Source organism: Cannabis sativa, chromosome 6, assembly GCF_029168945.1.
Source record: "Cannabis sativa cultivar Pink pepper isolate KNU-18-1 chromosome 6, ASM2916894v1, whole genome shotgun sequence".
Lineage (NCBI taxonomy): Eukaryota > Viridiplantae > Streptophyta > Magnoliopsida > Rosales > Cannabaceae > Cannabis > Cannabis sativa.
This window is the reverse complement of record NC_083606.1, coordinates 58,970,937-59,115,115: the sequence shown is the minus strand read 5'-3', so window position 1 is coordinate 59,115,115 and position 144,179 is coordinate 58,970,937. Positions and strand designations below refer to the sequence as shown.

At 32.0% G+C, this 144,179-nt stretch overlaps 5 protein-coding genes and 2 long non-coding RNA genes across 12 annotated transcripts; 3 read left to right on the top strand and 4 right to left on the bottom strand.

Moving 5' to 3' along the window:
- Positions 1-177: 177 nt before the first annotated feature.
- On the bottom strand, positions 178-881 carry LOC115725060 (ferredoxin-like). Its single transcript, XM_030654476.2, has one exon. The coding sequence runs from the start codon at positions 786-788 to the stop codon at positions 327-329; it is 462 nt and encodes a 153-aa protein (XP_030510336.1). The 5' UTR covers positions 789-881; the 3' UTR covers positions 178-326.
- A 2,428-nt stretch (positions 882-3,309) lies between these two features.
- On the bottom strand, positions 3,310-4,278 carry LOC115725061 (ferredoxin). Its single transcript, XM_030654477.2, has one exon. The coding sequence runs from the start codon at positions 3,998-4,000 to the stop codon at positions 3,557-3,559; it is 444 nt and encodes a 147-aa protein (XP_030510337.1). The 5' UTR covers positions 4,001-4,278; the 3' UTR covers positions 3,310-3,556.
- Positions 4,279-4,617: 339 nt separating this feature from the next.
- LOC115725059 (transmembrane 9 superfamily member 1) lies at positions 4,618-11,892 on the bottom strand. The gene is made up of 12 exons (XM_030654475.2): positions 11,429-11,892; positions 9,698-9,893; positions 9,515-9,619; positions 8,636-8,653; positions 8,426-8,523; positions 8,176-8,328; positions 7,897-8,031; positions 7,621-7,787; positions 7,009-7,103; positions 6,460-6,833; positions 5,624-5,897; positions 4,618-5,230 (listed from the first exon to the last, which is right to left on the bottom strand). The coding sequence occupies exons 1-12, from the start codon at positions 11,519-11,521 to the stop codon at positions 5,163-5,165; spliced, it is 1,776 nt and encodes a 591-aa protein (XP_030510335.1). The 5' UTR covers positions 11,522-11,892; the 3' UTR covers positions 4,618-5,162.
- Positions 11,893-18,236: 6,344 nt separating this feature from the next.
- LOC115695632 (uncharacterized) lies at positions 18,237-18,811 on the bottom strand. The gene is made up of 2 exons (XR_009688640.1): positions 18,618-18,811; positions 18,237-18,510 (listed from the first exon to the last, which is right to left on the bottom strand). It is a non-coding gene; the product is annotated as an uncharacterized LOC115695632 (long non-coding RNA).
- Positions 18,812-44,269: 25,458 nt separating this feature from the next.
- LOC133038872 (uncharacterized) lies at positions 44,270-73,259 on the top strand. The gene is made up of 3 exons (XR_009688438.1): positions 44,270-46,079; positions 72,912-72,976; positions 73,100-73,259. It is a non-coding gene; the product is annotated as an uncharacterized LOC133038872 (long non-coding RNA).
- Positions 73,260-88,164: 14,905 nt separating this feature from the next.
- LOC115725186 (pre-rRNA-processing protein las1) lies at positions 88,165-94,534 on the top strand. Of its 6 annotated transcripts, none has more exons than XM_030654620.2 (10): positions 88,165-88,326; positions 88,508-88,744; positions 89,265-89,356; positions 89,498-89,605; positions 89,904-90,010; positions 90,279-90,334; positions 91,299-91,473; positions 92,195-92,275; positions 92,474-92,764; positions 93,396-94,534. In XM_030654620.2, exons 1-10 carry the CDS (start codon positions 88,276-88,278, stop codon positions 94,292-94,294), a joined length of 2,097 nt encoding a protein of 698 aa, XP_030510480.1. In that variant the 5' UTR covers positions 88,165-88,275; the 3' UTR covers positions 94,295-94,534. The 6 variants fall into 6 exon arrangements, with proteins under 6 accessions (XP_030510480.1, XP_030510479.1, XP_060973302.1 ...); XM_030654619.2 differs by having other exon boundaries at positions 88,169-88,326; positions 92,177-92,275; XM_061117319.1 differs by having other exon boundaries at positions 88,169-88,326; positions 89,489-89,605.
- Positions 94,535-119,044: 24,510 nt separating this feature from the next.
- Positions 119,045-123,924, top strand: LOC115725153 (serine/threonine-protein kinase SRK2A). The gene is made up of 9 exons (XM_030654584.2): positions 119,045-119,770; positions 120,135-120,209; positions 120,309-120,410; positions 120,655-120,708; positions 120,822-120,914; positions 121,126-121,218; positions 121,977-122,081; positions 122,158-122,256; positions 123,222-123,924. Exons 1-9 carry the CDS (start codon positions 119,651-119,653, stop codon positions 123,549-123,551), a joined length of 1,071 nt encoding a protein of 356 aa, XP_030510444.1. The 5' UTR covers positions 119,045-119,650; the 3' UTR covers positions 123,552-123,924.
- The last annotated feature ends 20,255 nt before the right edge of the window (positions 123,925-144,179 follow it).

Below are 144,179 nucleotides of genomic sequence, written 5' to 3'. Positions count from 1 at the left end.
AAATCATATTTCTCTCTAATATTCCATTTAAAAAATTAAATTTATATATTTTACTCCTCCTAAAAAAATGGATTAATGCAACCCAAAGTACATATTCGAATATTTTTCCAATAGTAATTTGTGGTAGAATATGTTGTAAATTAGTAACCCAATTGTCTAAGGTAATAATATAAGAAATTGGAGCAAACATTCAATATGAGAGAACTTTCACTACTAAAACAAAAATACAAAAAGAACTCCAATAAGCTAGCAAGCACTACAAATGGTGTTGCATCCAATTAAAGATTCAACTCTTAATAAGTCTTAATCCTTTTGTTGCAGAACATTTAAGCAGCAAACTCTTCTTCCTTGTGAGTTTCAATGACAACATCAGAAAGAGGGTAAGCAACACATGTGAGAACCCAACCCTCAGCCATTTGATCATCATCAAGGAAGCTATTGTCTGATTGGTCCACTTTACCTTCAACCACTTTTCCAATGCATGAGGAGCAAGCCCCAGCCCGGCATGAGTATGGCAAGTCTATTCCTGCATCCTCGGCTTGGTCCAGCACGTAGGTGTCGTCGGGGCACTCGATTTCTGAATCCCCTTCTGGTGTAATTAGCTTCACTTTGTATGCAGCCATGGCTGTCACACGCCCTCCTCGGCTAGCCTTTAGGCCGCCGAAAAGGGATTGTCCCACGTTCGGAACCGCCCTTAGGGAGGTTGCCGTTGGCTGTCTCCTTACAAAGGAGGTGCTCATCATGGTTGTGCTTGATAGAGCGGTGGCTGCTGTTGTTGTTGAGGCCATATCTTTTTGGTTGATAGAATAGAGCTTTTTCTTTTTTGTGTTTTGTTTGGAGTTTTTGAGTGGGGGGCTTGTGGATATAGTGTAGAAGTAATATGAGAGTGTGTGCATTGGCATGGGATTCTATCTGCCACGTGGCAGAATGCTAGTGGTTTTCAGTTTTATCTAGTAATTAATTTTTTCTCTATTTCTTTTGGGTATTTTTGATAATAAAGTATTGGATAATATTTTTGTATATATTTGGAGGATTGCATATTTTGTAAATCTTTTCTTTTTCTGGAGATGTAATTTTATTGTGACTTTTTATAATCAAAGTAAATTTTAGGAAAAATCCGAAGTATACCCTCTAAAACTGGTTATTTATTTTGGCATTTCAAAGAGGTTTTTTGTTTAATTTTTTTATAATAGTGTAAGTTAGGCCACTTGTAATTTTTTTTAAAAAAATTTTGAAAAATTTATATTGTCAAAAACAATTAAGGGGAGAATGGCCAAAAATATATAGATTAATTAGATAAATACAAAAATTTAGCAAAATGACTAATAAAACATATTAAATATATATTGTAGGTATAAAAAGTTTTATTTTTAAATAAATAAAGTGGCTAATTTTTTGTCAGTATATTTATAATTTGTTTATTAATACGTATTTTTATGTCAATTTTAAATTTAGTAAGTTAATCCGTCTTTAACTTAAAATTTTTAGTATACATGTTTAACTTATTTGATTTGTATTTATTTAAGTTAATTGTTAAATTCAAATCCGTTAATTTTATATTCTTTTCTAGTTATGTTATCGTGGACACTTATATTGACACCCATTTAAAAAACTCGTCCACATGTAAAAATTTATTAGGAGCATTGCTATTAGATACTTTAAGGTGTCCAACACTATATTGATGTGGTGCGTTGTATGATTAGCAATTTCTTATATTATTTATTAAATTAAAATATGTAGGACTCAATATTAAATTACACTTATAACGATTTATCACTTCTTACAGTGTTTCCACCTAAACGCCCCTTCAGCATTTCTCCAAATAATGTAGAGAAGTTATTTAATCTTCAGAGTCTTATTCAATATGGAAAGTGTCAATCTGAAGTCAAATTTTGAGTGGTTAGGGATCTATCATTTTATTTTGAGGCAGTAGAATTTGGTTGGTTTAGAATGAGTTTAAATTGTTATACAATTTTTTAAGACCATTTCCTTCAGTATATATAAAGGTATTTATTTCATACATGGAAAAAGATAATAAAAGGCAGAGGGAAAGGGGGGTTCTTGTAGAGGCATGCTCAATATATTTATACATATAAATATAGGAAAATTTTTTGGTGAGAGGACCATTTTTGCTCTCACTCATGAGGGTATTTTTTTTAGTTTTGATTGGTTGTGTATTGGAGATGTATAGGGTTATAATAAGTTGTAAAACATGTTATTAATTGTTTTAATATTAAATTTTTTTTTTTTGTAACTTTAATGAAAGAGTTGATTAGGGGGATTTTATTTTCTAGATCAATAATATACTATACAATGAGTTTTTTAATTTGATTCTTTTTTTTTTTCTAAATAAATTGAACTCTGAATAGGACAACCTGAATTTAATAAATATATCATACAAAATTTACACGTATATTTCAATCTTAGTTGTTTCAATATCTCCACTCCATCTAATGCCTTTAGTCCTATTATTTTCCACAGTTAAAAAAAAGTTTTCCATTGAAGTATCTCTTGCATTCCTTTTAAAAAAAAATACATATCTCTGGCATTCTCTCTTTCAGTCTTAATATGCATGGTGAAATTTTTTTCTATAACAGCATTGTACACAATAATTTGAAATTAAAATACATAATGAAAAATGCTTGTGGCTAATAGAAACAGGAGGAAGATGAAGAACAAAATGTTTTTGGGATTTATGGAATTGATGAAGAAGATTCTTTCTATTATCATGAGAGGTGATAGGGTGGAATTGAAAAAAAAAAATTGTATTCTCATTTGATTAATGGGTAGAATACGTGGGTATTAAATCTAATAACTTCTTTTTATTATTATTATTATTATTATTATTATTATTATTATTATTATTATTATTATTTTATTTTTATTTTTTTGAAATAACTCATTAATGATATATGTGATACTCCATCATTAGAAAAAATTAAGAGCTACAAAAATGTCCTCACTTATAAGAACAAAAGTGATGCTCTCACTTAAGGAATACCCTATAAATATATATAGATAAATTTTATTCTTTATCCCACAAAAAATATTAAGTTCTTATTTTTACTTCACCAAAATTTTAACTTTTTATAATTTCCTCTTAGAAAATTATATATATTTTAAAAGATTTACCCATATAAAAACCATATTTATTTTGTTTTTTTTGAGTATAAAATTATATTTCCTTCTAATATTCCATTTTAAAAAATTATATATTCGAATATTTTTCAATAGAGATTAGTAATATGTTGTAAATTAGTAACAAAATTGCCTAAGGTAATAATATAAGAAATTAGAACAAACATTCAATACGAGAGAACTTTCACTGCTGAAACTTAAAAACTCCAATAAGCTATCAAGCACTACAAATGGTGTTGCAGTCATTTAAGACTCAACAATGTCCCACGTATTGTAATATTAAAGAAGCAACTCTTAAGTCTTAATCCTTTTATTCCCAAAAAAAAAAAAAAAAAAAAAAAAAAGTGGCTTCCTTACGAAAACATCAAATTTTATTTATGAAAATGATGAATTGAAGAGTGGTAGTAGAGCACATTTACTAATCAAGCTCGTCTTCCTTGTGAGTCTGAATGACAACATCAGAGAGAGGCAAAGCAACACATGTGAGAACCCAACCCTCAGCAATTTGATCATCATCAAGGAAGCTATTGTCTGACTGGTCCACTTTACCTTCAACCACCTTTCCAACGCATGAGGAGCAAGCCCCGGCCCGGCATGAGTATGGCAAGTCTAATCCCTCTTCTTCGGCTCTGTCCAACACGTACGTGTCTTCCGGGCACTTGATTTCCTTATCCCCATCTGGTGTAATCAGCTTCACTTTGTATGTAGCCATGGCTGTCACACGCCCTCCTCGGCTAGCCTTTAGGCCGCCGAAAAGGGATTGTCCCACGTTCGGAACCGCCCTTAGGGAGGTTGCCGTTGGCTGTCTCCTTACAAAGGAGGTGTTCATCATGGTAGCTGCTGCTGCTGTTGTTGAGGCCATCTTTTTGGTTGATAGTCTTCTCTCTTTGGTGTTTTGGTGGCCAAAAATAGAATGTGTCAAAGTTTTTGAGTGAGGCTTGTGGATGTTGTGTGGCAATGATAGGAGAGAGTGTGCACTGGCATGGATTCTATCTGCCACGTGGCAGCATGCTAGTGGTTTTTATCTTTATCTAGTATCGATTATCATCCACTGAATAATGGATATCACATGTATCAATCGTTTATTACATTATCAACTCAACAAGATGTTTTTATCAACTTGGGTAATAATAACAGTTATTTCAGATAGATGACTGAATCTCAATTGCTTGGACAAATAAAAACCCAACCAAATATTTTAGGAAAAAGGGACAAAAATTACTCATCTTCATTTTCTTTTTTCTTTACCAGTAATGTTATGAAAACAACAAATAAAAATTACTCTCCCCAATTGACATGCCAATTTAAAAGATGTTATAGAGAAACAGAGAACCTCCCAACGAGATGAGGTATCACATTATTTATCTCCTAAAATCTTAGAAAGTGCAAAAATAACCAACCATATATCCTAGCACAACTAAATTAAATTAAAAATGAACAAAATTGTCTAAAGATGAGGTTTTAAATGGGTGCAAAGAATTTAGAAGAGGTACAAAAGAATAATAATTGCACAAAGTAACTTACATTGACACAGAAGCACAAAAATTCATTTGGATGTCATTCTCTCCCCCTTTTAAGTTCATACATTCCTAAGAAAAGCATATAGCAAAACAAGAGTATCGGGTAGAGAGACTAGAGAGAGACACAGTAGCAGTGTGCTTACATGGAGAACCTATATGTAAAAGGGTCCAAATATAAAGAAGTAAAAAGATGACAGTCTAATTTGCTAATTTTCTTAAGAGTATAGAATAATCTCATAATTCTAAATTAAGGCTTTCACTTACAGCCGGGGAAAAAGAACTGAAGTTAAAAAAAAATGAAACAAAAAAAAGGAGGAAAATCTCAAGGCTTCCCCAAAACCAGAGAAAGAAGAATACATCCTCATCCTAATATAACACCATCCTTTCAACCTGATGATACTCTGTGGCTTCTTCATATAAGACCGATAATCGTTCCTCTCCAACTGTATTTTATCAACAATGCAATTCAGGAAGCTCTATCAGGCTGTTCCTCTTCAAGAAATCTTAATCACACTTGATGTTTCTGTAGATCCTCCTCACAAACAAATTTGAGCCGAGATAGCCAACAGCACCTATAAAGTAAATAATCAGCATAAATATAAAACCAAATTTATATCATGCATTGCCTCTCATCTAAAGCAAACAAGCTTAGACATTGGTACCAAGTGTCTGTACATCTATCTTATGAATAAGGACAAAAATGTGGGGGCTGATTTTACCATGCATACAAAACATTCGATAAAATTAATTAAAAGATTCATATGCACTAATTAGTATTAACCCACTAAATGTGCCAAGTTTACTTGAGTTACTAGTAATGCCAAAGATAATAGCACGGAACCTAAATAGGGACTAACAAAAATAGGCACCATCCACTGAAATCAATGGGAAGTAAAGTGCATTAATACAATCAAATGCAAAAAGGAAATGTGACACAAAATTTGATGACAATTTAAAGAACTCACCGCAGAGGATTCCCAATCCGAGACAAAACATCATAGTGTATCCAAAATAGAAGCTGGTCTGGAAGAAGCCAGACATTTTTGTCTTTACGTAGTAGTAATAGATTGAATACAAGTACACATACACGGCTGTTGAAGCAGCCGAAAAGAAAGAAGTCCATTGCCAGTGATAGTTCTCAGCATTCAGCAAGAAATATGTGCCCACAATTGTCACACAAACAGTGACAATAACGAGAATCAGAAAAACGAGCAGCATAAAACCATAAACATAGTACACCTGTTGACCATACAGCATAAAGACAAAATATTAGGCTCAAGGATGCATTAAATGAAATTTAGAAAGTGGAAAACAATGAATATATAAAGCCCTAATGATAATAAAGTTCATGCACAGTTGTGTTCATTCTTCATTTCATATACAGGTTCTTCAGAATATTTAGTTTATTAGTTAGCAACTAATATCTGCCCCTCAGAACACCGCTGCACTATGTATAAATGACTCTTTCCAACGAGAATGGAGCAATGATTTTGTAGATAGAGATCAAATACTTGTAAGTAAACCATCTTAACTAAATACCCCCCAGTACTTTTTCTGACAACCCCAACTTCAACATGTAATAAATAAAAATAAAAAGGTACATCAATCTCTGAAGAATATATCCCAAACCTTACTCGCTGTACAAATCTTACTCTTACCAGCCAGCCAATCATTGGAAGTCCACAAATTTTGCAGAAGGAAACTCTATTGAAAACTAAAATTTTGCATTTGAATATTACTTTATCTAATGATACTTTAAATGAGAATATTTTATTAACTATGCAACAATTCTGGGGCGCACCTTGTAATTCCAGAATGATGTGAAGACGAAGTACATCTCAATAAATATGCTGCCAAATGGTAGAAGTCCTCCCATCAATGAGACTACAGATGGTGTCAAGTACCACTTCTTCTCAGGAATAGGTCGAGGAATGGTCTTAACTCTACAAGGATTGTTAGGGGCACCACTCCAATTTCTTCCAACAACTGTACCAAGAAGTGCCAAAGGAAAAGAGATGAAAGCCCAAATGACAAAGACAACCACCATTGTGCCAAATGGGATAGCTGCTAAAGACCCGTAGAAAATGGCAATTGTGTTCAAGATAAATCCAATCCCAAAGCACATAAATGGAAATAGGGATGCTGTCAGAATCATTGACTTTATCCAGCTTTTACCTGTCAATTTTTCAGAAGTTAAATAACAAGAAAAGGCCAAAACAGATTCACAGAATCAGAACAACCATACAAAACATGCTACAGAAGCATTAATAGAAATTTTTAACATCATTACATAGCTAGAAAAAACTGAGAAAAAATCAAATATAAAAGTGGATCAATTACTAAATCTTACCACCATGTCTCGAGTACATCCCACCGCTTACATAACCAGAAATGAATGACGTAAGAGCATAGCATACTATGAACGTTGTAACAATTGCTCCTCTCCTGAAATACCAAAAATGAGTAAGACATACAAGACTAGGCAAATGATCCTGTCATAGTTAAACCAAAAGGTCATAATATAACAATGAGCTTGATAGAAAACATATCAAGATGTCCATACAGCACGACTTATTGTACTCCATAAATTACTGAGAACAGTGGAACTACAATAGAGCACATTGTAGTCCAGAACCAGTTCCAACCCAACATTTATCTTGATATTAAAATTGAAGTTTTTATGACACAGCTGCCTAGTTACTAGTTAGAATGGCTCTTTATAAGCTTGAATATGTCCTGCTCTTTAATAACTCTATTAGCACTTCCTTCTTACATAGTATATCGTTGTTGTGGCCAACAGTGAGCAATAATTAAGTAAGAGGTGTGTAAACATCAATGCTCATATGCTCATAATGCAAAACAAGTATGCAAAGAAGAATAAAACTAATAACATCAGCCAAGGCAGATTAAAAATAAAACTCAACAATGAGTGCAGATATATTCTGTTAAGTTGTCCACTTACCCAACATATAGCATTCCAACAATTGCCAACAAGATGACAAGGAGAACAAGCAATGCTAACTGGGCACCTGTTCCTACAACGGCAGAAAGAATCACTAAGTTCCTAGGAGGCCGGAAAACATCCCCATGAACAAGTTTCCAGCCAGACTCTTCGCTTACATCTCTTTCCTGAAAAGTGGAAAATACAGATTCAATACCACATTTTACAAGCTAAAACACCTCCCAGTAGTTAAAAAATTGCACGAAAAGAATTTACAAATAAATTAAGATATCATACCAAAGTCTCAAGATCATCATCTTCTCGTGCGTATTTTGCATAGTCATTCCTCAAAGTTCTCATTAATATCATTGAAACCAATCCAGTGAGGAAGATGACCATCATGAATGAATTGAATATTGAGAACCAATGGATCTGCATGATGAATAAATTAAACGTATCACTAAAACCAAGCTCTACATTTATAAAAAGTGAAAACATACATGATTACAGGGAAACTGGTAACAAAGCAACATGAGGTAACATAAAGAAATGAAACGATCCTAATTATATTTTTACCTGATGCTCAAAAAAGGGGTAATCCAAATACACATCAAACCGACGTGCAAAGGTGACATTCGTTGGAGTCCATTTGACAGAGTATGTCAGGTCCAGTGTTCGACCAACTTCCAAAGGCTTTGGACTCTCTTGAGAGAGGTTCACGTGAATTATCTACATGTTATAGAAAGCTTAGCCATGATACAGATGGCATGTGACAGCTAAAACAGCTAACTGTAGAAAATGACATGGGAATTAAAGACCAACAAACCTGATCTTTATTGTACTGAACATTAATATTCTTATGTGTGTACAGAACATGCTTGCCATTATCGCTGTTCTTATCAGGATGCAACTCACCAACAAAGCCTACAACCATACAAAAAGGAGAAGAGGATAATAGAAATTAATTGCAAGGACTAACAATTCCATAGTACTGAATAACAAACTTGAACTTTTAAAGAATGAGATCACTACATACCCCATAATGGCAGATCGTCTGAACTTGTATGTAACATACCAAAGACCACGGCAGATAGCATCAAACAATGCAAAACAAATATTGAGTTAGCACTAGCAGTTTGGAAAATAAGGGAATCGAGGGGATATCAATCAATATGCTCAGAGCATATACATTTGGTTAATTACTTTCAATGCTTTAATAATAAAATCACTGTCCTACTTGTTTAACTACTCTCAACTCCAATAGCGCCATTAAAACAACTTCTCTATATTTACTTATGCAAATATTCTACCCAAATGTATAAATCTCAATTTTGTTCTACAAAATCTATACATATCCTTAAATTGCAGTAATGAATTAAGTTGCAAGCACCATTCTTTTGTAACCCTAAACCAGTACTTAGTACTGGCAATCACAGTATGTAAACAAACTAATATGAAATGTCAAGACAAAAACCATTTTGTTTCAATATTGTACCCCATTCTATCAATACGCACACAATTATTGATCACTTTTGCGAATATGAGATTCATGTCATGTATTTTCAGAAACCATGCACCTACTAGCTACAACAAAAGTACAAATACACCATGAGTAACTTACATAGTTACAATAGTTATTTTGAGCATATTCTCTATGGCATTACATCCAAAATAAACTGTCAAAAAATCAAAGCAGGTAAGTTTTCAACTGCTATTCCATAAGAACCCGTTTCCTGCTAACATTAATGTACTACCTAAGTTGTAGACTAAGAATTCTTGCCTGCTTTTAGTTATAAATTTGGAAATATAGTAGCCATTCAAGATGCACCGAGCACATATCACTAAGCCAATAGGTATGATAATAGCATGATAGCATCCATAAAATTTTGTCAGCAAGAGTATATACAGAACATACCCATAAAGAATTCAAACCAATAGCTATTCTCAATTGCATCCTTGAATTGTTTAACCTTTGCTTCATCAAGTTCAAGTTGACAAATGACAGTCTTCTCCACATTTTCTGCAAAACAATGAAATTTAGTGATTTTCATCTAACAACTCCATATAACTTTAAAAAATTAAAAGGATGTGGACGTACGTTGGAACTTTATCTCAAACCCGCTCTCAATAAGTTCATTTCCTCCCAAGACCTCACCAAGACCACCCCATTTGTGAGCAGCAGAACTTCCAGCTGGATGACAAAAGGGAAGGCTATAATAGTTGTACGTTTCTTGTGGGTTGTTGTAAGGACCAACTTTATTTACCCAAAGTGTAACTGCATCCTCTTTTTTATACTGCAAAAGAATCCAAGACAGATATAAGTGAAATAAGAATGGAGTTAGATGCAACAATAAAAACGTTGAACTACTTTATACAATATCTAGAATAAACATACTATACATATTCTCCAAAAGATAGGAGCGGAAATTTATTAGATTAGACTTTACAATTACAACCATGGATTTCAAGCATACAAGGAAGACAGGAATTTACAACCAGCTCCAGCTGAAAGGAAGATGAAATGCACGAGACAAGTGCTCAAAAAGTTCTGTAATAAGAACCAACCTTGAAATGCCTTCACATTTATTTTTTATTTTTACTTGAAAGAAACAAAATTATAATGATTGCCAAGTCGATACAAGGAGAAGGTGGTATGAATGACACTTAAAGATTGTAAGTTAACAAATTACAAAAAATTATTCCAACCCCTAACTAAATCAGAGAACAACACCCCCTTCAACTATTCATCATTACATTTATCACATCTTTATAATAGGAATAACTGAAATGGTATTGCATTGCACTCATATTATTTAAAGGTATTGAGTTAAATACATTATTAAAATCCATAAAATAAAAATTGAACAGGAAGACGCATTCCGAAAAAGCCCCAATATTTTAAGTTCAATTTAAGGTATCCCTAGCATCTCCACTTTATAAATAAGAATCAATGGGGTAAAGCAACTAAACAGGTAAAACAAACCGAAAGTCTTATCAAGTGCTTAAGCAAAAGCACGGATCTATCTAAGTCTAATTGTGTATTTCAGCAGTTGGTTCTGATTTACAAATTACTAATTCATCCACTAAGCCATCATCAGAATTGGATAAGGATCCAACTTGAACACATCTACATAGACTGTAGATCATCTCATCATAATTTACAAGAGAAACATCAAACTCTGTACTGAGAACTTGTTAAGAACAAAAAAAAAAAAAAAAAAAAACAAAAAAAAAACAAAGCAAATGTGCCTTAAAACGTCAACACAGTTCAGGACTCCGGCATTTAGAAAAATAACAAAAACCCCAATACCATAACTGTAAGAATATCACCAAAAACTCATAGACCACTCACTATCCAAATCTTACTGGAACTCCTGACCATGATCCCAACAATGCCAGCAGCTCAGCCATCACGCTCAGCTATACTCCCACGTGGAATGCCTAGCACTAGTCTTTTTTTCATTTATTTTTTAACGAAAACTGCATAAATAACAATATAAAAAACAAAAACAAAAACAAAAAAAACCCCAGTTGAGATCTAACCCTTACAAAGAACACCCATGACTCCATTTCCTCCACTCAGCCCAAATTCACAAAACTTTGCTTAGAAAAATGCACATTAAAAGCTCAAAGAACAAGAATTAAAGGCTACCGACGCTTGAAGAAAGTACAAAAAAAAAACAAACGAGCCCAATTGAGGAGCAGAAAAACGGGTAATAACCCATAGATCCAAACGAAATTCAATGACAGCAGATGCATAAAGAACAAGATCTAATAGTCAAACATTAGGTTAAGATGTTAGGGTAAAAAGAAGTGGATCAAAGCTCACCTTGTGATCTGAATCGGAAGCGAAAGTCGGCGAGAGAAGAAGAAAAAGAGAAGCTAAAGTGAGGAGAGGGAGGGATCGAACGGCGGAGAACATGGCGATCGCCGGCGACAGTGGGATCTGAATCGATGAGAGGCTCCGGCTCTGTACTCAGATTTCTGACTTGTCTTGTATTATATATATCTCACCTTGCTTTTTATCGTAAGAGCGAGAAAAGTTGGGTGTTGCGACTTACCAACGTTTTTATTTTCTTTCTATTATTTTGCATTTGTAATAATTTCATTTATTTATTTATTGGTGGTAATGTTTTGGGCTTGGACCAATTAGGCCCGGCCCAGTAGCCACGTTTACAAAGAGAACTAATGATCCTTAATCCCCAATCATCTTTTTTTTTTGGATCATAGTCGAGCAAAAATGAGATATATCTGGTATTTGATTTTTCTTTGCAATTTTTTTAAAAGAAATTTTTATTAATAAAACACTCAAATAGGTTCTTATATATTTGTATCAAAAGTAATTATATTATTACTTTGTAGCATTTAAGTAATTTATTTAATTCATGATTGGGAGTGCTGGTAATCAAGATATTAATAATTTATATGTATCATATCTTTTTCTTTTCTTTTCTTTTTTTAGGATATATGTGTATCCAATCTCTAACAATGGAATTTGGAGGAGATATTTTCAACAGAAAAAAAAAAAAAACAAAACAAAAAAAATCAAAGATTATTATTATTATTATTATTATTATTATTATTATTATTATTATTATTATTATTATTATTATTTTGATTGTATCTTCATACTTAAGATTTTATATTATAGAAATCATTCATTTTTTTTTCTTGACAAATGAAATCATTTATCTTAAATACTTGATGAAGAAAAAATATAACCCATACTTTTTTAGGACTATTTAGAATAGATTAATACTAGGAAGAGAATAATGATATACATTACCTTATTTATTTTGAAAGTTTAACCTTACAATGTTCTTCTCTTAGTAATATAACTACTTTAATATAAGGGTAATGTTGATAACTTAAAAAATAGTTGGTGTGATTGAATTATTCCTTCTATTATATTAATTTAAATACTATTTTTGAATTCATAAATAAAATTTAAATAATATTAAAATTTTGATTATTATAAAAAATATTACCATACATATTTAGTGTGTGAGATCGATTTTTTATTTTTAACTCAGTTATTTCTATGTTATTAGTAATAATATATATGTGCATTATACATAAATTTTATGTAAATGGTGTACATAAATTTTATTAGTTTTAGACTATTTTACCACTAGGCCATTTATTGGGTTAGATACTTAAGAGGGGCATTTTGATAATTTACTTCATGGTGATTAGTGTCCCTTTTCTTTAATAGACAACTGGTGTGTAATTAATAAAAAGAGATGTTTAATTAAGGTATTATCTCATTATTTCTAGAAAAAAGGAAAATTTAGAATAACACCACCTCTTTTCACCCTTACCATTCGAACCCTAGAGAAAGCAAGGAAGGTTGAAATTTAGTGCTTCATCTTTGAGATTTATGCAAGGATTTGTGATTGTTCAAGTTGAGGTATGAACCCTAAGTTATTCTTTTTAGTTTTCTTTCAAGTTCCTTCTAGCCTAAGCATGTAAAAAATGGGTTTAGCTACTATATAAGTTAGGGTTTGAGTTGTTGTGTTTGCTGCAGTGTTATAGGGTTATTATATTCTTGTTTGTAGTAGTTTTAACATGTATTGGTTGGGTTAAGCAAGTTTTGAGTTTTGAACACCAACTTGGCTCAACAATGGTGGATTATGAAATTTTGTACTATACCTGGTTTAATTGCTTGAATTTGGTTTATCTTGTTGATTCTAGGTGTTTAAGAGCATTTGGTGGAGTTTGGGTTGATTTTGGGTCGAAATGAGGACCTTTGTTTTTCTGCAGTAAAAAACGATAGGTCGTTTCCGTCCTACCGTTATTCTGGTGCAATACCCAGAAAAACGGCCTACCGTTTTTTGGACGGGTTACCCGTTTTAGGGTTTTTCTTGGGTTTTCTCGATGGTTAGAGCTCTGTTATGCTTTTGTTTATTTGGGAGACTTTTAGTTTTAAGTTTGGATCCCCAAAAAAATTTTAGAAAGTTGTTTACCGATTTTTACGGTTGTGACATAGGGCCTCCGCTCAGGGCTTGAGTTTCCATTCAGGTCGACCGACACGCTTGAATTTGGAAACGAGGTAAGATAAGCATAAAGTATGGATATGTATGTGTGTATGGATAATATATGCATGCAATGATTTGTTTTATAAGCTACCAACACTAGTATAATAATGGTACTGAGTGCATGTGGTACAGTCTAAGGATGCGATCCGGTATTACCAACACTAGTACAGTTGGGTACTGAGTGCATGTGGTACAATACTTAGTGGTACTCGAGGTACGAGTTATACCCTACCAACACTAGTACCGCGTGAGTACGTAGTGTATGTGGTACAGAGGTCGTACCCTAGTTAGGAACGTTCTTAAGCATTCGATAAGCTCTGTAAATGGATGTATGAGAGTCTAATTACAGGATGTCAATATATTATATATTTTATGTATATCTTACCGAGTCTGTCGACTCACCAGTGTGTTATATGTGTAGGTATGGGAAAAACTAAAGTGGAGGAGCAGTGAGTATGGAGCTCCGCACTAATTGTACATATCGCGACAATACAACCTGGAGGATTTTGGCCTGGAAATACTTTGAGTTAACTTTTGTGGTCACTATGTGACATGTACAAAAAACTATTTGTGATATTTTATAACAGTAAAATATTTTGGAATTAGGATCTCGACTTTTGTTAATATACAAGTATTTTTATATATATATATTTTTTATAGTGTAAATTTTATAATTAAATATTTTTCGTATTGGGCGTTACAAAAAATGTCATAACGATTTTAGTTAGAAATATTGATGAGATTATTGGGATAAGTTTATTTTAGAAATACTGAGGTATTTTTGAGTACTTGGAGTTGACCAAATACTCTAGAGATATATATATTTTTAGTGGCTAAGAAATAATAAGATAACTATCAATAATAAAGTTTTTATTAATATTATTATTATATTATTATAATATCAAATACATAATAAGAGTCTTGTTTATATCCTGCTTGTTTTACAATTAGACCCTCTTATTTTAATTTTTATGAAGGGCTTTTATGTAATTTTCATAAAGAGCTTTTATGTATTTTCACTTTATAATAAAATGTTTCTTTTAATAAATATATATTTGTCTTTACAATTCAGCCTCTCTCTTTTTAATAAATATAAAAAAAGCAATTAAAAAAAACCTACATTTGAAAACCCTCACCGACTTTGTGTTCTTATGTCATTTAGAGTATATATCACACGATTCAAACATTTATCGTTTGCTTGGAAGCAAATCAGACGAAGCAAATGTTAGGGTTTATAAAACACTTAAGAAATATATAAATCACAGATCTAAACATATTCCTAAAGTGCTTTAATATAGAAAACCCTAAATCATAAATCTATAAAACCTTTGCTAAATTAAAGAAGAAGATGATAATAAAATATGAGCAGAAGCACTAACCTGAAGCCATTGTTGGAGAGTGCAGAGAAGGTTTTGATCTTCCAAGAATACACTATTTTCTAGAGTATTTTCTCTGATGGGGAAGGAGAGAATACAGAAACCCTAGTGTTTCTTGGGGACCACTACCTATTTATAGACTCATCTTAGAATGAGTTTTGGGTATTTATAATTTGGCCCCTCAACAAATTATAAATTAACTTATGGTATCTACACATTAATTCCATGACACTTTAATACCCTTTTGATACCCATAACATAATTGGTCACTTAATTTTGTATCACACTTTATAATAGCATATACATTATACATATGTGCCCACATAGGATTTTTAATCCAACAATCTCCCACTTGGGCAACATATGTTACCTGATAAATGTATAACCTTATGAGCTCAAAATTTGCTATTATGTAAAGGTATTCACAACAATCTCGTCCATCAACTATACCCATATAGGATCAAAGCGATTTTTGTCATATCAATCATGACTAAACCCATCAATGGTCACATATACAAATATAGCCAAATGACATAGATCAATCATGGATGTGTAGCATGGAAATTACATGCAATGTGAACCGAACATGCCTATTTCCAACTGGTCCTACTTAAACCAAAGTGAGGTCAAACTTAAACATAACAAAACAGAGTGAATAAACTGAAAACTTTATTTCTGATCAGAAAATAACCAAATACATAAATGTCTTAAAACAAACATAAAGCAAAGAAAATACAAACTCCCACTAAATCATGATATCCTCAAGCAATACTACACCCATATGAGCAGTGTGCTCATGAAAGACCTTGGGTGGTAATCCTTTTGTGAGCGGATCCGCTATCATGGAGTTTGTCCCAATATGCTCTATGGAAATCTGTCCACTCTGCACTCTTTCTTTCACAACTAGGAACTTTATGTCAATATGTTTTGACTTGGATGAGCTCCTATTGTTATTGGAATACAGCACTGCTGATTTATTGTCACAAAATATCTTAAGTGGTCTTTCAACATTCTCCAAAATACGCAGCCTAGTGACAAAGTTTCTCAGCCATATTCCCTGATTTGATGCCTCATAACACGCTACGAATTCAAATTTGCCATAGTGGAAGAAGCTACAAGTGTCCGTTTGACACTTTTCCAAGATATAGCTCCTCCGGCTAACAAGAAAATGTAGCCCGATGTAGACCTTCGTTATCTTGGCATCCGGCGAAATCGAATCGAATACCCTACGACCTCCAAATGATCTCGATTTCCCGTATGTGAGCATGTAATCTTTTGTTCTCCGAAGATACCTCATAACCCTCTCGTCGCTATCCAATGGTCCATACCGGGGTTGCTTAAATATCCGTCTAACATCCCAACAATGTACGCAATATCCGGACGCGTACATACCTGAAGATACATTAGACTCCCTACAACTGATGCATAGGGAATCTTTTTCATTTCCTGAATTTCAAGGCTGCTTTTAGGGCATTGTCTAAGACTGAATTTGTCTCCTTTAGCAACAGGGGTATCACCTGGTCTACAATCTTGCATGCCAAACTTTTTGAGTACTTTATCGATATAGCTCTTTTGTGATAATCCAAGAATACCCCGAGAACGATCTCGACGTATTTGAATTCCTAATACAAAAGAGGCGTCACCAAGATCTTTCATCTCAAATTGCTTAGATAAAAATCTCTTGGTTTCGTGCAATAAGCCTATATCATTAGTAGCAAGCAATATGTCATCGACATATAGAACCAGAAATATGTATTTACTCCCACTGAACTTGTGATATACACAATCATCAATAATATTCATCTCAAAATCAAATGAGATAATTACTTGATGAAACTTGTGATACCACTGACGAGAAGCTTGCTTGAGTCCATAGATGGATTTGTTTAATTTGCAAATCATATTCTTTGGGTCACCAACCACAAAGTTTTCTGGTTGTTCCATATAAATTGTCTCATCAATGTCGCCATTGAGAAACGATGTTTTAACATCCATCTGATGTAACTCAAGGTCAAAATGAGCAACAAGTGCCAATATTATCCTAAAAGAGTCTTTCGATGAAACCGGAGAGAAAGTCTCTGTATAATCAATGCCTTGTTTCTGAGTATAGCCTTTTGCTACAAGACGTGCCTTAAATCTCACCACATTACCATATTCATCCTTCTTGGTTTTAAGTATCCACTTACAACCAATTGGTTTTACACCTTCTGGTAATGGGACAACTTCCCAAACTTTATTGTCTTGCATAGACTTATTCTCTTCATCCATGGCAACAATCCACTTTTGAGAGTTAGAACTTTTCATGGCCTGATGCAAGTTGATTGGATCATCTTCCATCATTCTAATTTCATCCTCATGTTCTTGAAGAAATACAAAATAGTCATCTGAAATAACATTTCTTCTCTCTCTTGTGGACCTCCTTAATGGCTCTTGTTCTTGAGGGTGTTGAATTTGTTCTTCTGGAACAATAGCCTCATTTTGATTTGGGAGTTGTTCAACATTGTCTTGTTGAGGTTCCGGATTTATTTCTTGATCAATGACAGGTGTGGAAGCCTGAACATTGTCTAAAATGATAGTAAGAACTGAGTTTGAATTCAATTCCTCCTCAAAAACAATGTCTCTAACCTTATTTCTCCCCCAAATTCAACATCCTCAAAAAATGTTGCAATTCCCGTCTCAAATATATTTCTGACAGTGGGATCATAAAACTTATAGCCCCTAGATCGCTCAGAATAACCAATAAAGTAGCTGCTAACTGTTTTGGAGTCCAATTTATTTTCATGTGGCCTATAAGGCCTTGCCTCAGCTGGACATCCCCAAATGTGGAAATGCTTTAGACTAGGCTTTCGACCTGTCCAAAGCTCATAAGGTGTTTTTGCAACTGCTTTACTTGGTCCTCTATTCAAAATGTAAGCTGCTGTCTTTAATGCTTCTCCCCAGAGGGACCTAATCTTTATTGGCACCTAATCTCTTAGTTTTTTTTTTTTGGTCTGTTTTCCCTTGATACAATCTACACAGACATTGAAATCTGTGAAGTCAAGAGACTCTAAAATGTCATCAGACACAAGACGCTGAATTCTACCTCTTGAGATGTGACCTAAGCGTTTATGCCATAATGACGCTGAATTTTCTTTATTTAATTTGCGTTTAGTACCTCGTGATTCCACATGCAAGGTTTCATTATAGGATGCAATTGTTTCTAGCAAATAAAGATTGTCTTAAGTATTCAAATAACCAGTTCCAATAATATTTGAATTTAAAGACAAAGTAAACTGATTGTTTCCAAATGAACAAGAATATCCAAATTTGTCCAACAAAGAAACGAAAACTAAATTCCGTCTAAAAGACGGCACAACAAAAGTGTCTTTCAAATCCAAATAAAAACCAGTTCCTAATAACAATCTGAAATGCCCAATTGCTTCCACTTCTACCGATTGTCCATCGCCCACAAAGATGTATCTTTCACCATCACTTGGCTTTCGGTAGCTCAGGCAACCCTGCACAGAAATACTTATGTGAGTAGTAGTACCAGAATCTATCCACCAAGTGTTTCTAGGTACTGAAACTAAATTAACCTCAGAACAGACCAAAGCAAGATTAATACCTTTCTTTACACGCCATGCGTGATATTTGGCACAATCTTTCTTCACATGTCCAGGTTGATATTTGAACTGGACCCTTAGCAGCTTCATTCTCAAATTTCCTTTTCTTGCCCTTATCCTTAGGGGTAGTGGCCAAATGAGCACTTTCAGTTTTGTCCTTTTTTAACCTTTCTTCCTCTTGCACACAATGAGAAATAAGCTCATTGAGAGTCCATTTCTCCTTTTGACAGTTGTAACTAATTTTAAATTGGTTAAACTGTGGAGGAAGTGTTAACAAAACTATGAGTACAAGTACATCATCTGAAAGCTCAATCTTAAGTGTCCTTAATCTTGAGACAATATGATGCATTTCCATAATGTACTCCCTTACATTTCCTTGACCCTTATACTTCATGTTCATTAAAGAACCAAGAAGTGTTGTCATTTCAACCTTATCGTTTTTAGCAAAACGTTCCTCAATTTGTTCAAGGAAATTCTTAGCCATAGTAACCCCTTCGGATTCTGTGCCCCAAAAGGCTTCTGAAATGCTGTGTTTCATAATCATTAGACTCATGCGATTTGAACGATCCCACCTCTCAAATTCCCTTTTATCATCATGGGAACTTTCCTTAGTGAGAGGTGCAGGTTGTTCATTCCTTAGTGCATGGTCTAAATCCATACATCCCAGCACTATAAGTAGGTTCCTTTTCCAATCCTTGAAATTGGTCCCATTAAGCATAGGAATAGAATTAATGTTAGCAGATATTGAGGCAGCAGAAGATGAACTAGCTGAATATAGAACAAATAAAACAAGCTCACATTAATATGCATAATTAAACAATAAATTCAAAAATTGGTTAATCCCATCTCAAGATACCAAACACACATTAATATCAAGTCTTTGGACAGTAATATTAACTGTAAGCGGTACTCTTGGTGTAGCAATCAAATATTGACAATAAAACTATGTCAAACAATAGGTTAATCTTTGGACTAACGTATTGCTCACACAAAATACCTTATAATTGTCACACATTTATTGCCACAGTTATGTTTGAAATCTAGCAAAATATTCACTTACCTTTGGGCTAGTCAATATAAGCATCAATTGCAAACACACAACCATCCTAATATTTAAATAAATTAATCTACACAAAAGAGGTCACTTTGGCGACATATTGTTTCAATTAATTTATTCAAAATATTAGTCATAACCAACACCAAAATTTGAATTAAATTGTCTGAACTAAAATATATATTGTTTATGAGCCATATGCATAGTCGCGGAAGCCCCAAATAATTATTCCCATACATATATATTTTATAATCTTGAGAGCAATAAAAGAAAAAAAAAATGTAATTACCTTACCAAATTTTAGTCAATATATATGTATGTATACGCGACAGACAATAAAAAGGAAACCAAAACATCACATTCAATTATTTATATATGTAAAACATATATACAGTAATCAACAGAAAAAAAAAAAACAAAAAAAAAAACAAAAAATCAGCAGAAGCCTTGAAGCCTAAAACGAAAACATAATGTACATATATATCATTCGAATAAAATAAAAATTCTCTGGGCTGGGCTTTTCAAAAGCTGAAGCCAGAAAACTGAAACCTTTTATCGCAACAAATTTAATGTATATATGCATATTATACTTAATCCACTGAAGCCAACAACGCCGATCAAAGAATATAAACAATACTGAATTTCAATCAATGATACATAACACCAATCAGAATATATCATGTATTCATGAATCAAAATTTTTCAATATCAACCAAAAAATTCAATATATATATTTATACATTGAAACTAAAACTGCCAAATATTGCAGCACAATATTATTTAAAGAAAAATTAAAACCCTAATTTTTTAAATCCCCAAATTTCATAAACTAAAATCATCAGATCTTCAATTAATTCAACAAAGATGGCTCTGGTACCACTTGTTAGGGTTTATAAAACACTTAAGAAATATATAAATCACAGATCTAAACATATTCCTAAAGTGCTTTAATATAGAAAACCCTAAATCATAAATCTATAAAACCTTTGCTAAATTAAAGAAGAAGATGATAATAAAATATGAGCGGAAGCATTAACCTGAAGCCATTGTTGGAGATTGCAGAGAAGGTTTTGATCTTCCAAGAATACACTATTTTCTAGAGTATTTTCTCTGATGGGGAAGGAGAGAATACAGAAACCACTACCTATTTATAGACTCATCTTAGAATGAGTTTTGGGTATTTATAATTTGGCCCCTCAACAAATTATAAATTAACTTATGGTATCTACACATTAATTCCATGACACTTTAATACCCTTTTGATACCCATAACATAATTGGTCACTTAATTTTGTATCACACTTTATAATAGCATATACATTATACATATGTGCCCACATAGGATTTTTAATCCAACAGCAAATACTCTGTCACAACAGGTACTCTCTTATTTTATATTCATGTTGTTAGAATTCTTTTTTTTTTCTGCTTTTTTTTCGGATATATATACCTAAATCTTGCTTTGATGACTAAATTGAAACTCCAATTACCTCCCTCTCTTAAATCTTGCTTTGATCATCAGATCACTAGATTGAAACACCATCTCCCTCACCTAATAGTGTTTGGACTACACTTTATTTCGACTCTCTTTTTTTATCTTATACACTTTATTTTCTTTAATCTAAGAATTTTGGGATTTTTGTCTATTTTGAATGTGTAATGATATTCAATTTGTTTTTTTTTTCTTCTTCTCTTTTATTGTCTTAAACTTGTTTTCCTTGATTTATTTTTAGTTTTTTATAATTAATTTTGATTTGTATATATCCCTCATCTTTCTTTTTCCCTCTCATTTTTTCTCTTATGCATTTTTCTTATTACTTTAATTGGAGGATTTTGTGATTTTCTTCTTACAGGAATCTTTGTGTTTTGGAATAAGATGAGTTGAAGTTTTTAGGACTTTAACATCTTACTTTTTATTTTATTGAGTATATGTAATTTTTCTGTTTTGACCCATTAGTTTATGAAGCTTTTCATTTATCCTCTAACTTGACTTGGAGTTTCATCTGTTTAATTTGGGTATGAGAAAGAATTTTACACACTTTTATTTGGGTAAGCTCAATCTATCTCTCTATGTAAGTTATAGCATTTCACAGGTATATTTTTTTTCCTTATCTTATCAATCTGATTTTACATAAAAATGAGTGGGTTTGAATTACGATATGCTAATTTTGTTTTTCTAGGTCTTATTTTCTTTATTCAATTTTTTATTATTTATTATGTCATGTTTGTTGTTGTTTCTTTGTTGAGTATTATTTTTGGAGCTTTCATCTTGTTCCCTTTTGATGCCATTTGACCACAATTTATATCACACCATATTGTTTTTATGTATAACTAGGGAATGATACCGCGCTTCGCGCGGTTTCTATAACATTAGAATGGTAAATATCTAAATTATTTTATGTTCTTATAAAAAGCTATATATAGTTTTTAAGATTTTTCTCAATCTCTCATTACTATTATTTAAAGTGATTACTCTGTTTAAATTCATGGTTAAATTTATAGTTTTGATGCAATTTAAATTATTATAAGAATAAATAGATATTTTTTCCTTCAATTATTACAAAAAAATAAAAATAATAAAAAGTCATGTCTCTAAATTATTCTCGATTTTAAATATTCTAATACATTATTTCCGTTATTGAGTTGTGACTTTGTTTTACTTGTTTATAATATTAATTAAGAAGTAATTAGAATTTCTTTATTTTATTCTCTCTTTTAATTACTAATAATAAATATTGAATATAAAAAATTAGAAAAAAAATCACAAAATTTGATACCTACAACTCTTGCTAAAAATAGAATGTGCATTGTCACACCTTCTTTACATAGGAGAGCTATATATATAGATAGATTATTGAGTTGTCATCCTTCCTTTTTTTCGTTGTTTATAACATTTTTTAGTTGCTAATACTAATATTAATTATGAAGTAATTATAATTTATTTTGTTATTCTCTTTTAACTAAAAATAATAAATACTAATTAACAAAAGTCAAAATTAGAAAATTATAATTCTTAATAAATAAAATGTCATGTCACCTCTTTTTGTACTACTTATTATATCATAATTATATAGGGAAATTTGATCTTTTATGCTTCAAAATAATACATGGTGTTATTTTGACCCAAAAAATTACACATTGTGTAAATATGCCTATTTTGTCATGGGAACCCCAAAATGCCCTCCCCATCTAACAGCCTCCCCTTCTCTCTCTTTCCCTCTCGTTTGATCTCTCTCTCTACTCGCACTCTCTCTCTTTCACTTTCTCTCTCTTTCTGATTTGCTCTCTCTCTCTCTCTCTCTCTCTCTCTCTCTCTCTCTCTCTCTATCACTGCCTACTGCCGCCGGCTGCCACCACCACCACCACCAACTGAACGTCTCGGCCAGCCTACACCTTCACCATTTTCAACCTCAAGGTCAACCACACTCAACAAAGGAATGGGTAAGTGTTTTTCTTAGTAAATAGTGTTGTTTTTTGTTATATTGTATAGATCTGAACGTTGTTAGTTGTAATGTGTGTCATTTGTGTCCTTAAAATAGAGGTAGAGTGTGGTCCGAACAGTCTGTGGTTTTCTGGGTTTTTTCATTTTTGTGCGATTTTATGCGACTTTATACGATTCTTTGTGCGATTGCATGAGAAATCTGAGGTTAGGGATGACAAGATTAATTTTGGCGACCTTGTACGATGGTTATGCGATTATGTGCGATTTCTGATGTTAGGCGATTTGTGTGCGACTTGTTGTGCAGCATTATGCGATTTTTGTCATGTATGTGTTCTTGTGCGACTTAATGCGATATTGTCCCTTGTATGTGCGATTATTGTGCGACTTCATACTTCAACATATTGTTGTTGTATTAGGCGACGTTGTGCGATCTCTGTAGTACCTTGTGCGATGTATGTGCGATATTGTATGCTGATTTTTTCTGTGTTTTTCTTTGTATTTTTCTGTGGGACAGATTCATCTGTATTTGTGCCTGTGCTGTATGATGGCGTTTGGACTGTGGAGGGTTTCAACTGGGTATTTGATTCCTCAAAAAGTAAGACATTGATATTGGACGTTGAGTGTACACTGAAAAAGTTGCGTGAAGTTTTGCATGAAGAGTTGGAGGTGGACCCCTTGGTGTATGAATTGAAGTTAGAAGTTCTTTACATGTACATGAAAGGCACTAAGTTTCCACCTGAGGTTTTAGTGAAAGATAGTCAACTACGAGTGTTCTTGAGCATGAAGGCGAAAATGAGTGTGGACAACTTGTTGCCACTATTTGTGACAAAGGTGAAGAAGAATGTGAATTTGGAGCAGACTCCCCGAAATGTAACCCCTAGAAGTGTTGTTGGGACCTTTGTCCCAGAAACTGAAATGGGGGTTGGTTTGGACGAGCAAGTTGGCACTAATGTAGATGATGAGAGAGTGGGTATCGAATTTCATCATTCAGATGAGTTCGATGCTCCCTTTTACAACAATGATCCTGTGGTTGATTTGGGTGTGGATGATGATGTGGCTACAGATGTACCTCCCCTGAGGATGGAACTAACTCCAAGCAACCAAGTAGAGCGACAAAGAAGACCCCCCCGTAGTGAGAATCGCCAAACACCAGGAACTAGTAGCAGTCGGCCAGGTCCTTCGATAGTGCTCCTGTATCTGAATTTGAAGTTTCTACTAAATTCAAACCTCTTGTGTGGACAAGGGAAGACATAGAGGAAAATAATGTGTATACAACATCTCTTAGTGGTACGCCTTCAGGGGAGATATATCTTGGCAAGTTGTACAAAAACAAGGAAGAATTGAAGAATGTAGTTGGTAGGTATGCACTGAAAAATAATTTTGAGTGGATGGTAAGTAAGTCTGGCACTGATGTGTTTTACGTTACTTGTAAGGATGAAAATTGTAAATGGAGATTAAGGGGGAAGAAGAAGGCACTTTGTGACATGTTTGAGGTTACTGTGTTTCACAACGAACACACATGTAACTTGGATTCTAGACATTCTGATCACCGGCAAGCAGCACCGTGGGTCATTGGTCACATTATTAAGAACAAGTACACATCTGATGGATCTAACTACAAAGCAAAAGACATACAGAGGGATATGTTTGATGAATATGGCATCAAGATGAGTTATGAGAAAGCTTGGAGATGTAGAGAGAAGGCAGTTATGTACAAAAGGGGTACTCCAGCAGAATCTTATACGAAATTATATGGTTACTTCTACATGCTGGAACAGAAGAATCCGAGCACTATTACCGACATTGTCGCCGAGGATAACCGGTTCAAGTACCGTTTACGGTCACTCGATGCTTGTAGGAAGGGATTTAAGTATTGTCGTCCCGTGATTAGTATCGACGGAACATTCTTGAAGACGAAGTATGGAGGAACACCGTTAGTTCTTTGTTGCGTACGATGCAAACAACCAATTGTTTCCGGTAGCCTTTGCAATTGTTGACAGTGAGAATCATGACTCTTGGAAGTATTTCTTGCGGAAGTTGAAGGAAGCCATTGGTCCGGTTGAAAATCTTATGTTCATATCGGATAGGCATCAAAGCATTGAACATGCTGTTGATGTTGTTTTCCCAGAAGCATGCCACTGTGCATGCTTCAAGCATATTACTATGAATGTCAATCACAAGTTTAAGACTGATGTATGCAACAAGCAAATATGGCTTGCAGCTTACGCATGGAACAAGACGGAATGTGATAGGCATTTTGAGGTGCTGAAACAGATGGACCCTGCCATTGCTACATACGTCGAGCAAATAGGGTTTGAAAAGTGGGCTCGTCCTTATTGTCCAGGCGATCGGTACAACATAATGACAAGCAACGCTGCCGAAAGCTTCAACAAGGTGACAGAAGAATTCAGAAAATATCCAGTAACTATTTTGGTTGACTTCATCAGGTTCACACTTCAAAATTGGTTTGCTTCTCGTCTCGAAAAGGCTAGTAAGTGCGCTACTCCTTTGGCTACTACTTTTGAAAATGATTTAAAGGATCAACACAAAGATGGTATGTTTAGGAGTGTCCTTCGTAATGGTGCCCAATTGTTCAACGTTGGTACGAGTCCTCAAGGTGAGAGAGGTGGTGATGTGAACTTAGTGGAGAGAACATGCACTTGCGGACTTTTCCAAATGCTGAAAATCCCTTGTCCACATGCATGTGCCGCAGCAGTTAGTCAGAATGTGAGCGTGTACACACTTTGCTCTCCATATTACACTAAAGAAACGTGGAAGAAAACCTACGATGCCACAATTAATATTGTTGGCGAGGAGGATGAGTGGGTACTACCGGAACATATCAAGAACATAAGAATCGGGGTACCAGTGGAGAAAAAACCAGTAGGTCGGCCTAGGAAGAGCAATGCAGGTAGAAGACCGACGAAGCGTCGACCGTCTAGTGGTCAGGTGGTAGTGGAACCTCGTCATTGTTCGCTATGTCACGGTTCAGGGCACAACAGAGCTACATGCAAAGCTCGAGTTTGAACCATTTCTCCAATTTTTAAATGAATATGTGTTGTATTGCTGGTTGTTGGATATTGTGCTTTTTTCTCCTAGATTAATAATTTTTTGGTTTGTTTACCGATTTTAGGCGACATTATGCGATTACTGTGCGATTTGTAACTGACAGGAGCTAGTTTGTAGTTTGTTTTGTATTTTTTGGCGATATCCTGCGATTATTGTGCGATTTTTGTGCGATGTTAACTGACAGGATCTTGTTTTTTGGTTGCTCGTTTCTGTATTGTCTGGCGATATTTTTGCGATTATGGTGCGATTTTTGAGCGATGTTAGCTGACAGGATCCTGTTTTTGAGTTTTCTTTGGTTCTGTGTTTTTGGCGACATTGTGCGATTATGGTGCGATTTTTCTGCGATGTGAACTAATCTAGATTTGTTAGTTTGTGTATTTTGGCGATATTATGCGCGATGAATGTGCGATTTTAATGCGATTCCTAGCGAAATAATTTATCAAGAAGTCATCTTTTCACAGTATTTATGAAAAATTTAAAAAAGAAATAAATTGATACAAGCAACAATTTAAATAGGTTTAAATTTACTTGTTATATATAAATTTGGTGAGATTATAATACAATTACAAAAGGGGAGTTTATGTGTACAAGATTAACATTGCAAAAACCTACAAAAAATTACCACGTTAAGTTCTGGTAAAATAGGTCCACACACCACCTATGTCTAAAGGTGAGCATGTTATCATCATGCACATGCTCCAACGACCGATCCAGCATCAAGTGCTCAATGTGCTCCATGGCATACATTCCACAATTGCCACTAAAAAAAAAAACTAAATATTAGCAACAATTAAGTTAAGTAATTCATAATGGAGTGCAAAATTAAATAAATTACTCTAAATATACAAAAGAAAAAGAGATTCACCTGCTGTTCGTTTGTGGTACAACCTCCGAGGTAGCTCGTCTATAATGGAGGGGTAGGAGCTGACTGAGATCGCCCAACTCCACCGGATGTACATAATTGTTGTATTGGAAATAACCGCTATCTCGAATTAGATTTGCAAAGAGCTCGCTGTAAGGCTTCAAATATGACTCCATGGCTGCCTCAACGGTGGCACCGATATCAGAATCATATACAATGATCTCCCAGTTCTCGATATCCACCTCAACTGCCACCCAGTGGCGCTCTTTGGGAAGGTGCAACACAAAGTATATGTACTCCTGCTTCTCCCAACATGGCAAGTATCTGTGCGGTATCCCTTGCACGTAACTCATGACGCTCTCATCCCATTTCATCTTGCTCCTGTCACCCTCACACATATTCCAAAACATGGAAAAGAATTGTGGAGCAGATGTGTCCAAAACTACACCTTTTCGGGTGTAGACTTCTGGGTATAGGGTCCGTCTTCTTCTCAATAAGTGCGCCATGGCATCAATTTGCTGTGTTCCAAATGAAAACAGTTAGAAAGAAGTCGCATAAAAGTCGCATAACAAATCGCATACAAGTCGCACAGCAAATTACCAAAATTGTCTCAAAAATCGCACAAACATCGCATGCAAATCGCATGAAGTCGCATAAACCAGATTATACTTAGAGTATAAATCGCATATAAATCGCATGTAAGTCGCATATAAGTCGCACAAACAATAAAAAACACAATAAATTAATTCTGTTAAGAAATAACTTACATCATCTTCGAGCCATTCGTTCAGCACCATCAACTTCACGAACCACGATCTAGTGGCTTCGCCAGTGTGAACATCCCTAGGACGGCCATTGTCCCTAGCATAAGTGATCCACTTCTGGAAAAATTTTAACGGGGTCCGCCGGCTTTCGGGGTGTCTACTACCACGGGCCCATGTCGTTGTTTCTTCTTCCCAGCAGTGTAGTCATTCAAGAAAACCGGCTTCCGCTTTCGCCTAATCCTACAGAACTCCACTCCATCTGGTGGCCCCTGCAACTCTTCCACATCCTGAGATTCAGTATCACCCAGCGAAATGACAATGGCGTTTGCAGGAGTAGAAGGAACGTCACATGCGTCAGGTTGCCAATCTTCTGGGTAGACATCATCATCATCATCATATGTCGGCGGTGATGGATGTACCGTCCGTAATGGCTCGCCGGCCTGGATGGATGTGTGGGGTCTGATTGTTGTGCCGGCCCTGATGGTTGTGTCGGCTCCGAAGGCTGCTTCTGTAACAAACTTATCACGGTCGCAATTTGATCCATGATAAGATTCTTCATCTCTTTCTGACTTCTCTTGAAGTCAGCCTTCATCTCAGTCTGGGCAGTAAGAATCGCAACTTGTTGCGCTTCTACCTTCTCCAATCTCTTAGCCAACAAGAGGTAGTCGGAGTCATTGGGTGGAGTAGAGCTTGGGGGCACAGTGGCAGGGGTTGGGGGCACGGTGGCAGATGTGGAGGCGTCTGCTGTTTCCTTGGGTGGGGATGGGGGAATAATTTTGGACCTTTCCACATATTCTGCCACCCGTTGGGCTTGGGTCTCGAATGCGGTCGAATCTTGCGCCCCGGCTTGTGTTTCTTCGACCTCATCCAACCCCATTTCCACTGTGGGGACCTCACCCTCACAATTGTCCTTCCAGTAATCAACCTCCCAATTCCGAGGATACAAGATTTGAAGCACAACCATCTGCAAAAACAAAGATCATGGTAAATCGCAAATAAATCGCACAAAAATCGCAAATAAATCGCGTAAAACTAAAAAGTCGCATATATATCGCACAAAAATCGCACTATATCGCCAAAAAAACTACTACATATACATAGAAAACTATATTTGCTACTGTCATCGAAAATCGCACAAAATCGCACAGTAATCGCATACAGTCGCACAAAAATATCAAAAAAACAAGTGGAAAACATGAGACTTCCAAGAAATCGCACAACAATCGCAACAAGAATCGCATAAAGTCGCTAAACAAATAAAACAAATGCAAGTAAAAATTTATAAGCAATGCAAGTAAAATCGCACAACATCGCACTATGATCGCACAAAGTCGCCAAAAAACTTATTAATCACTGAACATTAATAATGCACTGTAAAGTAAATCGCACAAATATCGCATCAAATATCGCATATAACACAGATTAAACTTAAAGCAAAAAATAATTGCGCTAAAATAGAAAAAGATTCACGTACCCTTTTCTCAAAGAGTGCAGCCACATCAGCTTGCTTCACATCATGTTTCGTGACTGTGTCGGGGGTGCTCCAGTTCAACATTCGAGGGAATCGAGTCCCTTTGCACTGACCATACTTCTTGCCCAAAACTTGCATGGCCTCAAATGCCCAATATTGCAGCGCAGGAGCATATCCGTACACGTTGTACTTCGCTTCAGGTTGAGTAACCTTTTTATCCTTCTTGTGTTTCTTCTTGGTCTTATCGTTCTTATCCATGTAGTTTTGCCTAAGTTGTTGCATATTCTTAGTTGTGGAAGACAACAACTTCTGATAAGAAAGAAGACCCCAAGGATACTCGAAGAACTTCTCTTCATTTTCTACCAACTTTAGCATATCTGTCCAGATATACACACCCTCGGCCCGTGACAGCAGAACACCCTCGACAAATGCACACAACCCCAGCTTGTATACATCGTCAGCCACATCGCATGCCTCAAACGCTAGCCAAAGGGTTTTAAAGGTCACCCTTTTTGAGTTGTTGAGATAGTCTCGCAAGATCCGATCAGAATCACACTGTGCAGTCAATTCTTCTGACGAAGGACCACCGCTCATCTTTAAGCCCGTGATCAAACCGAACTCAGACCGTCCAAATCTAGCTTCGGTTTTACCCACGTAAAACCACACTTCATCATTTTTGGTCTCACTCACTTTCTTCTTCCTTAGTAACAACTGATGGACAATAACCCCACTGAATTTCAATTCACTGGCATTCCAAAACACACCAAAAGGCGTCTCCTTCACCTTCTGAGTCAAGTTAAAAGCTTCAAATTTGGCCTTTATTGAAGCAAAGTATCCGTTGCCTCTGTATGTTATACGCCCTGGAAAGTGGTCTGACACTGGGAGAATAAGTTCAGGAGCCATCTGCATTTAGAAAGCTTAATTAGGTTATATCGCATAATAATCGCACAAACATCGCCTACAATCGCATAAAGGCAGCAAGAAATAGGCCAGTCACAAAAAAATCGCATAAATATCGCACATAGGTCGCATAATATCGCTAAAACAATGCAGAACAAAAATAAATAAAAAATCACGTCCCTGTCAGGCAACATCGCACAAACGTCGCCCAAAACATCGCTTAATGTTTCCGAAATCGCACAACATAATCCATATAAACTAAATCGCACAAAAATCGCCCAATGTCGCCCAAACATCGCTAATTATACCCACAATATTGCTGGAATCTACTCCAAATATACTACATCGCACAAACATCGCATAATGTCGCCTAAAAATCGCTAAATATAATCAGAATGTAAGAACCGCAAACAAAATCGCATAACATCGCATAGTAAATCGCATAACGTCGCACAAAATACAAAATAGGAACAAACAGCGTTTAACACGACCCCAATAATTTCCCCAGATTTCAGAGACATAATTTACCACAAACAAACATACTAAATCACAATTTCAGTTTAAACAGATTCATCCATCACAAATTAAAGCATGTTTTAACAAAAATTTAAAAAAAAATACCTCTTTTATCCAAAGGTTCAAATATTTGAAGAAGGCGGTGGTGGGGACGGTGCTCCGAAATGGTCCGAGTACGTTTTGGAGGTTGCTGGGGTCTGGAGTGGGTTGTTGGGTCGTCGGGGTCGACTGGGTCTCGAGTGGGTTTATGGGTCGTCGGGGTCGATGGAGTCGTCTGGGTCTTCGTGTCGACTGGGTCTTCGTGGGTCGACTGGGTCTTCGTGGTGGTTCGACGGTGGGGTTCGAATGTGGGTGGTGGTTCGACTGTGGTGGTTCGACGGTGGGGTTCGAATGGAGAGAGAGAGAGAGAGAGAGAGAGAGAGAGAGAGAGAGAGAGAGAGAGAGAGAGAGAGAGAGAGAGAGAGAGAGAGAGAGAGAGAGAGAGAGAGAGAGAGAGAGAGAGAGTTAGAGAGTGTTAGAGAGAATGGGGGGGAAAGTGAAAGTGTAGGGGTAATTTAGGAAGGAAATTAAAAAATTGGCATATTTTTTTGATGTGTAAATTCTTGGTATAATTAAACACCACTTTCTATTTTTTAGCATAATATATCAAATTTCCCATTATATATAAACAAATAGATAGCTTAATTTAAAATAATAATTAGCAACGGACTAAAAATCAAATTCAATAGAAATTATAATACAAAATTTACTTTTAAAATATGAATATATAGTAGTATGAGAGTAATGTTACTATATATTTACATTTTATATAGAAATATATTTTTTGAAACAATATTTATGGACAAATAATAAAAATAAGTGAAGGATATTTTTCAATGTATCATTAATATTAATAAAATAAATATATGTCTTTATATAAAAATTATTCTTGGCAATAAGTATATAAACACTATCTTAAAACGTATAGATTGAAAAATTAAATCTCAAGTGCAAAGAGTTAATATAAAATAGAAAGATCTATTCATATAATAAAATAGTAAAAGAAAAATATTATATTTCTCCTTCCAAATCTATGTAAATAAAAAATATAAAAACTAATTAAAATAAAAGAATTTCAAAGAAAATAAAATATAAAATGAATATCTCAAAAAAAAAATTATAAAATGAAACCCACCAATTTAATATTTGTATAAATAAAGCACTCATTCTCACAAAATTAAAAAGTAATAATAAATGATAAGAAAATATAGAAAAAATAATTTATATATATATTTTGTTAATAATAATAATAATAATAATAATAATAATAATAATAATAATATGAGTATTATGTATAGTATATGAATTATAGAGATGAAGAGAGACAATTAATTTTAATATAATTATGAGTATTATATAATATGAGTTATAGAAATGAAAAGACATAATTATTAATTTTATCAATGAGATTGTATATTTTTATGATAAATTATTGGACTTTTTTTTTTCACACAAGGTAAACATGATCCAAATGATTCCAATATCAATTAAAAAAAAATGTAACATATAAAATGGTAAAATCAAAGAATTTTTTTTTTACTATCTTTGAGTTTTTATTCTTTCAAAAAAAAAACACAATAACAAAATATGATATTAATATTAACTAAAAAATTGTAACACATATTGGTATAAAAAAAACTAAAAGATAGACATGTTAGAAATATAAATATATTTGTTAATATTCTTCTTAATAAAATAATTTTATACACTACATGTGCAAAAAAAAAAAAATAATGTAAAAGATATATGAAAGTCTCTAAATATCTAATATATTGTATCAATAATCTGTTGGGAATTATTTTACCAGGATCTTAGATCTACTCACAAGTATGTTTATTAACATCCTAAATAAGAACTTTCTAAAACGATAAATAAACACATATAAAGTTAAGAAAACCTTACATTGATGCAGCGGAATTAATGTCTCTTTCCACTCAGATCTCTAACCCTTGATTCCTTTCTGTAGCAGAGTATAATCAAGATCTGAGCCCGAATGTCCTTCTTCTTCAAGTTTTGATCCTTCACAGTCTTCCAATCTATGATTGAGTTACTACTTGCTGTGTGTGGGCACTTACTCTTTCACTAGGGTCACGAAAAAGATGAAGGGAAAAGAGAGAGAGGTATTTCGGCCAAGGATAGAAAGTGGGAAGGCTCAGTTTTCTGAAGAGAGAAATTTCTGTCAGATTACTAATGAAAGCATGTGTTGTGACTGAGCCATCACTTTCTATTTATAGGCAACTACTAGGTTTAGGTTAGGATTTATTTCGCATTAAAATAATGAAAATATTAATTTGAAAAATCTATTTAAGTGGCCGGCCATATGGTGTTATTGGGCCTCACTTAATTTTACAATTTTATCAAATTTTATCTCTATTTTCTCAAAAACGCCAATTTTCCAATTCTAACCTTTTAAATGCCAAAACTAATTATTTAATAACTAAAATAGATTATTAAATAATATTGTCATTTAATTTAATTATTAATTAGACATATAAAGTCCATTAATAAATAAATAAACCTAGAAACTCTTTTCTTTACAATTTCACCCCTGCTTAGTGAAAATTCATAAAATTAGACATAGTCTAACTTTAGAATTATAATTGATCAATCACGAATCAATTAATGAGTCTTACAAGAAGAATGTTCTCAACTAGAATGGGGACCATGGATCTATATGCTGAGCTTCCAATAAGTGAACCAAATTTACCAAGTAAATTCCTACTTATTAATTCTTCGTTGAATCCACTCTTAGAACTTAGAATTGCACTCTCAGACTTATATAGAGCATATTGTATGTTTCACGATACCAATATACTATCTCATTTAACCATTGTTATAATCTTATTGTGATTTAAAGATCCTCTATATAGATGATTTACATCGAGATGGGATTTCTTTACCGTTCTCACCCCTCAATGTATTTTGCCCCTTAAAACACTTAGCTACCTGTAAATGGTGTTTAGTGATCTAATAATTAGTCAGTTAAACAAGAGCTCATCCATTTACTTCTATTTGCTAAGCTCGAAGGGAATCATCACTTAACTTTTATACACCAAGATAGCTATAGATTCCATATTTATGTTCAGCACTCCCACTCAATCATACTATCATGTTCCCAAAATATACGTATCACCCTGACCCAAAAGTAGGCTTAACTAATAAATCAAAGAACATGAATAACACTCCTGAGTTGAGCCCAAGCATATCAGGATTTAGATTCTTTTAATCTTAAGATCAACTACTGATATTGACTTGGAAAGATATGTATAACGGTAAGTTTGTAATATCTTAACTTAGTTGCAATATCGGTCAAGTCCAATGTATACTCCATACATTCGAAACTAGTATACTTTACTAATGTCCTGGAAAGAACATAACACTTACTCCAAGTGTAAGTACACATCATCGTTGATTATCACATTAGTGTAAATCCAATAACACTGATGAAACAGGGACCAAAACTTTTGATTCATATGATCACAATCACATTCCACTGTGTTGACGATACTGTAATTGTGAATAAACATATGATCTGAATTTAACTGATTTTGTGTGTATGAATGTAATAAACATATTAAACATATTAAACCATTAGCATGTAAAATTCATGCAAACATCAATCACTTCAAATTTCTTATATTGATAACTAATCAGATTGTAAAGAGTTTTATTTAGGGCATAAAACCCAACAAACTCCCACTTGCACTAATATAAAACAAACTGTGCAAATAGGTCAATCTGATGTCTTGATCTTCAGATCAAGTGTAGTATATTTGAATCCATCCAAACTTCTGGAAACTAGTTCATAAATACACTTATGAAACATCCTTTACTATATGCTTTACTCATCAAGGGATACTGAAATCTTTACTGTTTTAAAAGTACATCTGAATTAACAGAAGACATATCTCTCATATTTTAAAATATGTAATTGAGATAATATAGTGTAGACTTTTCTTCAGTGATATAACTTTCTGGTATTTTCGAATAGACCAAGTTATAGTTCTTCTCTGGTAGAGCTTGAATTATTATACAATAATTCCTCCACCCCCAAAGTAAGCACCATCTCATATAAATCGAAATTAAATAGTGAGATACAAAGACAACTGATACACAGTTCCTTAATATCTGACATATAGATCACTTACATAAATCCTTCTTGAATATCTTCTAATGTTCCCTATTTGATTACATCTCAGATAGCTCCCACTCAATAGCAGATGTCTGGTTAAATAATACTTTTAACCTCTGATTGTTTAGAGAGTTACCTAGTTGTGACTTTTGTATTAGTCTTAAACTTTAAGTCAAGACTAAGTCATCAACATAGCAGACTAGTATTTGAAGTAAAAATACATGCCAGAGATAAAGTAATCAAAATTAAGATACCATAAAATTTTATGAGGATTAAGAATTCTTGGTTCAAGTCATTTGAATGGACTGAACTAGAGTTCTTTATCTTATTCTCATAATTCTGATAAGCTATACCTATCCATGTGAATGGTTAGATTTGCTTTTCAGTAGTGTTCTTAAGTACCTATCACAAGTATCAACCTAATGAAGATGGGTATAGAACTTTAAAATTCTCCCACTCAATTAAGGTAGTGTGAAACTTTAACAAAGAACTTTCAAAGGTATCAAACTTTTACTTACAATAGTAAAATCGAAATGGAACATACAATCAAGATCAAGAATTTATATTGACAATAGCTGACTCATTATATTACTTCTATGTTTAAACAAGATATGTGTTACATAGGGAATTGTGGAATATACTCCACCCCTAAGAATATACATATAGGGTACTATGGATAATCTCCACCCCTAAGTATATAGAGATTATGATCCACCTCTAAAGGTTGTAAAGATCATGATTCTCTTAGTGTGATAGAGTTCATGTGGAGTTGAATACTATCCAGAGTTCATTAGATATAAAAGATCGTTGAACTGCATAGTTTTCTTAACTTTTCTCCACCCCTATCAGATCATAAGATCCTTTTATTAAACAAATTCTTAATAATTGTTTGAGAATTAACAATTATTGATAAACAAAGAAATAATTTCTAGTGTTTATATAATATAACTCTATGAAGAGTTGTAAATATTATAGAATTTGCATCAATAATAAAAACACTTACACATACAAACATACAAATATAATGTGGTAATAATTGATGAAGATAAAATAAATGAAGCTCAATCTCATAAATTGCAATAGGGAATTTCGAAAATAAAACTTTATTAATAATAAAAAAAAATGTATTGCAACAATATGAGAGAAACAGGGATAAATATCCCTAACTAAAATTTGAAATCCAAATTGTCTTTAAACTAAAACAATTAATTCAAAAAAAATTGAAGAGCTTCATCTTCATCTGGACGATTTCACCCTTGGTCCAGCTTGCTGATCCAACTCAATTGAGTTCAAGTATCTTGGCCTATAAGAAGAAGAAAACAAATAAACAAAGTTAGTCCAGAATCATAAATCCAATTGGATAATAATTCACTAAAACTCTTAAAGTTTATAAAAGGAAATACCTTGTTTCTTTGCAAGAAGTTTAGGACACTGGGGTTTCCAATGACCTTTTTCATTGCAGTGGAAACACTTTCCTTTAAGTGTAGCATCACCAGAAGGAGCAGCCTTTTTCATGACTTTTGTTCGCTTCTTGGTGTTCTTCCACTTCTTCTTCGATTTGGGCTTTGAAGCAGAGGCAACATTTGCTTCAGGTTTTATCGTCCCATTACCATTACCAGGATTATGAGGTTTACTCCCTTTCTTCTTGGGTCCTCCAATCAAATTTTCATAAGTTTGAAGGTCATTGACTAATTCATGAAAGTCAATTTCCTTCTTATTCATGACATAATTTGATGTATATGGTAGAAATGCTGGAGTCAGGCTATTCAAGATAAGACTTACTTGAGTAGCACTGTCCATTTCAGCACCATGATCCTGGGCTTCTTGGAAATAACTGGACATGAGGAGAACATGGTCACGCATGTTTTGATGAGGTTCCATCCGTGCGTTAATGTACTTCTTAGTCGCGTCAAAGCGTGACTGAAGCGATGCCTTACCGAATAGCTCATTTAACTTCGTTATAACTTCAGCAGCCTTCTCAGTTTTAGAAAACCGAGTTTTGAGGGTGTCAACCATGCTAGAAAGCATAAAGTATAGAGCTTTGTCATTTGCTTTCTGCCAACGCTCATACTTTTCTTTCACAGCTTTGGATGCATTGTCCCCAGGCACTTCAGGTGACGGCTCAGTTAAAACAAACAAGGCACTTTCTCCTATGAGAGCAATATTAATGTTCTCATTCCATTTATTAAAGTTAGATCCATTCAGCTTATTTTCAGTCAACAGTGATAACATGGGATTCATTTTGACAAAACAGGATACTACAAAATAATAAAAATCAACAAATAGAAATTAAATAATGGTTTAACACACAAAAACAATTCAGAAATTATAAGCACATAGCAAGTAGGAATGATATGAGAAAATACTTAAAAAATTCAATCCTAAATAATTTCCAAGGTTTTCAACAAGGCGATATCGTTGTCCCGTTTAGGCGAGAGTCAAAGCTACCATCCATTGAATAGAGTTGTCAGCTCATCTAAAATGTTAAACATTCTAGCAACCTTTTATTCGATCAAGATCAGAATCCAGCGTTGTCCCGTTTAGGCGAGAGTCAAGGTTATTCTATCTCATGAGCTTCTACCATTGTTTCGCAATTTGCAAGTCAAATATGGTCGCCACCATTAGGGTGATCTTTACCATACAAAACACTTACAAACCACTTATCATGCGAGATTAAACGGTGCGAAATTGCTAATGAACGTTCCTCCATTAGGGAGGATTACTCACTAAAACAAACGCGGTGTAAAACCCACAATGGAGATTGAATATCTTAATAATAATAAAGCTCATTATTTAAAATGTATTTTCTTTATTATTCTAATAAATAAATCTCATTAAATTCTAAATTAAGAATTAAAATTCAAAAATAAGAATTTAATATAATATTTATAAAATTATACTTAGATGGTGATTGAAATAAAATAAATTATTTCCATCTTAGTAATAATCTTAAATATAAATATTAAGGAAATTAATTTAAGTTGAATTAAATAAATAATTAGCAACTTAAAAATTTCCTTTGAGAATATATTTATTGGGTTCGAAAATTTAAAGTATATAAAAATATAATTTTCGAAAATAATAAAAAATAGAAAAGAAATACTTCAAGCAAAAATATCACCTATCTAGATATTCTTTTGACTAGTTAATTCAATTTCTAATAATATATATATTTTAAATTCATTTATTTTAAATTAATCAATTAAATGAAAAAAATCATTGATTGTAGTTGGTCCAAGAATTAATTAAAATAAATAATTAATTTACAACCCAATCTATTTTAAAAAAAAATCGAAAATATTGCATAATTAAAATGTAAATTTCGAAATTGATTAATAAAATAAAGAAAAATATATATTGAAAATTATTTAAATTTAAGTTGAAAAATTAAATTTCAACCTAAAAATAATTTTCTATTTAATTAAGTGTCATGAAAAATCAATAAATATTTAAGTATCATGATGAAAATCAACTTAGATATTTAGATTTTTTAACTTAATTAAATGTATTAAATTCAAGAAATAATAATTAAGTGTAGAGAAGGCTTAATTATTAATTTCTATTTAATACTAGGAAAAATATACTTAATAAAATTGTACCAAAATTAATTATTTAAATAATTAATTTCACAAAGTATGATTTTCCTATTTAAATATTAGAAATAATAAGTAGTCTAGAGATTACTATCCAGAAAATATCTTATTTGACTAAGTATCTTTTCAAAATTTGAAAAATATCTAATTTAAGTTATATAGAAAAAATCTAAAACTTAAATAATTTCAAATCTAGATTTAATTAAATATCACAAATTAAGTTGTAACCACTTAATTTGTAGATATCTTTTTAAAGTTAATATTTGAAAAGATATTAACCAAAAAATATCTAAAATATTCCATTTCAAGTTAATATTTGAAAAGATATTAACTTAAAAAATATCTTAAGAATCTTTAATAACTAATGCCTAAGATTCCTCAACCTGATTAAAAATTTAAATCAAATATTCAAATTTAAGTTAGTTAAGAAAAATCAGTTGATACAATTAATTTATAACTTAAATAGGAATATTTAATTAAATAAGCTCCAGAAAGAATCTAGTTAGTTAAAATTCTATATTTAATTAAATACAAGAAAAATACAAATAGTTTGTCTAGAAATAATATCTAAACTAAAAGTGTTTTTCTTAAAATTAACTTTAAAATATTAAAATGAAAAATAAATTTTCATATATTTTAAAAGTTAATTATGTTGCTAATTCAATTTTATTAGGTCAAACTAATATAATTAACCTAGTACAGTTATTCAAATCAGGCAAATGGGCCTTCACAATTGGGGTAGTTCATGTGAGGGGGTGCTGGGTTCAGTATGTCGTACCCACTTCTATGGCTCCCAATCTCACACAAGGCCCAAAAGAGAGGAATTTAACCTTAAAATGAATAACTGTTATTAATTGAATAGGTCCAATTACTAAATGGACCTAAATAAAATCTATCATGGTGTGACATTTTATTTAGCAACAACCTATATGCATATATATAATAAAATAAACATATAGGCTCACACAGGCACACTTTGGATGAGTCCTATCATGTTGCTAGGTCATACACAGATGAAAGAATATTGTAAATATACCTGTTACAAATTATTAACTTGACCAAGGGAGCCATCAGATCATTAGATCTGGCAAAAAGTAACCATGGCTATTTGCAATCAAGTAATAATAGGTTTTTAAAACTTACACACAAGCTAAAAATACATACTCCTGCAACAAGGTTAGCTGGATAGTTGGAAGTAGGATTTATTTAATTTTAAATAAATAGTTTTCGAAATTAATAATTAAATAAAAAATATTTAATTAAAAAAATAAATAATTTAGATTTCGAAAATAAAAAAAATTATTTATTTTCGAAAATAAATAAAAAAAATATTTTAAATTTCAAAACTATTTTTAAAAAAAATATTCAAAATTAAACCTACAAGTTTGAAAAATTAGGTTTCAACCAACCTAAATATCATTTCAAAAATTTACTAACTATTTTTAAATATTAAATGTTATTTTAAAAATAAAAATTAAATAAAAATTAGAAAAGATAAAAGAAATATCTTTTTCAGATTTTAAATTTAATTTGAATAAATAAAATAACAAAATTTAAAAGTTAGTAAAATATCTTATATCTATTTAAAATTACATGATTATAAATATCTTATTTAAATTTAAATAAGGTCAAAATATCTAAAAAGATTTGATTTTAAAAAAAAATCTTAAAAGATAAGATATTATTAAAAAATATCTTAAAAGATAAGATATTTTAAAATATCTTAAAAGATTTTATAAATATCTTATAAAATCTGACCTTAAATTTAAAAAAAAAATAAGATATAATCAAATTTAAAAATAAGATAGATTTTTAAGCAAGAAGATAGATACTAATTCTATTCAAATTCAAATTACACTAATATCTTGAATTAAATTAAAAAAAAATATTAAATTAATTCAAAATGATAATTAGAATTGAATTAGGAATAGTAATAGTATATATACAAAACCATACAAAAAATTGGAAGTTAATTACATGAAAAAGCATGAAAAATCGAAGAAAAATGAAAAAATTCGAAACTGTACGGACAGATTTGCGATCGCAGGAAAATATCAGCACAGCCCCGATTTTTTCAAATCTTCAAAAAATCATAACTAATTCAAATAAAATCCAAATTGAGTTCTGTAAAAGGCTAACTTGCTTAATGTTTTCCATACTATCCAATAAAAATAATTCCAGAAACGAAATCACAATTATTTTTCAGGAAAATTTCACAAACATCAATCAACCATCAAATAACACTCAATACAACATGATACCATCCAAAGAACATACAAACAATCGTTTTAAAGTCCAAATTTCATGTAAGTAAATCAATTACCATGACTCTGAGGCCAGTTGTTAGGAATTATTTTACCAGGATCTTAGATCTACTCACAAGTATGTTTATTAACATCCTAAATAAGAACTTTCTAAAACGATAAATAAACACATATAAAGTTAAGAAAACCTTACATTGATGCAGCGAAATTAATGTCTCCTTCCACTCAGATCTCTAACCCTTGATTCCTTTCTGTAGCAGAGTATAATCAAGATCTGAGCCCGAATGTCCTTCTTCTTCAAGTTTTGATCCTTCACAGTCTTCCAATCTATGATTGAGTTACGCTTCTTGTGTGTGGGCACTTACTCTTTCACTAGGGTCACGAAAAAGATGAAGGGAAAAGAGAGAGAGGTATTTCGGCCAAGGATAGAAAGTGGGAAGGCTCAGTTTTCTGAAGAGAGAAATTTCTGTCAGATTACTAATGAAAGCATGTGTTGTGACTGAGCCATCACTTTCTATTTATAGGCAACTACTAGGTTTATGTTAGGATTTATTTGGCATTAAAATAATGAAAATATTAATTTGAAAAATCTATTTAAGTGGCCGGCCATATGGTGTCATTGGGCCTCACTTAATTTTGCAATTTTATCAAATTTTATCTCTATTTTCTCAAAAACGCTAATTTTCCAATTCTAACCTTTTAAATGCCAAAACTAATTATTTAATAACTAAAATAGATTATTAAATAATATTGTCATTTAATTTAATTATTAATTAGACATATAAAGTCCATTAATAAATAAATAAACCTAGAAACTCTTTTCTTTACAATTTCACCCCTGCTTAGTGAAAATTCATAAAATTAGACATAGTCTAACTTTAGAATTATAATTGATCAATCACGAATCAATTAATGAGTCTTACAAGCAGAATGTTCTCAACTAGAATGGGGACCATGGATCTATATGCTGAGCTTCCAATAAGTGAACCAAATTTACCAAGTAAATTCCTACTTATTAATTCTTCGTTGAATCCACTCTTAGAACTTAGAATTGCACTCTCAGACTTATATAGAGCATATTGTATGTTTCACGATACCAATATACTATCTCATTTAACCATTGTTATAATCTTATTGTGATTTAAAGATTCTCTATATAGATGATTTACATCGAGATGGGATTTCTTTACCGTTCTCACCCCTCAATGTATTTTGCCCCTTAAAACACTTAGCTACCTGTAAATGGTGTTTAGTGATCTAATAATTAGTCAGTTAAACAAGAGCTCATCCATTTACTTCTATTTGCTAAGCTCGAAGGGACTCATCACTTAACTTCTATACACCAGTAGAAGCTATAGATTCCATATTTATGTTCAGCACTCCCACTCAATCATACTATCATGTTCCCAAAATATACGTATCACCCTGACCCAAAAGTAGGCTTAACTAATAAATCAAAGAACATGAATAGCACTCCTGAGTTGAGCCCAAGCATATCAGGATTTAGATTCTTTTAATCTTAAGATCAACTACTGATATTGACTTGGAAAGATATGTATAACGGTAAGTTTGTAATATCTTAACTTAGTTGCAATATCGGTCCAGTCCAATGTATACTCCATACATTCGAAACTAGTATACTTTACTAATGTCCTGGAAAGAACATAACACTTACTCCAAGTGTAAGTACACATCATCGCTGATTATCACATTAGTGTAAATCCAATAACACTGATGAAACAGGGACCAAAACTTTTGATTCATATGATCACAATCACATTCCACTGTGTTGACGATACTGTAATTGTGAATAAACATATGATCTGGATTTAACTGATTTTGTGTGTATGAATGTAATAAACATATTAAACATATTAAACCATTAGCATGTAAAATTCATGCAAACATCAATCACTTCAAATTTCTTATATTGATAACTAATCAGATTGTAAAGAGTTTTATTTAGGGCATAAAACCCAACATAATCAAACGATAATACATACAATTTTTTTTTGTCAAAAATTTAAGATAATATATAATAGTGATTAAAATGTACATTAACTTTGTATTTATACTCTTATATTATATAGTATTTATTAATATTTCTACCACACCGCTGACCTCCTCCTCAATGTGAAGAATGCTCATTTCTTGGTATCATATTTGTGTTTGTCATTTTTCATCCTTGAACAAAAAAAAAAAGCTACAAAAAAAATTTGTTCCTACAAAACCAAAAATTCATTAAATATAAAATAGTATATTAAAGGTAATTTACCTTTTAGTTGTCAAAATGAAATAAACTTACTTTGAATAAGAAGTATTTAGCTTTCCCATGAATATGATAGATCGAGACTTCTTTTCTATGGACTTCAAAAATAATTTTGGATTTCTTTGAAGAATTCTTTAAATTGTAAAGAAACTATTCTTACAAAATTTTACTAATAGTACACTTCCACATAACACATCAAACATATTCTTCCTACATATTTATATTGAAGAGAATTAATACATATATTAAATTATGTGTATGTTATATTTTTTATAATTAATTTAGTATTAGTGTGAATGTTACGTTTTTAAAATTAATTATCATATAAATGGTATTTTAGAATACTATAGGTCATTAGTCTTTTATTTCTTTTAAGTTAGTATTAATTAGCTAGTATATAAAATAAAAAATAATTATAATGTTTTTTTGCTTAACAATTATTATGTAACTATTTGAATTCAGTGATTCCATTTTATATGGGTTTTCTATCTATAATTTAATAATGTATTAACTAAATTATAAGTTTCCTTTTTCAACAATATTATTAACAAATTATGATATTACTTACCTATAACTCATTATGAATTAGAATTATACGTAATATAATAGGTTTATTAATGTCACTTGAGAATATATAACGTTGTCTATATAAATATAAATATATATATATATATAATAAGAGAAGTGAAAATGTTTGAGAGAGAGAGAAAATAATTGTAATATAGTATGAAGAAAGGCATAGTGTTTATTTTTTTTCTTATTTATATAATAATAATAATAAGTGTAATAATATATTTGAGTAGATAATAAGAAGTAGTATTGTAATAAAATCGGGACGACGGTTACAACTATTAATCTTTATTAAAAAACTGTTACAATTATTAATGGTTACAATGTGTTAAATAGAGATAGTAATAAATTTTGAGTGTCTTAGTAAGTTAAAAAAACAAAGAAAACTATTTGTATTCTTTGAATGTTATAAATTAATGTAATAAATTTTAAAATTATTGCATGGGTTTAAATGGTACTAATTAAAAGAAAAGAATAGACTAAATATATAATTGAATCTTTAAAATAATATGAGTAAATTTAGAAAATTGAGAGAAGAGAGATTAGAAAAAAATGACATAGAAGTTGCCACATCAACTCTCCTAAAACTCTCCTTTATATATATATATATTGATTTTTTTTCTTTAAAATGAAGAATCAATATATATATATGTATATTTTTTTTTTCTTTCAAAAAAAAAAAAATATATATATATATATTGATTCTTCATTTTATATTTATCTCCATGTGGACTTAAGTGTAGAGGTGGCTACAAACTCTAAAAACTTGAGTGTTTGAATTGTCATTGGTGTATTTGTTGAATTTGTGTATGTGGGGTGTTACTACTTACAGGATTATTTGCTTGGAAAGTATAAATAGCCATTAAGAAAGTACTTTTAATGTAAATCGACCATTTATTTTTCTTGCGGGAGTATTATTGCTTTGTTTCCCTCATGCTACTAAAAAGTTTTAGTTTGTCTATCTCTTGTTTGTCTATAGATCCAACAACAGTTTGAAAGTACATGTAAGACCACATATTTTCAAAAAATTGTATTGTAGTTTCTTTAATAGATTTGAGTGTTATATGAGTAAATTGAGTCTCATCAGTTCAGTTTGAATAAGAGATTATAAGAGCACTCTTCAGTTAAAGGACTAAGGTTGTTCACCTTTAAAGAACTTAAGAAATACAATTGTTTTTCAGTTGCGAATGACAATATTGGATTCTGAGGATATGGAGAAGGTTAATTGTTTCTTTGGTTATTAGTGTATGTTAGGTAAGAGGAAGAAGTAAGTTAATATATATTAGAATGGGTTGGGATGAGGTGATTGTTTTAGTATAAAATCTTTTATAAGACGAAAGTGCTTAGATAATTAATTTCAAGACATTATTATGAAACCAATTGCATTTGATAAAATTATATTGTATTCATGGAATTGTGAGAAGAAAATATTAGTTATATTATTATTTGGATGAAAATATGGATAAATTAACTTATTCAATCACACTTACTCTTTGACACGAAACTATACGTCTTACTGCTTATTTTCATTTTTCTAATAATTACTACCAATTGTATAGGAGCACTCTGAACATGAAGCCACAAAACAAATTATATGTTTGATTCAAATATGGAACAGGTAGCAGTACACACTATAATGATGATGATGATATCTATATTCTATGAATATTCACTCCACATATATGTCTGTATTCTGAAACCGTTTTTCAGTTTGTAGTAATCCTATAATATGAATCGAGTAATATCACTAACCTAAGACAAACAAAGAACAAGTTGTTGAACTCAAAAATTATACACACAAAAATCGAGTAACATCACTAACCTAAGTATAAAATGGTGCAAGAAGCAGAGCTCAAAACAACAATGGTATGGCTGTTGTTTTTGCAGCTGGGTTTTTGCATACTGATTTACACATTTTTTTGTGTTCTTTTATTTTTCTCGCTCTCCATATATAGATGGCTCTCTCTTCTTAATGATTAGATATAATGAACTTTAGTGTAGTTTTTGGAAATGAAATCATAGTGGAGTTGGTTGTACATGAAGTCTACCTTATTTGCTTCATCAAATGGTGATACCATAATAGAAGTTCATGCTCATACAGTTAAAGTCATAATAAATGGCAAAATATATTGTATTATGATGACTCAATTGCAACTAATGGAACCAAAAAATTTCTTATTGGATAATTTTTTTATTTTAATTTCTCAATAACGTAATTTAATATATTTATAATTTTTAGTTTACTTTCTTATGACTTTGAGTAGTCAGTGTATAGTTTGAATGAAGTTAACATGTCTACCAAAAAGAAAATTAAAGATTAAAGTCTATTGTCTTTGCTTAAATTTAATTGTCTGGACTATGTTATTTTTAGTAACATGAATTCTTTCATAATTTTTAGCAACATGAGTGGATCATCGTCAAACATGAGAAAACGTAATTGGTATGCAAATATTTCAAAGGAGCAACGAGAGGCAATACAAAAAAAAAAAGACGTGATGCTTATACTTCCAAGAAACTTTGTACGGTTAGTTTATTTTTCTCTTGTTTAGTGCTCCTTTCCATATTAATTTTATATCAATTTCTTTTAGGTTCCAGTTCTAGTTTTGTGTCATCAAATTTACCTTCAAATATCATTTCTCCTTCTGTAGAAACATTAAAAGATATTGTTACTGTTGATAAATCTGTGGCATCAAGTTTACCTTCAAAAATTATATCTCCTTCTGTAGTAGCATTAAAAGATATTGTTACTACTGTTGACATATTACCATCAGCGCCTAACTGTTATTTCTGTCACGCAAAAAAGGTTTCATCGTGAACCAAAAGGTTTTTGTTGTAGCAATGGAGAAGTTTCCTTAACTCCTAATGGTTCATGTCAAAAACTATACACTTTATTCACATCTTCATCTGTAGAGGCAAAATATTTCCAAATATATTCTCGAACGTATAATAATAAACTTGTGTTTACCTCATTTGGGGTTAAATATGACAAAGACTTATGTAAAAGAAACAAAGACATCTACACTTTTCGAGTTCAAGGTCAAGTTTACCACTTTATAAATGAACTATTTCCAACAGAAAAAGAACCTTCTCATTTACAACTATATTTCTTTGATTCTAAGAAAGAGGTACATCAAAGGCTTCAATCTTCAACAATGTTAAATCAACAAATTATTGAACAAATAGTTAATATACTTTTGTTAAATCCTTATGCTTGTTTTTTTCGTAGTCTTCGAGAAGTACCTGATTTTACTGATTGTCATATAGCGATAAGATCTAATGTAATTTTAAACCAAAGAGTATACAATAGTCCTACAGTATCACAAATTGCTGTTGTTTGGGTAGATGATGAAAATGTAGGTGGACATGGGGATCGTGATATTATTGTTACCACAAAAGGAGGAAGTGCACATAAGATAGCATATTATTTTGGTTGTTATGACCCTTTGCAATATCTATTACCTTTCCCATTTGGTGATAGTAGTTGGTGTGAAGGTATTAAACGAATTAATCGAGCATTAGGTGATTCTTCTCCTTCAAATATTGTTGGTTTAATACCTTTTTCAAAAATAACCTCACCAACACTACTATTAGAGCATCAGTTAAAAAAGAAGAAAAAATATAACCAAGTTTCCTGTAGAGAATATTATTGTTATAAGCTACAAATTCGCTCTAATGAAAACTCATTTCTTCTACGTGCTGGCCGTTTGCTACAACAATATGTTGTTGATATGTATATTAAGCTAGAAACCTCGAGGTTAGATTATTATCAGCGCAATCAAAAACATATAAGGTCAGACTTGTGTTGGTATTATATTTATCCAGGATCTTAGATCTATTGCAAGTATGTTGATTTAACAACCTAATATTGAACTTCTAAAACGATGAACTAAACACATAAAAGTTAAGAATAACTTACAGTGATTGCAGCGGAATTTATGTCTCCTTCCACTAAGATCTCTAACCCTTGATTCCTGTCTGTAGCAGAGTATAATCAAGATCTGAGCCCAAAAGTTCTTCAGTTGGATGTGATCCTTCACAGTCTTCCAAACTATGATGAGATACTGAATGATGTGAGTGGGCACTTCTCTCTCACTAGGGTATTTCGAAATCTCTCTTTGTTTTCTCTCTTATTTTCGTGTGATACACTTTGCAGAGCAAAGTTTCTCAAGCAACACATATGCATACAAAGAGAATAGAGGGGCTGCTATAAATAGGAAAAGAGAAGATCACAACTTTCCAAATAAACAGTTTCCTCTTTTACTGTGTAATAGAATAACTGCTTTATTTAGTGTGATTCACCACTTTCCTATTTAGGCTAGGCTTTGATTAGCAATTAAATGACAAATTAAATTGAAAAATAATAATTGGGAAAAGGCAATGATGTGGCCGGCCATGGTGTGAATGGGCCTCACATTGATTTTGCAGTTTCCTCAATTTTATTTCTATTTCTCCAAAAATGCCATTTTTCCAATTCTAATCATTTAAATGCCAAAACCAATTATTTAATAACTAAAATAGATTATTAAATAATATTGCCATTTAAAATTGATTATTAATTCAGACATGCAAAGTCTCATAATTAATAATTAAACCTAGAAACCCTCTTATTTACGATTTCATCCCTAAACTGTGAGAATTCACAAATTAGACATAGTCTAACTTTTAGAATTATAATTGATTAATCATAAATCAATTATAGAGTCCTACAAACAGTATAGTCTCAACTAGAATGGGGACCATGGATCTATATTCTGAGCTTCCAATAAGTTGAACCGATTTACCAAGTAAATCCCTAACTTATTAATTCCTCGTTGAATCCACTCTTAGAACTTGGAATTGCACTCTCAGACTTATATAGAGCATATCATATGTTTCACGATATCAATATGCTATCTCATTTAACCATTGTTATAATCTTAATGTGATTTAGAGATCCTCTATATAGATGATTTACATCGAGACGGGACCAATTTACCGTTTACACCCCTCAATGTATTTTGCCCATTTGAACACTTAGTTACCTGTAAATGATGTTTTAGTGATCTAATATATAGTCACTGAAACAAGAGCTCATCCATTTACTTCTATTTAACTAAGCTCAAAAGGAATCATCACTTTACTTCTATACACCAGTAGAAGCTATAGATTTCCATATTTATGTTTAGCACTCCCTATTAAGTTATGCTATCATGTTCCCAAAATATATGTATTATCCTGACTCAAAGCAGGCTTTAACTAATAAATCAAAGAACAAGAATAGCACTCCTGAGATTGAGCCTAAGCATATCAGGATTTAGATTCTCTTAATCTAAGATCAACTTCTGACATTGACTTGGAAAGATACAACGGTAAGTTTACAATATCTTTAACCAAGTTCAATATCGGTCCAGTCCAATGCATACTCCATGCATTCAAAACCAGTATACTTTACCAATATTCTGGAAAGAACATAACACTTACTCCAAGTGTAAGTATACTTCATCGCTGATTATCACATCAGTGTAAATCCAAAACACTGATGAACATGGACCAAATCTTTTGAATCATATAATCACAATCACATTCCACTGTATTGACGATACTGTAATTGTGAATAACTATATGTTCTGGATTTAACTGATTTTGTGCATATATCAAATATATGTATTAAACCATAAACATGTAACATACATGTAAACATGCTTCACTTCTAAATTGATAACTAATCAGATTGTAATGAGTTTTATTTAGGGCATAAAACCCAACAAACTCCCACTTGCACTAACATAAAACAAGTTGTGCATTACAATCAATCTTTTGTCTTGATCCTCTGATCAAGTGTAGTATCTTTGAATCCACCCATATATCTGGAATCAGGTTCATGAGACACATGAAACCTTCCCTTACTTATGCTTTACTCGTCAAGGGATACTGAAATCCTTACTGCCCATTAAGTACATCTGAACAACCAGAAGACATATCTCTCAAATTTTAAAATTTGGAATTGAGATAATGCAGTGTAGAATTTTCTTCAGTAAAATAACTTTCTGGTAATTTTGAATTTACAAAGTTATATCTTCTCTGATGAAGCTTGAATAATTATAGATGGGTTTTAACACTCTTCTATAATGATTCCTCCACCCCCAGAGTAACCACCATCTCACAATGAGTCGATGTGCATATCAGGATCACTAATGAATAGTTCCTTAATAACATATACGTCACTTTTGTAAATCTTTCTTGATTGTCCCCTAATGTTCCCCATTTGATTACATCTCAGATGGCTCCCACTCAATAGCAGATGTCTGGTTAGAAACTTTTAACCTTTTACTATTGTTTCTGGAAACATCTCGTTGTGACTTTATTATCTTAAGCCGAAACTGTAAGTTTCTTTAAGATTAGTTCAACAACATAGCAGTCTAGTATTTGAAGTGAAAAATACTTGCTAGAGATTTAAGCAATCAAATCAAGATACCATAAAATGTTATGAGAAATAGACATCTTGAATCAGTCTTTCGAATAGACTATGCAAGAATTCTTCTATTTTACTCTCATAATTCTGATAAGTTATTTCTATCCATGTGAATGGTTAGACTTGTTTTATCAGAGGTGTTCTAAAGTTCCTATCACAATTATCAACCAAACGAAGATGGGTAAAGAATTTTAATATTCTCCCACTCAACCAAGGTAATGTGAAACATTATCAAAGAACTTTAATGGTATCAATAACTATTACAACAGTAAATCTAAACTGGAACATATAATCAAGATCAAGGATTTATTCTGATAATAGCTAATTTATTATATTATTTCCATGTTTAAAATTATGCGTCACAAAGGGTACTGTAGAATAAAATCCACCCCTAAGTTTATAGAGATTATGGTCCACCCCTAAAGGTTGTAAATCTCTAAGTGTGATAGAGAGTCTGTGGAGTTGAATAAAATCCAGAGTTCATTAGATATAAAAAATCGTTTGAACTGCATATTATTCTTAACTTTTCTCCACCCCTATCAGATCAAAAGATCTTTTTATTAAACAAATTCTCAAATAATTGTTTTGAAACCAACAATTATTCATAAACATAGAAATAACTTCAAGTGTTTATGTAGTAATAACTCTGTAAAGAGTTTAAATACATTTGAATTTGCATCAATAATAAAAACACATACACATTCAAACATAATAAATATAATAATCGGTAATAGATAAAATAAAGAACTGAAGCTCAACTCATAAATTGCAATATAATTGAAAAAGATATTTTATTATAAACCAAAAATTGTTTGCAATATTTATGAGAATCAAACAGGGAATTAAGATCCCAAAACTTGAAATCCAAATTGTTTGAAAAACTAAACAATTAATTCAAATGAAAGAGCTTCTTCTTTATTATAGACAATCTCCATCCACCATCCAGCTTTCTAATCCAACTCGTTAAGATAGCACCCGAGTTTAAGAAGCTTTAGCTATAAGAAGAATAATAAACAAGGTTAGTAGTCCAGAATTATTAATCCAAAAGGATAATAATTCACTAAAAACACATCAGTTTATAAAGAAAATACCTTGTTTCTTTGCGAGATACTTAGGACATTGGGATTTCCAATGGCCTTTCTCATTGCAGTAGAAACATTTTTCTTTTTTTGTATTGCCAGAAGCTCCAGCATTTTTGTTCCTAGCTGCATTCGCAGCTTGAGCTCGCTTCTTGGCATTTTTCCACTTCTTCTTATGATGGGATTTGGAAGTAGAAGCAACAAGTGCCTCAGGATTACTTGTCTTATTACCATTTCCAGAATTCTGAGGTTTATTCCCTCTTTTCTTGGGACCTCCAATCAAATTTTCATATGTCTGAAGGTCATTGACTAAAGTATGAAAGTCTTGTTCCTTCTTATTCATGACATAATTTGATGTGTAGGACAGAAAATCTGGAGTCAGGCTATTCAAGATAAGACTCACTTGAGTAGTCTGATCCATTTCAGCACCATGATTCTGGGCTTCCTGGAAATAACTAGCCATCTGGAGAAGGTGATCATGCACATTCTGATGGGGTTCCATCCGTGCATTGATGAATTTCTTAGTCGCGTCGAAACGAGACTGAATAGATGCCATACCGAATAGCTCAGTTAACTGCGTCATGATTTCTGCAGCCGTGACAGTGTTTGCAAACCTTGTTTTCAAGGTGTCAACCATGCTGGAAAGCATGAAGTAACGAGCTTTATTGTTAGCATTATGCCAACGCTCGAACTTCTCTTTTACAGCTTTGGTTGCATTGTCACTTGGTCGCTCGGGGACGGCTCAGTCAACACAAACGAGGCACTTTCACCTATGAGAGCAATATGAATATTCTCTCTCCACTTTGGGAAGTTAGATCCATTTAGCTTATTTTCAGTTAATAGTGACAACATGGGATTTGACATTTCAATTCAGGATACTACAAGATAATACATAGATATCAGTTATGGTTTATCACAAAATCTCATTCAGAAATTATCAGCATACAGCAAGTAGGAATGACTAGAGAAAATACAAAAAAAATTCAATCCTAAATAATTTCCAAGGTTTTCAACAAACTGATATCAGTGTCCCGTTTAGGCGAGAGTCAAAGCTATCATTCATTGAATAGAGTTGTCAGCTCATCTAGAATAGCAAACCTTCTAGCAACCTTTTATTCGGTCGAAAGGAGAATCCGACGTTGTCCCGTTTAGGCGAGAGTCAAGGTCATTCTTATTTCATGAGCTTCTACTATTGTTTCATATGTTTGTAAGTCTTATACAGTACCCACCATTAGGGTGGTTAATACTAATATAAAACACTTACAAACATACTTATCTTTCGAGATTAAACGGCGCTAACTTGCTAATGAACGTTCCTCCATTAGGGAGGATTACTCACTAAAACAATAGCTATGTAAAACCAACAATGGAGATCGAATATCTCAAAATAATAAAGCTCATTATTTAAATTGTATTTTCTTCTATTATTTATTTATTTTAAATCTATATATATATTTATTAAATTTTAAATTTAGAATAGAATCTAAATAAAATTTAATTCAATATTTGTAAAATTAAACTTAGATGGTTAAGAAAATAAAATGAATTATTTCCATCTTAGTGTTAATTTTCCAACAAATATTAAGAAAATTACTTAATTTAAGTTGCATTAATTTAAATTAACTTGCAACTCAAATTAAAATTTTCTACAAATATATATATTGTATTTCCAAAAATACACAATTTTTGAAATACATTTAAAATTAATCAAATTTCACTTAGAAAAAATACCTCAAGCAAAAATATCATCTATCTAGATTTTCTTGACTAATTAATCCAATTTCTAATAATATATTTCAGTTCCTTTATTTTAAATTAATCATTAAATGAAAAGATCATTGATTCAAGTTGATTCAAAATTAATTAAAATAATTAATTTACAACTTCAATCTATCTTTCAAGATAAATTCAAAATCATCTTGCATAATTAAATGCTATTTTGAAAAATGATTAATAAAATAAATAAAATATATTATGAAAATTATTCAAATTTAAGTTGTTATGGAAATACCCAACTTAAAATAATTTTCTTATTTAATTAAATATCATGAAAATAATAATATCTAAGTATCATAATGAAAATCAGCTTAGACATTTAATTTTCAATTTAATTAAATGTATTAAATTCAGGAAATAAATAATTAAGTATAGAGAAGGCTTAATCATTAATTTCCAATTTAATACAAGGAAAAATATCCTTAATTGAATTGTACCAAAATTAATTATTAACCAATTAATTTCACAATCAATGATATTTTCCTAGATTAGAAATAATAATTAGTATGGAAATAACTATCTAGAAAATATCTCAATTCTACTAAGTATCTTTTCAAGATCTGGAAAATATCTGATTTAAGTTATTATAGAAAGAATCTATAATTTACAAACTTAAAATTTTCCAAACATCATTTAATTAAATATCAAAATTAGGTGGTAACTACCTAATTTAAAGATATTCCCTTTTTAAGTTTAAAACCAACTTAAAATAATATCTTCTAAGAATCTTCAATAACTAATTCCTAGAATTCCTCAGCTTAACATTATTATCAAAATATATTCAAATTTAAGTTATTATGAAAAATTAGTAATTACTAATTCATAACTTAAATAAGAATATTTAATGAAATAATAAAAATAAGTTTCAGAAGGAATCTAGTTAGTTAAAATTCTTTATTTAATTAAATACAAGAAAAATACAAATAGTTTATCCAGAAATGAAATTCATTAAACTATGTTTTTCTTAAATTAATTTCGAAGAAATTAATTATGTTGCTATTCAATTTTTTATTAGGTCAAACTAATATAATTAACCTAGCACAGTTATCCAAATTAGGCAAATGGGCCTTCACAATTGGGGTTGTTCATGTGAGGGGGAGCTGGGTCCAGTATGTCGCACCCACTTCTAAGGCTCCCAACTCTCACACAAGGCCCAAAAGAGAGGAATTTAACCTTAAAATGAACAACTGTTATTAATTGAATATGCTCATTAACTAAATGAGCCTAAATAAAATCTATCAGGTTATGACATTTTATTAAGCAACAACAACCTATATGTATCTGTAATAAAAATTAAACATATAGGCTCACACAGGCACACAGATTTGGATGGATCCTATCATGTTACTAGGTCATACACAGATGAAAGAAGTTTGTAAAAATTACCTGTTACAAATTATCGACTTGATCTATCATCAATTGAACCATGGGTTAAAATCAGATCATTTGATCTGTCAACAAGTTAACCCTGGCAATTTAGATCAAGTAATAATAGGTTTTAGAAAAACTTACAAACAATCTAAAACACATACTCCTGCAACAAGGTTAGATCTGGATAGTTGGATGTAGGATTTATTTAATTTTAAATCTATATTTCGAAAAATAATATTAAAATTAAACCTACCATTTTGAAAATTTAGGTTTTGGGTAACCTAAATGCATTTCAAAATTAAACTGTCAACTTTCCTTTTAAATTTCATGTTATTTAATAAATTAAATAATAAAATAGAAAATGGTAAATACATACCCTTTTCTTATTTTACAACTTAATTTAATCGAAAAATAACAAAATTTAAAAGTTAACAAAAATACCTTATTTCCTCTTTTAAAATTATCATGATTATTTAGATCTTATTTTAATTAAGGTCAAGTTACCAAAAAAAATTAATATCTGACCTTAAAAAAAAATAAAATAATCAAATTTTAAAGGAAATAAGAAAAAGGTAAGCAAAACTTGATTTTTCCTTATTTTCAAAATCAAATTGCACTAATATCTAAAATTAATTTTAAAAAATAAAATTAATTTATTTCTGATAATTAGATTTGAAATTTGAAAAACAAAAATCAACATACAAAACTGCACAAAAAATCGGAATTTAATTCCATGAAATAGCATGAAAAATCGAAGAAAACGAAGAAAATAGCACACTGTACGGATGGTATGCGTTGCATACCATCCGCGCGCGCAGGGGAGGAGATCAGCCGAGGTTCCTCGGCGCAGGGAGGCTGCCAGCAGCCCTTCCGCGCGCGTGGGTAGGGTGATCACCACCCAGATTTTTCCCGATTTTCAAAAATTCATAACTAATTCAAATTAAATCGAAATCGAGTTCTGTAAAAAGGTAAATTGCTTAGAATTTTCCAAACTATCCAATAAAAATAATTCCAGATACAGACAATCAATTATTTTTTCCAGAATTCACAAACATCAATCAAACATCAATATGACACAACATGAAACCATCCAAATCACAAGCAAATCGTTTTAAGTCCAAATTTCTTGCAAGTAAATCAATTACCATGGCTCTGGTGCCAGTTGTTGGTATTATATTTATCCAGGATCTTAGATCTATTGCAAGTATGTTGATTTAACAACCTAATATTGAACTTCTAAAACGATGAACTAAACACATAAAAGTTAAGAATAACTTACAGTGATTGCAGCGGAATTTATGTCTCCTTCCACTCAGATCTCTAACCCTTGATTCCTGTCTGTAGCAGAGTATAATCAAGATCTGAGCCCGAAAGTTCTTCAGTTGGATGTGATCCTTCACAGTCTTCCAAACTATGATGAGATACTGAATGATGTGAGTGGGCACTTCTCTCTCACTAGGGTATTTCGAAATCTCTCTTTGTTTTCTCTCTTATTTTCGTGTGATACACTTTGCAGAGCAAAGTTTCTCAAGCAACACGTATGCATACAAAGAGAAGAGAGGGGCTGCTATAAATAGGAAAACAGAAGATCACAACTTTCCAAATACACAGTTTCCTCTTTTACTGTGTAATAGAATAACTGCTTTATTTAGTGTGATTCACCACTTTCCTATTTAGGCTAGGCTTTGATTAGCAATTAAATGACAAATTAAATTGAAAAATAATAATTGGGAAAAGGCAATGATGTGGCCGGCCATGGTGTGAATGGGCCTCACATTGATTTTGCAGTTTCCTCAATTTTATTTCTATTTCTCCAAAAATGCCCTTTTTCCAATTCTAATCATTTAAATGCCAAAACCAATTATTTAATAGCTAAAATAGATTATTAAATAATATTGCCATTTAAAATTGATTATTAATTCAGACATGCAAAGTCTCATAATTAATAATTAAACCTAGAAACCCTCTTATTTACGATTTCATCCCTAAACTGTGAGAATTCACAAATTAGACATAGTCTAACTTTTAGAATTATAATTGATTAATCATAAATCAATTATAGAGTCCTACAAACAGTATAGTCTCAACTAGAATGGGGACCATGGATCTATATTCTGAGCTTCCAATAAGTTGAACCGATTTACCAAGTAAATCCCTAACTTATTAATTCCTCGTTGAATCCACTCTTAGAACTTGGAATTGCACTCTCAGACTTATATAGAGCATATCATATGTTTCACGATATCAATATGCTATCTCATTTAACCATTGTTATAATCTTAATGTGATTTAGAGATCCTCTATATAGATGATTTACATCGAGACGGGACCAATTTACCGTTTACACCCCTCAATGTATTTTGCCCATTTGAACACTTAGTTACCTGTAAATGATGTTTTAGTGATCTAATATATAGTCACTGAAACAAGAGCTCATCCATTTACTTCTATTTAACTAAGCTCAAAAGGAATCATCACTTTACTTCTATACACCAGTAGAAGCTATAGATTTCCATATTTATGTTTAGCACTCCCTATTAAGTTATGCTATCATGTTCCCAAAATATATGTATTATCCTGACTCAAAGCAGGCTTTAACTAATAAATCAAAGAACAAGAATAGCACTCCTGAGATTGAGCCTAAGCATATCAGGATTTAGATTCTCTTAATCTAAGATCAACTTCTGACATTGACTTGGAAAGATACAACGGTAAGTTTACAATATCTTTAACCAAGTTCAATATCGGTCCAGTCCAATGCATACTCCATGCATTCGAAACCAGTATACTTTACCAATATTCTGGAAAGAACATAACACTTACTCCAAGTGTAAGTATACTTCATCGCTGATTATCACATCAGTGTAAATCCAAAACACTGATGAACATGGACCAAATCTTTTGAATCATATAATCACAATCACATTCCACTGTATTGACGATACTGTAATTGTGAATAACTATATGTTCTGGATTTAACTGATTTTGTGCATATATCAAATATATGTATTAAACCATAAACATGTAACATACATGTAAACATGCTTCACTTCTAAATTGATAACTAATCAGATTGTAATGAGTTTTATTTAGGGCATAAAACCCAACAACTTGTACCAAGGCATTCTTGATAGTGTAGAGGTTGGCAAAAATCATGCTTCAAATATTGGCCATCGAATTGTTCTACCATCTTCATTCATAAGAGGGCCAAGAGATATGAGAAAGTGTTACATGGATGCTATGGCATTAGTACAATGATTTGGAAAGCCAGACATCTTCTTAACAATGACATGTAATCCTAATTGGTTGGAAATTAAACAATAATTAGGCAAAAATTAAGAAATTCATAATTGCCCTGACTTGATCGTAAGAGTTTTTAGAGCAAAATTAGAATTACTTAAAGTAGAGCTTTTCACTTCACAAATATTTGGTGAAGTAGTTGCATCTATGTATGTAATTGAATTCCAAAAACGCGGCCTTCCACATGCTCACTTTCTTATAATCTTGAAAAGTTCTTCTCGTATTTACTCTCCTAAAAGTTGTGATAGAATTGTTTCAGCTGAAATTCATGACAAACTTGAAATTCCTTATTTACATGCATTAGTTGCGTCATATGATGCATGGTCCTTGTGGAACTTTAAATCTAACAAATGTTTGTATGCTACAAAACAAAACTTGCAAAAGTAAGTATCCTAAGCCTTTTTCTTCAAAAATAACCTGTGGTGACAATTCATATGCTATTTATAGGCGTCGTAACACTGGTCATAAAGTAACAGTCCGTAAAACTTTATTGGATAATAGTGTTGGAAATTATTTTACCAGGATCTAGATTTACTAACAAGTATGTTGGATTAACAACCTAATATGAATTCTAAAACAATGAAAATAAACACATATAAAGTTAGAAAACCTTACAGTGGGTGCAGCGGAATAATATGACTCCTTCCGTTCAGATCTCTAGCCCTTGATTCCTTTCTGTAGCAGAGCATCACCAAGATCTGAACCTGGATCTTCTTTTCTCCTTCTTTGATGCAGAAATTCCATAGTCTTCCATACTATGATTGAGATACCACTTGATGTGTGTGGGCACTACTCATCTCACAAGGATTTCGAAATTTCTCTCTATATTTCTCTCTCAATTTCGTGGTTGATAGCATTCATACAAGAGAAGAGAGCAAGGTTGCTTTATATAGGAAAAGGGAGAGCACAACTTTCCAAATAAACAGTTTCATCTTTTACTGTGTAATTGATTAACTGCCTTATTTAGTGTGATCCACCACTTTCCTATTTTTGCTAGGCTTTGATTAGCAATTACATGACAATTAAAAAATAAAAATAATAATTGGGAAACACAAAGGGAGTGCTCGGCCATAGAGGGAAATGGGCCTCACTTGGATTTTGCAGTTTCCTCAATTTTATTTCTATTTCTCCAAAAATGTCATTTTTCCAATTCTAATCATTTAAATGCCAAAACTAATTATTTAATAACTAAAATAGATTATTAAATAATATTGTCATTTAAAATAATTATTAATTAGACATACAAAGTCTCTTAATTAATAATTAAACCTAGAAACCCTTTTCTTTACGATTTCATCCTTAAACTGTGAGAATTCATAAAGTAGACATAGTCTAACTTTTAGAATTATAATTGATTAATTAAAATCAATTGACTGAGTCTTACAAGCAGTATGGCCTCAACTAGTATGGGGACCATGGGTCTATATAACCGAGCTTCCAATAAGTCGAACCGAATTTACCAAGTAAATTCCCTAACTTATTAATTCCTCATTGAATCCACACTTAGAACTTGGAATTGCACTCTCAGTCATATAGAAACGCTCTATATGTTCCACGATATAGACACGTCATTAGTTATCCATTGTTATAACCCTAATGTGATCAATGATCCTCTATATAGATGATTTACACTGTACAGGATTAAATTACCGTAACACCCTACAATGTATTTTATCCTTAAAACACTTAACCCTGTATAAATGATATTTCACCTAAGTGAAATGAGATCTCCACCATTTATCTTCGTTTGGTTAAGCTCGAAGGAAATCATCCTTTACTTCTATTTGCCAAATAGAAGCTATAGAGTCCATATTTATGTTAGCGCTCCCCCACTCAATTGTATTACCGTGTTCCCAAAATGTACGTATCACCCTGATACAAAACTAGGCTTAACTAACAAATCAAAGAACACGAATAACACTCTTGAAATTGAGCCTAACCATATCAGGATTTCGATCATGTGATCTAGGATCAACAGTTGATATTAAATTGAATAGATATTACGGTAAGTTTCAAAATCTAATTCAAAGTTCAATATCGGTCCATTCCAATGCATACTGCATGCATCCGATACTAGTAAACTTTGCCAATGTCCTGGAAAGGACATAACACTTTTCCAAGGTGTAAGAATACCTATCGCTGATTATACCATGTCAGTCTAAATCCAGTGTTCTGACAAATCAGGGAATCTACTTTTGAACATATAATAAAGATTATATTCCACTGTGCTGACAACACTATAATCTTTAACCAACTCATATGTTCTGGACTTAAAAAGAATTCATAAATCATGTGAACCATGCAACATAAAATGTTATTTCTGATCTTTATTAATAAGTAAATCTGATTATATGAAATGAGTTTTATTTAGGGCATAAAACCCAACAAATTCCCACTTGCACTAATATAAAACAAAAAGTGCATTTCAAATAATCATTAACACCTTGATATACCAATCAAGTGTAATAGTAGTAAACTCCTCGTAATAGGATCTGATAGGTTGAATTAAACACAACCTCTTCTCCACTATTACTCTTCCTTAATCACAAAATCCTTGATAATGTGAAATTCCTCTCTATATGTCTACTCTTTTGGGATACTGGATTCTATACTTTTGGGCAACTACTCTTTCGTTATTCAGGAAGTAACCCTAGTAGTTAAGGCAAGTTGGAACACTGCCACAAATGTATAGAACTTTCCTTAGACTGAATAAGTATCTTTCCTGCAACTTTTAACATTCAGTCTCTCTCTAGTAGACCAAGAGATTTCAGATAGGTTTTTACACTTCTCCAAAATCGCTACTCCACCCCAAAGTAATCACCATCTCATCAGCAGACTTTCTAGCACACAGGCAAGTCTCGAAATCTGATGTGGTGTAGTCTAAGAGTTTCAAAACCACCCTTATTGACTAACATATAGTTCCTCTTCTTAATCTTAAGATTTACTTGATTGTCTTCCAATGTTCCTCTCCTGGATTAATCTGATACCTACTCATTACTCCCACTCAACAGCAGGTGTCTGGTCTAAGGCATACAAAAGCATATCTAAGACCTCTCACTGTTGATTTAAGAAATTCTTTCATGGCTTTATCTTCTCTGGAATAGTTGAGACTTTTCCTTAGATAAATAAAATCTATATCTAAGAAGTTGTGAAGCTTCTATAGATTGCCATTGGAAAGAAAATGCTTCAGCATCTTACTAAAGTAAGTTGCTTGCATTAGAGTAAGTAATTACCAAGTATACCACAAGCCATAGGTTTAGATAAACTCAAACCTACAATACTAGGAACAGGAAGTTTTGTTAAGTCCATTGAATAGACTTATGAACGAAAATTTCCTTTCATGTCCTTGTAATAGAAAACTTAAGGTTACTCCATGTGAATGGATCAAACCATAGTTCTATTGGCTTTCTTCTTAGTTTCTTATCTTGACAATCCATTACTTGTTTAAACTCACAATGGATTTTAATCACTAGTGTCTTCCAAGTTATAACAAGGTGAGTTCCTAGAAACTCTCCCACTACAACAAGGTACCGTGAACTATGTCAAAGAAAACTAAATGGTATAGACCTCTTCAGTTGTGTTAAGACAACAGAGGCAGTGGGATCATCTTGTAACGAATAAGATGATAGAACACTTATGGAATCAAGAAAAAATATCTCCTTTATTTGCTACTTTATTTTCAGACTTAGTCATTTTCTTAGAAAAGTAGTATTTGTTTAAACAAACACTTTCTTATCTAATGACTATGGGATGCTCCATCCCTAATCACTTAGAATAGCTAACAAACATGCAAACCAGGGTTAGCAGTTCTACCTTTTCTTAAGATTTCGATTAGGTCATCCATGAATCTAGTAATGATTTACATTAAGTATACAACCATTGCATCATTCTGAAATTTTATTTCCATATAAAGATTTAGGCAACAACTAGTAACTAATCATCAATATGCAACTTGAATTTCTGGGGAGGTAAGTTTGGATATTATTCAAAATCAAATTAATGATCTTTGAACTGCATATCTACTAACTTTTTCTCCACCCCTATCAGTTCGCAAGATCTTTAACCACTTACCTTCACCATTGCTAGAAATTCATGAAATTTTTCAAACATTTCAAATTTCTTTTGCATAAGGAAAAATCTAGAGTGATCGTTTTAAGAATACAACGAAAACTCATATCCACCCCTGAATGTACATCCATCTGCGAATGAGATAAAATTACTTTCAGTGGATATAGGCATATTAATTCTTTGCAGAGAATGATCTTGTCAAAACCACTATGAACAAGATACAAATGCCTTAGATTTATAAAATATGTGGTTGTATCTTTTTATGACTTAAGTTACTTACATCAAAGAGTTCTTAGAATAGTGCAAGTGGATTCTGGTCACAGAATACTAAACTCATACAGTTTAAATCCATTGAAAGAAAATGGTTATGAAACACTTGTGAAAGTTTAACTGTATAATTAGTAACTTTTTCTTGGACCACCACTACTAATCTAACTCTATGATTTGCCTATACAAGTAGGAGATATCTAAGATTGAGGATTTATATCATTTAGGGATAGAATTCCGGGAATATAATCATATGCGTCATCTAATTTCTTAAGAGAAAATAAGACTTTATATGATTTATAGACCATTCATCCAATGATATGTCATTAAGCTAATTCGAAATGAATAAGTTAAGAGGAATTAGGATAATTTCGTTTTAAATAAGAATCCAACGATGCTCCGATTAGCGAGAGTCAAAGTAATCTTATTTATACAATCTTCTTGTTTCATATTGTAAAATACTAGTCTAGGGTGTCATCAATTGATGAACAGCTAGATGTTGCATTTACAATATTTATCTTTCGAGATATAACACTATTATGTTAGTCTAATGGTGAAAATCCATTAGGGATTTATCTCATTAGAAAAACAAATCAAGTTAGACTAACAATGAAGATTCGAAATTAAACTACAATTTAATAACAGAAAATAACATGGTTCAATACAAATTCATACACAATTCAGAAATTATCAAGCACATAGCAAGTAGGAATGACAAGTGAAAATACTAAAACATACAATCCTAAATAATTTCCAAGGTTTTCAACAAAATGATATCAGTGTCCCGTTTAGGCGAGAGTCAAGGCTACCATTCATTGAATAGAGTTGTCAGCTCATCTAAAATGATCAACATTTTAGCAACCTTTTATTCGATCAAGATTGGAATCCGCGTTGTCCCGTTTAGGCGAGAGTCAAGGCTATTCTATCTTATGAGCTTCCACCATTGTTTCATATTCTTGCAAGTCTTATATAGTCGCCACCATTAGGGTGATCATAAACTATATAAAAAACTTACAAGATTACTTATCTTTCGAGATTAAACGGTGCTAACTTGCTAATGAACGTTCCTCCATTAGGGAGGATTACTCACTAAAACAATAGCTATGTAAAACCAACAATGGAGATCGAATATCCTTATAATAAAGCTCATTATTTAATGAAGGGTTGTATTTTCTTCTAATATTTATTTTAATCCATTTATTTTAAATATATATTTATTTAATTAAAATTTCCAATTTATAATGAAAAATTCCAAATATAAATTTTAATTTAATATTTATAAATTATACTTAGATGGATAAAAAATAACGTGAATTATTTCCATCTTAGTAATAATTTCCATAAATATTTAGAAAATTATTCAAGTTAAGTTGTTTCAAAATTAATTTAAATTAATTTACAACTCAAATTTAATTTTCTATAAATACATATATTGCATTTCGAAAATGCTTTAAAATAAAATAAAAATAAATCCTGGAAAATTACTCTAATTTTATGTTGACCCAAAATTAATAAAATTAATTTTCAACAAAAAATATAATTTCCCTATTTAATTAAATATCTAAGAAAAATTTCAAATATTTAAGTATCATGATTAAAAAATCAACTTAAATATTAATTTTCTATTTAATTAAATATCACTAGAAAAATACTTCAAGCAAAACAGATAATATCTATCTAGACTTTCATAGACTAATTAATCCAATTTCTAATTATAATATATTTTAGTTCATTTATTTTAATTAACCATTAAATGAAAAAGTCATTGATTTAAGTTGGTCCAAAATTAAATAAATAATTTTCAACTTTAATCTATTTTTCAAATAAAATTCGAATTTCTGCATCAAAGAAATGCAATTTCAAAATTTTGGGAAATGATTAATAAAATAAAATAAAATATATTTTGAAAATTATCCAAACTTAAGTTATTCTGAAATAAGATTCCAAACTTAAAATAATTTTCAACTTTAATTAAATAACATGAAAATAACAATATTAAAGTATCATGATGAAAATCAACTTAGATATTGAAATTTTCAATTTAATTAAATGTATTAAATTCAAGAAATAAATAATTAAGTAAAGAGGAAACTTAATTATTAATTCTAGTTTAATACTAGGAAAATATACTAAACTTAGATTGTACAAAAATTAATTATGAGACAATTAATTTCATAATCAATGATATTTTTGTTGGGTTTTATGCCCTAAATAAAACTCATTTCAATATAATCAGATTTACTTATTAATATAGATCAGAAATAACATTTAATGTTGCATGGTTCACATGATTTATTTCATGATTATATGTACATAATGTATAAATTCATCTGAAACCCTTTTCACATACTTGATCCTGTTTATTGTGCCGTCAACACATTGGAAAGTAAACATGACTATGTGAATAAAGTTTCCTAGATTTATCAGACACATGGTTTTACTGATATGATAATCTACAACAAGAGTTTACTTGCATTTGGAGAAGTGCTATGTTCTTTCCAGAACATTGGTTAAAGTAAAGCTCAGGTTGGATGCATGGAGTATGCATCGGAAGGGACCGATATTGAACTTTGACTTAGATTTATTAAACTTACTGTAATATCTATTCAAGTCAATATCACCTAGTTGATCCTAGATCAAATGATCTTAATCCTGTTATGATTAGGCTCATTCTTGAAAGGCTATTCGTGTTCCTTGAATTGTTAGTTAAGCCTACCTTTTGGTCAGGGTGATACGTACTTTTTGGGAACACGGTAGTGCAATTGAGTGGGAGCGCTATCATAAACATGGAATCTATAGCTTCTATCTGGCGAATAGTAAGCAAAGGATGATCTCCTTCGAGCTTGACCAAACGAACATAAATGGTGGAGTACTCATTTCACATTAGCTGAAATATCATTTATACGGGGTCAAGTGTTTTAAGGAATAAATACATTGTAGGGTGTAACGGTAATTTAATCCCTTTACAGTGTAGATCATTCATATAGAGGATCATTGATCACATTAGGATTATAACAATGGATAACTAATGATGTGTCTATATGGTGGAACATATAGAGCATTCTATATACTGAGAGTGCAATTCTAAGTTCTATGCGTGGATTCAACGAAGAATTAATAAGTTAGTGAATTTTAGTGCTAAATTCTTGATCTACTTATTGGAAGCTCGGTTATATAGACCCATGGTCCCCCCACTAGTTGAGATAATATTGCTTGTAAGACTCATGTAATTGGTTTTGATTAATCAATTATAATTCTCAAATTAGACTATGTCTATTTGTGAATTTTTCACTAAGTAAGGGCGAAATTGTAAAGAAAGAGTTTATAGGGGCATATTTGTTAATTATGATACTTTGTATGGTTCAATTAATAAATATGATAAATGACAATATTATTTAATAATTATTTATAGTTATTAAATAGTTAGAATTGGCATTTAAATGATTGAATTAGGAAATTGGCATTTTTGAGAAAATCAGATACAAAAGGTGTTAAAATTGCAAAATTGCAAAGCCCAAGGCCCAATCCATTAAAGGCATGGCCGGCCACCTATTGTAGCATTTTAAATTGATTTTTTCATTATTTTAATGCCATATAATTCAAATCTAACACTAGTGGAATGCTATAAATAGATAGTGAAGGCTTCAGAAAAATTACACTTTTCTTCTGACTTTTTCTATTCAGAAAAACTGAGCCTTCTCTCTCCCTATCTTTAGCTGACCACTCTCTCTCTTCTTCCTTGATAATTTCGAAATCCTTAGTGTATGAGTAGTGCCCACACACATCAAGTGATACCTCAATCATAGTGAGGAAGATCGTGAAGAAAGATCATCAGCAAAGGAGTTTCAGCATCAAAGATTCAGAGAAAGAGATCCAGGTTCAGATATTGATAATGCTCTGCTACAGAAAGGAATCAAGGGCTAGATATCTGAACGGAAGGAGTCATTTAATTCCGCTGCAACCAATGTAAGGTTTCTTAAACTTTATATGTGTTTAACTTATCGTTTTAGAAAGTTCTTATTTAGGATGTTAATAAACATACTTGTGAGTAGATCTAAGATCCTGGTAAAATAATTTCCAACAATTTTCCTATTTAATATTAGAAATAATAACTAGTACTAGAAATAACTATCTAGAATATATCATTGACTAAGTGTTTTTCTAAAATTAACTTTAAAATATTACAATGAAAAATAAATTTCATATATTTTAAAAGTTAATTATGTTGCTAATTCAATTTTAATTAGGTTAGACTAATATAATTAACCTAATACAATTATTTAAATAAGGCAAATGGGCCTTCACAATTGGGGTAGTTCATGTGAGGGGGAGCTGGGTTCAGTATGTCGTACCCACTTCTATGGCCCCCAACTCTCACACAAGGCCCAAAAGAGAGGAATTTAACCTTAAAATAAACAATTGTTATTCATTGAATAAGCCCAAATCTAATTGGACTTAAATAAATTTCCTTATGTCAAAATTTATTTTAGCAACCTAGTCCATTTACTTAGTAAAAACTTAAATGGGCTCCCTATATGTATCTAAGCGCAAAATCAAACATATAGGCTCACACAGGTCAAATGATTTGGATGGACCCTATCATGTTACTAGGTTTACACAGATGAAAGAAGTACAAAAATTACCTGTTACAAATTATTTATAAGATCTATCATCAATTGGACTATGATTAAAATCAGATCATTGGATCATGATCTGTCAACAAGTTAATCATAGCAATTTAGATCAGATAAATAATAGGTTTGTTAAAAAAGTTTTGAATAAACAATATAAATAAACAAACATTGTCCATGTAACAGATGTGAATCAAGATATTAATATAATTAAATTATTATTCTTAAACTAACCAAATAAAGGAAACTAATTTTAAAATATCTAGGTTTATTTGAATCAAAATTAAATATCTAATAAGATCAATGATTTGAAAGGAAAGAATCTCCAATATCACTTTCAGATCTTATAATTTAATAAAATAAACCAATTTTAAAATAGATTTGGTTAAATAATAATTACCATAATTATATGTCAAAATATCTCAAATTAAGCAATATTCAAATCTCTACAAAAATATCTATGTTATTTAAATATTTAAGATATGATTTATAAATTTCTAATAAGGAAAAAAATGATATATATAGAAAAAAATATCATTTTTAAACTTATAATTTATAAATAATTAAATATTTAACAAAATAAGAAATTTTTGAATTTGAAAAACATTATGGTAAGTATATCTATAAAAATATCTATGTTAATTTTAAATTTATTAATTATTTAATTTACCATATAAGATAATTTTAATATAATATTTTAAATAAAAAGACAAAGTTTCTTTTAATTTAAAATATCTTAAATATCAAAATATCTAATCTTATAATTAAATAACAAATAAATATTAAAGAGGTTAACAAATTTTTAAATCTGACCATAATAGAAAATATTTAAAAATTGGAAACAATCCAAAATAGAAATATTTAAAATTGGAAAAATTCCAAATTGAAAATATTTAAAATTGGAAACATTTCAATTTAGAAATATTTAAAATTGAAAAAATAAATTTTTGGGAAACAATCCCATGAAAAAATTGGATTTTTTGGGGAAAAACCACAAAAAAATGCAATTTTTGGGAAACTGCCCAGGAGGCTGCACGTGCAGCCCAGGAAGGCTGCACGCAGCCTCCTACGCGCGCGGACACAAGGAATCCAAATAAAATATTTTCAAAAATTGAAAAAATATTTTTCATGGAAAACGAAACTGTACAACATCAACATTCATCAAACAACACATAAACCAACATGAAACCATCCAAATCAACACAAAAACATGCAATCATCGTTTTAATTCATATTACATGAAAGTAAATCATTACCATGGCTCTGGTGCCAGTTGTTAGAAATTATTTTACCAAGATCTAGATTTACTAACAAGTATGTTGGATTAACAACCTAATATGAATTCTAAAACAATGAAAATAAACACATATAAAGTTAGAAAACCTTACAGTGGGTGCAGCGGAATAATATGACTCCTTCCGTTCAGATCTCTAGCCCTTGATTCCTTTACGTAGCGAGAGCATCACCAAGATCTGAACCTGGATCTTCTTTTCTCCTTCTTTGATGCAGAAATTCCATAGTCTTCCATACTATGATTGAGATACCACTTGATGTGTGTGGGCACTACTCATCTCACAAGGATTTCGAAATTTCTCTCTATTTTTCTCTCTCAATTTCGTGGCTGATAGCATTCATACAAGAGAAGAGAGCAAGGTTGCTTTATATAGGAAAAGGGAGAGCACAACTTTCCAAATAAACAGTTTCCTCTTTTACTGTGTAATTGATTAACTGCCTTATTTAGTGTGATCCACCACTTTCCTATTTTTGCTAGGCTTTGATTAGCAATTACATGACAATTAAAAAATAAAAATAATAATTGGGAAACACAAAGGGAGTGCTCGGCCATAGAGGGAAATGGGCCTCACTTGGATTTTGCAGTTTCCTCAATTTTATTTCTATTTCTCCAAAAATGTCATTTTTCCAATTCTAATCATTTAAATGCCAAAACTAATTATTTAATAACTAAAATAGATTATTAAATAATATTATCATTTAAAATAATTATTAATTAGACATACAAAGTCTCTTAATTAATAATTAAACCTAGAAACCCTTTTCTTTACGATTTCATCCTTAAACTGTGAGAATTCATAAAGTAGACATAGTCTAACTTTTAGAATTATAATTGATTAATTAAAATCAATTGACTGAGTCTTACAAGCAGTATGGCCTCAACTAGTATGGGGACCATGGGTCTATATAACCGAGCTTCCAATAAGTTGAACCGAATTTACCAAGTAAATTCCCTAACTTATTAATTCCTCATTGAATCCACACTTAGAACTTGGAATTGCACTCTCAGTCATGTAGAAACGCTCTATATGTTCCACGATATAGACACGTCATTAGTTATCCATTGTTATAACCCTAATGTGATCAATGATCCTCTATATAGATGATTTACACTGTACAGGATTAAATTACCGTAACACCCTACAATGTATTTTATCCTTAAAACACTTAACCCTGTATAAATGATATTTCACCTAAGTGAAATGAGATCTCCACCATTTATCTTCGTTTGGTTAAGCTCGAAGGAAATCATCCTTTACTTCTATTTGCCAAATAGAAGCTATAGATTCCATATTTATGTTAGCGCTCCCCCACTCAATTGTATTACCGTGTTCCCAAAATGTACGTATCACCCTGATACAAAACTAGGCTTAACTAACAAATCAAAGAACACGAATAACACTCTTGAAATTGAGCCTAACCATATCAGGATTTCGATCATGTGATCTAGGATCAACAGTTGATATTGAATTGAATAGATATTACGGTAAGTTTCAAAATCTAATTCAAAGTTCAATATCGGTCCATTCCAATGCATACTCCATGCATCCGATACTGGTAAACTTTGCCAATGTCCTGGAAAGGACATAACACTTTTCCAAGGTGTAAGAATACCTATCGCTGATTATACCATGTCAGTCTAAATCCAGTGTTCTGACAAATCAGGGAATCTACTTTTGAACATATAATAAAGATTATATTCCACTGTGCTGACAACACTATAATCTTTAACCAACTCATATGTTCTGGACTTAAAAAGAATTCATAAATCATGTGAACCATGCAACATAAAATGTTATTTCTGATCTTTATTAATAAGTAAATCTGATTATATGAAATGAGTTTTATTTAGGGCATAAAACCCAACAAATAGTTGGGTCATTCCATACAATCTATATTTACTAGCAAAATTTAACTGTCATATGAATGTAGAAGTTTGTTCTACTATAAAGGCAGTTAAGTATCTTTATAAATGTATATACAAAGGCCATGATTGTGTTGCATTCAACCTTACCGATTTTGATAATGCTACTACCATTAATGAAATTGATACATTCCAAGCTGGTCGATGGATTTCAGCTGCTGAAGCAATGTGGCTCATTTATATGTTTGTGAAGAATGAAATACATCCTACTGTTTACTCTTTACCTTTACACCTTGAGAATAAACAACTTATTACCTTTGATAATAGAAATGATCTTTCAAATATTATGTCATCATATTTTTTTGCAAGATCAATGCTTATTGTTTTTTTTAGAATAAATTCAATGAATCCATTTGCACGGACTTTGTTCTATAGAGAATTCCCAGAACATTTTGTTTGGGAATCTAATAGTAAAATATGGGCTCCATGAAAGCGAGAAAATATCATTGGACGAACTGTTAGCACATCTCCAATGGAAGGTGAAAGATATTACTTGAGGGTCCTTTTGAATCACATCAAAGGTCTACATTCTTTTGATGAGTTGAAAACTAATAATTCAACCATTGTAAAAACATTTCGTGAGGCTGCTTATTTACATAGTTTACTAACATCTAATGCAACATTTCACAGGTTCCTTGAAGAGGCATCTATATATCGATTGTCGTATACACTACGTCGCCTTTTTTCTACAATTTTAGTATATTGTAAACCAGGAAATCCAAGAGTTTTATTCGAAAGTTTTTATCGTGCAATGTTTGAAGATTATGTACACAAAAATATTACATTAGAAGCAGTTAGAAGAGTTGTCTTAGAACAAATTTGATTAGCTTTGTTATCTATGGATAATGATGTAAATGATTTCCAATTAGTTGATTACCATGTACTTGAAAATGATGAGTGTGACACTATAAAAGACACAGATGAAGAACTCAATATTGTTGTTACCAAAAAAGATTTATCTTTAGTGTCCTTGCTAAATGTAGAGCAGAAAAAAGCTTATGATATTATTGTTGAGAGAGTCATGACAATGAAGGGAGGTATATTTTGTGTTGATGGTCCTAGTGGAACTAGTAAAACATTTTTATATAAGTCTATTTTAGCAATAATTTGATCACAACATTTAATTGCCTTAGCAACTGCTTCATCAAGAGTAGCCGATTTGTTTTACCTGGAGGTCATACTGCATATTCTCAATTCAAAATTCCACTTGTTGTTGATAAGGACATTACGTGTTCCAATAGTAAACAATCAGGATTAGCAAAACTTTTGCGTCGTACAAGTTTAATTATTTGGGATGAGGCTCCTATGTGCCATCAAAGAACTATTGAAGCACTTGACCATATGTTACAAGATATCACTGAATGTGGACATCCATTTGGAGGAAAAATTGTTGTGTTTGGGGGTGATTTTAGACAAGTTTTGCTTGTTGTACAACGTGGACAAAAAGAAGATATTATCAATGCAAGTTTAGCAAAGTCTTATCTTTGACCCCTATTTACAAAGCTTTGTTTATCTCAAAATGTTGGAGCTTACTCAGATCCAACTTTCATTGATTTTCTTTTGTGCATCGGAGAAGGAAAAAATAGTACTTCAAATGTATATATTGTTAAATTACCAAATTCAATGATAATTCCATACATAAATGATATATCCTCAATTCAACTTCTTCTAAATGATGTTTTCCAAGACAACAGTTCCCTGGAGATGTTGTTTCATATTACAGTTATGATCAACCTGTAGACATAAATGATAATTATTTTGAAGAAGACTTTTTCAACAGCCTCTTGCCAAGTGGCTATCCTCCACATGAATTATTACTTAAAATTAATTGTCCAATTTTTTTATTACGTAATCTGCATCTATCTGAAGGTCTATGTAATGGTACACGTTTAATTTGTTGCCATTTGAGTCAAGATGTTATTGATGCTGAGATTACAAGCGGTGACCATATGGGACAACGTGTTTTCCTTCCAAGAATTTCATTCACACCCATAGATGGTGAACGAACAGTATTTCCTTTTAAACGAATCTGTTGCCCCTGATTTTGCCCAATATATGTGGACCGACCAGATAAGGACACGTGGATCAAGCAATTTACAATATTTGCTAAGTCTTTATGCCATAAGGTAGCGTCCAGGACGTAGCTCCCAGAGAAGGCATATGGAACTCCATATGCTCCCGGAAGCTCGAGTAACGCTAAGGCATCTCCGCGAGGTGTCAGGTTTCTCCTGAGCAATCAAGTCGCATTAAATGTCGCATGGGAGGAAGCGTGTTGGGACTGCTACACGCAATAAAGTCTGACGGCACAACCTCCAACCAACAGCTACACAGTAATGATCATTTAAGTCTAGCGACGGCTACACTGTGAAGAGTCACATCAATCAAAAGGCAATAAGGACATTCCACATAAAAACCCTACAGCACCTAGGGATTTGACGATGCATTACCCATGGTATATTCATTGGGAATGCCCAACTTTATGGATACTTACAGATACACTTGTAAGGATAATTCTGGGGATCACCCCACCAAAAACACTATAAATACCCCCCTCAAAGCTCATTAAAGGGGATCGAGAATCTGGGGCTGCATATGAGCAGGTAGAGAAAATACTCACCAAGAACATTCCCTGTATTTATAAGAGTGAAACACTCCCCAAATACATTCTCTGTATTAAAGACATCCATAAATAACAAAGACTCGTGGACTAAGGCTCATTAACGCCCCAACCACGTAAAAATCCTTCTCTCAATTTCTTACAGCTCACTAACTTTATAATATTTTATTAGTTGCCGAAAACCTCGGTCAACAGAATCCAATTTCCAGTTCGTTTATGTTTTGCAATGACAATAAATGAAGCTCAAGGACAAACATTAGATTATGTTGGCATTTATCTACCTAAACCTGTATTTTTACATGGACAACTAGATGTTGCTTTATCAAGAGCAAAGTCATCTAATCTTGTAAAAATTCTTATTCGACCTGACTTAGCAAATCCAAGCGATTATAGGCACACTCAAAATATTGTATATCATGAAATATTATCTTTAATTTTATAAGTTGCATATCTATCTCTCAATAATTTCTTCAGTTATGGTATCTTCTATTTTCCTTTTACTTTAGTTCATTTATTTGTTATTTCATATTTTTATTTAGTCTTTCATTCTCTTTTTCTTTTCTTCTCATTGTAGATATGATTGTAAGTGACTAACTCAAGACTTCAATGACAAATATCAAGAAAATATCAAATATTTAGGTATCAATTACATCTGTAGAGACAAAAGTCTGTAAACAAATACTGTATTTTTTCTGCCTTTTTTTTTGCTTTTTATTTCTATCTAACATTTTGATAGTTATTATTTTTATTCTATCACCTTAGATCATAATTTACTTTTCTTAAGTGAGGACAAGATTCCAAGTTGGGAATCCTCCTCTCCTAATGTCTCAAGTTATTCTTTTGCCTCCATTCATAATATGTTGTTGAATCTATTTTAATAATCTCGTTATATTACTTTATGGGCAAAATTTGTGCTTAAAGTGTAAATTTTTAACTTGGTTTTAACCCATCCACATTGTTTTCAACAACCATTAAATATATTTTTCAGCTTCACACAGTAGGTCTTTAGCCATTGTGTTGTACATAAAAGGAAAATTTGTCTGGATGGACTTCCAAATGAGATATGGGAAGTTAACCTACCTGTTTAAGAGGTACCTCCCAAGCTTTTTGAACTGGCCTTGGGCATAAACTTTGCAAGGGATGGGATGCAAGAGAAGGGCTGGTTGTCATTGGTCGCAGTTCACAGCGATTCATGGTTGCTTGCTATTGCGTTTTATTTTGGCGCCCGCTTTGGTTTTGGTAAGAGTGAAAGGTATAGTTTATTTTTCGTAACCTATGCACTAATAGAACATGTGATTTGACACCATAGAACTTATTTTTATAGTAACTTCTCATTTTTTTAGTTCTTCTGATTTATGTTTGTTGATTTGTCTTGTGGTATATGCTACTTAAAATGCCTTAGTTCATTATGATATATCATGTCATCCATATGCTCTTTGGTATGAGATTAGTTTTCACCTAGGTTTCTACTGTATTACATGTCGAATGTTTTGTTTTAATATTCTTTTTATCTTTTTATTTGATAATCGTAAGTAGAAACACCAGTGACAGAATTGTGTTTTTTTTCTTCAAGGAAATGAGTATAGAAATTTAGTAATGGTTTACCATGATGCAAAGTTAGGGAGTGATGCTCCGTTAAAAATAAAATTATTTTGTTCATATATAATGCTTAGGCATCCTTGATTGTATTATTTCTGTTGTTTCTTTTACTTCTTTCTTATTCTACTTAGAGTTGCTTGTTCACATTATGTTTTCACATTCTAAAAATGACCAGTTATTGTTGTTGTGAAGTATTGTTCTTAGTTGTAGTAATTTAAAAGGGTTTGACAAGAGTTGTAAAGTGATATTGACTTAGTACAACCAAAAGAATAATAAATATGGAACACTCTTATTTTTTTATTATTAATTAGGAAACTTTTTCTTTTTTAATTGTACGTTGAATTGGTGTGACTTGAACAATACTGTCACGGTAGTTCAGAAGTTGCTTGCTTAAAGAAAATAGTATATATTTCTATATTATTATTATTTTTTTGATTGAAGTTCTGGCAAGTCTCTGAACTCATCTCAAGCTACTAAAATTGATAAGTTGACTAGTTAAATTGATTTCGTATAGTAATTTTGTACAACTTTCAGTGTAGGATGTTTGCAATCAATGTAGATACTACAATTACTAGCGTACAACTTATTCTACTTAGAGTTGTTTGTTCACATTATGTTTTCACATTCTAAAAATGACTAATTATTGTTGTTATGAAGTACTATTCTTAGTTGTGGTAATTTAAAAGGGTTTGACAAGAGTTGTACAGTGGTATTGACTTAGTACAATCAAAAGAATAATAACTATGGAACACTCTAATTTTTTTTATTCTTAATTGGGAAATTTTTTCTTTTTTAATTGTACGTTTAATTAGTGTTACTTGAATAATATTGTCACGATACTTCAGAAGTTGTTGGCTTAAAAAATATAGTATATATTTCTATGTATATAAATATATATATTTTTTTGCTTGAAGTTTTGGCAAGTCTCTGGACACATCTTATATTGACATTGCCTGCAACTAATATGTTGATAATTTGATTTGTGTTTTTATATAGATTCAGGTGCTATGAAACTAAGAGAATCTTGCATGTCTTGCACAAATCAATTGTATATTTTTAATTCTTAAGACAATTAATTTATGCATTAAATTCAACATATATAGTTTTTACTTTTTATGATATAGGAATGGTCCTTTTCTTTTTAAATTCTAACTTGCATCAATGACTGCAGAGTATATTCTTAGTTGTGAGGAATACAGTGTTAGATATTTATTTTACCAGGATCTTAGATCTACTCACAAGTATGTTGTTTAAACACCCTAAATATGAACTTTCTAAAACGATAAATTAAACACATATAAAGTTAAGAAAACCTTACATTGATGCAGCGGAATTAATGTCTCCTTCCACTCAGATCTCTAACCCTTGTATCCTTTCTGTCGCAAAGTATAATCAAGATCTGAGCCCGAATGTCCTTCTTCTTTAAGTTTGATCCTTCAAAGTCTTCCAATCTATGATTGAGTTACTGCTTGCTGTGTGTGGGCACTTACTCTTTCACTAAGGTCGAAATTTATGAAGGGAAAAGAGAGAAGAGGGTTTCGGCCAAGGTATAGAAAATAGGGAAGGCTCAGTTTTTCTGAAGAGAGAAATTTCTGTCAGATAACTAATGAATGTCATAATTTGACTGAGCCATCACTTTCTATTTATAGGCAACTACTAGGTTTAGGTTAGGAATTATTTGGCATTAAAATAATGAAAAAAATTAATTTGAAATTCCACAATAAGTGGCCGGCCATGGTGTGATAATGGGCCCCACTTGATTTTGTAGCTTTATCAAATTTTATTTCTATTTTCTCAAAAACGCCAATTTTCCAATTCTAACAATTTAAATGCCAAAACTAATTATTTAATAACTAAAATAGATTATTAAATAATATTGTCATTTAATTTAATTATTAACTAGACATATAAAGTCCATTAATAAATAAATAAACCTAGAATCTCTTTTCTTTACAATTTCACCCCTCCTAGTGAAAATTCATAAAATTAGACATAGTCTAACTTTAGAATTATAATTGACCCATCACGAATCAATTAATGAGTCTTACAAGCAGAATGTTCTGAACTAGAATGGGGACCGTGGATCTATATGCTGAGCTTCCAATAAGTGAACCAAATTTACCAAGTAAATTCCTACTTATTAATTCTTCGTTGAATCCACTCTTAGAACTTAGAATTGCACTCTCAGACTTATATAGAGCATATTATATGTTCCACGATATCAATATGCTATCTCATTTAACCATTGTTATAATCTTATTGTGATTTAAAGATCCTCTATATAGATGATCTACATCAAGATGGGATTTCTTTACCGTTCTCACCCCTCAATGTATTTTGCCCCTTAAAACACTTAGCTACCTGTAAATGGTGTTTAGTGATCTAATAATTAGTCAGTTAAACAAGAGCTCATCCATTTACTTCTATTTGCTAAGCTCGAAGGGAATCATCACTTGACTTCTATACACCAGTAGAAGCTATAGATTCCATATTTATGTTCAGCACTCCCACTCAATCATACTATCATGTTCCCAAAATATACGTATCACCCTGACCTAAAAGTAGGCTTAACTAATAAATCAAAGAACATGAATAGTAATCCTGAGTTGAGCCTAAGCATATCAGGATTTAGATTCTTTTAATCTTAAGATCAACTACTGATATTGACTTGGAAAGATATATATAACGGTAAGTTTGTAATATCTTAACTTAGTTGCAATATCGGTCCAGTCCAATGTATACTCCATACATTCGAAACTAGTATACTTTACTAATGTCCTGGAAAGAACATAACGCTTACTCCAAGTGTAAGTATACATCATCGCTGATTATCACATTAGTGTAAATCCAAAACACTGATGAAACAGGGACCAAGTCTTTTGATTCATATGATCACAATCACATTCCACTGTGTTGACGATACTGTAATTGTGAATAAACATATGATCTGGATTTAACTGATTTTGTACGTAAATGTAATAAACATATTAAACCATAAGCATGTAAAATTCATGTAAACATCAATCACTTCAAATTTCTTATATTGATAACTAATCCGATTGTAAAGAGTTTTATTTAGGGCATAAAACCCAACATACAGCTATATAAATTAGTGTCTGTGTTAGTTTGTTAGAATTTTTTTTTTGATATCTCCTTGTGTAATTGGCTGACAGAACTTTTAAATACTTAAAAGACAAATTTGTATTAGATACTATCAACTATTATGAACTTTTTACTATTAATAAATGTAACATATCAACTGATGCTGAGCTTAAAGAGACTTTCGATTGTATAAAAGAATAACGAGCTATATAATTGAGTGTAAAATAAGTTTTAGAGTGGTTAACCAAGTATAAAGATAGTGATGATTGCAAGAAAGCAATTGTAGCGTATGAACTAGGGAGTGAAACCTTAGTGGTAATGATGGAAAAAGAACACGAGAGTCTCAGATGTTGATGAACCAGCATCATCAATGGGAGACTCACTATAAGTTGGTATGGTAGTTCGTACCAAGGGACTGTCAATAAAATAAAGAATATACTTGAGGTATGTATATTTCTGGATGTGTTGGAAAAGATTATTAAGATTTCTACCAAACACAGAAAAGAAACTTCATGATTAAGGAATGATCTTTGATTAATTGTTATTAGTTGAGAATTCGGGAAATGAGTATTTCCAGTTGAGTTGTGGGTACCTGGTATGAGCAGTGTTGCCTCTACTGTATAGGTTTAATCAATTTACTTTATAACAGTGGTTAATGGTAAATGATTGGGAAATTTAAAAGTTGTGTTAATTCAAGGGAAATTGATACAAGTTAAAATAAGTGGAGATGAACAAGATTTAAGTTGACAATAAGATGGGAATTTCTCAAGTTTAAGTGAACAAAATTGGTGAGAAATTGCAAGAGGTTAATGAAGGGAGTGATAGAAATTGAATTTTATTAACGAAAGAATAAAAGTAAGAAATACAATTAGGAACGACAAAGAAGCATCTACTTTTTGATAACCCACCATGAGCTTACTTTGGAGTTCAACATACTTAACTTGGGGTAATCTCAAGATGGGAAATCTTTTGGGGAGTCATCTCGGAAAGCGCATGAGTGAGGATAAAGTACGCTAGAAATATTCATATTAGGATGCAGAATCAGTAGTCATTCCGAAGATTATCAAGAGGAAGGGATGTGTTAATAAGTAGAAATTTAAAAGGTATTGAGATGAGTACATATTAGTGGGTGGAAATAAGAAAATGCTCTAATTGAATGCGTGATGGTTTGATTCTGTATAAATGACAATATTCAAATAATAAACTATATGATTATTATTATTACTTTTCTTGATGAGTCCTTGTGACTCACGGGTGTTATGTGGTGCAGATAAAGGTAAAGAAAAGCTACACTAACCATGATGTTGGAAATATTTTACCAGGATCTAGATTTACTAACAAGTATGTGTCATTAACATCCTAATATGAATTTCTAAAACGATGAAATAAACACATAAAGGTTTAAGGAAACCTTACATTGGGTGCAGCGGAATATAATGACTCCTTCCGTTCAGATCTCTAGCCCTTGATTCCTTTCTGTTGCAGAGCATTATCAAGATCTGAACCTGGATCTCTTTCTCTCCTTCTTGAGCCGGATTCTCCTTCTTGTTGATTGGATTCTTCACAGTCTTCCACACTATGATTGAGATACCACTTGATGTGTGTGGGCACTCACTCTATCACTCAAGGTATGAAAATTTTAAGAAGAATAGAGAAGGAATGTGGTTTCGGCCTATAGAGAAAGAAGCTTAAAATTTTACTGAAGGAATGTGATGTATCATCAATCTTTTCTCTTAAGCCATCACTATCTATTTACAGGTAACCACCTAGGTTTAGGTTAGATTTATTTGACATTAAAATAATAGAGAAATAAATGGTAAATTACACTAAGTGTGGTCGGCCATGGATTGTGGATTGGGCCCACTTTGCAATTTTTCTATTTTGTCATTTTTCAATCTCATTTTTCTCAAAAACGCCAATTTTCTAATTTAACCACTTAAATACCAATTCCAATTATTTAATAACTAAAAATTAATTATTAAATAATATTGTCATTTAATATATTTATTAATTAGACAGATAAAGTCTCTTAATTAATAAATAAAACCTAGAATCTCTTTTCTTCACAATTTTGCCATTGCTTAGTGAAAATTCATAAAGTAGACATAGTCTAATTTTAGAATTATAATTGATTAATTAAAATCAATTAACTGAGTCTTACAAGCAGTATGGTCTCAACTAGTATGGGGACCATGGGCCTATATGACCGAGCTTCCAATAAGCAGATCAAGAATTTACCAAGTAAATCCAATGACTTATTAATTTCTTGTTGCATCCACGCATAGAACTTGGAATTGCACTCTCAGTCATATAGAACGCTCTATATGTTCCACGATATATATACGCTATAAATTATCCATTGTTATAATCCTAATAATCAATGATCCTCTATAGATGATCTACATTGCATAGGGATAAAATTACCGTTACACCCTTTCAATGTATTTTATCCTTAAAACACTTGCCACCTATAAATGATATTATAGTGAACTAATATAGTCACTAAAATGAGTGCTCTATCATTTATCTCTATTTAGCAAGCTCGAAGGAAATCATCGTTTCACTTTTAAGTACCTATAGATTCCATATCTATGATTAGCGCTCCCACTCAATTGCACTACCGTGTTCCCAAAATGTACGTATCACCCTAACCAAAAAGTAGGCTTAACTACCAAATCAAAGAACATGTATAATACTCTTGAGATCGAACCTAACCATATTAGGATTAAGTGTTGGGTTTTATGCCCTAAATAAAATTCTTTACAATCTGATTAGTTATCAATATAAGAAATTTGAAGTGATTGATGTTTGCATGAATTTACATGCTAATGGTTTAAATATGTTTATTACATTTACACACAAAATCAGTTAAATCCAGATTATATGTTTATTCACAATTACAGTATCGTCAACACAGTGGAATGTGATTGTGATCATATGAATCAAAAGACTTGGTCCCTGTTTCATCAGTGTTATTGGATTTACACTAATGTGATAATCAACGATGATGTATACTTACACTTGGAGTAAGTGTTATGTTCTTTCCAGGACATTAGTAAAGTATACTAGTTTCGAATGTATGGAGTATACATTGGACTGGACCAATATTGCAACTAAGTTAAGATATTACAAACTTGCCGTTATATATATCTTTCCAAGTCAATATCAGTAGTTGATCTTAAGATTAAAAGAATCTAAATCCTGATATGCTTAGGCTCAACTCAGGAGTACTATTCATGTTCTTTGATTTATTAGTTAAGCCTACTTTTGGGTCAGGGTGATACGTATATTTTGGGAACATGATAGTATGATTGAGTGGGAGTGGTGAACATAAATATGGAATCTATAGCTTCTACTGGTGTATAGAAGTCAAGTGATGATTCCCTTCGAGCTTAGCAAATAGAAGTAAATGGATGAGCTCTTGTTTAACTGACTAATCATTAGATCACTAAACACCATTTACAGGTAGCTAAGTGTTTTAAGGGGCAAAATACATTGAGGGGTGAGAACGGTAAAGAAATCCCATCTCGATGTAGATCATCTATATAGAGGATCTTTAAATCACAATAAGATTATAACAATGGTTAAATGAGATAGCATATTGATATCGTGGAACATATAATATGCTCTATATAAGTCTGAGAGTGCAATTCTAAGTTCTAAGAGTGGATTCAACGAAGAATTAATAAGTAGGAATTTACATGGTAAATTTGGTTCACTTATTGGAAGCTCAGCATATAGATCTATGGTCCCCATTCTAGTTGAGAACATCCTGCTTGTAAGACTCATTAATTGATTCGTGATTGATCAATTATAATTCTAAAGTTAGACTATGTCTAATTTTATGAATTTTCACTAGGAGGGGTGAAATTGTAAAGAAAAGAGATTCTAGGTTTATTTATTTATTAATGGACGTCATATGTCTAGTTAATAATTAAATTAAATGACAATATTATTTAATAATCTATTTTAGTTATTAAATAATTAGTTTTGGCATTTAAAAGGTTAGAATTGGAAAATTGGCGTTTTTGATAAAATAGAAATAAAATTTGTTAAAACTGCAAAATCAAGTGGGGCCCATTAACACACCATGGCCGGCCACTATTTGTGGGATTTCAAATTAATATTTTCATTATTTTAATGCCAAATAATTCCTAACCTAAACCTAGTAGTTGCCTATAAATAGAAAGTGATGGCTCAGTCAAATAATAAGTTTTCATAAGCCTTTCTGACAGAAATTTCTCTCTTCAGAAAAACTGAGCCTTCCCTACTTTCTATACCTGGCCGAAACCTCTCTTCTCTTTTCTTCTTCATAAATTTCGACCCTAGTGAAAGGGTAAGTGCCCACACACAGCAAGCAGCAACTCAATCATAGATTGGAAGAGTGTGAAGGATCAAACTTGAAGAAGAAGGACATTCGGGCTCAGATCTTGATTATACTCTGCTACAGAAAGGATACAAGGGTTAGAGATCTGAGTGGAAGGAGACATTAATTCCGCTGCATCAATGTAAGGTTTTCTTAACTTTATATGTGTTTAATTTATCGTTTTAGAAAGTTCATATTTAGGGTGTTAAACAACGTACTTGTGAGTAGATCTAAGGTCCTGGTAAAATAAATATCCAACATTAAGATCATTTGATCTAGGATCAACTAGGTGATATTGAATTGAATAGATATTACGGTAAATTTATCATATCTAATCAAAGTTCAGTATCGGTCCCTTCCAATGTATACTCCATACATCCGATACTGGTAAACTTTGCCAATGTCCTAGAAAGGACATAACACTTATCCAAGCTGTAAGTATACCTATCGCTGATTATCATGCCAGTCTAAATCCAGTGAACTGACAAATCAGGGAATTAAACTTTCGAACATAAAATCAAGATTATATTTCACTGTGCTGACAACACTATAATCATTTACAAATACATACGTTCTGGACTTAATAGAATTTATACATTAAACAATCATGAAATAAATCATGTGAACCATGCAACATAAAATGTTATTTCTGATCTTTATTAATTAGTAAACATGATTATATTAAAATGGGTTTTATTTAGGGCACAAAACCCAACAAACTCCCACTTGCACTAATATAAAACAAAAAGTGCATTTCAAATAATCTCATCACCTTAGTATACAAATCAAGCGTAGTATGTAGTATACTCTCCGTAATGGGATCTGACAGGTTGTATTCAACACAACATTTTCTCCACCATTACATTTCCTTAATCACAAAATTCTAGATATTGTGAAATTCCTCTCTACATGTCTACTCCTCTAGGGATACTGGATTCTTTACTTTTTGGCAACTACTTTTGCGTTAGTCAAGAAGTAACACTAGTAGTTAATAAATGTTAGAACAATGCCAAAAATGTATAAAACTTTCCTTAGACTGAATAAGTATCTTTCCTGCAACTTTAACATTTAGTCTCTCTCTGGTAGACTTAGAGACTTCAGATAGGTTTTTATACTTCTCCAAAATCATTAGTCCACCCCCAGAGTAATCACCATCTCATCAACAGACTTTCTTGCACTAAGGCAAGTCTAGAAATCTAATTTGTCGTAGTCTAAGAGTATTAAATACACCCTTATCGACTAACATATAGTTCCTCTTCTTGATCTTAAGATTCACTTGATTGTCTTCCAATGTTCATTTCCTGGATTAATTTGATACCTACTCATTACTCCCACTCAACAGCAACTGTCTGGTCTAAGGCATACTAAATCATATCTAAGACCTCTCACTGTTGATTCAAGGAATTCTTTTCTTGGCCTTATCTTTTCTGGAATAGTTGAGACTTTTCCTTAGATAAATAAAATCTATGTCTAGAAGTCGAGAAGCTTCTATAGATTGCCATTAGAAAAAATGCTCCAGCAACTTTAGTAAGTTGCTTGCATTGGAGTAAGTAAATTACCAGGCATACCACAAGCATAGGTTTAGATAAACTCAAACCTTTAATACTAGGAATATGAAGTTTTGTTAAGTCCATTGAGTAGACTTTCTAAAAAAAATTTCCTTTCATGTCCTTGTAAAAGAAAAGTTTTGGTTGTTCCATATGAATGGATTTAACCATAGTTCTCTTGGCTTTGCTTCTTAGTTTCTTAATCTGACAATCCATTACTTGTTTAAACTAACAATGGATTTTAATCACCTGTGTCTTCCAAGTCATAACAGGGTGAGTTCCTTGAAACCCTCCCACTACGACAAAGTACCGTGACTTTTGTCTAAGAACACTAAATGGTATTGTCCTCTTCGGTTGTGTCAAAAACAACAGAGGCAGTGGGATCGTCTTGTATCGAATAAGATGATAGAACACTTTTGGCCCCTAGGTTGGTCTGTTTTTTCCCCTAAAACACTTGTTTCCTCATTTTTGATGAAGACAAGGAAGATGCACGATTCAGATTTTCAATTTGATGCTTGGAAGTGGCCCAAGTTGGAAAATTGTCAACCTGGGGGCTGGATGCCGGGGCTCCGGGTGCTAAAAAATGAAACTTCTCTGAATTTGATTATGATGCCTCATACATGTCTGTGGTATGTCTAGCTCATGTCCCAATGCAAAGTTTGACCCATTTTCACTAAGACGGTCCCGAAAACTGAAACTGTAGTTATGTTGTCAACTTGGGCGCCAAGTTAAACCCTAGGCATTCCCGGGTTGATTTTTGAGTTGTTGTTTCGTATGTTTTTAGCTTTTATAGCTTGGACTTGGATGATTCATATCTCCATATGGTATAGAATACTAAGAGATAGTGAGTTGAAAATAATTTAACGGAATCTGAACACCCATTCTAGAGTTCTCGTAGTCAACCTGGGCGCATGGCTAGCAGGCTAGGGACCCCTCTTAGATCGATCGCTATGACTAAGGACTACTCAACTCCGAGATGTTATCTTTCTTGACACATGTCAAATATTAATGTCCATGTCACCAGGGAAAGTTTTTAGGTTAACAAATGTGTTCTCTCCTTCTCGTCTAATTTTAGGGATCAAGATCAACATTTTTTCGGACATACTTTCAGAATTCCAATTTAACCATGCCATGAGTGCTACTTAGGCTTACCCTCAATTGCTAGTCGTGATAAGATGGAACTCTTTGGTGGAATTACTGATAAAGTTGGAAGCTACTCAACTCTTTGGAAAGAACAATTATTTTCCATTAAAGATAAGGATGTTCTTTTAAAGACGATACTATAGGCCATTACAACCTATAATATATATTGTTTCAGATTGCTAATTACTTAATGTCGACAAATAAAGAGTATGGTGCCCGAATTTCAGTGGGGCTCAACAACTTCGAGTAATCAATTCATTGTAAAAATTGGAATTTTCTTTGCAAAACAAAAGTTTAAGGTGGTTTCGGTTTTAGAACTTCATACAATTTAACCAAGCTCTTTTGGCTAAGCAAGCTTGGTGGTTATTAGAATTTCCTAATTCCCTTTTTAGCAAAGTTCTTTGTCACATGTATTATTTTAATGGTCACCAATTTCTTACTACTAGTCTTGGCACTTCACGATCATTAATTTGGCGACGCATTGTTTTGGTTAAGGAGTTGCTGCAACAAGGATTGTGATGGCGAGTAGGTACAAGTCTTAATATTGTTTGTAATTTTGATCCACAGATTCCAAGCCACACTTGCTTTATGCCTAATCTTTTCAAAGGATCAAATCCTCATTATTCATATAATGGAATTTGGTGGCTATGCAAGCCAATTTATGTCAAGCAGATGTTGGTTGTATACCTAAAATACCTCTGAATATTTTTCCTACGGATGATGCTCTTATTTGGCACAATTCTTCGACGGGTTGCTACAATGTCGAATCATTCATGAAAATTATAAAATAATAGTACAAAAAGAGAATTAAGTTATCAAAACTTATTAAATATAAAAGTAAATACAAAAATAAATTGAGGAGTTGATATTGATTTGTATATTGCAATGAGATTGATATTTGATTGTTATGTAGTTGATGTTTTGTTGTGTTTTAATTGTTTTTTTGTTGTTGTCTATGTATTTTATAGTTGCTTTCAATTGTTTTTTAGGTTTTTTTTGTACTAAAACACAATATTTGTGTAGTTTTGAAACTTTAAAAGTAAGAAAAAAATAGGGACACTACAAATGTAAAATTAACAAAAAAAAAAAGTATTTTTGTAAAAACTCCAAAATAAAATAGTAAAGAAGAAGACACGATTTTCTTGAAGAAATTATATTGTATACTAGGGCTGTACATCAGTCGGTTTGGGCGGTTTATCCTATATATTTTCTAACCCAATCTAAAGTTCGGGTTGTTAAAATTTAAGTGCAAACCACCCAATTTTAAAAAAAAAAATTGTAAACCGACTAACGGTTTGGGCGGTTTGGTAGGGTTAACCCGCCCAAACCGGCCAAACTTTTTTTTTTTGGTTTCAAAGTCAATAAAAATTAAAAAGATAAATTAAAAATATCAAATTCCACCAAAACACAATACAATATATATGACTTTTAAACTAACAAGTAAGTATATAATTTTATATTATTATATATTTAATCATTTATGTTATATATAATAAAAACTAAAAAGTAAAAAAAATAAAATAAAAGCTAAAGTCGGGTTGGACCTATTTTCAACCCGCCCAATTAACAGATTGGGCGGGTTGTAATTTTTTCAGGTTATTTCGGTTTGTAGTTTTTGTCGGTTTTTTCGGTTCGGTTTGGGCGGATTATTCGGTTTGGACAGTTTACAAATTTTTTTGTACAACCCTATTGTATACCCACTATATTTTACTTGTTTTATTTTTTACTTCCATTTTTATATCCTTTAGGATATACTCACTTTTATAGATGATGTGCCCATTAGACTTTTTAAGTTAATGTAAATTATATGTTAGATTTAAGTAGAGAGTGAAAGTATATTGGACAACTCACTCAAAAATTAAGTATATTTTTATAAAATATAATATAAAAATATTTTTGATTAAGGGATAAAAAAGATGTATTTTTCAATTTGTTAGCGATGTTTGGATGGGAAATTTGGGGTAAGTTGAAAGATACCACTTTTATTAATCAATTAATCAAATTTACCACTAATTTTATATTTAACTGAAACATACCTCTTTTTATATGTATTGTACTCAAAATACCCTGACATAAGAGAGTCACATGGAGAGTATCTTGAATTGACAAGTGCAAAATTGGTACAATATTTAAAAAAAGAGGTAAAAATGATAGTGTATATTTGACATCATAACTTAAAAACTGTTTTTTGTTTTTAAAAACAGAAAATTATTTTTTGAAAACAATTTGGCTTGTTTGACTTTATTTTTTGAAAAAAGTTTTCAGAAAACAAAGTTACAAAAAATAAGAATTTGTAAAAACATTAACCAAACATGACTTGTTTTTCTTCAAAAACTATTTCTAAAAATAATTTTTTGAAAATAAAAAATAGAAAACAATACTGAACATGCTTATAGACTTTAAAAAAAAGAGTAAAAATAAAAGAGGAAAATATAAAAATAGTATAGAGTGTAATTTCGTAGGGAAAATTTTTAGGGCATTTTACAAAAATACTGGATTTGGGGTAATACTTTTCAATTTTACTGCCACACGGCAGAATTAACATTTATACTGTCCTCCCTTTTTTTTTTCTTTTATACTGTCAATACCAAAACAAAAGTATGAGGCCTCCATCTTTGACAATCACAGACATAACCACCACAACAACACCAGGACATCGGAAAATAACCATTAATTCCGACAAGAATAAACAAAAGCAGTAAAATCGACGTCAATAAATAATCATGGCAAAACAACGGTAAAACAACACTAAAACAATCAAACAAAACAAAAGAAAAAAATGATTAAAAAAAACAAACAATTTGTTGCACAACCTCAACACCAGATGCAAAATCAACTATATTTGCAAGTCTATTCCTAGAAAATTATAAAAAAAAAAACTACTGAAACAACACAAAAACAAATGAAGCAAATATAACTATTTAGAAAAATATAAAAGAAACACACACCTCAAAACTCTCTTGTGAGTGAGCTCGTCAAATATATTTATAGGAGAACCAAAAGAAAAAAACCACAAAAATAGCCAAAGAGAACGAAGAAGAAATGTATTTATAGCCTCCATCTTCCACACTCACAGACATAACCATCACAACAACACGAGAACACCCAGAAAATACCTATTAATTCCAGCGAGATGGAGCAAGGGCAGTGAAATCGGCATCAAATAAATAAATCATGAAAAACAACAGTAAAACAATACTAAAACAATACTAAAACAAAAAAAAAAACACTAAAAGAAAAAAATGATAAAAAATTAACTATGTTGTGCACATCCTCAATACTAAATGCACTATATTTGCAAGAAAAGTTCTAGAAAATTAGAACAAAAAAAAAACCACACTAACTCTTATATTTTCAAAAAAAAAACATAACTAAGAACTTCAAAAAATTAAAAAAAAAAAAAGAAGAAGAAAGGAAAAGAAGATGAAGAAGAAGAACTGAACATGAAAAAAAAATAAAAATCATGAAAAACAACAGTAGAACAATACTAAAACAACGGTAAAGATGAAGAAAAAAAAAACTTGAATAAGAAGATGAATATTAGAACATGGGGGTGAGATTTATGTGAAAAGCTAGAAGATAAAGATGATGAAGAAGATGAATCGTGAGAAATGGGAGTGAGATTTTTAAATCTATTTAAATAAAAGAAAAAGAGTGAGACATGGGGTGTGATTTTTAAATTTATTTAAATAAAAGAAAAAGTAAAACATGTCACTTTTATGACACATCCCATCAACCTTTTCATCAAAATAATAATTATTAAATTATCTCAAAAAATAATAATTATTAAATATTAAAAATAATAAATAATAACTTTTACATCCATTAAAATAAAAAATTAAATAAATAATTGAGCTCATGTCCCAATCAATCAAAAAAAAAAAAACAAAACAAGAACATAAAATTGTTGGCAGCCGAAAAAAAAAACAGTATAAAAGTTAATTTCGAAAAAAAAAAAAAACAGTATAAAATTATTTTGGGCGTGTAACAGTATAAAAAAAGAAAATGAGAACTGTGTAAATTTCCCAAAATTTTATCAGAAGCCCAGCCCAATATGAGAAGCCCAACCCAAGTCAGCACAACTTCATCCCGCCCTCTCTCTCCAACTCTAACTACCCTAAGTCCCTAACCTCGTTCACTACTGATCGGAGAGGAGGAATTCCGTTTGCCTTCATTACCACATGCGCTTTACTCGTTGCTCGGATAAACAATTACTTCACTCACAGTCACAGGTACGGGCTTTGAAAGAAAAGGCAATGAAATCAACCTGTGTTTTGTTCTGAAGAATAATAGTTTAGAAGAATTAGTGGTTTTCAAATATGCTAATATACTAATTTGATTCTATTGAGTTGTCTACTTGAAACTTGTATTTTTATTATGCAGCCCTAAATTTGATTCGAGGTCTTTTTACAGGGATATGAGTTAGCTGTTATCCAATTTTCTAAAGATTTGGTAATGGAGTCCATATTAGCATTCGAGGAGGAGCAGAGACAACTCCAACACCAACAAATATCATCAACACCATCATCCCCCTCGTCGTCTTCATATGGTCTCAAATTGGTGCCTTGGATGAGCTGGGAAGAATGGCTCTTCGTCTATGACTCTCTCTTCTCCGATTCCCCTCACGCAGTTTCATCTGCTCTTGCAAAGGTATTACTCTCTTGCAGCTTCCTATGTCTGACTATACATTGATAAACTAGGGTTATGGAGACACAGACAGTTCAACCATGATCTATGGAACAGCCTTGATACTTTGTTGAAAGTTGATATCAAATTTGAACCCACTTGAGCATTTGTTATAAGAAAAAACCAGAATATTGTACTTCGAATTCTAGAAAGGGAAAAGGACAGAATGTCTCTTTCAAAGGCTTCGAATTCCAAGAATTTTTAATTCAGAAGGGGTTGATGCTGAATTTCTTAGTTTTCGTAAAGGGACAATTAGACAGACAGATAGATAGTTACTTGGTGATAAATGGTTATAAAATTAGAAAGTTAAGGAGCTAACGGATGTGCTTACTACTTTGTTTTTTCTCATGTTGAGTAGTATTCTTTAGCTAGCATTGGTTCGCGATGGTACTGGCAGTGTTTTATGGGATTGAGATATGGACATATGTTCAATGTTGCTGTTTCAATATGTATGATTATCTGATTGGTTGCTTTTGGATATCAGATATCAACATGGGGAAGCAGAGGTTGTCTTCCTGTTACAATTGAAGTTACGGCTTCAATCATTGAAATTCAAATGAGAGATCCTTATTTTAGGTACCTGTTTCACACTATTATCTGTTTGAATCACTGTCCTGATATTGTTTCTACTTCTAGATCTTTAATTTCTATAATTTCATAATCCATTTTTTGAGGTTAACAATTGACTGTGGTAATCTATTTTATTTGTAAATTTAGGAAGGACCAAAATATCGATGCTTCAGATAAAAATAGAGGAAATCAAGGTTCTGATGGATCACTTTCTGACGAAATGCTGGCTATGCTTTATTGCATGGCAATCATGAGGTGAGGATCCTTGTCTATTTGATTGTTCACTAATTCATTGGCAGATGTTATAATGAGTGAAATGAAACTTATCAATAATTGCTGACTGACCATATATTGGAATAATGGTGAGGAAATCTGAGATGCGATGCTGGCTTGATGCTTTTCCATTTTCATAGCAGTGGCAAAATGAGATTGTTGTGTTCTATGTGCTTCTATTTTAAGTTTTCACAGATCATCTTGTTTAATTTTGCTGTCTTTTTTGTTGTTTGTATTTGTACACTGATGGATTGGGCTACATATTTGTCACTTTTTGAAGGCTTGTCAACGGTGTTGTTGAGAAAACACGTAAGCAACGTGAGGTTTCAATTGCTGTGGCCGCTGATGCAATTAATATGCCACGTACATTGATTGATATTCGTCATGGTAAGTGACTTGTTTTATTCTTATTTTCTACTCTTTTGAGTCACTTTCCATGTGCTAACCAACTTTCAAACCAATCAAATTAAACCTTACAAGCTGCGGCATACTTAAAATGTAAATGATCCGAACACCGCATTTATTCTAGTGTAGTATGATGATAGTGAACTTTTTTTTTGCAGCTTGATGTTAGTGAACTTAAATCATGTGGCTTACTCATATTATTTTCCATTTACTAAGGTTTATTTTTCACCAAGCATTTTTATTATTGTAGAGGGTTCGCATCGTGAGCTTCCTACACTTCAGATAGTTCGCAGTGCCTCAATCAAGGTATGCTTCATTGGAATCTGAACATAAATGTTACTATGTAGTTCTTATTCTTCTTAATGGAGCATTTTTTGTTTTGTAAAGCTAATATAATTAACAATCACTTTTACGTACATTGAGATGAAAAAACTTCCTACTAATGCTATCTTTTATCTTTATACTATTTAGGTGTGCTAGAATATAGTAATTCTTATCTGTTGATAAGGTTACGGTACCGCAGATACATTACATGACAGATTAGTAGAGTAAAGTTGAAAGGTTGTATTGCAAATCATAACTGATTACAAACTACTTGGATTTTGAAAGCCTGGTTCTCTCCCTAAAATGAAGCTCTACAATGCAAACCAAAAATTAGTCATCCCCTATCACACACTAAAAATTCTTTTAATTATTCTCCTGACAATCACATGAGATCTACCACCCATAAGAATAATTTACTAAGAAACATTAAGATAGTTCTAATATGTCAGCACACGCACTTAACAACAGGTAATGAAAATCCAATATGTAAGCACAAACATACTTAGCAACACCTAAGCACGCCATTTAATCCAGCAGGGCTGGCTCAGTGGCTTGTCCTGCTGTTGATTCTTTTCAAGCCTGACAAAGGTAGGTAAACCTGATTGGAAGTTTGTCATATTTCTGCAATGGTATCGTATCATGTGGTGGAATATTGCTTCTCTTTTCTATTTGGTGGAGCACACCTTGAATCAGTTAGAAACCTTGGTTAAGTAACCCTTAGTATTTTGAAATTTCTTTGATCAATGATTTGAATGCAGTAAAGGTTTATTTTAGTGACATTCGACTTATTTTCTTATTTGTCTTGTACATAATAATGCCTAACCTAACTATACCAGCTTTGTAAGCTTGAACGTACTATAACTTTACAAAGTTGTAAGTGGTATTCTACTGTTTAAAGGGAATTTATATATTGTCATTTATGGTGTTGAACTGTTGATGTTTCCAGGCACTTGATTGGCTAAAATTTTACTATTGGGAACCACAGAAGAAGGCTGTCCCATTTCAAGGTGACAGTACAACTAAGATCAGAAAAAGAATCAAGTCTAAACTTCGTGAATTGGCCTTCTGTTTGAATGCTAAGGAGAGTCCTGAACTGTCATCTTCACCATTACACGGAAAACGTATGTGGAACTCTTTTATTTTGCTTGATTTGTTTTATTCGGGCAATTAAGTATCTTCTTCTTCAATTTTCTCTATTTGATTTAATCATAAACTTGATATGTGTTCTTGTCTCTCAATTGTTTTACAGTGATAGAGAATTCCCTTGGTCATACTTTAGATTATTTTGGGTTGTTGGGTCTGTTTGAGATCTTAACTTACTTAATATTTGCAGCAGTTCAATTATTTATAAGCTCTAGTTTACTGTAGGTTTATGGGGCCAATGGTCTAAAAAAAATGCTAGTTTAGTTTATATCTATTCAGAGAGTCAAGCTAAGTTTGTTACGTGGGATTACTATATCCTAAGGAACTTCGATATTCTTACACCTCTAAAGTAGTCAGGGTTTTAAATTTTCAGGTTTATAATATTCTTCTTTTTAAAAAATGTCTGCAATGTCTGTAATATTCTAGCCCTTTGGCTTTTAGAAGTTGTTCCTGTAGTTATATTGGCATGCTAATCTACTTATTTTTCTTCTATGTAAGCAATCTACCTCTTGATTTCCATTAATTGCCCCTACATCAGATATAATTAAATCTAGTGTTCTGGGTTTAAAAATGCATTCTTCTTTTTCTAAAGGAAATTCTTATACAAAAGGGAATTTTACTTCTGATTTAGCTTTCAATAAAAACATTCCGTATGGCAGTTACATATTTTCAACTATATAGTATTTCACTGTTCTATAGGTCGTAGAAAACATGATTGGATTTGTGGGCGTAAAATGTTTCTCTCACATGCAGCTGGCAAGCTCCACTCAAATTCTGGAGGTGAAATTAACTGCTGAAGTTGTTAACTTTTTTTTTTTTGAATGTCATAGTAATTGCCATTGAATTCTTAAGCTTTATACACCAGTTTTTGATGTGACACCAAAAATTTTAAGAAAGCATTTTTTAAACACGAATTACTGCTGTGTTTTGCATCTATTGTTGATATTTATTTGCTTCTGGATCTACTTTTATGTTCAGGTAACAAGAAACAGATCAAGAATGTTGTCAAAAATCTTGTTGGCTTGTATTCTTCCTGTTCCTCAGAAGTTGTATCGGTACTGTTGGATTTTTTGCTCAAGACTTTAAATTCTTCACATTCGTCAGAGCTTTCAGAAGACACCCAGGTCGGCTCTGGCACAGATACTATTTTGAATGATTGGAAGCCTGTTATAACTAAGTTTTCAAATAAGGAGCCAGAATTACTCGTTGCCCTTCTTAATGCAGTTCTTGGTATGATTGAAGTCCAAGAAACCAGTAAAGATGAAATAGGTAAATCGAACTCTACTTGTGTGATGTTTAATTTGTGTCTTCTCAACATACTGATACTGTGTCTTCTCAACATACTGATTCGCTCTTGATACATATGTAGTGTGTGTCTTTTCTAGGAAACTAGCAATTAAGTAGAGATGTGCATGCATGTGCGTGTGTTTGTCTTATTGTGTTTGAGCGTGTGTGGGAATGCTGATCTAACCTGGTGTTACGATATGGCCTTAATTATTCATAATTATCTAAAGTGAAAACCAGACGTTGAGACCTGAGAGAATTATGGGTGGCTATATATATATTTACTTTTAGCCATCATTGGATGGTTATGTTTGTGCAAACTTGTTAATTTTTTGTTTCGACAACTACATCATATATTGAATAAGGCAAGTTATGTTAAACCTAAAGGAATAATGATTAAATAACATGAGCTGTCCACAAATTAATATGAGATTTGACCCATAAATAGTTTCCCTGGTTGCTCTTGAATTGATCTGCCTTATAAATGACTGAATTTGTGACTAAGTTATTGTTGTTTTTAGTTTTTCTTTCAATTTATAATGAGAAACACCTCACGCCATACACAGTGTGTTAAGGGTCTCCATTTACAATTCATCTGATTTTTTTTTTACTTCAGGAGGGCAACTCATATCATCTGACAATAGCCCAGTGGTTCATCAAGTTGAACACCTCTCTTCCCTTTTTGCATGGCTTGCTAATAACCTCAAGGAATTAAAGCCTCGTCATAAAGCTCTTAAAACTTCTGAAACAGATGTAAAATCAACAGGAGATTCATCCTTATCAAACGCAGCACTGATGCAACTAATGCGCAAGTGTCTAGTGTTATCAGCTTCTGGCAACAAGCAGCTCCTGGATTCAGCCATCCTTATTGCACAGCTGATTGGAGACATCAATCTAATGAAGAAACTTAACAAAATATCTTTCCTAGCTTTGTCAAATTCAGAAGTTATTGAAAATGATCCTTCTTTATTCAATTCGAAGGATCTTATCCAGCCAGATGAATCCCTTTCCCAAGCTGGTGAGAAGCTTGAGGCTATAAAACGCCGTCGGATGAAGTTAAAAAAAGCAAAGACTACAGATGGAGATGTAGAAATTTCGAGAAGATGGGTTGTTGCAACGTCTTGGAATCCATGTCCGATTGGCATGTTACCCAACTCTTTTGGGTCTTCTGGCTGCCTTCCTGTTTTGGACAATAAAGATGATGAGAGCAAGTTTCCTGAAATGTCACAAGCAAGAGAAAGTTTGGTATCAAACCACTATAATGAAATGATCCAGCCTGACATTCCACCGTCAGATGACTTTGTTGACAAGAAGAGAAGGCGCGCGGTTGAAGATGACTGTGTGTCTGATGTTGAAGATGTCTGGTCACAGCAAGGTTTTGATGATAAACTTTGGATTGGGGGACTATGGAAGAAATTAGTAGAAGATGTCTCCATGTCGGAAGTACACAAATACTATAGTAAAGTTGAAGAGCTTGCTGTTATGAAGTTTCGGTTCAAGGAGATACAACTTTAAAATTCTGAGTTGGATTTAGTCATTAGGCTTAAGAATCTAAGACAGTTTTGATACGTAGCAATGCCTGTTCAGGGAATTTGTCCCATATTTAAGAAGAAGACATGATTGTTGCATGGATGGAGAGTTAAATTATGAATTATTATTTTATGTTAGCAATGCCTTCTAGGTTTTGGACATGAGCCACCACATATATTGTGTCAAATGATTTATCAGAATAGGAATTTATCTTAATATTTGTCATTTGATTTGTAATACCTTTTCTATTTGGGTAAATAACGGTATAAGTACCCAAAGTTTTATGTTTGTAAGCGACATAAACTCAATGTTTATTTTTAGTGGCATAAGTATCCAATGTAGGAATGTCAGTCGGGCCCGGCCCGGCCCGCCACAAATCCGGCCCGGCCCGACATCACTTTGGCCCGGCCTGGCCCGGCCCGACTCCTTCTTTTGGCCTAGCGGGTCAAGCCCGGCCCGAGATAATCGGGCCGGGTTAGGCCCGACCCGGTTTTTTTTTTTTTTTTTTTTTTTTTTTTTGTAAGACTGAATGAACAGACTTTATGACCATAATCAAGGATTTAATTTTTGAAAATAAAATGAAGAGGCAATTGTGTGATTCGAAAACAAAAATTTCACACAGAAGAACATTTCATGACTTTGCATGCTTGCAAAGGCTCATTCTTCTATTTTTAAACTCCTCACGTAAAAGAATCCATAATACCCAATTCCAAACAGCCTAAACTGAATAATTGAAAGCCAAAGGCATAAAGTATTAACCCAGAGAACAAATGAAATCAAACCACTAAACAATATCTACCATTGATGCGAATTAAATTGAATAAAGCTTCAGACTTTAACTGACAGAGAATATTTAACGAAAACCATAGGCAAAGCTTAATCCCTCACCATATTTTTCCAAAAGAGCAAAAATGCAAGTCTTGCCTTCAATCAATCCCCAAACAAGAAATTGTCAAAATGCAATCAAATTCCTGCAGAGGCCATTACAGATACACTAAATCAAAGAAACCCAGTTGATGAAACTCGATTATTTACGATTCAGGGGTAACTTACCTAGATTTTGACTCTGCAATGAATAAGCGAGTAGAGGTTCTATTTTTGGTGGGATGGATAGTGTTTGCAGAGTCAACTGAGAAAGAAGTCGTGAGATTTAGGTTTAGAATTTGAGATTTTTTTTAGGGATTTAGGTTTTTTTTTAATATTTGAAACCGGGCCGGGCCGGGCCCGACCCGAAATAATATATACCGGGCCGGGCCGGGCCGGGCCAGAAGCCCGAGAAGAGCCCGAATCATTTGGGCCACAGTCGGCCCGTCGGGCCGGGGGCCCGGCCCGGCCCGCGAAAATAGCCCAGATTGACATTCCTAATCCAATGTTTGTAAAATTGTAATTTTCTTCCAGTTTTGTCAGTACAGATTCTGTTTTGAATTTATTAAAAGAATATTTGGAAGTAACTGATACTATATGTTTTTATCTAGATCCAATGATCAAAACTTTAGGCCTTATATGTGTCCTGTTTAAGACAATATCAGATTCTGTACTAATAAAATTAGAGAAAAATTACAGTTTTGCAAATATTGGGTACCTATGTCGCTAAAAATAAACATTAGGTTTATGCTGTTTACAAACATAAAACTTTGGGTACTTATGCCACTATTTGCCCTTTTTATTTTTTTCTTTTTGACAAAATGTGTAATGACCTTTAAACTCGCTGATAATGTATAGTTAAAAGGTACATAAATGCATGTACAGTAATTAAAAATAAACTTAGAAATATTAAACACCTAAATTATACATTTATAGAAAATTTTCAAAGTAATAAGGTGACATTTCATATTTTTTTAACTTGTTTTTACAAGTTATTGGAGCTTCAAATTTTCACTAAAAAAAAAGTCATCAATTTTTACTAATGTAGTAAAACGGGCATTTCTTACAAAATATTTTAGGTTGCCCATTCTTTCATGTGATCCAATTTTAATTTAATTTTATTTTTATTTATACGGATGGTTAATTAATATTTAACTTGATTAGTTATAAATTTTTATAGTTCAACTAATATATTATTTTTTCTCAAAAAAAAAAAAAAAACTAATATATTATTATTTATATATTTAAATTTATTTACTTAATCTATATTATATTTATCGAGTTCATCAACATTTATTCTTAAGATATTTTATTTTTTTATTTTAGATAAATAATTTAGTATTAAAAAAATTATTTTTTTTATTATTTTATATATGAAAATAATATCTATATTTATACTGTCATAAATTTAGACAAACATGAGTAAATAACTTTATATTCTTTTCTGCTCTTCACTTTGCTTCATATTCTTTATCAAAGTTACACATATATATAGGTGAATACATGCATGTATAATGTACATGATCATTATACTTGCTACTGCTACAAATTGAATACTATTGCTATTATTGTAATATTATCATTTAGAGCATACTACCTATTCTATACTATATAGTCATTCATAACACTCCCCTTAGTATACTCTTTTATTTGTTTATAATTAATACTGTCTCGTTAAAAAAAATTTACTAGGTAAAACCCAATAGGAAAAAGACCATAGTAAGGGAAAAAGAGTACAATTGAATAAACTCCCCCTCACAATAACATTACCAGTTACTTCTCATAGATTTTATAGATGACAGATTCCAATACCATGTCTCAATTTTTTTAAGATTGTAGTAGGAAGTGACTTTGTGAAAAGATTTGATAGATTCTCACTGGATCTAATGTATTGTATATTTAGATCATTTATTTTCTCAAGTTCTTGCGTAAAAGAGAAAAATTTAGGAGGAATGTGTTTGGTTCTATCACTTTTGATGCAAACTTCTTTTATTTGAGCAACACATGCATCATTATCTTCATATAGTATGGTCGGATCTTTATGGGTTAAAAGACCACAACTTTCTTGAATATGTTGTGTTACTAATCTCAACCATACACATTCTTGACTGGCTTCATGTAGTGCGATAACCTCAACATGATTTGAAGATGTAGCAACAAGAGTTTACTTTTGAGAACACCGTGATATTGCAGTGCCTCCATATGTGAACACGTATCCAATTTGAGATCTAGCTTTATGTGGATCTGATAAATAGCCTGCATCTACAAACCCAACTAATTCTTGGTTTGAGCTTTTGGGGAAAAATAGACCTAAATCAGTAGTTCCCCGTAAATAACGAAATATATGTTTTATTCCATTTCAATAGGTGATGAACTAAACCTTGATAACAAATTCACTGTGAAAGCAATATCAGGTCGAGTACAATTAGCAAGATACATAAGAGCTCCAATTGCATTAAGATATGGTACTTCAGTACCAAGTATCTCTTCATTATTTTGACAAGGACGAAACAGGTCTTTTTTGACATTTAGTGATCTAACGACTATTGGGTTACTTAAAGGGTTCACTTTATCCATAGTAAAGCGTTTCAACACCTTTTCAATGTAGTTTGATTGATGCAACATTATCTTATTGTGGGTATGTTCGATTTGTAAGCCAAGACAATATTTGGTTTTCCCCAAATCTTTCATTTCAAATTCATTCTTCAAGTACAATATTGCCTCGTGTAACTCTTTATCAATCCAATGATATTTAAATCATCAACATAGACAACAATAATTACATATCCTAATTTTGTTTTCTTAATGAAAACACATGGACAAACTGGATTATTATTGTATCCCTTCTTTAATAAATATTTACTTAAGCAGTTGTACCACATGCGTCCAGATTGTTTTAACCCTAAAGGGATCTCTGTAACTTTATTAAACATATCTCTTTGGGCTTAAAGGTTGATGCTTCAGGCATCTTAAAATCTTCAGGAATTTTCATATAAATATCGTTATCAAGCGATTCGTACAAGTAAGTTGTCACTACATCCATAAGATGTATTTTTAAGTTTTTAGAAACTGTTAGACTGATCAAATATTGAAATGTGATTGCATCCATTACAGGAGAGTATGTTTCTTCATAATCAATTTTGGGTCTTTGAGAAAAATCCTGAGCAACAAGCCTAGCTTTGTATCTTACAATTTCATTTTTCTCGTTTCGTTTTCGAATGAAGACCCATTTCAATCCTACTGGTTTCATATTTTCATGTGTGAGAATAATAGGTCCAAAAATATTTCTTTTGTTTAATGACTCTAACTCAACTTGCATAGCATCTTTCCATTTATCCCAATCATTTCTATTTTGACATTTAGAGACAGATTTTGGTTCTTGATCATCTATTTCATTGACTATATTGCATGCCACATTATAAGAAAATGTCTTATCAATAACTTTCGAATCATTTTCATTTGATGAGTTTTTAGTCCTGGTATAATCAACTGAGATCTCTTGACTCACTTCACTTGCTTTCTCTTCTAGAGTGTTTTCCTCATCTTGAGTTTTTCTATGGTTATTTTCATCCATATAAGAGTTATCATACTTATCTGCCCCTTTTCTTTTTCAACGATTTTAATCTTTGGAACCAATTGGTTTCCCACGCTTCGGGCGTGACTTAGACTCATTCGCAACTAAATCTTCAGGTTTTCCTTTTGGTATTTCAAATCTAGAAGGAGCATTTATAGTCAGTATATATGATTTAGTTACTCCTTTAGTGTCAACAAATGCGTTAGGTAATTGATTAGCTATAGTTTGTAAATGTTCAATGTTTCGAACTTCTGATTCACATTGCCTTGTGTAAGAATCAAGATACAATAATGATGGTTCACACCATGTAATATCTTTATGTAGAGTTTTCTTTTCTCCTCCTAATGTTGGGAAAAGTTTCTCATTAAAGTGACAATCAACAAAACGTGCATTAAAAATATCACCGGTTAAAGGTTCTAGATATATGACAATGGAAGAGATTCAAATCTAACGTATATAACTAGCCTCCTTTGAGGGCCCATCTTTGTGCGTTGTGGTGGAGAGATGGGAACATATACAACACAGCCAAAGCTTCTTAGGTGGGAAATGTTAGGTTCTTGACCAAGTGCAAGTTGTAATGGGGAATACTTATGATATGAACTTGGTCTTATGCGAATTAATCTTGCAACATGTAAAATTGCATGACTCCATACTTCTACAAGAAGTTTTGTCTTCATTATTAGCGGTCTAGCAATAAGTTGTAGGTGTTTTATCAATGATTCATCCAAATCATTTTGAGTATGTACATGAGCAACATAATGCTCAATAGAAACAGCAATTGACATGCAATAATCATTGAATGCTTTAGATGTAAATTCACCAGCATTGTCAAGCCTAACTCTCTTGATTGTATAATCAAGAAATTACACTCGTTAGGGGTGTTCATAAAAACTGATAAACAGAAACCGACCAGACCGTAACCAAATTTTCGGTTCCACGTCATCACTGAATTTGGCGGTCGGTTTCGGTTTTAGTTTTTTTGACATGGCGGTCGGTTTCGGTTTTTGAAATAAAAAAATAGTTAAACCAAAAAACTGCCAAAACTGCCAAAAACCGCAATAAACCGCCCAAAACTGCCAAAAACCGTCCAAAACTGCCAAACCGAAAAACTGCCAAAAATCGTACGGTCGGTTTTATACGGTTATAATTTCTAAACGGTCGGTTACGGTTTTCGTAAAATAAAAACCGTAACTGACCGATCGGTTATAAAATTGTAAAAATCGACCATAACCGACCGATTTTCACCCCTAACGCTCGTAATTTGATTATTTGAGCCAAAAATCTTGCAAATGCCATATTGCAATTTGACAATAAATATACATGCGACCGTCTGCTAGATGCGTCTATTAATACCATGAAGTATCTAAATGGTACACATGGTGGATGAATTGGTCCACATATCCCCTTGGATTTGTTCAAGAAATGAAGGTAATTCAATTGTGAGTTTTCTTGGCGAAGGCCTTGTGATTAATTTTCCAAGGGAACATGCTTCACATGTAAATTTATTTGTTTGAGGTATCTTTTGATCCTTTAATGAATGACCATGTGAGCTTTCAATAATTCTTCGCATCATTATTGAACCAGGATGACCAAGGCGATCATGCCAAGTATTTAATATCGAGAGATCTTTACATTTCTCTTTAACTACTGCATGTGACTCAATTACACTTATATAGGTATAATGTAGTCCAGTGGGGAGCATTAGTAGTTTTCTAGGATGTATCTTTTTCCTGCATTACATTTAGTAATGTTCATATATTTCATGTCACCCTCAGTCGCAGACTCAGTATCATATTCATGAAGATATATATCATTAAAACTCAACAAATTCCTTTTAGATTTTGGTGATAACAAAGCATTGTTTATACAAAACTTTGTTCCATTTGGTAATAAAAAATTTACTTTATCAATACCTTTAATCAAATCTGCAGGACCTGATATGGTGTCGATAATTGTTTTTGTTGGTTTTAAGTAAGAAAAATATTTTTTATTTCTAAGGATAGTATGTGCTGTGCTACTATCTGGTATGCAAAAATCTTTGATATTATCTTTACGTTCATCTTCATTGAGAGTACAATCCATTTAACACTTCAAGAGATAACAATAAGGATGATGTGAGAAATATATATATATATATATTTATTTCATCAAATAAAAATAGTACAAGAAAAAACATTAAAAAAATGCATAATACACAAAACATCACAAATAATGTAATAAATTGAAGATAAAGGCATAATATATCAAATATAGTAGTTAATGCTAGATTATACTTAATTTTCTCTGGTATCACAGTCATTAGACTCATTATTATCATTGAAATTTTCTACGAAGTTGGAAGCATCTAGATGAGTTGAATCATTCATAGGATCATATTGTTCAATTAAGTTCACTTCATTTTCCTTTTCAATTAAGTAACTACTTGGATGGCATGTTCAATGTGTCCTTGGACATAGAGATATACATTCTAGGGGTGGTTATGAGTAACTCATCAAATTCTTAGACGATTACTATAGATATTTAACTTATGCCAGAAATTTGAAATATTTGAAAATTTTCATGAATTTCTAGCAAAGACAATTAAGAAAGTCATTAAAAGATCTTGCGAACTGATAGGGGTGAAAAATATTTGATATGCAGTTCAAATATCATGTAAATGAACTTCAAATTGTAATCAAACTTACCTCCTTAAAGTTTCGGAGTCGCATATTGATAAAATGATTTGGTCTATGATTAGTTACTAGAAGCTAAGAAAGTCTTTTTAAGGTTATGTCCATAAGAAATAGCTAGAACTTTTGACTAAGGTTTGCATGCTTGGTGGCTATTCTAAAGTGACTAGGGGTGGACTACACTATGGTCATCAAGACTAGTAAGTGTTTGTTTACACAAATACTAATTTTCTAGACGTTAAATACATAAATGTTTTGGAAATTATTTTACCAGGATCTAGATTTACTAACAAGTATGTTGGATTAACAACCTAATATGAATTCTAAAACAATGAAAATAAATACATATAAAGTTAAAAAACCTTACAGTGGGTGCAGCGGAATATTATGACTCCTTCCGTTCAGATCTCTAACCCTTGATTCCTTTCTGTAGCAGAGCATCACCAAGATCTGAACCTGGATCTTCTTTTCTCCTTCTTTGATGCAGAATTTCCATAGTCTTATATACTATGATTGAGGTACAACTTGATGTGTGTGGGCACTACTCATCACTCAAGAGAATTCAAAAAACAGAGAAGAAAGAAAGAGAGAGAGTGGCGGTTTCATAGTGTTTGAGAGAATAAACTGTAAAGTGTGTGTCTCAAACCTGAAGCCTTTACCTTCTATTTATAGAATACCACATAGGGTTAAAGTTGAATTATTTGGCATTTAAAAAATGAAAAATAAAATGAGAAATAGGGGTAAAGGTGGCCGGCCATGTATTGAGGAAACACAAATCCTTCCACTTTTCAAACTTTCCTATTTCATCATTTCTAGTTTCCCATTTTCTCAAAATTGCCAATTCTCTCTTTCAACTTCATAAATGTCAATCTAATTATTTAATAACTATAATTAATTATTAAATAATATATTGTCATTTATTTTATTTATTAATAAAAACTAATCAAAGTTTCCCAATTAATAAATATACCCTTTAAACTCTCTATTTACTGTTTTACCCTTGCTTAGTGAAAATTCATAAAGTAGACATAGTCTAACTTTTAGAATTATAATTGATTAATTAAAATCAATTAACTGAGTCTTACAAGCAGTATGGTCTCAACTAGTATGGGGACCATGGGTCTATATAACCGAGCTTCCAATAAGTCGAACCGAAATTACCAAGTAAATTCCCTAACTTATTAATTCCTCATTGAATCCACACTTAGAACTTGGAATTGCACTCTCAGTCATATAGAATGCTCTATATGTTCCAAGATATAGACACGTCATTAGTTATCCATTGTTATAACCCTAATGTGATCAATGATCCTCTATATAGATGATCTACATTGAAAAGGCACTACTGTTACCGCTACACCTTCAATGTATTTTATCCTTAAAACACTTAACCCTGTATAAATGATATTTCACCTAAGTGAAATGAGATCTCCACCATTTATCTTCGTTTGGTTAAGCTCGAAGGAAATTATCATTTACTTCTATTTGCCAGATAGAAGCTATAGATTCCATATTTATGTTAGCGCTCCCACTCAATTGCATTACCGTGTTCCCAAAATGTACGTATCACCCTTACTGTCAAAAGTAGGCTTAACTAACAAATCAAAGAACACGGATAACACTCTTGAGATTGAACCTAACCATATCAGGATTAAGATTATTTGATCTAGGATCAACAGGTGATATTGAATTAAATAGACATTACGGTAAGTTTTAATATATCTAATCAAAGTTCAATATCAGTCCCTTCCGATGTATACTCCATACATCCGATACTGGTAAACTTTGCCAATGTCCTGGAAAGGACATAACACTTTTCCAAGGTGTAAGAATACCTATCGCTGATTATACCATGTCAGTCTAAATCCAGTGTTCTGACAAATCAGGGAATAAACTTTTGAACATATAATTAAGATTATATTCCACTGTGCTGACAACACTATAATCTTAACAAATTCATATGTTCTGGACTTAAAAAAATTCATACATTATATACATATAATCATGAAATAAATCATGTGAACCATGCAACATAAAATGTTATTTCTGATCTTTATTAATAAGTAAATCTGATTATATGAAATGAGTTTTATTTAGGGCATAAAACCCAACAAACTCCCACTTGCACTAATATAAAACAAAAAGTGCATTTCAAATAATCATTAACACCTTAACACACAAATCAAGTGTAATAGTAGTAAACTCCTCGTAATAGGATCTGACAGGTTGAATTAACAACAACCTTTTCTCCACTATTACTTTCCCTTTAATCACAAAATCCTTGATAATGTGAAATTCCTCTCTAAGTATCTACTCTCTTAGGATACTGGATTCTATACTTTTGGCAACTACTCTTTGGTTATTCAGGAAGTAACCCTAGTAGTTAAGGCAAGTTGGAACAGTGCCACAAATGTATAGAACTTTCCTTAGACTGAATAAGTACCTTTCCTGCAACTTTAACATTAAGTCTCTTTCTGGTTGACCAAGAGATTTCAGATAGGTTTTTACACTTCTCCAAAATCACTACTCCACCCCTAGAGTAATCACCATCTCATCAGCAGACTTTCTAGCACACAGGCAAGTCTCGAAATCTGATGTGGTGTAGTCTAAGAGTTTCAAAACCACCCTTATTGACTAACATATAGTTCCTCTTCATAATCTTAAAATTTACTTGATTGTCTTCCAATGTTCTTCTCCTAGATTAATCTGATACCTACTCATTACTCCCACTCAACAGCAGGTGTCTGGTCTAAGGCATACTAAAGCATATCTGAGACCTCTCACTGTTGACTTAAGAATTCTTTCATGGTTTTATCTTTTCTGGAATAGTTGAGACTTTTCCTTAGATAAATAAAATCTATATCTAAGAAGTTGTGAAGCTTCTATAGATTGCCATTGGAAAGAGAATGCTTCAGTATCTTATGCTTGCATTAGAGTAAGTAATTACCAGGTATACCATAAGCCATAGGTTTAGATAAACCCAAACCTATAATACTAGGAACAGGATGTTTTGTTAAGTCCATTGAATAGACTTATTAACGAAAATTTCCTTTCATGTCCTTGTAATAGAAAACTTTAGGCTACTCCATGTGAATGGATCAAACCATAGTTCTATTGGCTTTCTTCTTAGTTTCTTATCTTGACAATCCATTACTTGTTTAAACTCACAATGGATTTTAATCACTAGTGTCTTCCAAGTCATAAGAAGGTAAAGTTCCTAGAAACTCTCCCACTACAACAAGGTACCGTGAACTATGTCTAAGAAAACTAAATGGTATAGACCTCTTCAGTTGTGTTAAGACAACAGAGGCAGTGGGATCATCTTGTAACGAATAAGATGATAGAACACTTATGGAATCAAGAAAAAAATATCTCCTTTATTTGCTACTTTATTTTCAGACTTAGTCATTTTCTTAGAAAAGTAGTATTTGTTTAAACAAACACTTTCTTATCTAATGACTATGGGATGATCAACCCCTAATCACTTAGAATAGCTAACAAACATGCAAACCAAGGTTAGCAGTTCTAGCTTTTCTTAAGATTTCGATTAGGTCATCCATGAATCTAGTAATGATTTACATAAAATATACAACCATTGCATCATTCTGAAATTATATTACCATAGAAGGATTTAGTCAACGACTAGTAACTAATCATCAATATGCAGCTCAAATTTCTGGGGAGGTAAGTTTGGATATAATTCAAAATCAAATTAATGATCTTTGAACTGCATATCTACTAACTTTTTCTCCACCCCTATTAGTTCTCAAGATCTTTAACCACTTACCATTGCTAGAAATTCATGAAATTTTTCAAACATTTCAAATTTCTTTTGCGTAAGGTAAAATCTAGAGTGATTGTTTTAAGAATACAACGAAAACTCATATCCACCCCTGAATGTACATCCATCTGCGAATGAGATGATTATACTTTCAGTGGGTATAGGCATATTAACTCTTTGCAGAGAATGATCTTGTCAAAACCACTATGAACAAGATACAAATGCCATAGATTTATAAAATGTGGTTGTATCTTTTAGTTACAACAAAGAGTTCTTAGAATAGTGCAAGTGGATTCTGGTCACAGAATACTAAACTCATACAGTTTGAATCCATTGATAGAAAATGGTTATGAAACACTTGTAAAAGTGTAACTGTATAATTAGTAATTCTTTCTTGGACCACCACTACTAATCTAACTCTTATGATTTGCCTATACAAGTAGGAGATTTCTAAGATTGAGGATTTATATCATTTTGGGATAGAATTCCGGGAATATAATCATATGCGTCATTTAATTTCTTAAGAGAAAATATTGAATGACTTTATATGATTTATAGACCATTCATCCAATGATATGTCATTGAGCTAATTCGAAATGAATAAGCCAAGAGGAATTAGGATAATTTCATTTTAAATAAGAATCCAACGATGCTCCGATTAGCGAGAGTCAAAGTAATCTTATTTATTCAATCTTCTTGTTTCATATTGTAAAATACTAGTCTAAGGTGTCATCAATTGATGAACAACTAGATGTTGCATATATAATATTTATCTTTCGAGATCTAACACTACTATGTTAGTCTAATGGTGAAAATCCATCAGGGATTTATCTCACTAGAAAAACAAACCAAGTTAGACCAACAATGAAGATTCGAAATTAAACTACGATTTAATAACAGAAAATAACATGGTTCAATACAAATTCATACACAATTCAGAAATTATGAAGCACATAGCAAGTAGGAATGACAAGTGAAAATACTAAAACATACAATCCTAAATAATTTCCAAGGTTTTCAACAAACTGATATCAGTGTCCCGTTTAGGCGAGAGTCAAAGCTACCATCCATTGAATAGAGTTGTCAGCTCATCTAAGATGTCAAACATTCTAGCAACCTTTAATTCGATCAAGATGTGAATCCGCGTTGTCCCGTTTAGGCGAGAGTCAAGGCTATTCTATCTTATTAGCTTCCACCATTGTTTCATATTCTTGCAAGTCTTATACAGTCGCCACCATTAGGGTGATCATAAACTATATAAAAAACTTACAAGATTACTTATCTTTCGAGATTAAACGGTGCTAACTTGCTAATGAACGTTCCTCCATTAGGGAGGATTACTCACTAAAACAATAGCTATGTAAAACCAACAATGGAGATCGAATATCTTTATAATAATAAAGCTCATTATTTAATGAAGGGTTGTATTTTCTTCTAATATTTATTTTAATCCATTTATTTTAAATATATATTTATTTAATTAAAATTTCCAATTTAGAATGAAAATTCCAAATATAAATTTTAATTTAATATTTATAAATTATACTTAGATGGATATGAAAATAACGTGAATTATTTCCATCTTAGTAATAATTTCCATAAATATTTAGAAAATTATTCAATTTAAGTTGTTTCAAAATTAATTTAAATTAATTTACAACTCAAATTTAATTTTCTATAAATATATATTGTATTTCAAAAATGCTTTAAAATAAAATAAAAATAAATCCTGGAAAATTACCCTAATTTTATGTTGGCCTAAAATTAATAAAAATTAATTTTTAACAAAAAATATAATTTTCTTATTTAATTAAATATCTAAGAAAAATTTCAAATATTTAAGTATCATGATTAAAAAATCAACTTAAATATTAATTTTCTATTTAATTAAATATCACTAGAAAAATACTTCAAGCAAAGCAGATAATATCTATCTAGACTTTCACTCACTAATTAATTCAATTTCTAATTATAATATATTTTAGTTCATTTATTTTAATTAATCATTAAATGAAAAAATCAATGATTTAAGTTGGTCCAAAATTAAATAAATAATTTTCAACTTTAGTCCATTTTTCAAATAAAATTCGAAATTTCTGCATCAAGGTGATGCAATTTCGAAATTTTGGGAAATGATTAATAAAATAAAATATATTTTGAAAATTATTCAAACTTAAGTTATTCTGAAATAAGATTTCAAACTTAAAATAATTTTCAACTTTAATTAAATAACATGAAAATAACAATATTAAAGTGTCATGATTAAAATCAACTTAGATATTGAAATTTTCAATTTAATTAAATGTATTAAATTCAAGAAATAAATAATTAAGTATAGAGGAAACTTAATTATTAATTCTAATTTAATACTAGGAAAATATACTAAACTTATATTGTACCAAAATTAATGATGAGACAATTAATTTCACAATCAATGATATTTTCCTATTTAATATTAGAAATAATAACAAGTACTAGAAATAACTATCTAGAATATATCATTGACTAAGTGTTTTTCTAAAATTAACTTTAAAATATTACATGAAAAATAAATTACATATATTTTAAAAGTTAATTATGTTACTAATTCAATTTTAATTAGGTTAGACTAATATAATTAACCTAATATAATTATTTAAATAAGGCAAATGGGCCTTCACAATTGGGGTAGTTCATGTGAGGGGGAGCTGGGTTCAGTATATCGTACCCACTTCTATTGGCTCCCAACTCTCACACAAGGCTCAAAAGAGAGGAATTTAACCTTAAAATAAACAATTGTTATTCATTGAATAAGCCCAAATCTAATTGGGCCTAAATAAATTTCCTTATGTCAAAATTTATTTTAGCAACCTAGTCCATTTACTTAGTAAAAACTTAAATGAGCTTCTTATATGCATCTAAGCCCAAAAGCAAACATATAGGCTCACACAGGTCAAATGATTTGGATGGGCCCTATCATGTTACTAGGTTTACACAGATGAAAGAAGTACAAAATTTACCTGTTACAAATTATTTATAAGATCTATAGACAATTGAACTATGATTAAAATCAGATCATTGGATCTGTCAACAAGTTAATCATACCAATTTAGATCAGATAAATAATAGGTTTGTTAAAATTTTTTTTTGAATAAACAATATTAAATAAACAAACATTGTCCATGTAACAGATGTTAAATAAGATATTAATATAATTAAATTATTATTCTTAAACTAACCAAATAAAGGAAACTAATTTTAAAATATCTAGGTTTATTTGAATCAAATTAAATTAAATATCTAATAAGATCAATGATTTGAAAGGAAAGAATCTTCAATATCACTTTCAGATCTTATAATTTAATAAAATAAACCAATTTTAAAATAGATTTGGTTAGATAACTATTATTTTAGGAATAAAATAATAAATGAATAATAATTACCATAATTATATGTCAAAATATCTCAAATTAAGCAATATTCAAATCTCTACAAAAATATCTATGTTATTTAAATATTTAAGATATGATTTATAAATTTCTAATAAGGAAAAAAAATGATATATATAGAAAAAAGATATCATTTTTAAACTTATAATTTATAAATAATTAAGTATTTAACAAAATAACAAATTTTTTTGAATTTGAAAAACATTATGGTAAGTATATCTATAAAAAAATATCTATGTTAATTACAAATTTATTAATTATTTAATTTGTCATATAAGATAATTTTAATATAATATTTTAAATAAAAAGATAAAGTTATCTTTTAATTTAAAATATCTTAAATATCAAAATATCTAATCTTATAATTAAATAATAAATACATATTAAAGAAGTTAACAAATTTTTAAATCTGACCATAATAGGAAATATTTAAAATTGGAAACATTCCAAAATATAAATATTTAAAAAATTGGAAAAACTCCAAATTGAAAATATTTAAAATTGGAAACATTTCAATTTAGAAATATTTAAAAATGGAAAAAATGAATTTTGGGAAACAATCCCATGAAAAAATTGGATTTTTGGGGAAAAACCCCAAAAATCGCAATTTTTGGGAAAGCAGCCCAGTAGGCTGCATCTGTAGCCCAGGAGAGGCTGCTAGCAGCCTGTCACGCGTGCGGATGGAGTGCACCCAGCCGAGGAACCTCGACAGATGCAGGGTTCATGGGCGGGATTCATGGGCGCTGGCAGGGGTGACACGGGCGGAACAGCAGGGTGCTCGCGCGCGCGTGATGCGTGCGATTGAGCACCCATGCATACCCGAAATCCCGATTTTCCAAAATTCATAACTTTCTCAATTTTTATCGAAATCGAGTTCCGTAAAAAACAAAATTGCTTAATTTTTCACAAGGAATCAAAATAAAATATTTTCAAAAATTGAAAAAATTTATTTCATGGAAAAATTTCGTACAACATTAACATTCATCACATAAGCACATAAACCAACATGAAACCATCCAAATCAACACAGAAACATATAAATCATCGTTTTAATTCATATTACATGAAAGTAAATCGTTACCATGGCTCTGGTGCCAGTTGTTGGAAATTATTTTACCAGGATCTAGATTTACTAACAAGTATGTTGGATTAACAACCTAATATGAATTCTAAAACAATGAAAATAAACACATATAAAGTTAGAAAACCTTACAGTGGGTGAAGCGAAATATTATGACTCCTTCCGTTCAAATCTCTAGCCCTTGATTCCTTTCTGTAGCAGAGCATCACCAAGATCTGAACCTGGATCTTCTTTTCTCCTTCTTTGACGCAGAATTTCCATGGTCTTACATACTATGATTGACGTACAACTTGATGTGTGTGGGCACTACTCATCACTCAAGAGAATTCAAAAAACAGAGAAGAAAGAAAGAGAGAGAGTGGCGGTTTCATAGTGTTTGAGAGAATAAACTGTAAAGTGTGTGTTTCAAACCTGAAGCCTTTACCTTCTATTTATAGAATACCACATAGGGTTAAAGTTGAATTATTTGGCATTTAAAAAATGAAAAATAAAATGAGAAATAGGGGTAAAGGTGGCCGACCATGTATTGAGGAAACACAAATCCTTCCACTTTTCAAACTTTCCTATTTCATCATTTCTAGTTTCATTTTCTCAAAATTGCCAATTCTCTCTTTCAACTTGATAAATGTGAAATCTAATTATTTAATAACTATAATTAATTATTAAATAATATATTGTCATTTATTTTATTTATTAATAAAAACTAATCAAAGTTTCCCAATTAATAAATATACCCTTTAAACTCTCTATTTACTGTTTTACCCTTGCTTAGTGAAAATTCATAAAGTAGACATAGTCTAACTTTTAGAAATTATAATTGATTAATTAAAATCAATTAACTGAGTCTTACAAGCAGTATGGTCTCAACTAGTATGACGACCATGGGTCTATATAACCGAGCTTCCAATAAGTCGAACCGAATTTACAAAGTAAATTCCCTAACTTATTAATTCCTCATTGAATCCACACTTAGAACTTGGAATTGCACTCTCAGTCATATAGAACGCTCTATATGTTCCACGATATAGACACGTCATTAGTTATCCATTGTTATAACCCTAATGTGATCAATGATCCTCTATATAGATGATCTACATTGAAAAGGCACTACTGTTACCGCTACACCTTCAATGTATTTTATCCTTAAAACACTTAACCCTGTATAAATGATATTTCACCTAAGTGAAATGAGATCTCCACCATTTATCTTTGTTTGGTTAAGCTCGAAGGAAATCATCCTTTACTTCTATTTGCCAGATAGAAGCTATAGATTCCATATTTATGTTAGCGCTCCCACTCAATTGCATTACAGTGTTCCCAAAATGTATGTATCACCTTGACTGTCAAAAGTAGGCTTAACTAACAAATCAAAGAACACGGATAACACTCTTGAGATTGAACCTAACCATATCAGGATTAAGATCATTTGATCTAGGATCAACAGGTGATATTGAATTGAATAGACATTACGGTAAGTTTTAATATATCTAATCAAAGTTCAATATCGGCCCCTTCCGATGTATACTCCATACATCCGATACTGGTAAACTTTGCCAATATCCTGGAAAGGACATAACCCTTTTCCAAGGTATAAGAATACCTATCGCTGATTATACCATGTCAGTCTAAATCCAGTGTTCTGACAAATCAGGAAATAAATTTTTGAACATATAATTAAGATTATATTCCACTGTGCTGACAACACTATAATCTTAACAAATTCATATGTTCTGGACTTAAAAAAATTCATACATTATATACATATAATCATGAAATAAATCATGTGAACCATGCAACATAAAATGTTATTTATGATCTTTATTAATAAGTAAATCTGATTATATGAAATGAGTTTTATTTAGGGCATAAAACCCAACAAAATGTAACCTCAAAACCAAAGTAGCACACAATTGGAGATGCTATTTGATTCATTTCCAAAAATATTCTATTATCTTATATTACATAAGGTAGTCCTAAATCCTTTGTTGTATTGATGCAACTAAAGAGGTTTATACCACTGAAGTTCCCAGACACAATCATTGTACCTTGTCATAGTGGGAGAATTTCTAGGAATCTACCTTGTTATGACTTAGATGATACTAATGATGACGATTCATTGTTTTTTCAAACAAGCAATGAACAATCCTAATAAGGAATTATGACTCGAAGCCTAGGCAACTATGGTTTAGCCATTCACATGGAGCAACCTAGAGTTTTCAAAATACAAGGATAAGATGGGAAACCGTGTTCAGTCTATTCAATGAACATAAGCAAACTTCTCATTTCTATTATCAAGGTTTTGATGAGAACATCAAAGTCTATGGTTTGTGGTGTTGGAAATATTTTACCAGGATCTAGATCTACTACCATGTATGTTTCATTAACATCCTAATATGAATTCTAAAACAATGAAATAAACACATATAAAGTTTAGGAAACCTTACATTGGGTGTAGCGGAATATAATGACTCCTTCCATTCAGATCTCTAGCCCTTGATTCCTTTCTGTAGCAGAGCATCACCAAGATCTGAACCTGGATCTCTTTCTCTCCTTCTTTGATGCTGATTCTCCTTCTTGTTGATTGGATTCTACACAATCTTCCACACTATGATTGAGATACCACTTGATGTGTGTGGGCACTACTCTATCACTAGGGTATTTCGAAATTGAAGAGAAGAAAAAGAGAAGAAGAGTGGCGGCTAGGAGGCTCAGGTTTTCTCTGAAAGAAATAAGATGCATGTCCTAGTTTCCTGAAGCCAACACTTTCTATTTATAGAATGCCATCTAGGTTTTGGTTAGAATTGTATGGCAATAAAATAATGGAAAAATAAATGGTAAATCCTTTGCATAGTGGCCAGCCATATACGGGAAATGGGCCTCACTTTGCAACTTTTTCATTTTGTCATTTTTCAATCCCATTTTCTCAAAAAATGCCAATTTTCTAATTTAACCATTTAAATGTCAATTCTAATTATTTAATAACTAAAAATTAATTATTAACTAATATTGTCATTTAATATATATTTATTGATTTAGACATATAAAGTCTCTTAATTAATAAATAAATCTAGAATCTCTTTTCTTTACAATTTCGCCCTTGCTTAGTGAAAATTCATAAAGTAGACATAGTCTAACTTTAGAGTTATAATTGATTAATTAAAATCAATTAACTGAGTCTTACAAGCAGTATGGTCTCAACTAGTATGGGGACCATGGGCCTATATTAACCGAGCTTCCAATAAGTCGAACCGAATTTACCAAGTAAATTCCCTAACTTATTAATTCCTTATTGAATCCACACTTAGAACTTGGAATTGCACTCTCAGTCATATAGAACGCTCTATATGTTCCACGATATAGATACGCTATTAGTTATCCATTGTTATAATCCTAATTTGATCAATGACCCTCTAATAGATGATCTACATTGAATAGGTACTAAATTACCGTTACACCTTTAATGTATTTTATCCTTAAAACACTTAGCTACGTATAAATGATATTTCAGCGAAGTGAAATGAGATCTCCACCATTTATCTCTGTTTAGCCAAGCTCGAAGGATATCATCGTTTCGGTTCTAAATTCCTATAGAAGTTATAGACTCCATATTTATGTTAGCGCTCCCACTCAATTATACTATCATGTTCCCAAAATGTACGTATCACCCTGACCCAAAAGTAGGCTTAACTAACAAATCAAAGAACGTGTATAATACTGTTGAGATCGAACCTAATCATATCAGGATTAAGATCATTTGATCTAGGATCAACAAGTGATATTGAATTGAATAGATATTACGGTAAATTTTAATATATCTAATCAAAGTTCAATATCAGTCCCTTCCGATGTATACTCCATACATCCGACACTGGTAAAATTTTCCAATGCCCTGGAAAGGACATAACAATTATCCAAGGTGTAAGAATACCTATCGCTGATTATCATGTCAGTCTAAATCCAGTGAATTGACAAATCAGGGAATAAACTTTCGAACATATAATTAAGATTATATTCCACTGTGCTGACAACACTATAATCATTAACAAATTCATATATTCTGGACTTAAATAGAATTCATACATTATATATATATATAATCATGAAATAAATCATGTGAACTATGCAACATAAAATGTTATTTCTGATCTTTATTAATAAGTAAATCTGATTATATTGAAATAATTTTTATTTAGGGCACAAAACCCAACATGCGGTATACCTGATAATTTACTTACTCTGTTGTAAGCAACTTACATTAGTAAGAAGCTAGAGCATTTTTCAAATGGCTGACTCTAATGGAGGTCACTTGACTTCCAGACATGGAGTTCATTTATCTTAGGAGCTATTTCTAACTACTCTACAAAAAACAAAGGCCACGAAAATAATTCCCTAAGCATCAATAGTAAGAGGTCTTATGTATGCTTTTGCATGCACTAGACCAGACATCTACTGTTGCGCGGGTGCTTGAGTAAGTATTAGTTTAAATCTAGAAATTGGAAAATTGGAAGATAATTAAACACATCTTGAAATAGATGAAGAGGAACTATATGTTAGCTGATAAGGGTAGTATTTTAATACCCTTAGGCTACACCAATTCAAGTTTCTAGACTTGCATTAATACTAGAAAGTCTAATTAAGAGATGATGATTACATTGGGGTGGAGTAGTGAAGTTGGGAGAAGAGTAAAACCACTTCAAAACCACTAACTCTACTAGCATGACTGAATAATAAGGTTTTCCTAAAGGCAATTAGAAAATTATTCAGACTCGGGAAAGTTTGATACAAATTTTTGGCATAATTCTAGAAATAGAATAATTGTTAGTGTGACTCCGTGATAACACAAATGCAATTGCCAAATAGTAAAGAATCATGTACCCTAAGAGGAGTAAAGCATATAGTGAGGAATTCGCAAAATGCATCAATTTTATGACTACGAAAAATGTGAGGATGGAGAAGGTTGATACTGAATACAACCTATCAGATCTTATTACATAGTTTATGCCAAATACTACATTTGATAAAGACATCAAGTATATGAGATTAAAAAGAAATACACTATTGTTTTATATTAGTGCAAGTGGAAGTTTGTTGGGATTTTATGCCCTAAATAAAATCCAATTTTATTGTTATCTTAGTTACTTTCAATAAAGATCAAAAATCATATCTTGACCTTGTCATATGCTTTCTTCACATGTTTTATACATGATTATAAGTTTAAAATATAAGTTCTATTAAATCCTAAATATATAGTTACTCACAATTACAGTGATGTCATCACAGTGGCAAGTAATTGTGATTATATGCTTCAAATTATTTAGTCCCATGATTTATCAGTGTACTAAATTTACACTGACATGATAATCAACGATAAAGTTTACTTACACAGTGATATGTGGAATGTCCTTTCTAGGGCATTAATAAAGTATACTAGTATTGGATGTATTAACTATACATCGAATTGGACCAATATTGACAGTTGAAAAGATATCATAAACTTACCGTAATATCTTTTCTAAGTCAATGTCACTTAGCTGATCTTAGATCAAAAGATCTTAATCCTGAGATAGTTAGGTTCTGGCTTAACTATACTGCATGTGTTCTTTGACTTATTTGTTACAAGATTACTAGAGAATCAACTCAATACTTACATCTTGGGAACACGTTTGTGAAATTGAGTGTGAGCGCTACTCAAAGATATGGAATCTATAACTCTTATAACTATTTAGGAGTGAAATGATAATTTCCTTAGAGCTTGTCTAACAGACATAAATGGAAGAGCTCTTATTTCAGTAGTGATATTAGTTTACTAAAATATTATTTATAAGAAGCTAAGTATTTTAAAGATAAAATATAATGAATGGTAGAATGGTAAATTTATCCCTACTCGATGTAAATCATCTATAGAGGATCTTTAATTATTTAGATTTAAACGATTGATAATTTATAGCGCCTCTATTCTTGGTGAATAGAGCGTTTTATGTAATTAAGAGTGCAATTCTGAATCTATAGTGGAGTCATGAAGAATTAATAAGATAGAGAATTTACTTGGTAAATTCTAGAACTACTTATTGAGAGCTTGATTACATAGGCCTATGGTTCCACACTTGCTGAGATAATATTGTTTTGTAGTCTCAATTAATTGATTTATTTAGTCAATTAGGATTCAAAATAATGACTATGTCTTATTTATGAATTTAACGAGGAAGACCATAATTGAGAAGAAAATAGAATTCAATGTTTATTTATTAATTAAGAGACCTTGGAAGGTCTAATTAATAAATATATTTAAATAGTAATTTTATTTGATAATTAATTATAATTATTAAATAGATAGAATTAATATTTAAATAACTAGAGCAAAAAAGTGGCATTACTGAAGAAAAATAAGTTTGCTTCATTAAGGAAGCAATAATGGCAAAAATCTAACTCATGGGTCTTCATAATAAGGGTTTCGACCATGCGAGTTTATTTTAAGCCATTGGATCTTTCAAATCAGCCCATTTAGTTCTAACTCTAAACCTAATGAATCCTTATAAATAGAACATAATGGCTTTTGATTCATATAACACCTTTAGACTCTCTCTTGTTTAACAAATTGAATCAAAAAGAAAACCTATTATTTTCTACTCATTGTTTCAAAATTCTCTTAGTGTTTCTTCATCAAAATCTGTGCTCTTTAGTGTCGAGAAATTGCTCACACATTTCAGAGCAATACTCAGCACAGTGAGAAAGATTGTGTAGTTAAAATTATCAGCTGAAGGAGAATCCAGGTTCAGATCATGATCATACTCTACAACAGAAAGGATCAAGGGTTAGAGATTTGAACGGAATGAGTCATATTATTCTGATGCCATCAATGTAAAATTTTTTATAAGTTTTATGTGTTTATTTCATTGTTTTAAGAAATTCATATTTAGGGTGTTCAACATACATGTTAGTAAATTTAGATCGTAGTAAAAGATTTCCAACAATTAGAGCTTAAACACTTAGCCATTTCTTGTAATTCTTGTGAGAAATAAAAACTCAAAGTAGATGTAGCTCCATTACCATTGCGACATGGGAAGTGAATTACTATACATTATGTGTGTCTCTTGAAGTTATTTACTTAAACTTATTAATCATCTCGCCAATCTAGCAAGCTGATATTGACTACTTTTCAGCGTCAACAATATATATGTTGGGGAAACAAGCATGGAGACTTTTGAAAAATGAGAATTCTCTAGTTGGTAAAATATTCAAGGCTCGATACTACCCTCAAGGCTCTTTTCTCACTGGCAGTCTAGGAAAATATCCTAGTTTTGTGTGGCGCAACATTCTTGAAAGTCAATCTTTGATTAGGACAAGGTGTAGATAGAGTATTGCCAGTGGTTCTTTGGTCTCTGCTTTGGCTCAACCGTGGCTTAATGGCCAAGATCACCCTTTTGTTATCTCTTCACATTCAGTGAAGTTGAGCATAACAGTCTAACATTTGATGGCACCCGAAAATCGAGTGTGGGACGATGAAATTCTTTTGATATCTTTAATGAACGTGATAGGTGGCTCATTCATTCTATTGTTATTATATACTTTTGTGGAGAATGATACTCGGTATTGGTGTCATGAAACTTTGGGCTCATACTCTATTAGAAATGCTTACAAGCTTCTCTAAGTCATTAATGGTCACTGGACCGATGTAAATAATTTTGGTATTTTGACGAAACTTTAAAACTTGAAGATTCCAGCGAAGGTGCCGAATTTGTTTTGGAGAGCTTGTCGTGATTGTTTACATACTAGAGCCAAATTAGTAAAGAAACATGTTGATGTTCCCTAGTACTATCCCTTTTGTCAAAATGAGAGTGAAACTGTATCCCATGTTCTTGATGACTGCACGTTTGCTAGATTGTACTGGGCTCAGTTCTTTTGTTGACTAATTTTTTTCTCTTTCTGCAATGACTTCCTCCACCCTTAGTCATGTTGCTATGATATGTTGGACCTTATGGAGGGCAAGAAATGATGTTGTGTGGAATGGTAAACATCCTATTATAAATATTGTTGTGTCGTTACTGTTAGCTTATTTTAATCAATAGAAAAGTGTGAATTCTCAATCTTTTGCAAGCACCTCATTCACTGATGTTGTTGCTGAAGCGCACTTGATGCTTTCTTGTGATAACACGATTAAAATCAAAGTAGATGCTTCTATTTTTAGCTTGGACAGATCCGTTGAGGTTGATTGGCTTGTCCGTGATCGTAAAGGGGAGTTTGATTTATGCTTATGCAACTTCTAGAGTGTGGATCTAGCAATAGTGGGAGAAGTCGGATTGAAGGAAGTTTTAAATTGGTTGAAAGATAAAGGTTTTCCAAGTATTATTATTAAATGAGACTGCTAGGTGTTAATAAATGCTAATTGTAATAAGGTCAAATGTATTCTCCTTTTGTTTACTTGTATCTCATTATAAAGTACTTCTTAATATTTTGTTTTGAGCAATGTGTCTCTTATTCTTGAACGATATGCGAACAATATCGCTAATTATTTAGTTCAGGCTGCTTGTTTATACTCAAGTTGTAGTTATAGTAGGAGGTTTGTCTCTGATTTCCAAGTTAATCTTATAGTTGATTTGCGAAGGATACTTTTTATTAGGGGTGTTTGCGGTGCGGATGGTGAGGGTTATAACCTTTTTTTCAAACCAAACCGCATATGCAGTTTTTGAAATTTCTCAAACTGCAACTGCACCGCGAGATTTTAAAACCGCAAAAATACATCGCGAAAATGCGGTGTGATGTGGTGCGATACAGTTTGAGCGGTTTACACTATCATCATTATCGAACATTATAATAAAAATTTAAAAATCAATCAACAATACAAAAAAAAAAAATCTTATTAAAATTTTAACATCATAACATAGATACTATTCATCAAATCGTTATATTGAATTGTCTCTAAAAAATAATGTAATATATACATATATTACATATATTTGTTTTTATATGTAAAAATAATAAAAACTATATTGTAAAAATTGGTATCTTTGTAAAATATAGTGCGGTGCAGTTTTAACCGCAATTATTAAATTTAAAACTACAAACCGCACTACACTGAGCGGTTTGAAAAAAATGCAAACGCAACTACACCGCAAAAGATTTCAAACAAAATTTTTTATGCAGTGCGGACAATTTGTACCGTATGAACGATTTGATGAACACTCTTACTTTTTATTAAAAAAATAATATTTTTTTTTTTAAAAAAGGAAGTTTTGAAGAAAAAAAAGCTAGGTAACATGAGAAAATGACAAATCACACATAAATGTTTCTCTCTCTCTCTCTTCTTAAAATTAAAATTTTCCACATATTTTACTCGTCAGATAAAAGGGTACTTCTCTCCATTCCAATTCGAATGATGATAATAAAAATTCTAAAAAAAGGAAAACTAATAATAATAATATCACCTTCCATATTTTCATACCCTATTTTTCTCTCTCTATTCTGAAAAGTTTTTTTCTTTATATTTGCTTAGAAAATTAAAAAAAATAAAAGATAAAGAAGAAGAAAAACTGATAGTGAGTATGTATTCTGAGGAAGATTCCTTTGTCTACTCTTATTAATTCTTAAATAAATAAATAAAAAAGAGAGAGAATGAAAAATAATTAGTAGAGAGATTCTTTGCTTTGCCCATAGAAATCTCACTCCTTTTCTCCACTTCTCAATTCTCCAATTTCCCTTTTTATTATATTCATCTCTCTCTCTCTCTCTGCAATTTCTGATTTTGTTCCATTTCATTGTTCTTTCTCTATATCTGAGCTGACCATTGAGTTAGACACCTGAAATTCAGAGTCTTCAATTTCTATAACCTTTGAGAAAAACCCACTTCGATCCTCCCTTTATTATCTAAGTTCAAAGAAAATTCCCATATTTATAATATTTTAAAAATTTTATTTTACATATATATATTTATAAAAATTATATAAAAGATGGAAAAATATGAGCTTGTGAAAGACATAGGATCTGGGAATTTCGGGGTTGCTAGGCTTATGAGAAACAAAGAGACCAAAGAGCTCGTTGCCATGAAATATATCGAGCGCGGCCACAAGGTATTTTGTTTTCTTTTTTAGTTCATATGCATGGATGATATATGTTATGTGTGTAATTGTGGGTGTATTTTTAATTTGAGGTTTTGTAAAGACTGAATTTGATTTACCCAGAAAGTTGATGAGATAATATATCCTGTTTATGTATAAATACAAAAATCAAATTTCAAATTTTTTTATATATTAAAAAAAAATAGAATTAAATTACGGGTTTGGGCACAAAAGTAGTAGAAATGTCTGATTTTTGAGTTTTCTTTTTATTACTGTAGCCCTCGAAAAGTTTCTGTGGTTTTGTATCTTTGTACACATGCTTGTATGAATACATTTTAGTAATGGTTGTGATTAAAACAAATTATTTGGTTTGTAGATTGATGAAAATGTGGCAAGAGAAATCATAAACCATAGATCCCTTCGCCATCCAAACATAATCCGGTTCAAGGAGGTATGTGCAAGTGTTTAATGTGGGTTTGTTATGTTTCCACTGATGAGTATAGATTATTTTTGCAAATGCAGTACTCTCACTTGTGTGCCGGAGTTGCAGGTCGTCTTGACTCCTACTCATCTCGCTATTGTCATGGAGTATGCTGCAGGTGGAGAGCTCTTCGAGCGAATCTGCACCGCTGGAAGATTCAGCGAAGATGAGGTCTGATGTTGATTTTTGTTGACAGTGACACTACTCATGTTATGCTAGGTCATTATAGAAAATGTACCGTGTGAATCCAATATGGCTTGCTGCTATTCTTTCTGGTAAAAAAAAATAGGGTCTCATAGAAGAAGATTAGTTTTGATTTGACCATGTTTTTTTTGGCTCTGTTTTGTTAATCATCAGAGACAGGAAATTTGTTTTGAAGTTTAGAAAATTTTACTATCCTTTTTGGTGTTTTCAGGCAAGATATTTTTTCCAGCAGCTTATCTCAGGAGTTAATTATTGTCATTCTATGGTAAGAAAATTTAAATCAATGCTGTTTCATAATCTGTGAAAATCAATCCATCCTTTCTTTACTTGCTGTTGCTGATAATTTTTTTTTTTTGGGATCATCTTGATATGCTGTAGCAAATATGCCATCGAGATCTGAAGTTGGAAAATACTTTGCTGGATGGAAGCCCTGCTCCTCGACTGAAAATTTGTGACTTTGGTTATTCTAAGGTTTAAATTATTTGTCAACTTAGTGGTGGAAGCATTGTATTTTAATGTTAATCCAGAAATGGTTTCAAAACAAAGAGTTGGAATTTTTTTCGATATAAAACACTCATGTCGATAAAAACCAGATTTAAACCTTTTCTTCTGTTTGATTGAAAAAATGAAATACATAAAGATAAACCGAACTTTCCTACTCTCATAAGCTTTACTTGTGCAGTCTTCCCTGCTGCATTCAAGACCCAAATCAACTGTAGGAACTCCAGCATATATTGCACCTGAGGTTCTCTCTCGAAGGGAGTATGATGGCAAGGTAATTTAGTAATTTATATTATTTTGTATTCATAAACCATGTATTCGGACTTCAAATAGTTTTTTTAATCACTTGCCATATTTATGAATCTGTAGTTAAAACAATTAGAATTAAGTCCTAGGATTTTATTGACGTGCTTGAAGGACTATTAACTGGGAACTAAAATAACATACCCTGTTCCCATTTCTTAAAACCGAATATTTTTGAAAAATATTATGGTAAGAGAAACGTGTTTCATTCTTTCTTTCTCAAAATGACTTTTGGAATCAAGTTTATATGCCATCCGGAACTTATTCAATATTTTGTGAGTTGGACTCACATCATATGATTTCAAAATTTGGAACTAAATGCCATAGTTCTTTAGAATCCAAATGAATTTCCTTTCCTTCAATCTAAAATGGAAATAATGGACAAACAATGATTTATCAAATATCATATACGGCTAATTATTTACCATTTATGTATTTTAACCATCAATAATGAGTTTATATTATTGTCAAGCAATTCATTTAGTACAATCATTGTTTTTGTTGATGTTCTGTTGACAAATAGTTTTTTTGCTTCTTTTGTTTTATAATAATTGTAGATGCTAGCTCTATATAAATTTTCGAGAATAGTATAGACTTGCTGAGTTATGTTAAGTCTCTTTTATAATGATTGTAGTTCCAATTAATTGAGACTTTGCCTTAGGGATATGATTGAGTATTATCTGCAAAGGAAATTATTGACTGCTGGTTTTATTTTGGTGTATGGTTCAGTTGGCAGATGTATGGTCATGCGGGGTCACTCTTTATGTTATGCTGGTAGGAGCATACCCCTTTGAAGATCAAGAAGACCCAAAGAATTTCAGGAAAACCATTAATGTACAGTATTATTCTTACAAACCATTTTAAATAACTATTTCCATCTTTTAGCTTAATATTCTTCATTCCGCTGCAGCGAATAATGGCTGTTCAGTACAAGATTCCAGAATATGTTCACATATCTCAGGATTGCAGGCATCTCATTTCTCGCATTTTTGTTGCGAATCCTGCCAAGGTACTTATGATGCCATTGCTATGTTGCTGAATTCTGTATATAGATTAACATTTGAATATATATATATTTATATATATATGTATGACTAATGAAAGCATTAAAACAACTGACCTACTAAAGGAAACTTTAGGATATGATTTTTGTTGATTCATTTTTAAGATCATTTGATAATTTAACAATTTATAAATATATTTTTTAATGAAGCCTTTTGTTCTGTTCTGCATTTATTTACTTTGGAGCTCACTCATTACACAAATATGTTATTCGCCCTGTCTCGTCTTGTGCACCATAGCTTTTATAATAGGTAATGTTTGACAAATTAATCAGTGATCTATGTTTGAGCTCTAGTGATTGCTTATTTGAAGTAGTCCTCATATTTGCCAGCAATCACCCTTTTTTTTTTATTGTTATGTAAAGTTTCTACATCATAAAATATTTCAAATAAGATACCGAAAGGGCAGCTCAAATGGTCAAGACTTGTGGTATACTCTCATAAGGGATTAAAGTTCAAGCCCATCCTAGGTTCCTACAATGATGCTACAGAAAAGAAAATCCAATAAGATGAGATAAAACCCTTGGGGTGCCTCAGATTTTGGTAGTTTGGCAAATTCTAAAATGAATTAAAAAAACTGAAAATACATGTTACTTACCCTGCTCTTAACTTCTGGGTAATCTAGGAAGATGGTTTTTATTATGCATCAAATGTATTGAACTTTATCATATAATCAAGTACCGTATCTCTCTGTTATGATTAGAACAATTTTCTACAACTGTGTGGCATTTTATGTTCATAGTAGAAATTTATGACTTTGAGACCACCTATCACTATGGGATTTAATATATCACACAGTGCCAAGAAGAATATTGGAAGATTACTATAGGATTTATATTCCGATATTTGCTTTCTGTTGTAATCTATATTCATGGTAGAAACTGTAACATTTTTAATTTATGTTTTCTTTCAGAGGATCACCATTAAAGAAATCAAGAACCACCCATGGTTTTTAAAGAACTTGCCTAGGGAACTAACAGAAGCAGCTCAAGTCATGTACTACAGGAGAGAAAACCCAAGCTTTTCAATCCAAACGGTAGAAGACATCATGAAGATAGTGGATGAAGCAAAATCTCCTCCACCGTCTTCCCGATCGGTTGGAGGTTTCGGCTGGGTTGGAGAAGAAGATGGCGATGCAAAGGAAGAAGCAGAGGCTGAGGAAGAGGAAGAGGAGGAAGAAGAGGATGAGTATGAGAAGAGAGTGAAAGAGGCTCATGCAAGTGGTGAAGTGAATATCAGTTGAGTACCAAATCTGTTCATTAATAGGAAATGAGGAATTTCGGTTTTGCAAGTCTATTTGTATAAAAGTCTTATCTTCTGATTAGAACATGGGATTGAATAAATGTTTGTATATTTATAGTGTTCTTGTGAAGAAATTGTGTCAACTGTATGTAGAGAAATGATTAGTTTTCTTGCTACTCTTACCTTTGCAAGTTTTAGGATTTGATCAGAAGGGTTGCTTTTGTGAGTTTGAGTCCTATTGCTACATTGGCCATTATGAAGGAATTCATTTGTGTTGTTAGGTTTTGTTGATTTAAGACCATTAGTGTCTTTCTTGCAAGGATATTTTCCCAATTTTTGTGCTATATATACCCATAGGAGACCCTATTTATTCATTTATTTTTGCTTTTCTTTTATAATTATATATTTTCTTAAGTATTTATTGAGATTAATATAATTGTTAGGAATTGCTGTTAGAATTTATTGCACCTCAAATTTTAAATTGGGATGGGAAATTTAAACAAAGTATTATTTTAATATTTTTATGGTTACATAATTTTAATATTTATCTTTTTATTTTTAAATTATAATTTTATAGTATCTTATAAAAATAATATAATAAAAAAAAAGAGAAATTACTTCATATATTAATTTTTTAACTTTTTTTTTTTTTTAATTTACGGTTTGTGTTTCTAAAGTAGTTGCAGCGCTAGTTGCAAAAGGGACAGTGCTAGTTGCAATAGGAGTTTCTATGTAGAATTTCGTAAAACTGCAAAAGAAAACTATTTTGAAGTGTAAAAATAAAAAAGTCTCTAAAAAATATATAAACAAGAAAATAACATTAAACTAACAAAAAAATAACAGTATTTCAACACAAAAATAATATAAAAGTATCAATAATTTACATTCTTTGCAAATAAAAACTTATAAATGGTATAAATATTTGTAATTCTGCACCAATGTATCTTTGTAATTTGTTTTGGTTTTTTTTTTTTTTTAATGAAAATATTCCTTAACAAAAATATCAAATCCTTCTAAAAAGTTGCACTTATATAACATATCAACTTCTTTTTTAATAGATTTAATTACATCAAACACGACATTTACTTAATTACTAAAACCGATGTTAAGGTTTGGTAACGGCTAAACACCACAAATCACTTAGACATAGCGATGTGTAACAAAGAAATTTGAGTTTGAGCTTTTAAGATTCAAGAGATGTCCTATTACAAAAACTATCCCTCTCTTGTGTTCAAAATTTGTAAACAATGATTAAAATTTGATTTATGACCATAATACCCAAACCATAATTGTTCTTCACTATTTCTCCAATGGCAATTGATGATATAAATACTCACAATCTTTTTTTAACAGTATTAATATCCAATATTTCCAAAACAATAATTTTGTAAACCCTGCTACATTAGAATTGTTCAATGTTAATTCTCTTAGATGCAATTTCAACACAAATATTCGTTACCTTAACACATGCAAATTTGGGTTTGCATACCAAAATATTTTACTTGCATTGACAACTCAATACAAAAACATACAAACATCACTATTACCAAACTATTCATATTTTTTGTTTAATAGAACAAATATCATATTTTAATTTTATAAATAATCTAATATATTAAGAAGAAAAAAATTGGCATAAGCATTGCCTGTACTCATCACAAAGAGAATGTTCAAAATTCTTCAAATCTCCTCTAATGTAAAAAAAAAAAGTGAAAAGTATCTAAAATAACTTTAAGAATGGTTAATAGTAAAACATATAGTGAAGGTAATTTTATTGGTTGAGTGATTATAGACATAATGCTACACTTCTCATCATAAAAAAGGAGGTTTGAAAAGAGTGAAATTTAAATCTCTTAATATTAAAATAGTAATAATAAGTTGGCTAATTAAGATTTTTATCCCTCGAATTTTGACATGTACCAAATCATGCCCCTGAACTTTTAAGGTCGTTAAAAATGCCCCATGAATTATTGAGATTGTTGGATTTAAGGAGTTTTGTCTAATTTTAGTAAAAAAAAAAATCTAACAAGGATGAAAGTTCAGGGGGCATCATTTAGTAAATGTCAAAATTCGAAGGGCATGATTTGGTAGATATCAAAGTCTAGGGAGCATGGTTTAGTACATAAACAATCACTGAAATAGTAAAATTGAACGAAATTAAACAAAAGTCCTTAAATCTAACAATCTCAATAGTTCAGGGGAATTTTTAATGGCCAGAAAAATTCAAGAGCATGATTTAGTACATGTTAAAATTTAGAGGGTAAAAATTCTAATTAACCTAATAAGTTTATTAGTTGAATCATTAAGTTTTAGTCTTCTTTGATTAATTTAATTGCACTGTTTTTTTTTTTTTTTTAAATCAGAATTGAACATAATTGAGTATTAAATTATCAAGGTTATACTGTAATTAAGTAGAAAACAATGTACACATGCAGCTCTTTACCTACCTAAAGGCAAAAGGATAGTAGAGCTAGAGTGGATTTCTATTCAAATACGAAAGAGATTTGATTTGAACAAGAATATGCTCATCTTTACTTTTTACTTTTTACACCCACACATATTGGATGCTAAGCTATCACATTTATTTCTCATCTTAGTGGAATCAAAATCAGTGACAGATACGTTTATCTTAATTACTAGAAAAATACATATAATCTGATATTTATACTTTATATAATACATGTATGTAATTTCATTATTTCCATTTGTTATTACCTGATGAGGGGATCTCCATAGGAGATGGCCATGATTGGACAGCATTAGTTGGGTTGGATGTAATTGTCAGATTTCAATTAACATCAATTCAAGGTAGTGCCTAGTTGGTTTGGTATGGCATTACAAAGTTTATATTGGAATGACTTGGCTACAATGAAATGTTTGGTGAACATTATATTCAATTAAACAAAAAAAAAAAAAAAAACAGAGGGTGGAATTCTGGCATGCATGAATTGTGACTTGTGAGATTCAACTTCAAATATTGGTTTCTTATTTTTATTTTTCACAATTATGTCTTGCTCTACTGCCCCTTAAAGGAAAAATATAAGAGTTGGGTGATTATAATGTGTAATGAATAAACATCAATTACTAAAAGAAAGAATATTGAGTTTCACACTTACTTTTATTTATGTATACATACATATATTTGGTAGACCTATTCATTTCACACTATAGGATACCATGGGTGGAATATTTAAGAAAGCAATTGGTCATAATAAGGTGGGGTTTAGGTCTCTTTAGTACAGTTGATTTGGACACAACTTAAAAAAAATAATTGATTTTTTATTTTGGGTTTTATTAGCCTTCACTATAAAAATAGGTCCAGTCCAGCATGTCTGCTCTTAGGATGACAATGATGTTTTCGGCCATGCCTTAGGAATGATGGAATTAGATTTATTTTAAAAACCATTTACCAAATAATTGAATAATTTTCCAGCAAGAAACAAAATAATTGAATAATTATATATTGAGTAATTGTTTGTTCCAATCTAAAAAGAAATATATCCATCCATTTCTGTTTTGAACATGAATAAGTTATAGCCATTTTTTTGAAGTGTCATTATAGTTGTTAGGATATTATGTAAGTTTATTGGAAATGGTTTGTCGTATGGGTGCATATTTTTTTATTTATTTTTTATATGCATGTTTAATAAGTTGAACTTTTATTTTAACACTCCTCTAAATACTTTGGTCTCAACATTTTAAATATTTTATACTTCTTTAAAATTTACAGAACGTACTAAATAAATACAATAAATATTTTCATAGAGAAGTAGAATTATAATTTATTTTCCTGCCAGAAAGTGATACATCCACAATAAGGAATTTTCCTTATTCATTTAGATTATGTGGTAAAATTTGTGATAAGATTATGCATATTACATGATAGGAAGAGAAACCTCTTCAAGTCTCCCAAAGTAAATACTTGCTATTTCATTCAACAACCAAAATATTGAAATTACAAAAAGATTTTATATAGCCCTCTTAAACAAGCAAGCAAGAAATTACAACAATAATAGAATTTAGTTGGCTCTTGAGCCACTTCTCAACGCTGCTCGAGCATCACAAAATCCTGGAGCCATCTCGGCTCACACGCTCAGGAAGCTCTCAATCAATGTTTAGAGAAGCTTCTACCTTCTTGTTGTTGATTGAAGAATAAGGCTAACTTAGGCTATTCTTTTGGACTGCATTGTCTATCAATGTCTTCACTCTTTGGTATCATATTCCAGTATTAATAGTTATTGGGCTTTCTATATGAGCTTTGCTAACACTATCCATTTCCTCAAAAATAACCTTATCCTCAAGGTTAGGAATTTCATAAACTTGCACAAATGATTCATAGTCTTCCCATGTGACATCTTTTGGAGTACTCAAAGAGAATTTGGCAAACTAGTTTGACATTGATTAGCTTAATTCTAGTGGCTAGGATAACCATGGAAACCATCAGTTGTTTTTTGGTGACGCTCAACTCTGGTAATGGGTAGTACAGTATTTCGATTGGTTGTTGCCATAAAACAGTTTCAAAAGAGACACGCGAAAGGTAAGATGAATGCGGTTACCATGAGGAAGTGCTAGTGTGTAAGTTGCTGGTCCACGACGAGTGTGGCGTGCTGCCCATGGCACACCCACAAGGGGGCTATTCTGTAACATGAGCATACCTTGGCGCTTGATCATTAGTCAAGTCTTGCACCAAGTACCTAATTGGAGTGGGAAGACTTTTGTGATTAGATTTTCTTTTTGTAATTCCATTGATATATGTATGGAGAGATAAAATCATTTATGTTCTTGGAAATCTCTTGAAACCCCATTAAGCTCTTTAGGGGGTGACTTGGTGACTTATGAAATACCTTGTCACCAGCATGATAGGAGCCCAGTTGTGTACTCACTTGCCCTATCAAGGCCATATAATAATAAAACGATGTTTATACATACTTCTTGTGTATGCTACTATATTGCCTATGTGATGATTGTTTGTTGCCTTTGTTGGGCCATTGTGTGTCGTTTGCCTATGTGTTTACTTGTGGGTTGTGTGAGATTGGTCCTTGGGGATGACTTATATTTGCTTGCTCATGTTTCTTGTTTGCAGTCAACATGTGCAAGACATGTATCGTGCCTAACCATTGAGTTTGTTTGCCTGCAGGCGTGCTTAGGCTGACTTGCTAGCTTGATGAGCCAGCAAGTGTCGCACGTTCTGCCTACTAGGGATTGTCCAAATAGTCGGCACGTGATAGTTGGTATCTAAGCCAAGAGAAAGGGAAGCTTGGTAACACGCTTACGATGGTGAACAACACTCAAAGAATTTAAGAGCTTGAGAAACGCGTAGGGGAACTGGATGGACTAGACGAGAGGGTCAGGGATCTATCCTCTGAAGGTCGTAATTCGGGACCAACAGCGGCACAACAACAACTTACCATGTTGGCTCAAGATTTTGCTAACTTGTTGGCCAGGGTAGCTGTGATCGAGAGGAGAGATGTCGTTACCAGAACATCAGATGTGCCTTAGATCGCATCAGGGTATTAGAACAAACAACAATAGACATGCAGACTGCTATCACTGGCGACAAAATGGGTAGGTCGCATTACAAGACTCCCTCAATGATACAATAAAAGATTGTCATACATTTGTCGCAGCACTTTAGGAAGAGTTAGCGGGAATGTCAACGAAGTTAAATCTTTTCATGATAGTGGCAAAGCGGGCAAATACCAGAGGGCATAGAGGTATGGAGCATGGTCGCCCGAGAGCACCCGAGCCCAAATGCTATGGAGGGGCGAGGGATGAGAAGAAGCTCCAAAAATTTCTATTTGATAGTAAAGGTAGCAATAGCTACCATGTATTTATTTGGGGACACCAAGTTGTGGTGGAAGACGAAGTACGAAGACATTCAAAGTGGCAAGTGCACTATTGAAACATGGGATGACCTTAAGAAAGAATTGAATGCCCGATTCCTTCCAAAAAATCTCGCTTACTTGGCTCGACGCCAGCTGAGAGAGTTATAGCAAGTTAGAAAATCTGATAATATGTAAAGAAGTTCTCTGGATTGATGCTCACCATTAACGACATGAACGAAGTCGACATACTTTTCTTTTTCCTCGAAGGACTCAAGACATTAGCTAAATAAGAGCTGTAGAGGAAGCTTGTGTCAGACCTAGCCACCGCTCAAGCTCCAACCAAGCGGCTGACTGATTACACCTCAAGGAATTCACAGGCAAAGAAGATGAATCCGCAAACCAACTCAAATAATGTGAGGAGTAAGAAGTCAGGGAAGCAGTGGCAAGGTAAAAGTGGGGGAGGGGACAAGAGGACTCCCGAATCTAGCTCCTCCTCTAAGAGTGGTGCTGCTACTGGGAAGAATCCCCTTAAGTGTTGGCTTTGTCAAGGCCAACACAAGGCGGCTGCTTGCCCCCACCAGTCCAAATTGAGTGCCATAAAGGCATCCATTGCTCAAGAGGAGCAAGGATGTGGGGAAGAAGATGAAGATGAAGACTGTGCACACATGAGTGCTATTTGATTATTGAATTCTCTCAAGAAGCATGGCACGAGAGCAAAGAAAGCCCTTGGGAAGGGATTGATGATTGTGGAGGCCACTTTAAATGGAAAGCAGGCCAAGAGCGTGTTAAATTAATTGATACTGGCATAACACACAACTTCATTCCCGAAATTGAAGCCAAGAGGATGGGCCTGAAACTAGAGAAGGATACGGGTCGCATGAAAGCAATCAATTCAAAGGCCATGGCCACAATTGGAGTGGCCAAGAAAGTGAATGTCAAGATCGAAAGATGGGAGGGGCAACTGGGCCTCCTCGCATTGATGACTTTGATGTGGTATTGAGGATGGAGTTTCTAGCTGAGAAGGGGGCCATTCCAATTCCAGCAACAAGGAATTTACTTATCCTGGGTGAGAAACCTTCAATGGTTCCCGCGAAAGTAAGGTAGCCCCCAGAAGTCAAGATTCTATTAGCCTTGCAATTGAAGAGGGGTCTGAAGAAGAAGAGGCCAACGTTTGTCATCACTCCCGCCGTGTATGATGCAAAAGTGGAGGAGTCCACTCTGCCTGAAATTGAGCAGGTGTTAGATGAATACAAGGATGTAATGCCAGATGAACTCCCAAAGAAGTTGCCTCTCAGGAGGGGAGTTGATCATCAAATAGAACTGGTGTCAGGTGCAAAGCCCCCAACTAAAGCGGCATACCAGTTGTCTCCCCAAAACTTAAGGAGTTGAAGAGGCAAATAACGGTGATGTTAGAGGTAGGGTTCATCACGTCATCGAAGGCACCATTTAGTGCACCTGTGTTGTTCCAGAAGAAGAATGATAGGACCTTGAGACTATGCATAGACTATCGTGCCCTCAACAAAGTGACTGTGTGCAATAGATACCCCATTCTTTTGATTGCTGATTTGTTTGACCAACTATGTGAGGTAAAATACTTCATGAAATTGGATTTGAAATCAGGCTACTATCAGGTTCGAATCGCAGAAGGGGATGAATCAAAAATAACTTGTGTTACTCGGTATGAGGCATTTAAGTTTTGCGGCATGCCGTTTGGGTTGACAAATGCGCCAGCTACATTCTGTACACTCATGAATGAAGTCTTACATAAAGACTTAGATAAGTTCGTGGTGGTGTACTTGGATGATATCGTGGTCTACAGCGCCACTTTATAAGAGCATCGAGAACACTAAGTTGTGTTGTTGCAGAAGTTGAGGAAAGAAGAGTTGTATGTGAAGTGAGAGAAGTGCTCATTTTCTCAAGAAAGTATCAAGTTCATGGATCATGTTGTGGAACACAAAAGGATCTGCATGGATTTGGAGAAAGTGCGGGCAATCCAAGAGTGGACGATCCCAGCCAATGTAAAATAATTATGCTCTTTTCTCGGTCTAGCCAACTACCATAGATGATTTGTGAAAGGTTATTTGAGAATTAAAGAAGGGTGTTGTGTGGGCGTGGTCTGATAAGTGCGAAGAAGCGTTTCGATGTTTGAAAGAAGCCATGATTGAAGATCCTGTATTAGCCCTACAAGATGTATGCAAGCCCTTTGAAGTATAGACGGATGCGTCAGATTATGCTTTGGGAGGGATGCTCATACAGGAGGGCCACCCCATGGCATTTGAGAGTCGCAAGCCTTCTTAGGCAGAAAGGCGGTATACAGTGCAGGAGAAAGAGCTCCTAGAAGTTATTCATTATTTACGAACGTGGAGGCATTACTTGTTGGGGTCAAAGTTTATGGTGAAGATGGATAATACTGCAGTTAGTCATTTCCTCACACAGCCAAAACTAACCCCCGAGCAAGCCCGATGGCAGGAATTCTTGGCAGAATTTGACTTCTGCTTCGAGCACAAGGCAAGACATCTGAACCAGGCAGCTGATGCCCTTAGTCTTAAGCGGAGTTGGTAGCTCTAAAGGTGTTAGAGAGTATGTCAGCTAGCCAAGTGGGTACACCAATCAAGGAACACATCAAGGAGAACCTGGAGAAGGACCCAATCACAAAGAACATCATGGATCATGTAAGAATAGGAAAGACAACTCAGTTTTAGGTAGAGGATGATCTCTTATGGACCAAGGGTGGTCGTTTGTTTGTTCCAAAGGTAGGCGATCTAAGGAGGACACTACTGAGTGAGTGTCATGACACGTTGTGGGCGGGTCATAGGGTGGCATAGGATACATGCCCTTTTAAAGCATGGATAATATTGGCCACAGATGCGAGAGGATGTGGTGGACTACACAAGGACCTGTCAGGTCTACCAGCAAGACAAAGTGGAGAGGCACAAGATGCCAGGGTTGTTAGAGCCTTTGTTAGTCTCGAGCAAGCCATGGAAGAGTGTCTCAATTGATTTTATTACAATTCTGCCAAAAATAGGAGACTTGAATGCGATCTTGGTGATCGTGGACAAATTTTCAAAGTATGCAACCTGCATCCCAGTGTTGAAGCAGTGTCTGGCGAAAGAGACAGCTCGACTTTTTTTAAACATATAGTAAAGTACTAGGGAGTACCCCAGAATATAGTGAGTGACAGAGACTGAAGATTCACTGGGACCTTCTGGTCCAAACTATTCAAGCTTCTTGGGTCACAAATGAACATCTCCTCGAGCTACCTCCCATAGATAGATGGGTAGACAGAAAGATTCAACGGGATGTTGGAGGAGTATTTGAGGCCCTTTGTCAATGCCAACCAGAAGAATTGGCCACAACTACTAGATGTAGCTCAATTTTGTTTCAACTCTCAAAAGAGTTCTTCATCGAATAAGAGCCCTTTTGAAGTTGTGAATGGACAGCAACCACTGTTACCCCACACGGTGGATGAGTACCACGGACGGAATCTGTAAGCCTTCAATTTCACAAAAGACTAGAAAGAAGAATATAGAGATTCCCAAGCATACTTAGAGAAAGCCTCACGAAGAATGAAGAAGTGAGCATATCAAAAACACCGACCACTAGAATTCAAAACAGGTGACTTAGTGTTGATCAAACTACGACCAGAACAAGTGAGATTCCAAGAGGACAAAGACATCCGACTTGAGTGCAAATACGAGAGCCCTATTCCAGTCATCTCTAAAGTTTTCCTAGCCTCATACAAAGTCAAACTATCATCTTGGATAAGATACACCTGGTCCTTAACGTCAACAACCTCAAGCTGTATCATGAAGATCTAGAAGATCCAGCGCACATACAGTCTATCAGGGACGTCATTAGCCTTCAATGACGCAACAGTAGAGAACCAGAAGAAATCCTTGCCAAAAGAACTGTTCTTGTGAAGAGAAATAAGAGAAAAGAATACCTAGTCAAATGGAAGGGCCTCGTTGATGAAGAGATCAGTTGGGAGAAGGCGAAGGATCGTAGCAGTTTTTGCAGAAGACTGAAGACCATGCAGCAGTTGTTGGAAATATATTTTACCAGGAACTTAGATCTACTCACAAGTATGTTGATTTAACAACCTAATATTGAACTTCTAAAACGATGAACTAAACACATAAAAGTTAAGAATAACTTACAGTGATGGCAGCGGAATTAAGTGTCTCCTTCCACTCAGATCTCTAACCCTTGATTCCTGTCTGTAGCAGAGTATAATCAAGATATGAGCCCGAAAATTCTTCAGTTGGATGTGATCCTTCACAGTCTTCCAAACTATGATGAGGTACTGAGTGATGTGTGTGGGCACTTCTCTCTCACTAGGATTTTCGAAATTCTCTCTTGTTTTTCTCTCTTGATTTCGTGTATAGCAATCAAAGCAAAAGCTTGTAAAAGCCCTCCAAGAGTAGAGAGAGGGGGCAGCTATAAATAGGAAAAGGGAAGAGCACAACTTTCCAAATAAACAGTTTCCTCTTTTTCTGTGTAATTGAATAACTGCCTTATTTAGTGTGATCCACCACTTTCCTATTTAGGCTAGGCTTTGATTAGCAATTACATGAAAATTTAAATTGAAAATAATAATTGGGAAACAAGCAAAGGGTGGCCGGCCATGGTGTGTATGGGCCTCACTGGAATTTTGCAGTTTCCTCAATTTTATTTCTATTTCTCCAAAATGCCATTTTTCCAATTCTAATCTTTTAAATGTCAAAACTAATTATTTAATAACTAAAATAGATTATTAAATAATATTGCCATTTAAAATAATTATTAATTAGACATGCAAAGTCTCTTAATTAATAATTAAACCTAGAAACCCTTTTATTTACAATTTCATCCTTAAACTGTGAGAATTCACAAATTAGACATAGTCTAACTTTTAGAATTATAATTGATTAATCATAAATCAATTATAGAGTCTTACAAACAGTACAGTCTCAACTAGAATGGGGACCATGGATCTATATGCTGAGCTTCCAATAAGTTGAACCGATTTACCAAGTAAATCCCTAACTTATTAATTCCTTGTTGAATCCACTCTTAGAACTTGGAATTGCACTCTCAGACTTATATAGAGCATATCATATGTTTCACGATATCAATATGCTATCTCATTTAACCATTGTTATAATCTTAATGTGATTTAGAGATCCTCTATATAGATGATTTACATCGAGATGGGACCAATTTACCGTTTACACCCCTCAATGTATTTTGCCCCTTTGAACACTTAGTTACCTGTAAATGATGTTTTAGTGATCTAATATACAGTCACTGAAACAAGAGCTCATCCATTTACTTCTATTTAACTAAGCTCAAAAGGAATCATCACTTTACTTCTATACACCAGTAGAAGCTATAGATTTCCATATTTATGTTCAGCACTCCCACTCAGTTATGCTATCATGTTCCCAAAATATACGTATCATCCTGACTGAAAAGGTAGGCTTAATTAATAAATCAAAGAACATGAATAGCACTCCTGAGATTGAGCCTAAGCATATCAGGATTTAGATTCTCTTAATCTAAGATCAACTTCTGACATTGACTTGGAAAGATACAACGGTAAGTTTACAATATCTTTGACCAAGTTCAATATCGGTCCAGTCCAATGTATACTCCATACATTCGAAACTAGTATACTTTGCCAATGTTCTAGAAAGAACATAACACTTACTCCAAGTGTAAGTATACTTCATCGTTGATTATCACATCAGTGTAAATCCAAAACACTGATGAACAGGGACCAAATCTTTTGAATTATATAATCACAATCACATTCCACTGTATTGACAATACTGTAATTGTGAATAACTATATGTTCTGGATTTAACTGATTTTGTGCATATATCAAGTATATATATATTAAACCATAAACATGTAACATACATGTAATCATAACTCACTTCAAAATTCTAAATTGATAACTAATCAGATTGTAATGGGTTTTATTTAGGGCACAAAACCCAACAAACTCACACTTGCACTAACATAAAACAAGTTGTGCATTACAATCAATCTTTTGCCTCGATCTTCTGATCAAGTGTAGTATATTTGAATCCACCCATATATTTGGAACCAGGTTCATAAAACTTATGAAACCTCCTTAACTATATGCTTTACTCATCAAGGGATACTGAAATCATTACTGCCCATTAAGTACATCTGAACAAACAGAAGACATATCTCTCAAATTTTAAAATTTGGAATTGAGATAATGCAGTGTAGAATTTTCTTCAGTAAAATAACTTTCTGGTAATTTCGAATTTACAAAGTTATGTCTTCTCTGATGAAGCTTGAATTATTATAGATGGATTTTTACACTCTTCTATAATGATTCCTCCACCCCCAGAGTAACCACCATCTCATAATTCTTAATGAGTCGGTGTGGATATTGGGATCACTAATGCATAGTTCCTTAATAACATATAGGTCACTTTTATAAATCTTTCTTGATTGTCCCCTAATGTTCCCCATTTGATTACATCTCAGATGGCTCCCACTCAATAGCAGATGTCTGGTTAGAAGCTTTTAACCTTTTACTATTGTTTCTGGGAACATCTCATTGTGACTTATTATCTTAATCTGAAACTATAAGTTTCTCTAAGACTAGGTCAACAAAATAGCAGTCTAGTATTTGAAGTGTAAAATACTTGCTAGAGATTTAAGCAATCAAATCAAGATACCATAAAATGTTATGAGGATTAGAAATCTTGAATCAAGTCTTTCGAATAGACTATGCAAGAATTCTTCTATCTTATTCTCATAATTCTGATAAGTTATTTCTACCCATGTGAATGGTTAGACTTGTTTTTATCAGAGGTGTTCTTAAGTTCCTATCACAATTATCAACCAAACGAAGATGGGTAAAGAATTTTAATATTCTCCCACTCAACTAAGGTAATGTGATACATTATCTAGGAACTTTAATGGTATCATTAACTATTACAACAGTAAATCTAAACTGGAACATATAATCAAGATCAGGGATTTATTCTGATAATAGCTAATTTATTATATTATTTCCATGTTTAACATTATGTGTCACAAAGGGTACTGTAGAATAAAGTCCACCCCTAAGTTTATAGAGATTATGATCCACCCTTAAAGGTTGTAAATCTCTAAGTGTGATAGAGAGTCTGTGGAGTTGAATATAATCCAGAGTTCATTAGATATAAAAGATCGTTGAACTACATATTATTCTTAACTTTTCTCCACCCCTATCAGATCAAAAGATCTTTTTATTAAACAAATTCTCAAATAATTGTTTTAGAACTAACAATTATTCGTAAACATAGAACTAATTTCTAGTGTTTATGTAGTAATAACTCTGTAAGGAGTTTAAATACCTATAGAATTTGTATCAATAATAAAACACATACACATACAAACATAATTAATATAACAATTGGTAATAGATAAGATAAAGTACTGAAGCTCAACTCATAAATTGCAATTTATTAAAAAAAATTCTTTATTATAAACCAAAAAATTGTTTGCAATATTATGAGAACCAAACAGGGAATAAAATCCCAAAACTTGAAATCCAAATTGTTTGAAAAACTAAACAATTAATTCAAAAAAAAAGAGCTTCTTCTTTATCGTAGACGATCTCCATCCACCATCCAGTTTTCTAATCCAACTCGCTAAGACAGCATCCGAGTTTAAGAAGCTTGAGCTATAAGAAGAATAATAAACAAGGTTAGTAGTCCAGAATTAATAATCCAAAAGGATAATAATTCACTAAAACACATCAGTTTATAAAGAAAATACCTTGTTTCTTTGCGAGAAACTTAGGACATTGGGATTTCCAATGGCCTTTCTCATTGCAGTAGAAACACTTTCCTTTTGGTGTATCACCAGAAGCTCCAGCCTTTTTGTTCTTAGTTGCTTTCGCAGCTTGAGCTCGCTTCTTGGCATTTTTCCACTTCTTCTTATGATTGGATTTGGAAGTAGAAGTAACATGTGCCTCAGGATTACTCGTCTTATTACCATTTCCAGAATTCTGAGGTTTATTCCCTCTTTTCTTGGGACCTCCAATCAAATTTTCATATGTCTGAAGGTCATTGACTAAAGTATGAAAGTCTTGTTCCTTCTTATTCATGACATAATTTGATGTGTAGGGCAGAAAATCTGGAGTCAGACTATTCAAGATGAGACTTACTTGAGTAGGCTGATCCATTTCAGCACCATGATTCTGGGCTTCCTGGAAATTGTTGGAATTATTTTACCAGGATCTTAGATCTACTCACAAGTATGTTGTTTAAACATCCTAAATATGAACTTTCTAAAACGATAAATTAAACACATATAAAGTTAAGAAAACCTTACATTGATGCAGCGAAATTAATGTCTCCTTCCACTCAGATCTCTAACCCTTGATTCCTTTCAGTAGCAGAGTATAATCAAGATCTGAGCCCGAATGTCCTTCTTCTTCAAGTTTGATCCTTCACAGTCTTCCAATCTATGATTGAGTTACTGCTTGCTGTGTGTGGGCACTCACTCTTTCACTATGGTCACGAAATTGATGAAGGGAAAAGAGAGAGAGGTATTTCGGCCAAGGTAGAAAGTGAGGAAGGTTCAGTTTTTCTGAAGAGAGAAATTTCTGTCAGAAAGCTAATGAAAAGCATGTTATGAGACTGAGCCATCACTTTCTATTTATAGGCAACTACTAGGTTTAGGTTAGGATTTATTTGGCATTAAAATAATGAAAATATTAATTTGAAAAATCTATTTAAGTGGCCAGCCATATGGTGTTATTGGGCCTCACTTAATTTTGCAATTTTATCAAATTTTATCTCTATTTTCTCAAAAACGCCAATTTTCCAATTCTAACCTTTTAAATGCCAAAACTAATTATTTAATAACTAAAATAGATTATTAAATAATATTGTCATTTAATTTAATTATTAATTAGACATATAAAGCCCATTAATAAATAAATAAACCTAAAAAACTCTTTTCCTTACAATTTCACCCCTAATTAGTGAGAATTCATAAAATTAGACATAGTCTAACTTTAGAATTATAATTGATCAATCACGAATCAATTAATGAGTCTTACAAGCAGAATGTTCTCAACTAGAATGGGGACCATGGATCTATATGCTGAGCTTCCAATAAGTGAACCAAATTTACCAAGTAAATTCATACTTATTAATTCTTCGTTGAATCCACTCTTAGAACTTAGAATTGCACTCTCAGACTTATATAGAGCATATTGTATGTTTCACGATACCAATATACTATCTCATTTAACCATTGTTATAATCTTATTGTGATTTAAAGATCCTCTATATAGATGATTTACATCGAGATGGGATTTCTTTACCGTTCTCACCCCTCAATGTATTTTGCCCCTTAAAACACTTAGCTACCTGTAAATGGTGTTTAGTGATCTAATAATTAGTCAGTTAAACAAGAGCTCATCCATTTACTTCTATTTGCTAAGCTCGAAGGGAATCATCACTTAACTTCTATACACTAGTAGAAGCTATAGATTCCATATTTATGTTCAGCACTCCCACTCAATCATACTATCATGTTCCCAAAATATACGTATCACCCTGACCCAAAAGTAGGCTTAACTAATAAATCAAAGAACATGAATAGCACTCCTGAGTTGAGCCCAAGCATATCAGGATTTAGATTCTTTTTAATCTTAAGATCAACTACTGATATTGACTTGGAAAGATATGTATAACAGTAAGTTTGTAATATCTTAACTTAGTTGCAATATTGGTCCAGTCCAATGTATACTCCATACATTCGAAACTAGTATACTTTACTAATGTCCTGGAAAGAACATAACACTTACTCCAAGTGTAAGTACACATCATCGTTGATTATCACATTAGTGTAAATCCAATAACACTGATGAAACAGGGACCAAAACTTTTGATTCATATGATCACAATCACATTCCACTGTGTTGACGATACTATAATTGTGAATAAACATATGATCTGGATTTAACTGATTTTGTGTGTATGAATGTAATAAACATATTAAACATGTTAAAAATATTAAACCATTAGCATGTAAAATTCATGCAAACATCAATCACTTCAAATTTCTTATGTTGATTACTAATCAGATTGTAAAGAGTTTTATTTAGGGCATAAAACCTAACAAACTCCCACTTGCACTAATATAAAACAAACTGCGCAAATAGGTCAATCTGATGTCTTGATCTTCAGATCAAGTGTAGTATATTTGAATCCACCCAAACTTCTGGAAACTAGTTCATAAATACACTTATGATACATCCTTTACTATATGCTTTACTCATCAAGGGATACTGAAATCTTTACTGTTTTAAAAGTACATCTGAATTAACAGAAGACATATCTCTCATATTTTAAAATATGTAATTGAGATAATACAGTGTAGACTTTTCTTCAGTGATATAACTTTCTGGTATTTTCGAATAGACCAAGTTATAGTTCTTCTTTGGTAGAGCTTGAATTATTATACAATAATTCCTCCACCCCCAAAGTAAGCACCATCTCATATAAATCGAAATTAGATGGTGAGATACAAAGACAACTGATACACAGTTCCTTAATATCTGACATATAGATCACTTTCATAAATCCTTCTTGAATATCTTCTAATGTTCCCTATTTGATTACATCTCAGATAGCTCCCACTCAATAGCAGATGTCTGGTTAAATAATACTTTTAACCTCTGATTGTTTAGAGAGTTACCTAGTTGTGACTTTTGTATTAGTCTGAAACTTTAAGTCAAGACTAAGTCATCAACATAGCAGACTAGTATTTGAAGTGAAAAATACATGCCAGAGATAAAGTAATCAAAATTAAGATACCATAAAATTTTATGAGGATTAAGAATTCTTGGTTCAAGTCATTCGAATGGACTGAACTAGAGTTCTTTATCTTATTCTCATAATTCTGATAAGCTATACCTATCCATGTGAATGGTTAGATTTGCTTTTCAGTAGTGTTCTTAAGTACCTATCACAATTATCAACCTAATGAAGATGGGTATAGAACTTTAAAATTCTCCCACTCAATTAAGGTAGTGTGAAACTTTAACAAAGAACTTTCAAAGGTATCAAACTTTTACTTACAACAGTAAAATCGAAATGGAACATACAATCAAGATCAAGAATTTATATTGACAATAGCTGACTCATTATATTACTTCTATGTTTAAACAAGATATGTGTTTCATAGGGAATTGTGGAATAGACTCCTCCACCCCTAAGAATATACATATAGGGTACTATGATAACCTCCACCCCTAAGTATATAGAGATTATGATCCACCCCTAAAGGTTGTAAAGATCATGATTCTCTTAGTGTGATAGAGTTTATGTGGAGTTGAATACTATCCAGAGTTCATTAGATATAAAAGATCGTTGAACTGCATAGTTTTCTTAACTTTTCTCCACCCCTATCAGATCATAAGATCCTTTTATTAAACAAATTCTTAATAATTGTATGAGAATGAACAATTATTGATAAACATAGAAATAATTTCTAGTGTTTATATAATATAACTCTATGAACAGTTGTAAATATTATAGAATTTGCATCAATAATAAAAACACTTACACATACAAACATATAAATATAATGTGGTAATTGTTGATGAAGATAAAATAAATGAAGCTCAATCTCATAAATTGCAATAGCGAATTTCGAAAATAAAACTTTATTAATAATAAAAAATGTATTGCAACAATATGAGAGAAACAGGGATAAATATCCCTAACTAAAATTTGAAATCCAAATTGTCTTTAAACTAAAACAATTAATTCAAAGATTGAAGAGCTTCATCTTCATCTGGACGATTTCACCTTTGGTCCAGCTTTCTGATCCAACTCAATTGAGTTCAAGTAGCTTGGCCTATAAGAAGAAGAAAACAAATAAACAAAGTTAGTCCAGAATCATAAATCCAATTGGATAATAATTCACTAAAACTCTTAAAGTTTATAAATGGAAATACCTTGTTTCTTTGCAAGAAGTTTAGGACACTGGGGTTTCCAATGACCTTTTTCATTGCAGTTGAAACACTTTCCTTTAAGTGTAGCATCACCAGAAGGAGCAGCCTTTTTCATGGCTTTTGTTCGCTTCTTGGTGTTCTTCCACTTCTTCTTCGATTTGGGCTTTGAAGCAGAGGCAACATTTGCTTCAGGTTTCATCGTCTCATTACCATTTCCAGGATTGTGAGGTTTACTCCCTTTCTTCTTGGGTCCTCCAATCAAATTTTCATAAGTTTGAAGGTCATTGACTAATTCATGAAAGTCAATTTCCTTCTTATTCATGACATAATTTGATGTATATGGTAGAAATGCTGGAGTCAGGCTATTCAAGATAAGACTTACTTGAGTAGCACTGTCCATTTCAGCACCATGATCCTGGGCTTCTTGGAAATAACTGGACATGAGGAGAACATGATCACGCACGTTTTGATGAGGTTCCATCCGTGCATTAATGTACTTCTTAGTCGCGTCAAAGCGTGACTGAAGTGATGCCTTACCGAATAGCTCATTTAACTTCGTCATAACTTCAGCAGCCTTCTCAGTTTTAGAAAACCGAGTTTTGAGGGTGTCAACCATGCTAGAAAGCATAAAGTATAGAGCTTTGTCATTTGCTTTCTGCCAACGCTCATACTTTTCTTTCACAGCTTTGGATGCATTATCCCCAGGCACTTCAGGTGACGGCTCAGTTAAAACAAACAAGGCACTTTCTCCTATGAGAGCAATATTAATGTTCTCATTCCATTTATTAAAGTTAGATCCATTCAGCTTATTTTCAGTCAACAGTGATAACATGGGATTCATTTTGACAAAACAGGATACTACAAAATAATAGAAATCAACAAATAGAAATTAATAATGGTTTAACACAAAATCAATTCAGAAATTATAAGCACATAGCAAGTAGGAATGATATGTGAAAATACTTAAAATTCAATCCTAAATAATTTCCAAGGTTTTCAACAAACTGATATCAGTGTCCCGTTTAGGCGAGAGTCAAAGCTACCATCCATTGAATAGAGTTGTCAGCTCATCTAAAATGTTAAACATTCTAGCAACCTTTTATTCGATCAAGATCAGAATCCAGCGTTGTCCCGTTTAGGCGAGAGTCAAGGCTATTCTATCTCATGAGCTTCTACCATTGTTTCGCAATTTGCAAGTCAAATATGGTCGCCACCATTAGGGTGATCTATACCATATAAAACACTTACAAACCACTTATCATGCGAGATTAAACGGTGCGAAATTGCTAATGAACGTTCCTCCATTAGGGAGGATTACTCACTAAAACAAACGCGGTGTAAAACCCACAATGGAGATCGAATATCTTAATAATAATAAAGCTCATTGTTTAAAATGTATTTTCTTTATTATTCTAATAAATAAATCTCATTAAATTCTATTTAAGAATTAAAATTCAAAATAAGAATTTAATATAATATTTATAAAATTATACTTAGATGGTGATTGAAATAAAATTAATTATTTCCATCTTAGTAATAATCTTAAATATAAATATTAAGGAAATTAATTTAAGTTGAATTAAATTAAATAATTAGCAACTTAAAAATTTCCTTTGAGAATATATTTATTGGGTTCGAAAATTTAAAGTATATAAAAATACAATTTTCGAAAATAATAAAAAATAGAAAAGAAATACTTCAAGCAAAAATATCATCTATCTAGATTTTCTTTTGACTAGTTAATTCAATTTCTAATAATATATATATATGTATATTTTAAATTCATTTATTTTAAATTAATCAATTAAATGAAAAAATCATTAACTTGAGTTGGTCCAAGAATTAATTAAAATAAATAATTAATTTACAACTCAATCTATTTTTCAAAAAAAATTCGAAAATATTGCATAAATAAAATGCAAATTTCGAAATTGATTAATAAAATAAAGAAAAATATATATATATTGAAAATTATTTAAATTTAAGTTGAAAAATTAAATTTCAACCTAAAAATAATTTTCTATTTAATTAAGTGTCATGAAAAATCAATAAATATTTAAGTATCATGATGAAAATCAACTTAGATATTTAGATTTTTCAAGTTAATTAAATGTATTAAATTCAAGAAATAAATAATTAAGTGTAGAGAAGGCTTAATTATTAATTTCTATTTAATACTAGGAAAAATATACTTAATAAAATTGTACCAAAATTAATTATTTAAATAATTAATTTCACAAAGTATGATTTTCCTATTTAAATATTAGAAATAATAAGTAGTCTAGAAATTACTATGTAGAAAATATCTTATTTGACTAAGTATCTTTTCAAAATTTGAAAAATATCTAATTTAAGTTATATAGAAAAAATCTAAAACTTAAATAATTTCAAATCTAGATTTAATTAAATATCACAAATTAAGTTGTAACCACTTAATTTGAAGATATCTTTTTAAAGTTAATATTTGAAAAGATATTAACCAAAAAATATCTAAAATATTCCATTTCAAGTTAATATTTGAAAAGATATTAACTTAAAAAATATCTTACGAATCTTTAATAACTAATGCCTAAGATTCCTCAACTTGATTTAAAATTTAAATCAAATATTCAAATTTAAGTTAGATAAGAAAAATCAGTTGATACAACTAATTTATAACTTAAATAGGAATATTTAATTAAATAAGCTCCAGAAAGAATCTTAGTTAGTTAAAATTCTATATTTAATTAAATACAAGAAAAATACAAATAGTTTGTCTAGAATTAATATCTAAACTAAAAGTGTTTTTCTTGAAATTAACTTTAAAATATTAAAATGAAAA

Bases quoted from the DNA above. Each gene is read 5' to 3' on its own strand.
- LOC115725060 (XM_030654476.2), bottom strand. From the start codon at position 788: ATGGCCTCAACAACAACAGCAGCCACCGCTCTATCAAGCACAACCATG.
- LOC115725061 (XM_030654477.2), bottom strand. From the start codon at position 4,000: ATGGCCTCAACAACAGCAGCAGCAGCTACCATGATGAACACCTCCTTT.
- LOC115725059 (XM_030654475.2), bottom strand. From the start codon at position 11,521: ATGTTCTCCGCCGTTCGATCCCTCCCTCTCCTCACTTTAGCTTCTCTT. The intron at 8,032-8,175 runs GTAAAAATATAA...TTCATCATGCAG, and splicing joins ACCCCTTTTTTGAGCATCAG to ATCCATTGGTTCTCAATATT. The intron at 5,231-5,623 runs GTGAGTTCTTTA...TTTACTTTATAG, and splicing joins CGGATTGGGAATCCTCTGCG to GTGCTGTTGGCTATCTCGGC.
- LOC115725186 (XM_061117318.1), top strand. From the start codon at position 88,276: ATGCGCTTTACTCGTTGCTCGGATAAACAATTACTTCACTCACAGTCA. The intron at 90,335-91,298 runs GTATGCTTCATT...TGATGTTTCCAG, and splicing joins TTCGCAGTGCCTCAATCAAG to GCACTTGATTGGCTAAAATT. The intron at 92,765-93,395 runs GTAAATCGAACT...TTTTTACTTCAG, and splicing joins AACCAGTAAAGATGAAATAG to GAGGGCAACTCATATCATCT.
- LOC115725153 (XM_030654584.2), top strand. From the start codon at position 119,651: ATGGAAAAATATGAGCTTGTGAAAGACATAGGATCTGGGAATTTCGGG. The intron at 120,210-120,308 runs GTATGTGCAAGT...CCGGAGTTGCAG, and splicing joins ACATAATCCGGTTCAAGGAG to GTCGTCTTGACTCCTACTCA. The intron at 121,219-121,976 runs GTAATTTAGTAA...TGTATGGTTCAG, and splicing joins GAAGGGAGTATGATGGCAAG to TTGGCAGATGTATGGTCATG.